Source organism: Calliphora vicina, chromosome 3, assembly GCF_958450345.1.
Source record: "Calliphora vicina chromosome 3, idCalVici1.1, whole genome shotgun sequence".
In the NCBI taxonomy this organism is placed as follows: Eukaryota; Metazoa; Arthropoda; class Insecta; order Diptera; family Calliphoridae; genus Calliphora; species Calliphora vicina.
Window position 1 is genome coordinate 20,522,979 of NC_088782.1, and position 144,179 is coordinate 20,667,157.

The following is a 144,179-nucleotide window of genomic DNA, read 5'->3' on the forward strand; positions in this document are numbered from 1 at the left end:
ATACATTCAAATAATTGAAAATATTTTTCAATGAATGTAAATAAAAAAAGGAAATTTCAAAAAATTAAAAAAACAAAATGTTTATGTACATTTTGCTTTTGCAAAAAGCTTTTTTTTGAAATAATATAACAACATTTTAAATTATATTTGAAATTTGTTTTATGGTACGAAATTTAAAATAATAGTCAACTTTATGGACTTAAAATCGACTTTAAGGCTTTTATAGTTAGGATGTATGTTTCTTTTAAAGTTAAATAACTCAACATTTTGAGAGTGTATATGAAAATATTAAAACCAATTTGTGATGTACTTTGTAAGGCTAATAAGTAGGTAATTTTTCAAGTGTATTTTCACCGTGTAATTTAGTTGTAAATACATTTGTATTTGTTTGCATATTATTTGAGAATAGGTCTTTTTCGAGTTACTTTATTGTGATTTGTACCATCATGAACTTACCGATTTAAATTTGTTATTAGGAGTCCGAACTTGTTCGGTTATTTCACTGTAAACAACACAAATGTCAACGAAAATTATAAAAAAACACAATCAATGAAGGTCAGAGGTCATTATTGGTGGCGCTTAATTCGTAACTCAATCCGAAAATGAAAATGTTCAAAATTGTGTGCTAAATACATTGTAATTCGAAACGATTTCCTTTCGAGTCGAATTAGGGAGTAACCACTAGGGTGATCGGCCCAGTTTTTAATAACCGGTTATAACCGCTTTTTTTCTTAAGGTCGGTTTTGGTTTTTTTGAAAAGCTCAAATTTCGAATATCGAAGAAACCGGGTTTTCCTCCTCGAATTGCCGGTTTTTTCTAAAAGTGTGTTTTTATGAGCTTTAGTGTATTAAAAACTTTAAAAAATATTCAAAATCAAAAATAAAATTTTTAAAACAAATATTTCAACTATTTTAGAAGACTTTTTATATTTAGAAAATGTCACAAGTGATCTGGAAAGCCTGAAAACTTACTCAATGATTTGTTTTCTATATGTCCTACAAATACACCAAGTAAAATATAATTTTCAATGTCTAAAAATAAAAACAAAAAAAAAGGAGTAGAAATACTACTTTTTTAAAAAAAGGAGTAGAAATACTATTTAAAAAAAAAGGAGTAAAAATACTACTTTTTTTTAAAAAATAAGTAGAAATACTACTTTTTTTAAAAAAGGAGTAGAAATACTACTTTTTTTAAAAAAGGAGTAGAAATACTACTTTTTTTAAAAAGGAGTAGAAATACTGCTTTTTTTAAAAAAAAGGAGTAGAGATACTACTTTTTTTAAAAAAAGGAGTAGAAATACTATTTTTTTTAAAAAAAAGGAGTAGAAATACTACTTTTTTTTAAAAAAATAAGTAGAAATACTACTTTTTTTATACTTTTTATATTTAGAAAATGTCACAAGTGATCTGGAAAGCCTGAAAACTTACTCAATGCTTTGTTTTCTATATGTCCTACAAATACACCAAGTAAAAGATAATTTTCAATGTCTAAAAATAAAAACAAAAAAAAAGGAGTAGAAATACTACTTTTTTTAAAAAAAGGAGTAGAAATACTATTTTTTAAAAAAAAAAAAAGGAGTAGAAATACTACTTTTTTTTAAAAAATAAGTAGAAATACTACTTTTTTTAAAAAAGGAGTAGAAATACTACTTTTTTTAAAAAAGGAGTAGAAATACTACTTTTTTTAAAAAGGAGTAGAAATACTGCTTTTTTTAAAAAAAAGGAGTAGAGATACTACTTTTTTTAAAAAAAGGAGTAGAAATACTATTTTTTTTAAAAAAAGGAGTAGAAATACTACTTTTTTTTAAAAAAATAAGTAGAAATACTACTTTTTTTAAAAAAAGGAGTAGAAATTCTACTTTTTTTAAAAAGGAGTAGAAATACTACTTTTTTTAAAAAAAGGAGTAGAAATTCTACTTTTTTTAAAAAAGGAGTAGAAATACTACTTTTTTAAAAAAATGAGTAGAAATACTACTTTTTTAAAAAAATGAGTAGAAATACTACTTTTTTTAAAAAAAGGATTAGAAATAGTACTTTTTTTAAAAAAAGGAGTAGAAATACTAATTTTTTTAAAAAAAGGAGTAGAAATACTACTTTTTTAAAAAAAGGAGTAGAAATACTGCTTTTTTAAAAAAAGGAGTAGAAATACTATTTTAAAAAAAAAAATGGAGTAGAAATACTACTTTTTTGTTAAAAAATAAGTAGAAATACTACTTTTTTTAAAAAAGGAGTAGAAATACTACTTTTTTTAAAAAAGGAGTAGAAATACTACTTTTTTTAAAAAGGAGTAGAAATACTGCTTTTTTTTAAAAAAAGGAGTAGAAATACTATTTTTTTTTTAAAAAAAGGAGTAGAAATACTACTTTTTTTTAAAAAAATAAGTAGAAATACTACTTTTTTTAAAAAAAGGAGTAGAAATTCTACTTTTTTTAAAAAAGGAGTAGAAATACTACTTTTTTAAAAAAATTAGTAGAAATACTACTTTTTTTAAAAAATGAGTAGAACTACTACTTTTTTAAAAAAATGAGTAGAAATACTACTTTTTTTAAAAAAAGGAGTAGAAATACTAATTTTTTAAAAAAAGGAGTAGAAATACTACTTTTTAAAAAAAAGGAGTAGAAATACTACTTTTTTTAAAAAAAGGAGTAGAAATACTACTTTTTTAAAAAACGAGTAGAAATACTACTTTTTTAAAAAAGGAGTAGAAATACTACTTTTTTTAAAAAATGGAGTAAAAGAATTACTTTTTTTAAAAAATGGAGTAGAGATACTACTTTTTTAAAAAAAGTTGTAAAAATAGTACTTTTTTAAAAAAAGGAGTAGAAATACACTTTTTTAAAAAAGGAGTAGAAATATTACTTTTTTAAAAAAAGGAGTAGATTACTTTTTTTAAAAAAAGGAGTAGAAATACTACTTTTTTTAAAAAAGGAGAAGAAATACTACTTTTTTAAAAAAGGAGTAGAAATACACTTTTTTTAAAAAAGGAGTAGAAATACAACTTTTTTAAAAAAGGAGTAGAAATACTACTTTTTTTAAAAAATGGAGTAGAAATACTACTGTTTTTAAAAAAGGAGTAGAAATACTACTTTTTTAAAAAAAAGGAGAAGAAATACAATTTTTTTATAAAAAGGAGTAGAAATACTACTTTTTTATGTGCAATTAAAATTTTAAAATTTTAATTCTTTAGATAAATATCTTTTAAATCGGACAATTACTTATCAAACAAGGTATTTGCTTTTCTAAAAACAATATCAACAATACAAACAAAAATGTATTAAAATTATTAATTTAAAGTGATAATTAATTAAAATTTTTGATAAAATTATACAAGCATTGACACAGACATAAATAAATGGAACAACAAAGACACCAACCAACTTTTTTGCTATTGTTACAAAAAATACTTATCATTAATAAAACTAAAAATATTAAAAATTGACAAGTGATAATTGATATTACATTGGTGCAACTAAAAGGATTAGTTATTGAACATAATTCACTTTAAAACAGAAAGCATGTAATTGTATGTTTAAGAGAAAAATAAAAATTGACATGAAATGAAATTAACATTTTCTACTATTTTATAAAAATTAAAATAAATTAAAAATATAAATATAAATACTAAGCTTAAGAGATAATCAATCTCTTTAAAATAATTGTTGCATAGAAAGCTGAAATTCTATATATAAAAAAAGTAATGTGTTATTAAAAACCCATCTCTTTATTTTGGATGGTACATTTTTTGAAATCTGCACCTATTTGAAACTATTTTTTTAAACAAAAATATAAAAATACGAAATAAAAAAACAAATATTATAATGATATTAATTATAATTGCACAGTACGAGTACCATACATAAATATATGAATAAAAAATGGTATTAATAAATACTTACTACATATTCAAAATAAAAATGTTGTTTTAGATGTTTTTTTTGGGGAAACGGCTGAAATGCATATATGTATCTAAAATAGGTTAAGTTTTGGTTGGACAGAATATTCGGTAAAATTTAAATGGTGTCCTATAGCAAACCTAAAATGTGAGCTGGTAGTATATTAGGAAAGCTTTGGTTTGTTTCGGAATAGTCACCCTTATTATATTTGTATATCGTTGTCAAGATCACTTAATAATTGCTGTCACTTAAGGGCACCATACACTATCAAAATGCTTGATGTCACTTTCGTGTACGTGTAATTTGATGCTTTGATGTACACTTGATTGATGACTCGTCAATCTGCATTTTATTTTCGATTTTGTGGTGTTAACACCAATAGCGGGAATTATATTTAATTTTTATTTGCACTAAAATGTATTTAAAAATGTCAATATCGTATGCAACTTTAATTGCAATAACGAGAACATGTTGAGAATAAAGAAAAAAACCAAGCGAAATATGTAATATAAAAAATTATTCTCTTCATCCGACACGCTCATCAACCTCACGCCTTGAAATATTTTTGTAAATGACTTCGTGATTGATGAGAAAACACCATACACTATCAAAAAGTGACATCAAGCGTGCTAAAAATCAAAATGTTTTTGATTTTCCATCAAGCGTTGTCGGTGTCACACATACAAACACATTTTCACTAATACTACCATAGTGCTTGATGAGTATTTTGATAGTGTATGGTGCGCTTTAGATTTTTTACTTCTTTCTCGTTGATAACAAAATATCGAACATAGAGAATGATATCGAATTTCATTTAAAAAATCCTTCAAATCAAAAGTTGAAATTATTTAAAATTCAAAAAAATTATATTCAAAATAAAATAAAAAACAATTTAAAAAAATGCTAAATTCCTGTTCTTTTAATATTATTTCCTCAGCTAAAAGTTTAGCACCATTTTGGAAATATAATGGAAATCTAAAATTGGTATAAAAATATAGACAATCTATCAATACATTTGTAAAACTGCAATCATTTAAATGACAGCCTTTAAAATCTACAACATCTAACCTTAACCGTAGAGGTGCTGCTAAAAAGGCTGCCAAAAGCCAAGACATTGGTCAAACATCAGTGGGAGATGGTAGCAGTGCCAGTTATGTGGAGATCATGTATAATACATGGCTCAAAGATCCAACTTGTGTACATCCTGTTAGTAAATCGTTTAACATACAAATTAGCAAAATTCTAATAGTTTTTTTTTAAAACATTTAGTCTTGGGATGCATTTTTTCGTACTGGCGCTTACAATGCTGTGCCTGCCTCTGCTCATGCCCAACGAAATTTACAGCCAATATCACAAGTTTGCGGCGGTTCTAGCAGCATCAATGCCAATGAACAGCTAATTGAAGACAACATACAAGTTCATAATGTTGTACGAAGTTATCAAACTCGAGGTTTTTTAGCAGCAAACTTAGATCCGTTGGGTATTACAACGCATGAAAAGATGATTACGAAATCTGGCATGCAATTGAATGCTAATGAAAAGGTTTTGCTACAAAATTCAAAATTCTTTAGAGGTAAGTTATATTTTGTATCAAAAATCGAACTCAAAAATCCTTAATAAAGGATCGAGAAAAGGAGCTCGATCTGTGATCACTCATATTTCGTAACAAAAATCGAGTATTCATATGAAACAACTGAAAAATTTAGAATCCTCGATTTTTCATATGAAAAAACTCAAAAATCTTAAATCCTTAATAACTTTGTAAACAAGCGTTTAATCGAGAGAAGGAGTTCGATATGTGATCACTCATATTTCTCACCAAAAATCGATTTATCATATGAAAAAATGCAAAAATCTAAAATCCTCAATAACGTTGGAAATACGCGTTTAATCGATAGAAGGAGCTCGATTCGTGATTACTCCAAAAATCGATTTATCATATGAAAAAAGGCAAAAATCTAAAATAATAATAATTAAATAAAATAATAAAAATCTAAAATCCTTAATAACTTTGGAAATACGCATTTAATCGATAAAATCAGCTCGATCTGTGATCACTCATATTTCTCAACAAAAATCGATTTATCATATGAAAAAGGCACAAATCTAAAATCCTAAATAACTTCGGAAATACGCGTTTAATCGATAAAAGAAGCTTGATATGTGATCACTCATATTTGTAACCAAAAATCGATTTTTATATGAAAATATGTAAAAATCTAAAATCCTAAATATCTTTGGAAATACGCGTTTAATCGAAAAAAGGAGCTCGATCTGTGATCACTCATATTTCTGACCAAAAATTGAGTTTTCATATGAAAAAACTCAAAAATCTAAAATCCTTAATAACTTTGTAAATAAGCGTTTAATCGATAAAAGGATCTCGATCTGTGATCACTTATGTTTCTGACCAAAAATGGATTTTTGCTATGAAAAATCTCAAAAATATAAAATCATTAATAACTTGGAAATACGCGTTTAATCGATAAAATCAGCTCTAACTGTGATCACTCATATTTCTCAACGAAAATCGATTTATCATATGAAAAAGGCAAAAATCTAAAAACCTAAATAACTTTGAAAATACGCGTTTAATCGATAAAAGAAGCTTGATCACTCATATTTGTAACCAAAAATCGATTTTTATTGAGAAAATGTAAAAAACTAAAATCCTAAATATCTTTGGAAATACGCGTTTAATCGAAGAAAGGAGCTCGATCTGTGATCACTCATATTTCTGACCAAAAATCGAGTTTTCATATGAAAAAACTCAAAAATCTAAAATCCTTAATAACTTTGTAAATAAGCGTTTAATTGATAAAAGGATCTCGATCTGTGATCACTCATATTTTTCACCAAAAATCTATTTTTCATATGAAAAATTCAAAAATCTAAAATCCTTAGTAACTTTGGAAAAACGCGTTAAATCGATAAAAGGAGCTCGATCTGTGATCACTCATATTTCTCACCAAAAATCGATTTTTCATATGAAAAAACTCAAAAATCTAAAATCCTCAATTACTTTGGAAATACGCGTTTAATCGATAAAATCAGCTCGATCTGTGATCACTCATATTTCTCAACAAAAATCGATTTATCATATGAAAAAACTGAAAAATCTAAAATCCTAAATATCTTTGGAAATACGCGTTTAATCGAAAAAAGGAGCTCTATCTGTGATCACTCATATTTCTGACCCAAAATCGATTTTTATATAAAAAAAGGCAAAAATCCAAAATCCTAAATATCTTTGGAAATACGCTTTTAATCGAAAAAAGGAGCTCGATCTGTGATCACTCATGTTTCTGACCAAAAATTTACTTTTCATATGAAAAATTCAAAAATCTAAAATCCTTAATAACTTTGGAAATATCTCAATCGGGAAAAGAAGCTCGATCTGTGATCACTCATATTTCTGACCAAAAATCGAGTTTTCATATGAAAAAACTCAAAAATCTAAAATCCTTAATTACTTTGTAAACAAGCGTTTAATCGAGAAAAGGAGGTCGATCTGTGATCACTCATATTTCGTACAAAAAATCGATTTTTCATATGAAAAAACTCAAAAATCTAAAATCATTAATAACTTTGGAAATTCGCGTTTAATCGATAAAATCAGCTCGATCTGTGATCACTCATATCGATTTATCATATGAAAAAAGGCAAAAATCTAAAATCCTAAATAACTTTGAAATCTAAAATCCTTAGTAACTTTGGAAAAACGCGTTAAATCGATAAAAGGAGCTCGATCTGTGATCACTCATATTTCTCACCAAAAATTGACTTTTCATATGAAAAAACTCAAAAATCTAAAATCCTTAGTAACTTTGGAAAAACGCGTTAAATCGATAAAAGAAGCTCGATCTGTGATCACTCATATTTCTGACCAAAAATCGAGTTTTCATATGAAAATACTCAAAAATCTAAAATCCTTAATAACTTTGTAAATAAGCGTTTAATCGAGAAAAGGAGGTCGATCTGTGATCACTCATATTTCGTACAAAAAATCGATTTTTCATATGAAAAACTCAAAAATCTAAAATCCTTATTAACGTTGGAAATACGCATTTAATCGATAAAAGGAGCTCGATCTGTGATCACTCATATTTCTCACCAAAAATCGATTTTTCATATGAAAAATGCAAAAATCTAAAATCCTCAATAATGTTGGAAATACGCGTTTAATCGATAAAAGGAGCTCGATCTGTGATCACTCATATTTTTCACCAAAAATCTATTTCTCATATGAAAAACTCAAAAATCTAAAATCCTCAATAACTTTGGAAAAACGCGTTAAATCGATAAAAAGAGCTCGATCTGTGATCACTAATATTTCTCATCAAAAATCGACTTTTCATATGAAAAAACTCAAAAATCTTAAATCCTTAATAACTTTGTAAACAAGCGTTTAATCGAGAAAAGGAGTTCGATATGTGATCACTCATAGTTCTCACCAAAAATCGATTTATCATATGAAAAAATGCAAAAATCTAAAATCCTCAATAACGTTGGAAATACGCGTTTAATCGGGTAAAGATGCTCGATCTGTGATCACTCATGTTTCTGACCAAAAATTGATTTTTCATATGAAAAAACTCAAAAATATAAAATCCTTAATAACATTGGAAATACTCGTTTAATCGAGAAAAGAAGCTCGATCAGTGATCACTCATATTTCTGACCAAAAATCGAGTTTTCATATGAAAAAACTCAAAATTCTAAAATCCTTAATAACGTTGGAAATACGCATTTAATCGATAAAAGGAGCTCGATCTGTGATCACTCATATTTTTCACCCAAAATCTATTTCTCATATGAAAAACTCAAAAATCTAAAATCCTTAATAACGTTGGAAATACGCGTTTAATCGATAAAAGGAGCTCGATCTGTGATCACTCATATTTCGTACCAAAAATTGATTTTTCATATGAAAAAACTCAAAAATCTTAAATCCTTAATAACTTTGTAAACAAGCGTTTAATCGAGAAAAGGAGTTCGATATGTGATCACTCATAGTTCTCACCAAAAATCGATTTATCATATGAAAAAATGCAAAAATCTAAAATCCTCAATAACGTTGGAAATACGCGTTTAATCGATAAAAGGAGCTCGATCTGTGATCACTCATATTTTTCACCAAAAATCTATTTCTCATATGAAAAACTCAAAAATCCTCAATAACTTTGGAAAAACGCGTTAAATCGATAAAAGGAGCTCGATCTGTGATCACTCATATTTCTGACCAAAAATCAATTTTTCTTAGGAAAAAACTCAAAAATCTAAAATCCTTAATTACTTTGTAAATAAGCGTTTAATCGAAAAAAGGAGCTCGATCTGTGATCACTCATATTTCTGATCAAAAATTGAGTTTTCATATGAAAAAAACTCAAAAATCTTAAATCCGATAAAAGGATCTCGATCTGTGATCATCAAATTTTTAATACATTTTCAGAAGCAACACATTTGGATGATAAATTTAAATTGCCTCAAACGACATACATTCATGGCGAAGAAAAGGAATTAAGTTTTCGGTGAGAACAAGCTATATCTAAATCAATTTATTTACATATAACACAAATTATACTTCTACCGTTCGATATAGTGAAATAATAACACGCCTAGAAAGTATATACTGCAGTACAATGGGTATTGAATACATGTATATATTCGATTTCGATAAACGTGATTGGATACGAAAAAAAATTGAATTACCCGGTGTTATGAACATGGACAAGGAAAAAAAGAAATTAATTTTACAACGTTTAATTAGAGCTACAGGGTAAATTACACATTAGGGTAAATTAAATCTATGTAATTTGAACTTTATGTTTATAATCAATCCATTTAGTTTTGAGAACTTTCTGGCTAAGAAATATGGCTCTGAAAAACGTTTTGGCTTAGAGGGTTGTGAAGTTTTAATACCCTGTATTAAAGAAATCATCGATGTATCGTCGGCTCGAGGTTGTGAATCGTTTATTTTGGGCTTGGCTCATCGGGGTCGTTTAAATACTTTGGCCAACATATGTCGTAAGCCATTGCGCAATATATTTTCACAATTTTTGGCATTAACAGCAACTGATCAGGTTAGATAAAACAAATTGTTTTAGTTTATAATTTTTAAAAATATTAATTTAATAAAAATATATTTGAAAGGGCTCGGGAGATGTTAAATATCATTTGGGCACCTTTACGGAGCGTTTAAATCGTGTGACTAACAAAAATGTACGCATAGCTTTGGTGGCCAATCCTTCGCATTTGGAAGCGGTGGATACTGTGGTGCAGGGTAAAACAAGAGCTGAACAATTCTATCGCGGCGATATAGAAGGCAGAAAAGTTATGTCTATACTTATACATGGAGATGCCGCCTATTCGGGCCAGGGTATTGTCTATGAGAGCATGCATTTAAGTGATCTGCCCGCCTATACCAGTCATGGTACTATACACATTGTTATCAACAACCAGGTGGGCTTCACCACCGATCCCCGATTTCATCGTTCTTCGCCATTTTGTACTGATGTTGCTCGCGTTGTGAATGCTCCCATTTTTCATGTTAATGCCGATGATCCGGAAGCTGTTGTGTTTCTTAGCAAGATTGTTGCGGAATGGAGAGCTGATTGGCGTCAAGATGTGGTTATTGATCTGGTGGGCTATCGTCGTAATGGCCATAATGAAACGGATGAACCCATGTTTACCCAACCTTTAATGTATACACAAATACGAAAGCATAAGCCGGTTTTGCAGTTGTATGCCGAGAAATTGATCAAGGAGAATGTCATTAGTGCTGAGGAATTTAAAACGGAAGTAGAGGGCTATGAGAAAATATTGGAAACTGGATTTGCAGATGCATCCAAAGAAACATCTATTAAAGTGAGTTAATTTTTTAAGTTTTTAAACTATAACGTTAAATGTATTTGTTTCATTTTATAAAGTATAAAGATTGGATAGATTCTCCCTGGTCGGGTTTCTTTGAGGGTCGTGACCGTACTAAAATGTTAGGCACTGGTGTTAAGGAAGAAACATTAATACACATTGGTAATAAATTTGCCTCAGCTCCACCTCCGGAAGCAAAGTTTGAAATACATAAGTAAGTGATAATTTGCATTTCAAGTTTATTTAATAGCTTCATTTACGATCAATTTTTTCCGAAGACATATTTTACTTTAGGAAAAAGAAAAGTTTGTAATATTTTTTAAAAATTCAATATATTATGAAATGTATTAATTAAAACCGTAACTCCTTCACCATGAGTGGCAAGGATATTTATAAGTTCCTCATTCTGTTTATAATTTCCTCATTTCTCATTTGCGACCCCATCAACTTTCCGAGGCCCTCAATAACGTCAGTATTGGGTATAGTGCTGGTTCGGTTGCTATTTCATATCGAGAAAATATATAAAAACAAATTATTTTCAATATTTCTCTTAAAGTTTACTTTGGTGTAGGATTTATAAGATACGGCACCGCACTCTTGAACCACCCGAAAATCTTGGATGTCACTTTTGATAGCCTTTTTACGTCCTCAGCACACGCCACTGCAATCACGCATATACTGCTAAATAGGAACAAAGTCCCCAAGGCACTAGCCGGTAGTACTAGGGGTATGGACAAAGAAACCTTGCTAGTTACCTACAATATGATTGGTCGGTAAGTGGTCAACTATGCTGCTCCAGTGTGATCGCCTTCGTTGAGTGATATCCAGGGGAGAAATATTCAAAGCTGTCAAAACGCAGCCTTAAGGACCGCCACAGACAGCTTTCAAATAACCTCCGAACATCACCTTCAAGAGGAAACCAAGGTTCTACCGGTCAAGGAACACAACATCATTTTGACACAACAGTTGCTTCTGGGATGTCACAGAAGGAGTCATTCATACTTTAACATCACACAGTTGGAGTCTCCACCGAGGCATGACAGACAGAACCTAAGGAAATACGAAGAGAGATACATAGGTATGTGCTGTATCCGTTTGATGGCCGCTCGTATATGACAGCTTTGAACGACATTCACAGAGACGCCATCAATTCCGCGATAGCAGGATGCCGTATTCATGTCGTACTTGGAGGTCGCTCACCACCGATAGCAAACGCCGAGAAGATTCTGCCACGTAAAACAACTTAGATCAGGATGGAGCAACAGGCTTAATGCCTTTTGGTCCCGCATAGACTGTGCCGTTCTCAACTTATGCCCACACAACTGTTCAGCCAACCCTATTTCACTACGTCCGCAAGAATGATAAACTAAAGATTACGCCATCACGCGCACATAATTAAAACTTTCTGCGCATGTAGAAATATGACGTCACTCAAACTGTTTTCCTAATGGTTAATAGTCAAGTAATTGTAATTCTAAGGTTGCCAACTCTGACATAATACATAAAATGTTTCGCCAGAAATTGTAATTTTCACATATGGAACAGACTTGGCAACCCTTCAAATGGAATATCTACGTCATCTAACGGGAAATTATGCGCAAGGCGTAATCTTTAGTTTATCATTCTTGACTACGGCCTATGGATTTATGAACATGCAGAATCCCCTGATTGAATATTGTAATTTAAAATTGGGTAACATACGAATTGAAGCCCTCTCGGCTTCAATTCGTATGGTGGTAAGGTATTGTTTTGAATTTAGTGGGAGCAAAAGGGTCCTATTTATTATAAGCTGCTAATATCTGGGCAGACCCTCACAGGGGACCTGTACCGAACACAACTGATTCTTTTGGCCACATGTTGCAATACCTGTTAAACACTATTTATAATGAAGTTGTCGGGAAGTTTCTCCTCACCTGCCTTATAGTCCAGACCTTGACCCGTCCGAATATTATTTGTTTCGATCCGAAATTCTCTTGATTCGTTCTTGGCCTCAAAAGATGAGCAGTTCATTTGGCTCGGAATCCAAATGTTGCCTGAAAGCTTGGGAAAAGGTCATAGATAACAATGGCCAATAATTTGAATACATTTTTATTTTACAAATGTTTCAAAATAAAAGCTAAACAATTTATAACATCCCGCATTTTTATGTCATACAGCCAATAATTCTTTCGATCCTATGAGTATTTTGAATTATTTTTCCTATGTTTTTAAAAATAGAGGCTGAGATAAAAAAAATGACTCTCTCTCATTCTTTATTTATTTATGATAAACACCTTTAAATATAAATAAACATTTAGATAAATTCTTACCTTTATTATTAAATGAAAATGTTGAAACATTTTTATAAATTAAATTCTTTTTTAACCCATTTTATTATGTACATTTAAATAAACTTTCAACAAAACTTTAAAACATATTTCAACACAAAATTTTTTTTACATTTTTATTTCTAATTTAACTTAATTTAAACATACTATTTTACAAAATTTACAGAGGCATTGAACGCATCTTGCAGGCACGGCAGGAAATGGTTAAAAATAAAATTGCCGACTGGGCTTTGGGTGAAGCGTTTGCTTTTGGCACTCTATTAAAGGAAGGCATACATGTGCGTCTCTCCGGCGAGGATGTAGAACGTGGAACATTTTCGCATCGTCATCATGTGCTGCATCATCAAACCATCGACAAAGTCACCTATAATATGCTGCAACATCTGTATCCCGATCAAGCCCATTATTCGGTGTGCAACAGTAGTTTGTGTGAGTTTGGAGTTTTGGGTTTTGAACACGGCTATTCCATGTGTAATCCCAATTCACTGGTAATGTGGGAAGGACAATTCGGTGACTTTTGCAATACAGCCCAGTGTATAATTGATCAGTTTATATCGAGTGGTGAAATGAAATGGGTAAGACAGTCCGGTTTAGTGATGCTCTTGCCTCATGGCCTGGAGGGTATGGGTCCAGAACATTCCTCCTGTCGACCAGAACGTTTTCTACAAATGTGTCATGATGATCCAGATACATTGCCGGCGAATTGTGAAAATATGGTTTTACAACAATTGCATGATATTAATTGGATTGTGGCAAATTGTACCACCCCCGCCAATCTTTTTCATATTTTAAGACGTCAGATAGCTTTGCCATTTCGCAAACCCTTAATTTTATGCACACCCAAGTCGGGCCTAAGACATCCAATGGCTAAAAGTCCATTTTCGGATTTTACGGAATGTAGTGAATTTAAACGTTTGATTGAGGATGTTGGTCCCGCTTCGAAATCGCCCGATGATGTTAAGAAATTAGTCTTCTGTACTGGAAAAGTATATTTTGAATTATTTAAGGCTAGACAAGATAAAAAAGCTGAAAAGGAAATAGCTTTGGTACGGCTGGAACAGGTATAAAATGTGAATGCTTTGTTAGTTTAGATTTAATTTTTAAATTGAAATATTTACAGATTTGTCCATTTCCCTATGATTTGGCTAAGCAAGAAATTTCCAAATATAAAAATGCTGAAATACTATGGGCACAAGAAGAACACAAAAATCAGGGCTGCTGGGAATATGTGCGACCACGTTTTACTACCGCCATGGGTGATGAAGCCGATGAGTAAGTAAATACACAATTATTCTGGTTTTATTTAAATGTTTAAACTTTAAACATACATAAATAGGAAAAGAATTTAAATGTTTATATTAGCAAATGACATGTTAATATCATTCCAAACGTGTTAATTATCATGCGGATTTCCTAAAATATTTAAAAAGAAAGTGCTAAGCGCCTTGATTTATGTTGCTAAAATATTTTCTTATATTTTGTTTTTTTTTTTTTTTAAAAGCCATTTAAATACCTATAGAACTACTCGTATATGTATATAATCTCAAATATGTAGATTTATGTTTGTACATATGTTCAAGTTTACATGTGTTAGCACATAATCGTTCATACAACTATATTATAACGTTGAAAGTAGAATTTATTAAATATTTTAAATTTTGCTATTTTGCATTAAACAACATCCATATTTCACATTTCAAAAAAATTCACATTCGGTTTTGACACAGTGTGGCGAAATGAACAAAATATTGTCACGGAGATAAGTAAAGTGATTAGAATGAACATGAAATTTAATTTTTAATTGAGCTGTAAATCTTCTTGTTTATCGAAAACAGTTTAGGTTTGAATTGTGTTCATATCATAGAGAAATATACATAGAGCGGAAACTCAAACAAAAAAATTACTCAAAATAAATACACATACGAGCGTTGTTTTTGTCATAGAGAAACATAGAGCGGAAACTAGAAAAAAACTCAAACAAAAAAATTATTCAAAATAATCACACATACGAGTGTTGTTTTTGTTTTCACATAGTTTTTTCTACTAATACATTCTCACCACTTAGGTTTCTGACAACTGAGTTAGGTCTTTGACAGGAGAGTTTCCGCTCTATGTCTATTCTCTATGGTTTTTGTTTTCTTTTTAATAATACATTCTCACCACTTAGGTTTTTGACAACTGAGTTAGGTCTTAAACAAGAAAGTTTCCGATCTATGTCTATTTATCTATGGTTCCTACAGTTCAGATATTCGAAACATTATTATTTTAAATGTTTTTTCTTTTAATATTCTATTGATTATAAAAATAAGCACTATTCCAATTTTTGGGTGTATGACTTAAAAATGAGGCATTTACAATAGATGGCCTATCTTTTGAACACGGCTTTAATAAATTATATGTCATTTTGAAGAGCTATTGCATTTATAGCAAGGCGAATTTATACAAGGTGGAGTCAGTCAAACAGCTGATTGGTTCTAACAATTGTCAAAGCTTGTTTTTATATTTAAATATCTACATATTCTAAGCTTATTAACAAAATATTTATTGTTTACATAAATAAGTAAAGCCCTCACTATTCAATTATCTACACTATATTAAGTTTTAATACTTATTTGTTTAATTTTTCATTTTTGTTTTTTGACATTTGTTAAGACCAATTGTTGTTTTTGTAGAACTGCCACCACCTTGTATGAATTCGCCTTGATTTATAGTGTAAACAACAACGTTTTTTTTCGCTTCAAAAATGGCGAATTTTGTAACAACAAATCGTCCTATGCGAAAAGTTTTGCTTTACTTCATATTCAAATTTGCTCACCAAAATTTATGGTGAATGTCTTCCATCGGTTTCAACGTGTGAGAGATGGTTTGTGCGGTTCAAAAGTGGTGATTTTGACACGGAAGACAAAGATCCCCCAGGCCAGCCAAAAAAGTTTGAAGACCAAGAATTGGAGGCACTACTCCATGAAGATTGTTGTCAAACTCAACAAGACCTGGCAAAATCATTGGGAGCTAATCAAGCAGCAATTTCAAAACGTTTACGAGCAGCAGGATTCATACAAATGCAGGGAAAATGGGTACCATACAAATTCAAGCCGAGAGACTTTGAAAGACGATTTTGCATGTCCGAAATGCTGCTTCAACGCTATAAAAGAAAATCACTTTTGCACCGAATCATTGAAAAATGGATCCATTACAATAATCCGAAGCGTAAGAGATCGTATGTGAAGCCCGACCAACCAGCCGAATCGACGCTAAAGCCATGGCGCTAAGGTATTGTTTTGTATTTGGTGGGAGCAAAAGGGTCATATATATTACGAGCAGCTAAAATTTGGCCAGACCATCTCAAGGAACCTGCATTTAACGCAAATGATTCGTTTGAAGCTAGCATTGGCCGAAAAACGCCCAGAATATGAGTCAACTATCGGCCAAATGTTGCAATACCACAAACAAAATTTTTTTCCAGTTGTTTTTTTTATTTTTTGGAAAAAAATTTTTTTCGATTGTTATTTAAAATTTTTTTTTTACAATTTTAAAATTTTTTTTTTGTTTTTTAAAAAATTAAAAATTTTCTATCATTAGATATCCATATTGTCTATATTAATGTCTTAGTAATCCAGATATAGGTCAAAAATAGGTCAAAAATCGAGGTTGTTCTAGTTTTTTCCTCATATCTCAGCCATTTGTGGACCGATTTTGCTGATTTTAAATAGCAAAATTCTCGAAAGCATGCCTGACAGAATTATTGAAGATTTGGATCCCGAAGATATCTGGGGTCTTCAGAAAATTGATTTCAACAGACAGACAGACGGACATGGCTTAATCGACTCCGCTATCTATAAGGATCCAGAATATATATACTTAATAGGGTCGGAAATGAAAAATGTAGAAATTACAAACGGAATGACAAACTTATATATTCCCCTTTCACGAAGGTGAAGGGTATAAAAAAGCTTATATTAAAGGGCATTCCATTATGAAATAGCATAGAATCAATTTTCAAAATCGAATTCAATTTCATCTCTGTACCATTCATTCCATTAAAGAATTCCTTAACGAATTACTCCATAGGCTTAATTCCTTAGTATTTCAAACACATTTAATTAATTCCTTTGAGAATTCATGAAAGAATTTTATTCAAACAAAAGCCTTTAAATCAAGCTAAATAATTTGGTTTGTTGGGAATATTTTCAGGGAATTAATTTTTTAATACTGCATTAAGCTCGTATCAGTGAAAAATATGTCGAATGAAATTAACGTAAAAATAGCTATCATTAATAAGTTGATAATCCAAATAAATTTTTACGCTTAATTCCTAAAGTTTTGAATTCAATCCATTAAGAACTTAATCAGTGTAGAATTAATTCCTTATTGAATTATTAAACTAGATTGCTGGAGAAATAAAAACAGATTTCTCAAAGTTACTGGCTTTTATATAAAGGTACGATAATCCGGATTTTTACCGTAACTCAAGATTTTAGTCTCACAGTGTTATTTAAATCAAAAATTTGTGTTTTTATAATTTTAATTATTTATAGAATATCCGTAACGAATTTTGCAATTAAATCGGTAACGGTATTTTAGCGGTAATTGCAGTTATTTCGGTAGCTTAGCGACAACGCACAGTGGTTTAGAAACGTTTTTTTTTTTTGGAAATAATTCGGTATCTTGGGAACTATTGCAGATATAGTTACGAAATTTCACAAGGTTGGAGCTGAGTTGATTTTCAGTTGCTCGACTTCGTAGCGGAAAGAATTTTTGGCGATTTTTTAAAAAATGTGAGACCCGACCATTTATGATGGGCCACACATTCCCTTATTCTTCATACAAAGCCGACCAACTGTAAATCAACTAGAAAGCACCTCTGATCCAACCTTTCGTTACGATGTCTCCAATAGATCCCGATATAACGAATTATTTACAAATAATAAACGTTTCTAAACCTCTGCATAATTGTAGATGAGCTGAAAGTGTAATTTCCCAATAAGCACTTTGAATGGGATTCAAGTTGAAAGCAAGTTTAGTTCAAGTCTTGAATTATTGTCAATTCTAACAAAATGTTCAAGTGCTTGATTTTTTGTATGGGCTTTGGTGTTTATTGGGTTAGGGGTAACAGTAGCTTAGCGGCTATGGTAGCCAACTTTACTCTTGAATCTTATAATAAACATTGTTATATTTGCATTTTATTTACATATCACTAGCTTTCATATTCGTTACACTGTTCTCACATCCAGTGTGCAAATTTTCCGCCTCAAAACAATAAAAAAATATATCACACGTAGAGAAAACAAAACAATTTTATGCCATCAAATATTAAAATATAAAATCCTTCAAAATATTTATACTTATGCATGTTTTTTGTTATTGTTGACTGAAAACAACAGCAACAAAAAAAAAATAACTACAAATCATATACATAAACAACCCAACAGTTCTAGGAGACTGTCCCTATCATTTAGGGGTAACTACTAGTTACATAACTAGCTACGTGACAAGTTATTTGAACTCGTGCATCTCCTAAGCAGGACCTTTTTCATTGGATTCATATACCGGTTACATAGTTTCAGTTAACTTACTAGCTGGTTACTTGATTAGCTATATAAATAGTTATTTTAACATGTAGGGTGCTAATTGACCTCAAATAGTCATTTAAAAAAACATCTCATAGGACTGTTTATTGCTATGTAAACAAACTTTCCTCCGAAAACTCTCGAATAGATTACTACTTTTTAAAGTGACCACACTCTAGTTTACTTAGGGACACTAAGGTAACGATAGGTTACATGGAATGTCAATATACTTAAGCAACAATAAAATAACATAATTTGTATAAAACCAGTTTCTGCTAATTACTCACAAAAAGAGCAGTGCAAAATAAACGCTTTAAGTGACTACTCTCTTGATTACTTAGAGACACTTAAGTGATAACTGTCTTCTAGCTAGATTACCTGGGATATATAAAGTAACCAATTGTCTTCGCTCCGAACTACAAAGAACACATATGTGTCAAATGAACCAAAATATATAAATTGGAATCAGCCTAGTAGTCAGACATTGACTACTTGATTAACTGCTGGGAAGTACCACATTCTAATACTGACACATCCATATACATACATACATACATATATTTGTTTATGTACTAAGTATAACACAAATTTTCAAAATCACACACATTGTGTAGGGGCGAACGAAACTGTGCCAAGTTCTCTTTAAATGGCCAGAGGAGAAACCAATTTTTATTTCTATTTATTTAATTTCTTTTTGTTAAAAGTGTGCGTAAATGGCATGTTTGTTATATTGTTTGAATGTCAAGAAAATTTAAGTGAAAAAAAAACAGAAAAACCGCAAAAATTATTCAAAGCAAAAATGATTGTATACAGACCTAAAATTATTTATGTGTTAATAAAGACAACATAGGTACATTGCTTTTTCTTTTCGGTTTTGCTGTTTTAACTTTGAAAAATATTAATTTAGCGTTAAATTTTGGTATGTTATTTAAAACAATATATGAAATTATTGTCGTTTTTATTGCTTTTGTTGTTCCTTCGTCAATAAGATAAATGACAAACTTTTGCATTTCCGGTTCAAATACTTTTATGTATGAAACAAACGGAAAATGTTCTTCATAGATATAAAAAAAATAATGACTTTTCGCTTAATTGAATTATTTAAAGCAATAATTATTTTCGGAAATTCCTTTAGTATGATATTTTATTTAATAAAATACAAGACAAGACATTAGACTCGTCTATAAGATTTTCAAATTGAGCAATTTGAAAATCTTATGTCTTTATGACACTTATGCCCATAATTTCAACAAATATATATCTATGGTGTGAAATAACCAGCTGATAGATTTACCTAAAAGGTAACTTGACATTAATATCAAATGCATATCTACGGATCAAAATTACTAAATATTTTTATTCCATAAGTAACTAAGCACTTACAGATTTGTAGAAATTACGGGCATTAATATATCAATTGAAGGGGTTTTAGGTAGTTTCAGAATGGAAAAGAGATGCACGCAGAAAATAAACATGGTTCGGCATGATAACGACAACTATACTGTGATCTTTATAACAATATATTGTTGTCGTACACAAATAATTTTTATTTTAAGGCCCTGACCACCCTCAGCTCTTAGTTTTTGAAATCCCAATTCAAATCTTAAACTCAACTACACCTCTTCTATAGTCATGGGGAATTTTATTAAAATTTAGAAGATTAGATATATTTCCACTTTTTTCAATTCTCCCACTGTGCGATATATTTGCCCAATTCACAATTGATGTCGTAGTGTTGTAGCATTGTATGTCATAAATATTTTTCAAACAAATTTTTCGAAACAAAAACAAAACATTAATAAAAAAATTTACGACATACAACGATACGACGCTACGACACCAATTGTGAATTAGGCAATTATGTAGTATACTAGGATGTTTGTAAATCAACATATCTCAACGTTTCATGAAAAGGCATTTAATTTGTAAACATTTTATTCCAGGGGCTAAGATAGTGGGTTTTTGAGTAAAACTATATCATATTCAACATTTATTTAATATACAACTTTAAAGTCACCTAAAATAAAGTCGTATAAAATATTGATTTGAAATTTTTTCTTGTGATCGGAAAGACTATTTTCTAAACATAAAAGTTAATATTTAGAGCACATTTAGACAAGAATTGTAGAATTAATATTAACATATTGCTTAACATATTTGTAACGCCATTACACTTTTTCAAGATGAAAACAAATATACGAATTAGTTAAGGCAAATCCCGCAATTCCCAAAAAAAAAACAAACCAAAAATCCAAATTTTTGAATTCTTTGAAATTTTGACCACATTTGTTTCGAGGCTGGTAAAATAATATTGGGTGTATGACTTAAAAATGCGGGGTTTTTTCAAATGTTTAGCTTTTGAACCACTTGTACAATATAAATTTATTCCAAGTATTGGCCATTATTAGCTATGACCTTTTCCCATCTTTGTGGCAACATATTGATTCCCAGCCAAAATTACTGCTCATCTTTTGAAGCCAAGAACGAATAAAGCCAAAGTGAATCGTATCCCAGAGACAGCATTCTGCATCGATCGAAACAAATAGTAGTCGAACGGGGCATGGTCTGGTCTATAAAGCGAGTGAGGCAATACTTTCCAACCACTTAATTCTAAATACTTTTTATCAGGTATTGCAACATGTGGCCAAGCGTTATCATGATGGAATATTCCACGTTTTCATGTCTAGCCGCATATTCAGGGCGGTTTTCAGCCAATGTTTGCTTCAAACGAATAAGTTCGGTACGGGTTCCTGTGATGATCTGTTCAGATTTCAACAGCTCATAATAAGCAGGACCTTTTTGCTTCCACCAAATACAGAAAATTACATTAGCGCCATGGATATGTGGCTTTGGTGTCGATTCGGTTGGTTGGCCGGGCTTCACATACGATTTCTTATGCTTCGGGTTATGCGTATAGTATCCAATTTCACTGCTATTGGATGAATCCTGCTGCTCGCAATTGCTTTGAAATTACTGCTTGACTAGCTTCCAAATGATTTTGAGTTTTACAACAATCGTCATGGAGTCATGCCTCCAATTATTGTCTTCCTTGTCAAAATCCCCACTTCTGAACCACACAAACCGATGAATCACATTCACTAAAAGCGTTGGTGAGCAATCGGTGTGTTTCCGCGGCACTTTTTTTTAATTTAAAGAAGAAAAGCAAAACTTCCCTCATATGACGATTGGTGGATAAAAAATACGACATTTTGCAAAAACAAGTAAGAAAGTATGGCCGGCCAAGCCCGACCATATAATACCCTACACTAAGTAAATGTACAATAATATTTTTCTTTTAAAATATCAATAATTTGTATTCGGTCGGGACTGATTGTCGGAAGTGGGCTTTATATGGGAGCTATGATCAATTATGGACCGATTACCATGAAATTAGGTCGTGTGATTTATGTCTAAATGGAAGTTATTTATGTTGAATTTTGTGTGTATACCAAAATTTTTAAGAGATTTATGCACGTTAAAGTGATTTTCGTAAACGGGTCTATATGGGAGCTATGCCTAATTATGGACCGATCATAGCAAAATTTGGTGACAATTTTACATATTTGGAGCGAAATTTGTGTAGATACTTATATAAATTAAACATTTATGACCGACAAAGTCCAATTTCGGGAGGACATTCGTATGGGGGCTAGATGAAATAATGGACCGATTTCAGCCAGTTTCAATAGGCTTGGTCCTTGAGCCGAAAAAATAATATGTATCAAATTTCATCGAAATATCTTCAAAATTGCGACCAGCCGACCAGCCAGCCAGCCGACCAGACGGACGGACATCGTTTAATCGACTCATAATGCGATTATAAGTCGATCGGTAGACTTTAAGGTGGGTGTTAGACTAATATTTTTGGGCGTTACAAATATCTGCACAAACGCATTATACCCTCCCCTCTATGGTGGTGTAGGGTATAAAAACTTTGATGTTTACACTATAAAAGTCAATTACTAAGTGAGAATAAATGACAGATAAGTTATTAAAAACAAAAACTGCGTACAAAAGATACACCATCTACTGTGAATCCCGCATATTTAAGTCTTGAATTCTTTGAAATTTTGACCATAAAGTCCACATTTGGTTTGGGACTGGTTAAGTAATACTATTCAAAATACATCTTACCGTTTCCACTTTTTGAAATTGCAGCCTAAATTCTAAATTTGAATAAAAACAATTGTTAACCCTCTAATGCCCAAGCATACTCAAGGCACTCATCACAAAAATGCAAATATAACTGATTTTGTATTTCAAAAACTCATGTAGCAATTGCTAAAAAACGAACTTAAATTATTTTAAAAAGCTTTCAACGTTTTTCAAGTGAAATATCAGTTATATTTGCATTTATTGGCATTTTGCGATGAGTGCCTCGAGGCTTGCTTAAGCATTAGAGGGTTAAATTTGGAAGGGCCTAGGGAAACCTCTATTAGTATATTTTAGTTGTTTTAGACTATAAAGTTATATTTTTGGACTCGATTAAGCTTTGAAACTTTTTTCATATGATTTTTCTTATTTATTGTTTAACCAACAAGAAAATTTTAAATGAAAACGGTCATAAAGTGTGTCCGATGTTGTGGCATTTCGATATGTTGATATTCTTAAATTTAATAGAGATAATCGAGGGATTTAAAAATTATATATGTCTGAAATGTAAAGGGTTATTTTGTAAATCTCTTCACCTCACTTTGAAAAATTGTTCTTATAAATTGGTTTTGTTTTTGAAAAATTTGTATGGAAATATTTTCAAAGTGAGAGGTGGATTGTTGTACAAAACAAGGGGGTTAAACTGGAAAACTTCTCTGCTATCCCTATGTGAAATTTTATGTCAATCGGATCAGCCAGCTAGAAATGGCAAGTTTATATCCAAAATTAGAAATTGTTGAAAGAATTTTATTTCTCACTGTACTACAGAGTGTATGAGTAATAAATTTTACAATTACACATTAAGTATACGCAGCATATACATATACCAGTACATATTCATAAAGAATTTTTCATACTAAATTCGTTTTGTAAATCATTGTTAATATGGGTGCTAATAACTAAAATTTGATTTTGAAGATAATATCATTGGGATATTTCATCAAAAATGCAACTAAACAAAACTGTCAGTGATTAATTTGTCGCAATGTTTTTTTTTTTCTTATTTTCTTATTCTAAATTTATTTAACAGATCAGGGCCGTTCAAATATTGTGTAAAATCAATTGAAATGTCATTTGGCACACTTTTCAAATGAAGCAACCCCCCCTTTTTGCATAGATTCAAATACACTCATTCTCGTAAAGAATCAATATACACATACATATACTACAGCAACCACTATTTAAGGACACTTAATTATTTATTAATCAATTTTGTAGTTTTGTAGTGTGAAATTCAGAAAAAGAAAATAAATAAAATACAAACAATAAAATGTCTAGCATCGATTAAGAATTTTCGATAGATTCTTTGAAGAAAACACACAAAACGTTTAACGATTAAAATAAAGAATCATTACAAGCCACTTTGACATTTAAATTTTGAAGGCACTTACACATGTCAGATTAGCAAAAGTATTTTGTCACTAATTGTGAAGTTCTACAGGAATAAATTAAATAGTTTCCCGATAAAAATTAATTCTTGTTGAGCTCTCTTAGACCTCATAAAAAATATATTTTTTGCGATTCTTAAAAAATGCTAGGACGATAATGTAAAGATACCTTTAATGGCGCACAATGGGGTCGGTCGACTAAACTACTGGTCCTATTGTAAAACGATGTATAAACGAAAAGTAGAAAATTACATAGGCTTTAAGAAACTGGCTTAAGCATCTATACCAGTGGCCCGTTTTATAATTGCAGCTTTGGGATTTTATAACACTTAGCTTAAATTAAATATTTGGATTTGATTTTAGACCTATGGTTTCTTGGGGAAACTTTCTTAGAATTTTCCGTAGATTGCGTTTCTGATATACGATTTTTTACTTTTTGATTGTCCATACAAATCGACCCGGCCTAATGTTCATATTTGCACAAGATATAAGCTGTACAAAGTTTTCCTAACCAGAGATGATTGACTTTGGCACCTTGTATTCTAACAGGGTAGTCAAAAATTTATCATTCTAAAAGCTTATGTCCTCCTCTATGATTCCTTCATACATCATTTTGTAGTAGAAAGACAGCAATATATTTGGTGTATGACTCAAAAATTACGTAACCGCGTTGAAAGGTTTTTGTTTTTAATAACTTAAGGGTACATATCTGCAATTGAACAACAAAGTTTTTTTCCTTCGAAAATGTCGAATTTTGTGCCAACAAAGCGTCATATGCGGGAAGTTTTGGTTTACTTCTTTAAATAGAAAAAAGATTGCTCACCGAAGCTTATGGTGAATGTGTTTCATCGCCGAGGCCAGCTAAAAAAGTTTGAAGACCAAGAATTGAAGGCATTACTCCATAAAGATTGTTGACAAACTCAACACGAGCTTGCAGAATCATTGGGAGCTACTCAAGCAGCAGAAGCCAAAAGACCTTGAAAGACGATTTTGCATGTCCGAAATTATGTTTTAACGCTATAAAATAAATTAATGTTTGCGCCGAATCATTACTTGCGATGAAAATTGGATCCATTACGATAATCCGAAGCTGGACCGGCAAACCAGCTTAATCGACACCGAAGCCAAATATCCATAGCGCTAAGGTAATTCTCCGTATTTGGTGGGAGCAAAAGGGTCCTATCTATTATGAGCTTCTGACATGAAAACGTAATATTGCAATACCTGTTAAAAGAGTATTTATAATGAAGTGGTTGGGAAGTTTCGCCTTATCCGGTTTATAGTACAGACTTTGCCCCGTCCGACTATTATTTGTTTCGATCGATGTAGAACTCTCTCTCTGAGATACGCTTCACTTTGGAACAGAGTATCCGAAATTGGCTTGATTCGTTCTTGGCCTCTAAAGATGGGCAGTTCTTTAGTTCGGAATTCATATTATTACATTTTAACCTTTTCAAAACGTTGGTTTATTTCCTTTAAATAAACCGGATACTTTTGATTGCAAATAAAATCCGTTTAGTAGTTTGAAAATTGTAACAACTCTTTATTTATTTAAAATGTACAACAACAGAATTAAATAGTCACTCAATGTTTTTTTTATACACGTTTATAAATTCGCAGAAATACAGACACACTTTATAATGTACACGAATTCACTTTTAAATACAGCACACTTTAAGGCACTCAATTGATGTTTCTTCAAATAGCGTCTCTGATAAACTCACTAACGACTGCAACCTCTGCCACTATTTATAACACTGCCATCTGCACTCTAGATTGATCTTTAACTGTCTAGAGCTTTCTAATACATACGCCATCTGTGGTGTACTTTCTACAATGTTCTTTAACTGAATATTCGAATTCGAATATACGGTCGCAGCAAATAGCGTTGCCATACTTACGATCAATGGTCAACTGAAAGCTTTTATTCAATGTTAATAATGCCCACAGATATGTTACAGTTTGCTATTACAGCACTGCTATTTGAAAGCATTATGCTACTTTTAAATCAGCCGTTAAAATCGTTATATTTGAATTCAAGTACAATTTCGTAACAATATTTTTTGCCAGAAAGATGGGAAAAGGTCATAGCTAACAATGGCTAATACTTTGAATAAATTTATGTTGTACAAATGTTTCAAAATAAAAGCTAAAAATTTGAAATCGGGAATTCGGAATTAATTTTGAAAATTCACGGTATTCCGGGAATTCCCGCCTAGAACAAGTTATTCAATTCAAAAATGTAGACTTCGCTAAAAAATATCTTTGGTTTTAAAATATAATTGGATACAAATAATAAAATTGATTATAAAGAGATAAACTGACTCGATTTCTAATTTTGGTTATATACAAACCTGTCACCATTTGTCATTTGTATCGGAATGTCTTCAATTTCCATTCGATTTTATTCTACTTTCGTTAAATTCCAATTAATTCTGTTAATTCGCAAAAAATAAATATTTTATTTTTTATACCCTTCACCATGAGTGGCAAGGGTGTATACAAGTTTGTCATTCCGTTTGTAATTTCTACATTTTTCATTTGCGACCCCACAAAGTATATACAGTGAGCCTCAAAAGTAAGTATACACCAAAAATTATATGATTTTTTTAAGATCATGAAAATCATTATAGTCCGACTTCAATCTTTTTTCACAACAGAATCTATTATTCAACCCATTTTCCAACAAACCGAAACTTTTAAATTTTAATCGATATATAGGATTTTAGGATTTTCATTATCTTAAAAAAAATCATATAATTTTTAGTGTATACTCACTTTTGAGGCCACTATATATTCTGAATCGTTATAGATAGAGGAGTCGATATAGCCATGTCCGTATGTCCGTCTGTGTGTTGAAACCAACTTTCTGAAGCCCCCAAATAACTTACATACACGAATGATACATCAATATCTCCGAAATTCTTCCGGCTCGGTTGCTATTTAAAATCGAGAAAATCGGTTCACAAATGGCTGAGATATAAGGAAAAAACCAGGACAACCTCGATTTTTGACCTATTTTCGACCCATATCTGGATTACTAAATCATTAATATAGACAATATGGATATCTAATGATAGATATTTCAAAAACCTGTGCAACGACGTATATAAGACCATAGTAAGTTGGACCTACAATGGGTCAAAATCGGAAAAAATATTTTTTAACCCGAATTTTTTTTTCACCAAAATTTTTTTTTACTAAATTTTAAAAAAATTAAAAACTAAAAAAAAAATTTTTTAAAATTAAAAAAAAAAATTTAAAAAAAAATTAAAAAAGATTTTTAAAAAACAATTTCGAAAAAACAACTGGAAAAAAATTTATATTTTGTTTACCTAAAAATATTTAAAATTTTTATTTTAAAGTATAATTTGGTGAAGGGTATATAAGATTCGGCACAGCCGAATATAGCTCTCTTACTTGTTTTGATTAAAAGCGTTTTGATTAAAAGCGTCTCTTACTTGTTTTAATTTTAAATTGGCAATGTTTTGTTGTTAATTAAAACTCGAAGAAACCCAAATAATATTAAACAAAATACAAGAATTCCACGGAAGGTGGTTTTATTCCAAAAATGTTCGTTTTACTCTTTGTGAAAAAGCAAAATACTAAAATAGTTCCACTTTCGATCGGAATAGAATTCTTTGACAGCCCTGAACATTCACGAGTTTATGGAATAATTTGAATAAAGAACTTGTTATTGATCTATTTGGGTTAAATCTTTGTCATTGTATGAATCCTCCGCATTTTTTTATTTATTGATTTAATTACAGAATTTCCAATTATACTACTGACAATTTGTTTTGGAACTTTAAGCATCTTGAAAAACTCTAGTTACAAACAGAATAACAAAATCATCTCCCATCTAATAATTTGATTAATATTACTTAAAATACACAACTATTTTCTAATTGAAAGAAAACACATGTTGCCAGTTCTGTCACCCCCTCAAGTATTGATCAATGAAAACATGCCACTTTTAATTAACGTAATTATTTCATTCGATTTTATTTTTGTTTTGTTTTCAAATAATCTTAAGCAATTGAAAATGCATTAATCAAAGTCAATAATTTTTGAAATATTTTTTTAAATTTTCTCACAAATTACAAATTATTTTGCCAATATTTAGAAACATTTTGCAAAGGTAGGTGCTAATTTTCTTTCCTTACAACTGACTAGCATAACTCTAGCAGAAACAAATATTTTGTAATTTTCTTTTATTTTTTTTTTAAATTTATTTAGTTTGTTTTCATTATGTTAAGAAGGTTAATGTCAACTTTTGTGCAGTTTTGTTCTCGGTTTATTTAAAATGCCTTTGGCATTGAACTTTTTCTGTGTGTGATTTTTTTTGTTTGTTTTTATAATTTTTTTGTTTCGTTTCTTAAAGAAACAATAACATTTTTTTTTAATTATTTTTATTTTTTTTTCTCTCTGTTTTATGTATTAATAAAATTAAAACATATATGTAGACAAACTCACTTGTTTCTATAGTCAAGAATTTGCAGACAGACTCTTTTTTATCAAAATAAATATAAAAAAAATCGTTTAAGAAAATAAAAACATGCCTTAAGAATATAATAAATTGGCGTTATTTATTATTATGGATTTATGACCTTCAAAAAAATAAGAAATAAACAAAAATGTAAACATTGTCATCCTCTAAAATTGTCAATCACGAACAATTCTAGTGATAGTGCTGACAGATGACTAAAGTTCAAATTGGATAAACTAAAATTAAGGGGAATTTTTTAAACAAAATTCATAAATTATTACAATAAAGTTCAAAATCTTTCCTTCATATATGAATTTTAATGAACCTTTCCTTCCATAAACTTTTTTTATGGCCTTATAGCTAAGGAATTTAAATGTATTTTTTTTTTCAGAACATAAATTTAAATATTTTCCAATTAACCTTGCACTTGAATCTTAGTAAAAACAAAATACCATTTATCAACAATGTGTAATTCGAAATTCCACCAACATTCATTTTGAACTCTAGGAAAATTTCCCACAAATTACAAATTATTACTCATATAAGTTTTTGTTTTTAAATTTTTTTTTAAAAAAATATTTGAAATTATTAATATTTGCTATAATTAACACATCCTATTTATAGAGTTGTAAAATTTAAAATAAACATTTCAACTCATATCATCAGTTTTGTTGGCCATTGAAAGAGGAAAATATGTGAAACAATAACAAAAAATGCTTATCTAATAAGTAGAAAGCTTTATTTTTAAACAAATTTTGCATTGAACATAGACGTTTTTGTTTTTTTTATTAATTTGTTTGTTTATAAACAAAATATGATTTGATTAAATAAATAAATTAGTAATGAACATTTTTGTTTATGTAGAAAATATTTTAATAGTAAAATACTTGAGAGATGAATAATTTGAATACACCTTTTTTATAGCCATAATCAAAAAAGTTAGGGGGTATATTGATAATGACATTCCGTTTGTAACATATTAAAATATTGGTCATAGAACCATAATGTATATAAATACTGGGTTCTCATAAGATTCTAAGACCGGCTCACAGTGGGTTGAATGGTACCCAAAGTGGCGATTAATTCTTAGAAGCCGTAGTTTTAAAATATTATATTTTTTTATTGATGAGTTATTATAAGCACATAAAAACACAGCATTTTAGAAAAAAAGGTTAAATAAAATTTTTTTAACCCTTTAAGCGCATTATTGTTTTTTGGAAAAAAAGACCCTTTTTCACAATTTATGCTGTAACTTTGGAATGGAAAGCGATAAATTATTGAATAAAATTGGAAATTAAAGCATACTTAATGTGCTATTAAAAAATTCAAAATATAAATTTATTGTATGTATTTATATTAGTACAAAATTAATTTAAAATCAAATTTTTGTTTTACACAAAATTTTATAAATTTACAAATTTTTTCAAAAAAGTCATAAAAGAGAATATTATAATTTTTTAGTACTGAATAATCATAAATCCATAAAAACACAGAACTTTAGAAAAAAAATGTTAAATGCATTATTGTTTTTTGGAAAAAAAGACCTTAGTTCACAATTTATGCTGTAACTTTGGAATGGAAAGCGATAAATTAATGAATAAAATTGGAAATTAAAGCATACTTAATATGCTATTAAAAACATAAATTTATTATATGTATTTACATTAGCATAAATTTAATTTAAAATCTAATTTTTGTTTTTCACAAAATTTTATAAATGTACAATTTTTTTAAAAAAAGCCACAAAAGACAATATTATAAATATTTGTAATGAACAATCATAAATACATAAAAACACAACTTTAAAAAAAATCTAAGAAAAAAAAAATTTGTATCAAATATGTTTTTTAGCAAAAGGAGTTCTTTCACTATAACTTAAATAAGTAAAAAAACTTCAATAAACCCGCACGATTTTTTTCTGTATATAGAAGCTGAAAGTTCATATTTTAAGAGTATTTAATGGAATTTACCCGATCTCGCCCTGATTTTTTTTAAACTCAATCTATGTATATATCGAAAAAACCCCAATAATGGAGAACTTTAAAAAAAATCTTAAAAAATATTTTCAAAACATTTATCTAAACAAAAATTATTTATTTATGTTCTCAAATACCTGAAGTTGGTGGTTCCATTTTAATATTTCTACTTTTAACAGATTTAACAAAAAATATAAGCTCTCGAAATATCAAAATTTTCAATTTTAACCACAGCACGCAAAATTTGTAAAAATTATTTAACTTTGACCGCTCACTGCCAATAAAGTAAGTTACTCACAACTGTAATTTTAGCAGTTTGTGATGTATTATTTAATGCACTTTAACCCAATACCAAACATGACTGAAACAGATAAAGTTCAGCTTTTGAATTAATCGCCACTTTTGGTACATTTCAACCCTCTGTGCGTCTGTCCGGCTGTTGAAAACACAATGTTGATAAGGTTTGTTTGGTATTGAAAATGTAATGTATTTATTGGATCATTATTTCAGCCAGCCCCCATACAAATGTCCCCCCAGAATACTGTTTGAGCAGTCATAAATATATTGATTATGCAGCAATCCTGAACAAATTTTGCACAAATTAGTTCTAAGTATTCTGCAATTATACTGAAAAGTATTGGGCAACATTTGTTCCTAGTCCCAAATTACTTTAATATTCATAATTATCTTATAATAACTAATATCGTGATAAAATTGGACATAAACAAGTTTTATATGAACCTATTGTATTCCGAAAACAAAATTTTTTCCGAATAAATGTGGATCAGTATTTTATAATATTTGCAATCCTATTAAAATGTTGATACAAATTTTAGTTTTAGTTTAACCTTTATGTCAACAGCAGAACTGCTTTACGCATGTCAACAGCAACGTTTTGTATGGTGAATGGTTAGCATAAAAATGCTAATATCTAACTCGTTTGTTGGAATTTCTGTATTATATTTTTTTTATTTTGTTAGAAATAGGCAAAAGGTTCAAACATTTTATGATAACCAGTTTTACCCTTACATTTAGTCATTTTTTTGGAAAATTTTCAAATTTTTCAAATTAAAATAATTTTTTTATTTATCAATAGTTTTTAATGAAATTTTACAGTTATATAGACTTTTCTATTAGATATAGGAAAATAAAAATGGGATTTTTTAGTTTTTTTTTTGCTATAATTATCGGAACCCTTTACAAAATAATTAAGAACATATTTGGTCATCTAAAATAGGTTACCCTTTTTTTGATATCGACTATGCGATTTGAGAATTTTTGCCCTAAATTTCAATTTTACATAAAAAATAGGCGTTATTTGAATGCACCTGGTCCCTTCCGTATCAAGAATTTTTAAATTTTTTTTCATTTAAAATATTTAGTGTAAAGTTAGCTTTTCAAAAAGTATAAATTCCTAATACATCATCTTTGAAATTTTTTAAATACCTTAAAAATAAAAAAAGTACTTTTTTTTCAAAAAGTAGAGAAAAATCCCATTTAAAATCGTGTCAAAAAATCAAAGGGAATTCCGCAAATCCTAAAAATTGGAGCTAAAATCCAAAAAATGGTATTTTTTTACTATTTTGCTCATAGGGTCCACATTTCCTTCGGGCCTGGCAAAAATACTTTGGGAATAAATAGGAAACACATCAAGGTTCCCAAAGCTGCTTTCCGTTTTCTCATTGCAGGTTTTGGATTTAAGAACATGTGGCCTAAAGTTGAAATTTTGAAAAAAGTGCTTAGGGGCGACATGTTCTAGAATACGATATGTTTTGTGTATCAAAATGTTTTCCGTAAAAATACCTTACAGAAAAACATAAAATTCTTATATGTTCTTAAAGAAATTTTTTTCGCTCAAAAAACATTCAAAATCTAAAATTTTTGGAATTTTTAAATTGAAAATCGTTTATTTTTGGAAAAAGAAAATTCAAGTCCATTCATTCGGTCCAAAAGTATACCCTATATTTTTAAAAAATCGGACCAAGGCATGGCAACATTTTAAAATTTCAATATCAAGACCTATCTAAGCGCTTTCCAAAAATATAAAAATCTTTGAAATTGGATGGGAAACCAAAAAATGGTACGTGTTTAAAAATGTTACATATCGTAGGTACTAGCACCGCCCTTCTAGCACTCGAAGTAGCCGATCAGAAATGCCAGATTTATTTCCAAAAAAATTTGGAGCTAAATGCAATGTTAGCTTCAAACGAATCAGTTGAGTTAGGTACAGGTTCGCTGTGATTGTCTGGTCAGATTTCAGCAGCTCATAGAGATTACCTTAGATATTTGGCTTTGGTGTCGATTCGGCTGGTTGGCCGAACTTCACATATGATCTCTTACGCTTTGGGTTATTGTAATGGATTAATTTTTCATCGCAAGTAATGATTCGGTGCAAAAATTATTATCTTTTATAGCGTTCAAGCGTCATTTCGGGCATGCGAAATCGTTTTTCAAGGTATTCGTATGGTACCCTGCTTTTGGATGAATCTTGCAGCTCGCAAAGCTTTGAGTAGCTCCCAATGATTTTGCAAGCTCTTATTGAGTTTTACAACAATCTTTATTGAGTAATGCCTTCAATTCTTGGTCTTCAAGCTTTTTTGGCTGGCCTGGTCAATCTTTGCCTTCCGTGTCAAAATCCCCACATCTGAACTGCACAAACCATCTCTCTCACATTGAAACCTATGGAATACATTCATCATAATCTTTGGTGAGCAATCGGTGTGCTTCAGTGGCACTTTTTTTTAAATTAAAGTAGTAAAGTAAAACTTCCCGCACTTTATGAAATTCTGAACAGCTCGGATTCAAGTCTCATGAAACACGGCGTTTTCATTTTACTTTATGTTTATTAAATTTGGGGATTTTGAAAGGCTTTTGAGGACAGAGGATTGTTGTATGTATTTCAAAGAGTTCTTATATTAAGGTGATACAATCTTTAGATTCAAATTAGGATTTGTAAGTAGTAGCCTTTCGGATTTTTCGAAAATTAATATTGATGTTACAATTCAATGCCGGATGTGGAATAAACATTTTCGAATCCTATTGTTTGGAAAAATGATATAGAAAAAAGAGGGAAATAAATCCGTAACTTCTAAATGCTTAGTCAAATTTCCATGAAATTTCACATGTGTTGTCGAGTTTAAGTTTTGAATTTGCACCATGAGCCACCATTCTAATGAAATGTCTAAGAAGATTTATAAGGAATTTATACTTTTTGAAAAGCTAATTTTACATCAAATATTTTAAATAAATAAAATTTAAAGTTTTTGATACCGAGGTGACCAGACCACCCAAAAAATTCTTATTTTTTATGTGCAAAAATTCTCAAATCGCATAGACGATATCAAAATTCAGTAAAAATCTATATAACTGTAAAATTTCATTAAAAAATATTCATAAATAAAATCTTAATTTCAATTTGAATAATTAATCTTCACAAAAAATCAATAAAAAGCATTTTTTGTCATATTTTTAAAAAAAGTATTCCATGAATTTATTAATTCAAAACTTATATATATTTTTGATAAATAGACAAAATCCCCTATCCATTGGTACCTTAAGTTTTTTACGTTTCAAATTAATTAGGGAAAACTTAACATCTCGCAGAGAATTCAAAACTAATGCTCGACAACACTTCTTCTTTGTGCATTTATTCAAATCGGACTAACCGTTCAGAAGTTACAGATTTATTTCCCTCTTTTTATACCCTTCACCATGAGTGGCAAAGGTATATATAAGTTTGTCATTCCGTTTGTAATTTCTACATTGTAATTTCTACAATATTTTTTAACACGATTTTTTTTTTCATCAAAAAAGTTTTTTGTCATAAATTCTTTTTCGGAACAAAATTTTTAAAAATTAAAAAAAAATTTCGAAAAAAAAAATTTGAAAAAAAATAAAATGTTGTTTACCTAAAAATATTTAAAAAAATTTATTTCAAAGTATAATTTGGTGAAGGGTATATAAGATTCGGCACAGCCGAATTGTTTTTTTATACCACTGTGCGACAATTGGATCTACGGTCCGAAAATACCAGAGTCTCACTCAGAATATTATTGTTAATAATTCAGTATTCGAATTTCAAGTTTTTGGTAAAGAAATTTGAGAAAATTAAGAAAACTGAAAGTTGTTTCATTCCGAAAAAATCGATTTAATTTTCTTGAAGAAACAACATGCTGAATTAATTCCACTTTCGATTAGATTGGAATGCAGTATTATGACAGGGGGAAATTCTCACTGCCTGCCATATTCTACTATTTATAAATTGACTTTTTTGGGTTAAATATACAATGAATTGAATGAAAATGTTTTCTAACATTATTAATGATGTCATTTGTGATCTTAAATAAAACCAATGATGTTTGTTTTTTTTTCTTTAAAATAAAAATTTGTTTAATTTTATTGTGGATATTTTTCAAGGATTGTATTTTATCTTATGTACAATATGACAGGATGCTTGTTTTAATAATAAAAATAAATCAAAAAAATAAAAATAATATAAAAGCTAAAAAATTAAAAACAGAAAACAAAATAAATAGTACTCTCTATTAACAGCTAAAAGGGATTATTTATTTATACAATAATTTAATATATACATATGTAGTTCTAATTATTTATTACATATTTACACACAATATACACGAATGTTAAAGAGATCATTAAAAAATTTTACAGCGATTAAAATTTTTTAATTAAACTCAAATTAAAAACTAAATCTAAAGTGGTAAAAAAAGTTAAAAATAATAATAACAATAATATAAAGATTTATTTACACTCTCTATAATTCGAAAGGATTTTTGGGGGATATAAAATTGTAAAAATAAAAAAAAATTGGTTTTAATCTTAATAAACATAAACTTTAAGATAGGATTGTTCTCAAGAATTTTTAATTTTCACATTTAAAATTTCGGAATAATAAAAATAATTATCGATTTACAATGTTTCGACTTTTTGGCAACAGATTTTTGAGAATATCCAATCAAATCCTTGCAAAAAGTTAATGCTTATTTAAGAGATTTCAAGGTTTTGATAAAATTACAGCTACAACTAACTTAAGTTAAGGGATTTTTTGTTGTTTTGTTATACTTTTAAAAATTTTATAGAAAATTCCAACTTACACCATATTCCATATGCTGTATGTACGTCTTTGTAGCCTTTCAGCTTTCTCCTCTTCTTCCGCCAATTGTTCGTAATCAATTTCCAAATATTCCTTACCGCCAAAACACACTTTACGGCCCGTGTACCTTTTCAAATAGTTTATGTGCGACGATACATCTTTGCCATCGATATCCAATAAATAGGAGATGCTGGTTATACGCTCCTTAATGCGTCCACGACGCCACTTAATCTGAGTCTTCTTGAAGCGTTCGGCATACAGGACTTCGTCGCCAATGTTATATTCTTTGTGCATGATGCATGATTTCAGAGGTTTCTTTGGCTCTTCCTGTTCTTGTGATTTTTTCTCATCCTCATCTGGTTCATCAGTTGCGTTGTCTTCTTCGTCGTCGTCAGTGACATACGATATGGGTTTTTCTAAAGTTTCAATATCAGTATTTTGTGGCTCTTGTTCGGCGCCCGGATGGAAGAAGGTGTCTCCTATAGAGAGTCTACGTTTTTGTCGCTTAATAATGACTCTCTGTTTGACTTTACGTTCTTTTTTGGGTTTTTCTGTGGCCGCCACTTCCTCGGAATCGATGGAAGCTGATTCCGATAGTTCTGTAGATTCTGAACATTCTTCGGTCAATTCATCTTTAGCGGGTTCTGAGGCTGTTTCTACGGTCACATTTTCAGCTTTCTGCTCCACATTTTCTTGTGGTTTTGTGGTTTCTAATCCGGTTTTTTTGGTTTTATCTACTGACGTTTGTCGCACAATTTTTTTCAAAATAACTTTTTTCTTGTGATGTTCTGGATGTGCAATTATTTCGGCCGTTTGCACGGGAGCGGGTGCCAATTGCAATTCAGGCATTGTGTTTTGTTGTTGTTGTTGTGCTGGTGCTTCAGCTTTTTCCTCCTGGGGGGCTGTGTCGGCTGATGATGCAGTTGTTTTTTGTGTGATGTCTGTTGTGCTACTAATGGAAATGTGTGGAGAGCTTATGGTTTTTGTATCAGCAGCGTTCGTTATTGATTGTTCGCCTTCTACAAGCAATTGATGATGATGACGATGTTGTTGTTGCTCTGAGGTTGGCGTTTTATCTATACAAGGCTCTTTTAATGATGCTTCGGCTTTGGCGACGTCGTGTTTGTTATCGTCTACGCTTTTGGCGACTACAACATCCGTTGTTGCAACCACCTGTTGTTGTTCTGGTGCTGTTGTTGGCTTTTGTTGCTGATCTGCAGTTTGTTGATTTTCCAAGTTTTCTTTAAACTTTTCCGTGGATGCTTGATTCAGTAGGAGATCTTTAACCTTTGATTGTTGATTTCCAACTGGTTGGACCAGACTCAATTCATGTTGTTTGTTTGTTGTGATGGAAGGTTTAATGATGGTTGTTTCTTGTTGCAAGAGATCCCCGAAATCGTCTTGTGGCACCACGACGTTTTCGCGCTTAATTTGACCGTTTGCTTCGCTGGTTGTTGATGAACTTAACACAGTTGTTACACTTTCTAACATACCGCCACCAGCTTGTAAATCGTTTGATTTGAAATTTGTAGTTGTAGATTTGATTGTCGCCTGCTTTTCTTGTTTTTGTTCTAGCTGCTGCTGTTGTTGTTGTTGTTTTGGCGGTGGCACTGAATTTTCAATTGTTTTTACATTTAATGACGCCGCCTCATCGATCACTAATTGCGTTGGCAGCAATAAATTTCTTTGGCTAGTGATTTCGGTGTTATTTTGTTGTTGCTGCTCGTTTTGTTTTGGCATTAAAACATCCTTGTTTTTATCAGTGTGTATCGATTTATTGTCTTCGTCTAACGGTTTGACATGATCATCACTTTTATCGTTTGCTTCTTCTTTTTCTTCTTTTTTTAGTTTCGATTGCTCTGTTGCCAATTGTGAGTTATTTTTGTTTTTTATAGAGGATCTTTTAACTTTCACAATCTTTGGTTTTGGCGTCACTTCCTCAACTACACCGGAAGTATTTATTTTGGCGGTAAGTAGTTTCTTCTTAACCACAGCCTCCGAATCCGAAGGTCGTCTGTGTATATTTGCTGGTATGGCCAATTTAACTGGAGGTTCTATTTTGGATCCCTCTACAGCCGCCAACGAAGCTCTACGAGCTGGATCTTTAGATTTTATTATCACCTTTTTCTTGGTCTTCGCTGTTGTGGTCTCCTGTGTAGCATCATTGGCTGATTTGGGTATGGCTCCTTTTGTTTCCTGCTTAAGAGTTTGAAGTTCATCTCTGGGCGTTTTGTTATTTTCATTAGGTTGTGGTTTAGTTTCGGGTTGTTTTTGATCTTCCAAAGACTCTTGAACATCTTCTTTTAAAGTGTAAAGATTTTTATTAAGTTTTACTTCATTTGTTTCAGAAGATGCTGCTTGGGTTTGTTGATTGCTTTCAATATTATCTTTAACTTGTTGAATTTGTTGCTTGTTAATTTCAGAATTTTGAGTTGGCAGTGTTAATCCAATTTCCGATTTAATATTATCCGTTTCGTCTTTTGAGCCTAATTGTTTCTCAACCTGGTTTTCATTTTTGTCTTTTAGCATTGCCTCATTTTTCTCCTTTTCCTTTTGTTCTTTTTCCTCTTCCTCTGTGAACAGACTACGTCTGCGTACTTTTTTCACAAATCTAAACGATACCGGACCTTCATCTTTCTTTTCCTCCTCTTTAGCCTCTTTAATACTATTTAAAGTAGCTGTTTGATTTTCAGTATCATTTTCGGTTTCGGTACTGTATTGCTTTAAAACTCCCTTGACTTCGCTGAGAGAGGCCGATATGCGAGCTTTCAAACGATTTAAACGCTCAATCGGATCTTCGGGCTCATCTTGGGAATCCTGAGTTCTTAAACGCCTTTGTCGCCGTAAACGTGTCCTCTCTGGCAAAACATCAGAAGAGTCTATGGAAACTGCACGACTAACTAAAGGGGTTTGATCAGTTTGGCTGACTGTTGGCAAGGGGGTGTAACGTGGCAAATCTACCGATAGCAGAGAAGTTGATTGTGTATTTCTTAAAGCACCCAGAGAAGGCCGACGGCTGGAAAGTCCATCAGCAGTAGTATCATTTGAGTTTCTAATTGAATTTAAGGCAGAGCGATTTGAAATTGTTTCACTTATTGGGGGTGTGTTTAAAACTGAACGATTTGTAATGGTATCTTGTGGCAAATGAGTAGAACGCTTAGATAGCAAGGCACTGCTCTCATGTTGTAAGGCCGATCTTGGTGTATATGAACTATCATTATAATTTCTAGATGAACTTAATGAGTTTGATAATCTGTTGTTACTTAAAGGTGTTTCCGAAGATAATCTTGTTGCGTTGGTTCCAGCATGACGGCCACTTCCTGTTATTAAATTGTCATGTTTACCGAGTGCACGTTCTGAGACCGAACTCGGTAAAGCTCCTTTTACTCTATTCATTTCGAACTTCATTTCATCGATTTGCAAATCGTTAGATAAAATATTGTTTGTATGCTCGAGAGCTTCATTCGATTGTAAGTCTTTGTTTGGGTTTTCTTGTTCATTGTCCGCTAAACGCGTCACTGTCATTTCATTCACTTTTACACTTGATAAGTCGTTTTTTACACGCGTATTTGTAACCGTATTTTGCGTTTCGCGTATTAATTCATCAACTGTGTCAATTGTATCGAATTCCAAGTTATTTTTAATGTCAACGTTGATTTCTTTATTCACTGCGAGCACATTATATTTTGGCAATAATTCACTGGCATTTGTATAATCTTCAAGTGACGTATACAATATAGAATCATTTGACGGATTGGGAAAGGGGGAATATGGGGAGGTTGGTTGTTCACTTTTAGCTAGAAAACTACCCGTACTATTGATTTGCTCGTTCGTGACACCGTAATCAACCGCTTCAGCTAACGTATCGCGTACATCTGAGCGTTCCACAATTTGGCCAACCTGGCGATCACAGAGATCACCAAGATCATGTTCATTGTGTAGAACCTCTTCAATGTCGATTCTCTCGGTATTTCGAACACTTGTTACACTCGATGGGGGTGGTGTTGGTGCGAATCGAGCATCGCACGATTCTTGTTTAACTGCGTTCGTGCTCTCGCAATCGCTGCTATTATGATTTGTGGTTAAAGAATTTTGAATTTTTTCAAAGAGAACAACGATGGCGTCTTGTATGCGCTCAATTTTTTCCGCATAATATCCCACTTCGTTTGGTTGAGTATTATTTATAGAATTTATGGCTGCCAATATATAAACATCGGCGTCGTCGTCGTCATATATTGTTTTGGCCATTGTTGTTTGTGGAGGCGGCTGTTTGTTTTTTGGTGGATTTTCCTCCACACGAACTTGTGCGTCTTGAACTTGAGACACATATTCATGATCAATATTTTTAAATTTTTGGCCATTCTGCGTCATTGATAATGATGCCAATGATGTTTGCGGATTATTGGAATCATTTAGCTTACTGCAATTGTCATTATTTAAATAATTGCTAGTGGAAAACTTAAGTTTATTGTTTATCTCTGGATTTTTTAAAGGAAATGTTGAAAGACTGCTGTGGTTTTTCAAATATAATTGGCATGGAAATTTTGTTAGAAATTGTTGATCGAATTGTCTTAATGATGCATTTTTTTGATTTGAAAATGTCTTGGAAATTTGTGCAATTTCCAACTTTTGTTCAAAATTGTTAAATTTGAAATTAATTGGACTGGGAGATTTATTTTCACAAGGAAACCATTCTAGATTTTGAGATATTAACAGGGGAAATTTTAAAAGCTTTTCATTACTAATGTAAAAATTATTTGTTAGATTTTTTAAAGGAAATTCATCATAAATTTGATTATTTAGATCTTGTAAACAAGGAAATCTTTTTAAATTCGTAGTAGTTTTGGTTAATTTTTTTAAGTTTTGCTTAAATTTGGAATCTAATTGAAGTATTTTCGGACTTTTAATATTGCGGAGAGTTTCAGTTTTTCCACGCAACTCTTTTCCATTGTAGAGAAATGTAGCTTTTCCGCTGGTTACTTTTAAGGGAAATTTGAATTTTTTAACAGTTTTTAATTCCTTTCTTTTAACTGCAATTGGAGGAGTATGAAACTGTTTAGAATTTCGGGAAATAAATGGAAAATTTTCTTTTTGTTTTGGCTCAAATTCAAACGGAAATTGTTGAGTGTTTTGAATGTTTGAACGATGCTGTTTTCTTTTTAATTTATTAAAAATTTCCATATTTTTTACAATTCGTTGAGATTTTAAATGTTTGAGTAATGAGTGCCATGACATCTTTTGAGAATGTTGTGTTGTCTTTTCATAATTTTCCCCCAGCGGAAATAATAAACATCCATTTGAGTTGTTATTGGTTTGACAGGTAAATTGTAGACGATTTGACGTAGTTAGCATGGGTGAATCACCTGGATCACTAATCGATAATTGCGTTGAGGAATTTACGTCACTAGATTGCTGAGCACTAGATTCAAGGGGTTGTATTGAGGGCTCGAAATGAGATGTCATGGTTTTATCTAAATTTTGACCTATTTTTGTTAACTCTCTCTGCAATAATTAATACTCTTTTGTATGTTTTGTCTTTTACTCTATTTTAGATTTCTCACACGCTCTCGTTTCTTCTCAATTTCTTTATTTTTTCGCTCTAATTAACTTGAGTTCTATTTTTATTATTTTACTCTTTTACTTGTTTTTTTCTAAATATTGTTAGTTTTTTTTTTCTTTGCTGTTTATTTAAAATATATTAATTTTATTAAAATTCTTTTCGCTTATTTATGTATTTTTAAAAATAATGTTGAACTTGTCTTCACAATTTGATGCGAGAAATATTTTCGTATTCACTTTTCCGTCAACAACAAAAGCTGTAAGAGCTCGCGCGAATTTGTAAGATCATGGTGTCTAACGTACGAGTATTAAAAAAAGTGCCACTAAAAATTTAAACATTTATTTATAAACATTTTCTTTAATTTTCTAGTTTTAATTCAATTAAATTTTTTTTATTTTTAATTTAAATGCATTACCAATAAATTTTAATTACAAACATACAGACGTATTTATACAGTACATATGTACAGACATGTGTATATACCGCTTAGATCGTTATATATAATATATTAAGATTTCGTGTGTTTTAATTTTTCCTCCCCGCCTTTCAAATTGTTTTGCTAAAGATGATTTTCTGCCAAGATTTTTTTCTCGTTATTTTGGTTTTTGTACATTCAGGCATGTCACTGCGATAAATTTGTTAAGAAAAGAGAATTCTTTCCAAGGCAGAAGCCTCCTAGAAACACTGGATCCTAACTCCAGATATTAGTTTGAACAAATCTTTTGATATATGCATATACATAAATATGTTTTAATATGTTATATTCAAATTTATTGAAAATATCTACAGTTATTGGTTTAATAATGCAACTATGTGATATGCCTTATTATAGTATTGTATTGTATATTCTATATATCGTATATAATATTTTTGAACAACCGGCACGAAATATTCTATAATAGATACATATTGCTTATATTGTTTAGATTTTATTTTATTTGGTGGCAGTTTTATATTTTTGGCATTCATTATTATTTTATATAAACAATGAAATACAAACTTACAAATATATGTACATATGGATGTACGGAAATCTCATATACATAAAAAGTACTTTTAAAATAGGGAATATGTACATATTTGTACATATTTATATTTTTGGTTGTTGATATGTTTTAGTCATTCCTGGGACCTCGAGAGTTGCCGCTATGATTTTATTTTCTATCCTATATATATTCTGGATCGTTATATATGGCGCAGTCGTTAGCGCGATGACCGTCTGTATGTTGAAATCAACTTTCCGTAGACCCCAAATAGCCCAACTTAGATCGATATTTAAAATCTAGAAAATCGGCCCTCAAATGGCTGAGATAAACGAATATATCGCACTCGTTCAACAATACTGTATTAACTCAAAATTTTTAAAAATTAACTTTTTGCAAGAAATCAACTAACAACATCAATATCAATCTACTGTAAAAATTTCAACGTATTCCGATTACTCTTTCATTTCGAAAACCACATTTGAGACCATTTTCGTGATAATTAGTGACTACCTTGTATCAACAAAAAGGTATTATTTTGAGTTAATACAAAAATTTAAATAGAAATACATTTGGGAGATTCAAACTGTCTCCTATTAGGTCGTATTGTCATACTGTCATAAAATATTTTTTTAGTTTAAATAAATTTTTGTTGGGTTTCAAACAAAAAAGTTATAAACTAATAAGACTTTTAGAACTATGTTTATTGGTTTGTCATAAAATAACACTTTTTTTGTTTGCAGCACAACAGGAATTTGTTTAAACTAAAAAACTATTTTACGACATTATGACAATACGACCTAATAGCAGACCGTTTGAATCCCCCAATTGTATACTTTCATAAATGTATTATTTTGAATTGAGCCTTTATTCAAGTTAAAAATAATTAAATTGTTTTATTTAAATTTGGTTGTATTTTGAGTTGATACTGTTTTGTTGATAAAATAATACAAAAAAATATCGAGAAGTTTCAGAAAAATGGTATTAACTCAAAAAATAGATTTATTTTGCAATAATTGCAAAAGTTTTAAAGAAAAACAATGTAAATATGTTTTCAAATGGAATTTGCTTAATATGATGTATTCGGATTTTCAAATTCTCTTAAAATGTAATCACAAACAGTTTTTGACCTCTACTGAACATTTTAAAATTTTGAGTTAATACAGTATTGTTGAACGAGTGCGATATGTATGTATCTGTGGTCGTGTGGAAAAACTAGTTAACTCCACTTTTTAAGAAAATTAAGATAACACCAGATCAAAATTTTGATATAGCATCTCATTTAAAAGTTAGTTTCATTAAAAAAGCGGGTAAATTAGCGTGCTGAGTCAAATAGTAAATGTTTTTTCACAAATGATTTCTAAAGTTGACTTAAATCCAAAAATATCAAAATAAATTGAAAAGCAAACGTTTTTTTGGATCCTTCTGAGGCCTTCGGAAAGTTCGAAAATGTTAAGTTCAACTTTGTCACACATAGAGATGCAAATCCTACGATTTTTCGGTATTACTAAATCCCGAACCCCGAATTTTTTGTATAAATTCTTGGTAATTTCGGTATTTTGGGAGATAAAATGCGACATAATTATATTACTAATCGAGTTTCAAATCCTAACGGAGCAAGATTTTTATATTTTTATAAGATTTCCTTGCATTGACAGGCTTACACACAAATTTATTATTAATTTCGCATTGATTAAGAATAATATTGAATAAATTTAATTTTATTCTTTTATTTGAACATTCGGTGAATAAAAATAATTTTTATTCGATTGAATAACATTTTTTAGATTAGAATAAAAAATTATTCGAACAATAATAGCCGAATAATCGAATACTCGATTAAATTATTCGATCACTCGAATAATAAAAATATGTTAAGCTTCTATTCGAACAAAATTAAACTCGAATAATTGATAAACCAAGTTTAATATCCACATCCATATAAAAATTGTAAAATTTTCAGTTTTGTTACTGTCATAAAATTCAGAATAAGGGAATAAATATTTATGTTGTACTTTGTTATCATAAATATTTAATTTAAATTAAATAAATGAATTGGTTTTCTGTAAAATAAGGTTGCGTTGCGGACTGTTCTGTAGAAAATATAATTTACGTTACGTTTTTATGTGACAAAAATTTTAAAAATAAAAAAAATAATAAAAAAAATTAATTGCAATGTTTATATTTCAACCAAAATACATACAATGAACTGTCAGTATAATTATTAGTTAATACATAACCAGGCTTCTTGTAAATAGGAATATGAATTATATCAACACAATTTATATTAAACAAGTTTGTATGAATTATTTACAAAACGTTTAAAGTGACTTAACGTTAGAGAGACACTTAAGTGACAATTGACTTCACGCTAGATTACCTGGGATATATAAAGTAACCAATTGACTTATCTCTCTCTATAAGGTAAACTTCAAATGTTCTATACAATATTCTATACTTAAAATGTTCTATGCTGATTAATTTGAAAATATCTATTTTAAATCTATCCACAATAATTGTTTTTTTTTTAACTACGTATAATAATATTCATATAACTTATAAATTTTTTTTTAAATTTAATTCAAAAAATAATTTAGAAAATGTTCAATGAACTTCATTCAATATTGTAGCAAAATTTTGAACAAAAAAAAAAAAGAAACAAATCATATTTAGCATCTAAAATTTTGTTGGCAACTAATCAAAGAACTTATTAACAAAACCCCTTCTCCGCCATCAACAAAATATTTAATATTTTGCCAAATGGTGTTTTTTTTTTTGCTGTTATATTTGAAATACAAATTGTATATGTACAAATATAAGCGCATAATTCACAATATATGTATGATATTTAGTTTGTTAAAGTTTTCTTTATTTAAGTGAAAAATATGTAGACATTACGGATTTTATTATGAGTCAAAATATGAAATACTTGGAATTTTAATTGAAACGTATAATTATTAATAACAAAATGTTTGTGATGCGTTTTTATAATCAATGGTATTTGGCACATTTGACAAATTATAAATACTTTTTTCAAAATAAGTTTTTTTTTTATTTTATTTTGGCATTTTAATTTTATTTAACAAATAATTACAAATTCTAATAATGATGCACAGCATTTCTCATGTTTGATGAAATTGTGTTGAAAAACAAATGTAATTAAAATTTGTTTTGGCTCTTTTTGGCGAAGTATATGATCAATTTAAGGTGGCGCCCTTTGTTTTTAGCGATGTACTAAAATGTGTGTGTTATGTACATACATTAGAAGTGCCCTTAAAAGAAAGTTGACTTGGTAGGGTCTAATTATGTTTTTTAGTATTTTTAAATAATTGATGCAAATTTTGGAGGTAATCAGTTATTGGAAATCTTAGCTAGTAATCGATTTAGAATCGATTTAGAAATTTCTGAAACACATTTGAAAAGTTTTGAAATACAATTGAAAATCTCCTGATTTTAAATTAGGAATTTTTGAAATATAATTAAAAAAGTTTGAAATACAATTAGAAACTTTTAAAATACATACAATTAAAAATTTCTGAAATAAAAATGGAATATTCTGAAATACAAATTGAAAATGGTGTATATGATCTTAAAAAATTTCTTTAAACAAAAAATTATTGCATTCCTTTGTAATACAAATTATTTTGAAATTTTTCTTCATAAATTTAGGTCAGTTTTAATATATATATTGCGAAATATTTAATTTAATTAGAAATCTATTTATAAAATAATTTAATTCAAATTTAATTGATATATATAACTATTAAATTTTAGATGCCCCATTCAATATCACGGTCGACCATGTGCTGCCGCTCCAGCAACTGGTAATAAACTACAACATATTCGTGAATTGCACGATTTTATTGTAAGTATTTTTGGCGAATTAACGGAAGCTGAAAAAGAAGCTATTAAAAAGGAAAACGAACACAGCATAGCTCAAGCTAAAGCCTTGGCATCGCAAAGAGCGAAAGAGTTAAGTGAAAATTCAGGTGACAAAACAGAGAAATCAAAAGATTCCTCTAAACCAGAAAATCCTCCTCCTAAATCTACTGATAAGAAAAAATAATTTTATTTTCATACATTTTTCAAGTAAATTTGTCGAATAGACATTATTCCAATGACTTGTATTAAACATATTACATATTACAAATATTTTCAAACATTTAATTAGTTTTGAATTTAAGTTATACTATTTGAAAATAAAATTATATTATTTAGAATAAAAAGCACTGGCTCGAATAGAAGCCGAAATTAAATAAATTATACTTAAACGTTTTGAATAAACATTTTGAATATTAAACTAATAGCCTGTTTCACAATATCGAATGAAAGATTTCGTTCTCATTATAAGCGAAAGAACACTGATTTGGGTTTCCTTAATTTCAAATTTATGTGTACGAATAAGTTGAATAATTTTATTCATAACAATTAAGAATCCTTCTTTTGTTGTGGAAAAACAAAACTAATACTCAAAATTAATTCAACAATAGTTTGCCATTAAAAAGTAATCACCATAATTTTCTCAGCATGGAACCTGTTAAAAATGCCCAATAAATTATCATACGAATATATAATTTACTTGGAATAAAGAGTGCCTAAATTTAAATGTAAATATAATTAATAAATTAGGCAATCATTTAATTTAACTAATAAATAATTAGCAAAACTAATATTTGCAATTGGAAGCAAAAACAATTACTTCTTGGTTTTATTTATTGAACTATTTTATCATAATTAAATTCATTAATTGGTAAAAATTAAAAAGAATTGTGTAAATTCTTAATAAAAAAATCTATTTAAATTTAATCGTTTACCACGTACAATGAGTTCTAGGTTTAAATAAGTTAAAATTATTCTGTAATATTGAGGTAAATACAACTCTGTTTATAACACCATAGTTTGAGAAGGGTTGCTTATTTGACAGTCATATGCAAAGTAAATTAATAAAGTAGACTCAGTAGAACAGCTGACTATTTTTTTTATTCAGTCTGAACTGTCAATTCACTTGTGGTTGTTGTGGCGAAAAATACAACAAGCCCAAAAGCAAAAACAACAACAGGCAACTTTGACAGCTCAGACCTTAAACCAACAACAAAATTGCTTGTGGTTTTTGTAAATGTTGTATTTGTTGTAGTACTGTCGCTACTTTATTAATTTACTTTGGTCATATGTTAACAAGTCGTTGTTGTCATTGTTATTGCAATGTGCAAATGTCAAACAACAAATAGTGCATTTACAAATTTGTTCTAGATCTTTTCAAAACGTAAATAAAAAAGTTTTCCAATTGTATTGCTGCTGCAAAATCATTGTTTATTAAGCATTTATTAACAACACTTTACATAAAATTGAATATAACAATGTTTGGTTTAATAATTTCGGGAAGACTGGTATGTTGAATAATAAGTTAATAATAATAAAAAAATAATTTTCAAAAATTGTTTTATTCTTGTGGGTATTCCTCACACAGCCACAAACCGACTTCACGCCACTGGATGAAACCAAAGCTTTAATTAATGTGCCTGATATAGATCATGTTAACTATATAGTGGTATTTTTAACCGGCATACAACCCTTGCCGGAGGGCACATCCGCTGCAGTTTATTTCAGTTGGCCAGATGCCAAAACAGCTCCAACTTGGCAGTATTTAGGTCATATATCGAATGCCAAACCCTCTGCCATATTTAAGATATCGCAACTCAAAAAAGCCCATGAACTGGAGTCACAAGAAAATGGTATGGTATTTGGTGCTCAAGAAATCTCTCATACAGCACAAATTGGTGTATCCATTGAGCCCAGTAACACTATCACACAACTAACACCAGCTGTGGTAAGTGATACAACAAAATGTTTTACTAAATATTTATATATTAATTAATATTTCTATATCTTTTAGTCAAATGCTAATGCAAATTTGCAATTTAGTCAAAAAATGCTGGAAAATTTCTTTAATTATGCATCAAGCTTTACGGTCAATGCTCAACAACTGCCTCCCATGTCTAATGAGACCCTAGTGCCTCTGTCGACATTACAGAATTGGTATACAAACTTCCAGAGGCGCATGGAACAAAATCCAAATTTCTGGAAGTATTAAGAAGCAGTATAAACTTAGCGCGATGAATTCCCTATTCTCAGGGGATTTTAAAGACACATGCATAACATGTTTTTTATTCTTTTATTTAAAATTCATTTTTTTATTAAGAAACGATGTACTTTTTTAAATACTCGAAACGGGTATAAACATTTTAAAAAATATATTTTTTTTTTTTCATTTTTATAAATTGTTTTGTATTATAAACTTTGCAAAAAATACACACACACATCAAAAATGTCATAATCTAACAGCTGATTTTGTTTTGTTTTCTTGTTTTGATTAAGCTTTATTTTTCTGTTATTATCAAGAATTATCAGATTTTCCTTTTGTTGCTAAATTCGCTATTAAATAAATTCTTGTTTTGAAAATTACGACTACATTTAATTTCACGTGTGAGTGCAGTTTTGTTACTTCATAAATAATTTATTTAAATTTTTATCGGGGAATTTTTGTTTAAAACTCGTGAAGTTGTTATGGTTGAAAATGCATTAGATATTAGTACATAATATTTAAACAAAAAAACTACATAGCTATTTATTTACATTGTTATCAGTATTTAATTTTTTTGTTTAGATAATGCAGATTTAATAAGGTTTATAAATTAAACAACCAACAATTTGTTTGTGTGCATATTCTTATGAATAAGTGTTTTTTTTATAAAGCTTAAATTTGTTGTTTCGTTTTTGGTTCAAGGTAAGCTGGTCTAGTGGGGAGAATAAACGGTGCTGTTTTTTATATCGGTCCACAATAAATAAAATTTGCAATAAAATACGTACTTCTAATACCAATTATTTTGCAAATCACTCATCACAATTTTTTTAAAAAAACAAAAACAATTTATACCTAATAAATGTTTCTCAAATATTTAGTAGAGGTTTACATTGAGCAGAACTGCAAATAATCCTTTATTTTTGAATTACTTAGCGAATCATTCATGCAATGAATTAGCAAATTATGAATTAATTCTTTTCACAAAAAAAATTAATTGAATGAAATTTGAGTCAAATGAATTTGGTTAAAATGAATTGCAATTAAATTCCAATTCAAATTAATTTGTCAAATTGAATTGCACTTCATTTCCAATTCAAATGAATTGATTGTGAATTAATTCAAATGAATTATCAATTCATTTCCAACTCATTTTAATTAATTGAAATTTAAATTGATTTTGTAAGTAAATCAGCATTACTGTAGTTTTGTTATTCAACTAATTTTTTATGTTATGCATTACTCCTGTTTTGTTTATCACGTAGTATAGTGCAAAGACAAAAAATTCTTAGATTTGAAATTCCAATGATATACCGGAATTGTCAAAATTGCCTAACCTATCAAAATGGCAACATTTTGTTTAGAAACTTAAATTTTTATTTTTTATCAAATATGTAGTGTGAATATATTATTAAAGGCATGTTTAACAATATTTTTTGTTTAAATAATCTCATTTGTTTTTTTTTCAATTTTTCTACTGAATATTTTCATTTTGGTAGGAGAAATTTCAATTTCTCATTCCCCCTAGATCTGCTCTTGAATTTTATTGTTTGCAACTCATTTTTGAATTCAAATTCAACAAATTCATTTGAATTGGAACCGAATTGCAAGTCATTTTACAGATTTATTTGAATTGAAAACGAATTGCAAATTATTTTTACAAATTCATTTGAATTGGAAATGAATTGAAATTCATTTCTACCTAATTCGTTTGAATTGATTGAAATTTCATTGAATTCAATTTTGTTGTGGAAAGAATTAATTCAAAACTTAGCTAACGAATTAAAATCAAAAAAGAATGATTCATTTACAGCTCCGACATTGAGATACAATTATTATAATCAGTGCTGGGGCCAAAAATTACCGCATTCGTGATCGAATGAGCTATAGTACCGAAAAATTATTTCGATATCGAAATTATGATAAAATGTATTAAATTTCTTACTCGATATCGAATACCATAATCTCAAATAAGAAAATTACGATAAATTTTACTCGATATCGAATGCGGTAATTTGGGCCCAGTTCAAAAAATCAGTTTTACTAAGCAGATTTGAAATCAAATTTTCGAAAGAGTTTTTAATTAAAATAACCGCCAGTAACACGAAGTCTGGTTATGTTTTAACAAATAGTTATACTGACAGTTTTCATACAAAAATAATTTTAACCGACAGTATAACTATTAATTAAGGCATACACAGACATTGTGTTAATGGGGGTATGCTTAATTATTGAGTACTTGAAACGCATTGAATTAATTCCTTATTGAATCATTCAAGTTTTTTTTTCATTCAATCCACAAAACTAATTTATTGAATGATTATATTTACTTCAATTCAAAAGTATTACGAAATGGCTTAAAACTATTTTTTCAATTCATTTTGTAAATAATTAAAACCAAAACAAAACTGAATGAATATAAAATGTGTATTCCCAATAAAACAAACGATATCGCTACGATATCATCTAGATGATATAAACTATCATATATGATATTGTTATAGTATTTTCGGACTAAATTGCAAGTGTGTTATCGTTTTCGCTATAATAATTTCCAATAAAAACGATAGTAAAATCGCCATGCTACAGATTTCATTCTGAATGTTAGTTAATACTAAAATTTAAATTTCTGTTATCAGTTATACTTACTAGGTACAAATTTCGTTGAAATAAAACAAAAACCCGGAAAGGAATTGAAGAAAATGTTCACGTGTTTATTACATACCCATTGTTTAAATCAATTAATAACGTTTTAAATGATTTAATATTTTCTTTTGTTTTCATCTTTCCCTTATAAGGTAATATCGGTTTTGCTATCATATCCGTTTTCTGGTTTATTGGATTATATTTGAATTAACAAAAATTTAAACATTCAAAAGGTTGAATGAATTTTATTATGAATTAATTCAATAATTAATGAATTCTATTTAAATAAAAATCTTTGAATAAAGCTAAAGAATTTGTTATGTCGGAAATGGTTTTGGGGAATGAATTGCTGATATTTTAAAATTCTGAATTAATATTAAAAAAAACTAATAAAATTTAATAATTTTTAAAGATACTGTTAATTCTTTTATTCTGCTTGTTTATTTTTATAATTTTCCGTTTGTGATTTCTCTGGGCCGAATTAGCGCATTCGATATCGCGTAAAATTCATTGTAATTTTCTTATTTGAGGTTATGGCAATCGATATCTTGTAGTAAATTTTGTATAATTTCGATATTGAAATATTTTTCGATAAGATAGCGGTAATTCGGCCCTGTTCTGTAAATATGGTTTTATTGATCCTGCTTGGTAAAGTCTGATCTCTAGAATGACTTAAATATTCATATATCTCTTAAAACTTTTATTTTCTATGTAAAATTTTACTCAAATGTGTTTTATATTCAAATTATTTGCAAGTTTTTAATTAATAGAAACATATTTTTTAGTACCCACTTCAAAGATTTTAAAATTTGATTTGTAAAACAAATTTGATATATAAATTATTGTCTTTACTTTCATTAAAAACGAAAAATCTAAACAGCCTTTTTTTAAAAAAAATATTTGTTATCTTCTTTTATATCCCATGTCAGTTCTATCTTTCAATCTGTGTGCAAATATAGTTAAAATAAGCCGATATGATAAGACAATGTAAAATTTATTATTGTATTTTTTGTTATTAATAAATCATAAATGAATTTAAAGTTTTTAAAGATCATTCAACTGCAACAATAACGTCACAATACAAAAATTACAATTTCAAGTTAATTACTTTGAGAGTCTTAAGTTATTCATAATAAATTTATGAATTGTTTATAAAATAAATTTGGTATGGATATTTTGTTTTATAAAACTTTGATCAATTTCAAAATTTATTATGAATAAGGGGTTAATTTGTTAAATAAATTGTATCATAAACAAAGTTTCGAAAGAATTCTTAATTCAATTTTCAAAATCAATTTTAATTTTTTCTCTTAACTATTTCCTTTAAAGCTGGGTTTCCGCATACACCGTAATCGGCGCCGATAACGAAAACTGAAACTGAAAAACGTTGGTGTTCCTCACCGTCTCGTTTCTGAATTGTAAAACAGAAACGAAATTATTTTTTAATTTTGGATGTCGCACATTAAATAGAATTTCATTAATAAAACTAATATTTTTTATTCATTTTGATTTTCTTTAAATTCAAATGACAGGTTACTGTCATTTGCCGTTTCGTTCCCAATTTTCGTTGCCGATTTCTGAAACGAACTTTTTTTCGGTGCAAATGTATGGAATTTCGTTTTCGGTACCGAATTTTTACGAATTAGTTCATATGCTTAATTATTTAGTACCAAAGGTTCGAAAGAATTAATTCTTAATTCAATTTTTACGAATTAATTTATAGGGTTAATTCTTTAGTACTTCAAAGGTATTGAATTCATTCAGTTTGAGAATTAATTCTTTATGAAATAAATTCCTTATTCAATCATTCAAGATTTCTTTAATTCAAATCCATGAAAAAAAATATTTTTATTCAATTTGGATTAGAATTCAATTAACAAAAAATCAAATAAAAGTCTTTTAATGAAACTAAAGAATTTATTTTGTTGGAAATGGAAATCAAGTAAAATTTAAAGGAATTAAGCTTAATTTGAATTAATTAATTCTAAGTTCGAATACTGTGGATGTGATAGGAGAAAAGACAACCTAGATTTATCCATATTAGTTACTGTAAAGTTTTTTATTTACTAAAAAAGATTAATACAATTATAATAAAAAAAATCACAAATATTGACATATGCCAGTCTTGCCGTCAATGCACAATGATACACTAAACTACTGAGAATTTTGTACCAACCGGCTCTTGTACGAGTACAATAAAACAAAAATTAAGTGATTTTTTTTTAGCTAACATTTAAACAAAAATGCTGTTTTATTATTTTAGCAATCAGTGCTTGTTTGGATTTTCACCAGGTTACACTGACACATTCCCGCCACCATGGTTAACAAACAGTTTGTGTTGATCGTCACGTTATGTCTAGTTTTCGTATATACAAATGTAGTGTCCGGTGGCAAGATTAAATATATGGATTCGAATGAAAATCCCCTGGTTAATACGGACAACGAAAATCCTACACCCATTGTAGGCGTTCTAACACAGGAAGTGTCTCAGCTGATTTTAAGAAAATATCCCAATAACAGTTATACCAGTTATATAGCTGCTTCATATGTGAAGTATGTGGAAGGTGCTGGTGGTAGAGTTGTGCCGATTTGGTAAGTAAAAATGTTTAATTAAAAATTCACGCTTATTTTATTTTGTATTTTTTATAGAAAATATTTGTTTTTTTGTTTTACTAAAGTGTAATGTAATGACTTGCTGTTTAGTTTAAAGTGATCAGTACATTAGGTGATGATCATTCATTGTGTAGAATAGTTTGTGTAAGTTTGTAATATTTTCAATATAATAATAATATTTTTAAAATTCTACTTTTCGTTGATATTTAAAGCTTGATAATAAAAAGCTAGTTCAATTTGTTTACCCTACCCAAATATAGGGGTTTATTATTTCATTTCAAATTTAATAACATATTGATTAAATTAAAAAAATAATTTGTCTGCTTTTTAGATTTTATTTTTGAAATAATAGAGTAGAAATATACTAAGGTCAACAACACCAGAATATATTGATTATGAATATATACATATATTTATTTTCATAAAAATCCTATTTCTCCATTAATTTCCCTATAATATGATAGATTATCCAATGAATTTCAAGTGAAGTGGAGCCAACAATTTTTATAAAAATAGATTCAAAATCATTTTAAATACTTCCAAAACTGTTTCGGTTTTTTGGTTAACTTTGACGATTTAATTTCGGCAGACCTTTTAAGAAATTAGAAAAGTGTTTACAACTTATTGCAGCAAAAATGTATATTTTTTCCAAAATTTTGCCAAGACTTTATTATATTCGTGATATAAGACGGAAGGGTACATAAAGTTTGACGTTACTGGTTACATGACATTAACTTGTTCTTTGTGTAATTCACATAAAGGAAATAAAATAAAATTTGTAAAAAAAAAATCTAATTAAAGGGTGAAGCATTAGCTGATGTTTTCATCAACAATTTTTTTTCAACAAAAATTGATTTCAATCTTTATCTTTAGTTAAGAGTTTCGGAAATAATCACACATACGGGTGTTGTTTTTGTTTTCACATTGTTTTTTTACTAATAAATTCGGACTAATTAGGTTTTTGACAATTGAGTTAGGTCTTTGATGGTTTACAAAACTACAAAATCACTCAGTTCTCAAATAAATTTTGAATATTTTTCTCACAAAATTTTTAAAAATTTTTTTCGTTTGTATTTAAAAAAAACGGTATTTCGTTATGAACAGAGCTTCAAATTAATTAATTCAATTTATGCTTAATTCACTTAAATGTCGATAATTCATTCCATAAAACCATTACCAACAAAAATACTTTATACGGGAAAAACTTCTACTTGTATTATGTTAACCCTCCAACTCGCAAGAGTGCCTCAAGGCATTATCTCAAAAAGTAATTATATATTTTTTTTAAATTTAAATGCGACTTTAGTTATAGATTTTTTAACATTTCCCTCGAATATCGAAATGCATTCTGACTTTTAGTTTTGTTCTGTCAGCTGTTTTGTGAGTGAAATTTTGTGTGTAATTTTTTTTAAATCGCCCGATCTATTCGAAATATTTTTTTTATAATTCTTTCATTAGTTTTTCAATAAAATCGTATTACAATTATTGTTTTTTACACCTAAACCGGATACAATGCTCTGAGGCACTCTTCACCTTTTTGCAGCTGGTTCCCAAACTTAATTGGCAAATTATTTTCTGATGGCTGTTCTGAGTTTATTGGGTCATAATTACCCTAAAAAAATAATTCGACAACTTTTTTTAGTTTGCGATTTAGAGGGTTAAATAAATAAATAAATAAATTTATTCAAATATTGTACAAATTCATTACATATTACGTTTAAAATCCACTTACGCTTAAAATCGTACATGTCCTGGGATAACTTTCCTATGTTCTTTAAATCTTATTCTAGAGCCCAAGAGCCCAATACCTTTCCACAGTCCGAAGTTGTGAACAGTTGGGTGGATTTGCCTCCCGTGGTACAAAATTGACATTATTGTTTGAATGCCACTCAAGGGCCTTTTTTCCATAGTGGCGTGATGCCAAATCGTGCCGGAAATATGAAAGCACGATTTGAAAGGTAAAAGCCGTTTTTGTAGACACTCCGTAATATATCGTTATCTTAAAATAGAGAGGCCCTAACGTGCTTTTTTGTAAGCCCAGAGTTTCGTTTTTTTCGATAAATATTTAGCCAAAAAATCTAGACTTAAAAAATTTCGAGTTAGGTCCTTCTATATTAAGGTAACGATATATTTCAGTGTTTATCGTGTCTGATGTCACAAATGATTGGCTTCTTTTCCAACAACCGCAAATGGCTTGCCACACTAGGAACTTCTGGTAGAATTAAGTTTGTTCTTTTGTCCGGTATTATTATTGAACATTACCTCGTCCATCAGCCACATACAAATCTTGAGCCGGAAGTTGTGAAAAGTCTGACAGTATATAAGTTTCATCATCCATCACATAACAGGTGTATTTTTTTTAAATAAAATTTGACCTCAACTTATTTTGCTTCTCTGGAACTTTTTGAACTTTATACGACTTCAACCAGCATTAGCTCTGGCTCTGCGCACAACAGAATCAGAGAATTTAAATTTACGAGCTGCTTTTCTGATAGGAGTGTTCGTTGCTCTTCGAAAGAGTTGTTCGACTTCTTTTGTCTTACCTGTTAGATCTGTTAGACCTTTTTTGTAATTCGAATAAAAACTATTCGAAAAATCTAGTTAAAATTTTTAAAAAAGTTTTATATAAACCTTAACAAAATTATCTCAATAATCGAGGATATTTTAAAAATTAATCGATCACTCGATCAATTAAAATTTAAAATAACACAATTTGAATAAATACCTTGTATAACAAATATAATATATTCTTAAATTAATAAAAGTACAAAAACAAATATAATTAAATCATTAATGTTATCAAGACATTAAAACCTTTGGGACAATCAAAATTTATAATAGATACAATATTTATTGAAACTGTAAACACTAAAGATAATTTATAGTGGCTATGATTTAACAACAAAATTTTAAACGTAACCCAATTTACAATTTTTACTACAATAAATAATAATTTTAATATTTTTTTAACAGGATTGGCCAAAGTCGTGACTATTACAAAGATATTCTATCCAAAATAAATGGGTAAGCTAAGTTTTTGCTTAAAAAATAAGCTAAATACTTAAATTTTGAATAAAACTTTTTGTTATAGAGTTCTTCTGCCCGGCGGAGCTACATATTTCAATCAATCCCATGGTTATGCTGATGCTGGCCATCATATTTATGAAATTGCCCAGGAAATAAATGATAATGGCACCTATTTCCCTGTCTGGGGTACTTGTTTAGGTTTTGAATTATTGGTTTATCTATCGGCCAATTCCACCGAACCTCGCACCTATTGCTCCTCATCGGCTCAAGCTTTACCTTTAGAGTTTAAAGAAAGTAAGTTTTTATCATATATTTGTATATAAACAATTATATTTATTTCTTTATAAATATTTTAGATTTCCAAAAATCCCGTCTATTTCGCAATGCCAGCGAAAATGTTATTGACATTTTGAAAAATTATGCAGTCACTGCTAATTTCCATTTGTATTGCTTTACAGAAGAGGTAAGTTCGAAACAATGGAAACAGTGTAAAACCTGAATAGCTTTAAGAATGTATCTACAATTCTGAGATTTCATATGACAGATAAGCAATATTTTTCTGGCATGGTTTTATAAAACATTGACACATTTGATAAGATTTTATCAGATTATTTAAATCTAGTCTAAATTATAATTGTTTTCATTAAAAACTCTTTAAATTCTTTATCAATTTATATATTTATAGACCTTTGCCAACATGAAATTGAACGAAATGTGGGATGTCATGAGCTTAAATCATGATTGGGATGGCATTGAGTTTATATCAACAATTGAGCATAAAAAGTAAGTACCGAAATCATAAACTATTATAAATTTAATTTATTTATTAAATTTCATTTTTAATTTCAGATACCCCTTTTATGGTACACAATTTCATCCAGAGAAAAATATTTATGAATTTATACCCAATCGCAATATAACACATACCTCTCGCGCCATTAAAGCCTCCCAATATTTTGCCGATTTCCTGGTAAACGAAGCCAGACGTAATCGTCAACAGTTTAACAATGAAAGTGAAGAAGTCCAAAACCTGATTTATAACTATGCACCCGTCTATACGGCTTTGAAGGGTTCATCGTTTGAACAACAATATCTGTTCGAATTAGAACGCAGTTCAGCCAACCATCTTATGAATATGAATATTTTTACTATTTTGTTGAGCATATTTAGTGGTTTGGGTATATACAAATTCTGGTTATGATTTAAGAATTATAAAGATGTCTGTACACTTCCATGATACAAATGATCTATAAATTGCATTTAACCTAGGTTCCTTTTTAACTAACCCCCATATGCATAAACAGTTTATAAATTTATCAAAGGTTTATAAAACAAATTTTGTATGCATATGGTGGTAAGTCTATAGTTTTTGCTTTCTGTTTCAGTTTGAGATTAATAGTATAAATCTTTGTAAATGATTTGTTAAAATCATTTAACCTAGGTTCCTTTTTAACTAAGTCTATAGTTTTTTTCTTTATAATAGTATAAATCTTTGTAAATTATTTCTTAAAAGCCGTTAGAAAAAAAAAATTACTTACTTATCTTTGACTGCTAGTAATAGTATTTCTGGTAGTTTTTATTAGATTATTGTTCTATTCATTGTGAACTACTTGTAAAAAAAAATGTAAATAAATAAACAAGTTTTTCTTTTGTTATTAGAAAACAGTTGTTTGTTTTTATCAATGAACTAATAAGCTGTAAATAAATTTAAAATGTTATAAATTGAAATGCATAAGACAACTGAGTCAGCTATACAATTTATAGAGAGAACCGATATACGCGTGGCGGTGGGATTACAATTGCAATTAAAGGTGATATTAATCATATGCTGCCGAAACAAAAAGAGTCTTGATGAGAGCATTTTAATACAAGTTATGATTAATAGACGCCCAGTTCTATATACTTCTCCGTATAATTCTGTTCCTGGGTAAACAATTAATTCAGGAGTCTGAGCATTGACAAACCTGTTACTAATACTGGTAATCTAGCTTTTTGTTTTAAACAATGAGTATCTATAGTTGAAGAAGCTTTTTAGATACCTGTCGGTCGCCATACATGCTTGGCAACGAGAAATCTCTGATATAATGTTAATTAGTCAGAGAAATAAATACAAACGATTAAAAATCAATTAAAAACAAGTAAAAAAAACTATATTCGGCTGTGCTGAATCTTATATGCCCTTCACCAAATTATAATATAAATACAAATTTTAAATATTTTTAGGTAAAAAAATTTAAAAAAAAATTTTGTTCAAAAAATTTAATAAAATTTTTTATTTTTTTTTTTTAATTTATTGGTGAAAAAAATGTTATGGCAAATTAGGAGTCTTTTTTTATTTATTAGTAAAAAAATTGGTGAAAAAAAAATTCGGATAAAAAAATATTTTTCCCGACTTAATATGGACTAATTACACCGTTGCAAAGGCCTTTGAAATATCTAGCATTAGATATCCATGTTGTCTATATTAATATAGATAAAAAATCGAGGATGTCCTGGTTTTTTTTTTCATATATCTCTGCCATTTGTGGGTCGATTTTAAATTGCAACCGAACCGGGTCTACAGCGGATATATTGATGTATGAATCATGTATGTATGTAAAAGTTATTTGAAGGCTACGGAAAGTTGATTTCAACATATAGACGGACTTGGCTATATAGACTCTGCTATCTATAACGATCCAGAATATACATATATACTTAGTGGAGTCGCAATTGAAAAATGTAGAAATTACAAACGGAATGACAACTCATGGTGAAGGGTATAATTATTTCGATTTTCACTTTAATAAATAACGAAAAGAATCATGGTCAAAATTTATTGCAAATTTTGCCTCAGGGCTCTAAAACATTTTGGAAATTAATAAAAGCCGTTGAAGGCAACATAAAATGTCATTTATAGATCCTCATGTACTAGGGTATTCAATCGATTAACCGTCTAAAATTAATCGGTTAACTGTTCGAATAATTTGAAATTGCCGATTTTCAAATAACAAATAAACCGATTAATTTGTGTCGATTAACCGTCTAAAATTAATCGGTTAACTGTTCGAATAATTTGAAATTGCCGATTTTCAAATAACAAATAAACCGATTAATTTGTGTCGATTAACCGAAAATCCTTTTTTTTTGCACTTAAAAAAATGCTTTTGTATTTATTTATCCGTTTCAATTCAAATACAAATTTCAAATTAAAATTAGATATTTTTTGAACATCCTATAAACATGATCAGTGAGTATGTATGTATAACAACTGACATATTTAATTTACATGTATTTGAAACTTTGTTTATATTTACATGTATAGACGAAACTTTTTTTGAAATGTGTGAGTTTTTTGAAAAAACTCACACATCGCTAATTTGCTGCAACAACGTCATAATTCAAAAAAAAGTCGTTTCGAGAAAAACGTCTTTGAATATTTTATGACATTTTACTATTTCTTAAATAAATTTTCAACAAATCATGCGATTTCAGAAATATAAATAGTAGATGTTAATATCTTTCTAATCTGTATTTAACCCAAATTTTTACTTATCAAATATACGAGAAAACATGAATTTTAATTTTGATGTTTACAACAAAAAAACACTCTCACACTTCTTTGAAAACTGATAAAACTATATGAAAGATTATAGAACAGCGCATATTTTGTATTACTCAGTTCAAAAAACACGGATTTTGAGTTATGACGTTGTTGCAGCAAGTAGGCGATATGTATACAAAAATGATCTAAATATCTTATTTGCTGTTTTTTATGTTTTTGTACACAAAATTTGTTGTTGTATTTTCAATTTAAAATTAAAATAGAAATTATTCGGTTAATCGAATAATTTTAAATTAATCGATTATTAACAGAATAAATCTAAACCTCGATTAATTATTTGCTCGATTAACCGATTAAACCAGAAACCCGATTAATTGAATACCCTATCATGTACAGTGAAGTTTTAAAAACTGAAGCTGAAAAGTCAAATTCAGTGGCGTATGTTTTGGGAAATTCACACACCATTACTTTAAATAATTTTTAACTATGGACACAGACGTCTCAAGATTCATTCATGATCTTAACGAAAAAATTCTTGACAGAACAAACTTGGTACCTACTAATTTATCTGAAATTAAATCCTGTATATTTTTATTGAAATAATAAAGCACCAGGGTTAGATGGTATTAATATTACTTTTTTGAAATTTTAAGTAAGCTTTTCAATTCTTGTTTAATAGAAGGATATTTTCCAATGACTTTTAAGAATCCCAATTTATAAGTCAGTAAATTATCCTAAATTATCGTCCAGCTATAGACCAATCAGCATTCTAGATTTTTCGAATCAAATTTTGATCAACAGTTTGAATTTTGTAAAAAGCATTCTACTATACACCAACTTTATAAGCAGACGATGATGCTTTTCCTACACGTATTCCTACAAAACATTTATATTCCAGGGCAGTTTTTATCCTACTGAAGGATAATATCAAATATTCCGACCTTACTCAGCAGAAGATCTAAACTTAATTTAAAAAACATGAATCTCATTTGAATTTCATGTGAATTCGCATAATTATAACCTATGGATCCCAAGTCTGGTTTTATAAAGCTGCTAAAACGTATACTAAACAATTGCAGATAATACAAAATAAAAATTTGAAAATCATACACAAGATCATAGAGCGGAAACTAGAAAAAAGAGCAAACAAAAAATACTCAAAATAATCATACTAATACATTCTCATTCTCTCACTTAGATTTTTGACAACTGAGTTAGGTCTTTGACAGAAGAGTTTTCGATCTATGCGATCTATTAATTCATTAAGTATGCAAGTGATCATTTAATGAAAAATGCTATAATAAGAAATTTGCTAAATAACCCTTAAGACTCTTTTGTAATTATTATTATAATCATTTCTGATTGTTTTTAAATTTCCTATACCGTTTATGTTTGTACACGATTTTTTATACTACTTTACCTTAATACTGTGATATTAGTAATTTGTTTATTTAATTATTTAGTTGTTAATTGTTGTAATACTCTTAAGTAAATCCTCATAACATTGTAATTAATTATTTTATAAAGGTTTAAATAAAGAGAGAATAATTTAAATATAATAATCAAAATGGTCACCGAAAAAAAGTACGTTGAAAAATAATTAAAACTTTTCAAAAAAGTCCAATACGGACTTTCAATAAAAATGGCACAAGATCTGAAGGTTCATCATTACACTGTTTCCAAAGCCACTAAACAGTATAATGAAGACTTGAACATTGAAAGGAAACCTGGATCAGAAAGTAAAAAGGTCTAACAGATATTGATAAGCCAAAAGAAGTCGAACAATTCTTTTGAAGAGCACCGGACATTTCTATCAGAAAAGCAGGTCGTAAAGTTAAATGCTCTGATTCTTCCACAGAGTCCAAGAGCCAAAAATGATACCAGTTTAAGTCGTATAAAGTTCAAAAAGTTCCAGATCGCAATGTGTTAAAGAACTTAGAATCAAAAGAACGAGCGAAAAAATTGAGGTAAAATTTTATAATATTGAATACATGAATACTTGATTCAATTACGAAATAAATGAAAACAGTTCACCACAGATTATTACAGATATGAAACAAATGACAGTTGTCAAAAAAGTTTGGAATGGTTTTGATTTGCAGAGCGAGATAAAAAATGCAATTTTCAATAGGCAACTAGTGTGAAATATATTTGTCCCTCTTTTCAAAACATAACCATTTTGACATTTTCTTTTGTTATTTTTCTATTGAGACCAGCTGATTCATATCTGTATAATTTCTGCAGTTCACTATGTGAAAAATATTTGAATTGACACTGTTTAGGAAATAGTTTTTTCTGTGCAAGTATGAGTTTTTTTTGTCTCACTCTTTATTTAAGTTTTGTAAACAAAAATATAAGACAAATTTGGGAAATTTGTAAAGTATCAAAATCTACTCACATTTAAAAATAACGCTAATATGCATTCTTTACACATATTCATAAAAAAATTTAAATTTTAAGAATGTTTTAAAGCTAAATTTCCATACAAAATTTGATTTTAAAATGTTGTTTAAATTTAAAAATTGTTTATGAATACGGCCTTTAGTATTGAACAAAGTGACTTTTTAATATTCGTATTATACCAAAGTTTTTTATAATCATTTTCAAATACCTTTTTTGCATTGTTAAAATGTTTTTCTTTCCTTACTACTGCTACACAATTATTGTTGTTGCTCTCTTTTCATCCCTAAAAGTATGCTTGGAAAATTTGTTTTTCCATTTTCGTTTTCTTTATTTATCTTTTTTTCTCAGTCTTTCGCAAGCAATCGCACAACAAACATCACAGACAGAGAGAAAAAAAAGAAGAAATATTGTGCAATACATATTCATTGTAAACATTTTCCTTTTTCTGTAATAAATATGTAAATAATTTTAATTAAAAATAAAAAAAAATAAAAATAGAAACAAGTGCAAAAAACTATAAAATCAATGTCAATGTCAAGTACCCAACAAAATAACGATAATTTTACACCCGTAATTGGTATTTTATGCATCGATATTGCAGTAGATTTACGAAAAACGTACGGAAATGATTATCACAGTTACATTGATGCTTTGTATGTTAAATATTTGGAGTCAGCTGGTGCCCGGGTCATACCAATTTGGTAAATATTTAAATAAAAGTAAATAAATATTTATAAATTGGCAAATATTGATGATGCATTTGATTTGAATTTATTGTTGTTTTGTTTTTACTGTTTGTAAACAAACTGAAACAAATAAAGAAAAATGCAACAACAACAATCATAATATTGTTTAGCCGTGAAAAGAATTGTATTGACTTAACCCATTGTAAGCAAGTGCTAGTTAGTTAAACAAAAAGAATATTTTTTTGTTATTGATTTCCTAAAAAAACGGTAAAAGATAACAATATGGATATTTTCAAATATATATATTTTAAAATAGCTCTGAGTCATTAAAATTTTTATTTATTTTAATAAATTCTGGACTTTATTTTTACGTTAATTTTAAATATTTATTTTTTTCTCGTATATATCTTGCTATTTATTTGTTAAATCACACAATAAATGCATTGTTACACGTTCAATTATCAAATGAGTCAATTAAATATAAAATAGTAGTAGGTACATTGCATCATACATACTACATTGCATTGTATTGTATGTAGTATTATTTAAAATACAAAATCTAAGTAAATTTTTACACTCGATCACTTACATGCAAACTCTAACACTATACAATACAAATTTATTAATTTTTTTACTTTCTTTTTATAGTTTTATTAGTTATTTAATTTATCATTTGCATTCATGCTGCATTGTTTTTAATACAAAATTATGGAAATAATAATTAATATGACAGTTATTGCTAGTATTTCTATGTTTCGAAAACTGAATTGAATTTAAGTTTGCTGATTCTAGTTAAATTTGTATTCAGATAAGCCAGTATTACTTGCGCCAAGTTATACATAGTTCTTTAGAAATTGAAATAGAAGTGACTCATACGTGACTGAGCAAGCAATTCAGTTCATTTTGTTCATATGAACCTACTTTTCAATCTCAAACACATTGAAGACAGCTGGCTACATGACTACAAATGCAGCTGGCTGCAGTTGACACTTTAATTCTTTGATTTTACTTTAATAAAAAACAAGTAAGAGAGCTATATTCGGCTGTGCCGAATCTTATATACCCTTCACCAAATTATACTTTAAAATAAAAATTTTAAATATTTTTAGGTAAACAAAATTTAAATTTTTTTCCAGTTGTTTTTTCGAAATTGTTTTTTAAATTTTATATTTTTTTTTTTAGTTTTTAAAAATTTTTTTTTTTAGATTTTAAATATTTTTTTTTAATATTTAGTGAAAAAAAATTTTGGTGAAAAAAAAAATTCGAGTTAAAAAATATTTTTCCGATTTTTACCCATTGTAGGTCCAACTTACTATGGTCTTATATACGTCGTTGCACAGGTCTTTGAAATATCTATCATTAGATATCCATATTGTCTATAATAATGATTTAGTAATCCAGATATGGGTTAAAAATAGGTCAAAAATCGAGGTTGTCCTGGTTTTTTCCTTATATCTCAGCCATTTGTGGACCGATTTTAAATAGCAACCGAGCCGGAAGAATTTCGGAGATATTGATGTATCATTCGTGTATGTAAGTTATTTGGGGGCTTCAGAAAGTTGAAAGAAATTACAAACGGAATGACAAACTTATATATACCGTTGCCACTCATGGTGAAGGGTATAACAAGTAAGAGAGCTACATACATATATAAAATATTTTTAGGAACACAAAATTTTATTTCTTTTTCGAAATGTTTTTAAAATTTTTTCTTTTCGAAATTGTTTTTTATTTTTTTTAAAAAAGTTTTTTTAAATTTTTTTTTTAATTTTTAAAATTTTTTTATTTTGGAAAAATTATTTATGACAAAAAAAAATTTGATAAAAAAAATTCGGATTAAAAAATATTTTTCCCAATTTTGATCCATTGTAGGTCCAACTTATTATAGCTTTATATACATCGTTGCAATGGACTTTAAAATATCTATCATTAGATATCACTATTGTCTATATTAATGACTTAGAGCTAGTTTCTGGGATAGAGATAATCTACATTCTTCGCTTAAACCTAAATTAAACTAAAAATTGTGTTTCTCACTTATTGTTTATATGCTATATAATCTAGGTTTAACTGAGCATCATTGGTGAGTTAAACCTAAGTATAAAATGCCAAAGCACAAACAGATGGAAAATAAAATAAACAATTCAGCACAGCAGCTCTTTGTTTTTATTTGCTTTATTAACATCAATATAATTTTTAATATACATTTTATATACTTTTATGTCGCTTTTTCTTTTAGAAAGTTAAAATTTACAAAAAAAGTTATGTAACGCGGTTGCTTTTTCTTATAAAATGTATAGTATTGCCATATTTATATGAAAAAATTTGAAGAATAAACATGTGATTTGACTGAAAAGTATGGCAATGCTAACAAAATTAATCCACTAGTGAGAAACACAATCATTGGTTAAATTCCGGCAAAATATGTTTCAGGATTAATATAACAGCGTGTTAAGCTGAGTTAACTGACAAGTAAGAAACTAGCTCTAAGTAATCCAGATATAGATCAAAAATAGGCCAAAAATCTTATATCTCAGACATTTGTGGGCCGATTTTGTCGATTTTAAATAGCAACCGATCCGGAAGAATTCCCGACATATTGATGTATGAGTCATGTAGGTAAGTTATTTAGGGGCTAGGGAAAGTTGATTTCAACATATAGACGGACATGGCTATATCGACTTCGCTATCTATAACGATCTAGAATATATATACTTTGTGGGTTCGCAAATGAAAAATGTAGAAATTACAAACGGAAATACAAACTTATATATACCCTTGCCACTCATGACGAAGAACCGTATAAAATTCCAATACTATATATTCTCACCACTTAAGTTTTTGACAACTGAGTTAGGTATTTGACAGGAGAGTTTCCGCTCTATGCGTATTTCTTTATGCCCTTTTTAAACAATTATTTGGAGTAAAAATATGTGGTAATAATTTATATAAATAAAATACATATATTTTTTAAGCAGTAATTTGATTTACATTTTTTATTTCTGTTTTGTAGCTGCCAAAAATATAAATTAGCCTATGTCGGCTATAGCGTCAAATGTAGTCGTGTGCTGTCGTCAAAATAATCGTCTTCATATAAACTTTTTTTTTTTGACCGATTGTAGTCGGTAGCCTGCTGTTTTCAATACGTTTCATGCATTTTGACATTTCATCAGTGTAGCCAGATGAGAGGTTTTGCCCACAACTTGGAGAGTTCAGGATTGGTTTGTGGATAGAATTTAGTGAGGATGGGTTAGGAGATTTTTACAAAATTTGGGGATATTACATTATGTTTCGGGAATGTTAGACAATCTTTATTTTAATTTAATACTGTATGGGTGTATGACTTAAAAATGCGGGATTCATAATAGATGGCGTTTTTTGTTTTTAAAAATGTATATGTAATTTTGAAGGGTACATATCTGTCATTTATTGAATTGAAGATGATTTTTTTTGCTTTGAAAATGTCGAATTTTGTGCGTCATATGCAGGATGTTTTTCTTTACTTCAAAAATGCAAACACTTGAACATTTTGTTGGAATTTGACTTGAATGCAAATGTAATTATGTTCTAAACTTGAAAAATATTTGAAAAATTAAATATTATTCAAAAAAAAAACATATGGCGTGAATTTATGTTTCCTTTTCACTGGAGAACACTATTGAAATAAAGTGTAATACAACTGTAATTCAATTGTTTGACTATAACTCAAGGCTTGATTTACACTTGCTTACAACTTGAATGCCAGTAAAAATGCTTATTGGGATTGTATGACGACTTTTTGAATTTCCCACCTATTAACTAAAAGGGGAACACCGCTTCTGTCAACAGGAATCTGTCAGTTGTCTGCTGTCAAAATTTGAACAAGTAGCGTTATTGACTTGAGGAGAAGAGAAAATGGAATGAAGTGAATTTCGTGTGCTCTTTAAGCATTAGTTTTTGCGAAATAACACTCAAACCAACGCTAAGCATGATAAATACTATGGGAATTCTGCACCATCAATTTCAATGGTAAAAATGTGGTTTACTGAATTTCGGAAGACGCTGAACGTTCTGGACGCCCAGTTGAGGTCTATACACCCGAAACAATTGAAAAAATTCACGATATGGCGTTGGCATATCGGAGATTGAAAGTGATTTTGGAAGGATCAGTGGTTTCAATTTTGAGAAAGCTTTCCGCTAGATGAGTGCCGCATTTGATCTCAATCAGGTGCACACATGTGCAGTTTCCATGGCAGTTTGGAGGTTTGGAGGCTAGGTGAAATAATGGACCGATTATATCCGATTAATAAAATAATGAGAATAACTTTTTTACCAAAATATCTGGTTTATAATTTTTCGTTTCGCTGAATGTTATTCAGCAATTATTCCATTTATTGTTGTACCTTTATAGTCGCGCCATAGGAATCTTTAAAAATATTTCTTATTTATTGTTTCTTTTAAGGATAAATCGTGGCCGCTCTTATTACGAGGCCATAATGAGCAAAATAAATGGGTATGTAGTATGTTATTGTTGCAAACTTGGAAGCTATTGATAAAAACAAAAATATGTTTCTCACAGTATTTTGCTGCCCGGTGGTGCCGTATACTTTGATGCTAAATACTGTACGGGAGATTTGCGCAACGATTGTGTTCAAAGTTCTAAATATATTTATGAAATTGCCAAAGACTTAAGTGTAAAGGGCCACAATTTTCCTTTGTGGGGTACATGTATGGGTTTCCAGTTAATGCTAACACATTCGGCTGATCTCGTAGATATACGACAGGATTGTCAGCAAATGCACTGTTCGTTGCCGGTCAAGTTTGAAAGTGATAAAGGTGGGTTAATCAAAAAAGTAATTATTATAAAATGAAAGCATACTTTAAGGATGTCTTTAAAATACATTACTGCTGGCCAGTATTGCCAATCGAGGAAGATATTCACTCGTCATCATGATTATGATTCATATCATTTCTCATTTAATTACATAATAGAATTAATATTTGTATATATAGTTTTAGCATCATCCAAACTATTTGCACATATAGACAACGAGGTAAAATTAAAAATGTCCTCACTACCATTTGGTGTGCACTATCATCAGTATTGCATCACAAAGGAAGACTTGTGTATCAATAAAATTGATAAACAATGGACAGTTTTGGCCTGCAATGAAGATGAAAAGGGCTTGGAATTTATCACTATAATTGAACACAATAGGTATTTGTAAATTATTGTAGTTTTTTTTCATAATTCAAATATTTATAGTTTTCTTATTTTACAGTTTACCCTTCTATGGCTCACAAATACATCCCGAACGTGTAATATTCGACAATTTTGTGTCGAACAATATATCCCATCATTGTTTAGAATGTTTTGAGTTGGCTCAGTATTTTGGCAAATTTTTTGTTCATCAATGTAATCTAAATGAAAATCGTTTCAATAGCAAGGAAGAAGAGTCACGACACTCTATTTATCATTTTCCTATAGTACTTAATGTAACAGCTGATAGGAAACAATTTCGTCAATATTATTTATTTAAAGATGATGCCGATTATCCCAAAGAACTGGAAAATTAAATATAAGTATGAAATACAACTTTAATTTGCGGCAAAATACAAACATTGTGAAAGGAACGTGATATTTTAAATAAGACTTATAATGCCATTATTACTTACATAGTTGCTATAGTTACAATAACTAAATATGTAAAAACTAGTTTATGAGAAAGATTTCAGAATATTTTATTTCAAGGTCCTCATTTTATAACACGAAACGACAAAGGTTTGAGCAAATTTGTGCGTTAAATATTGCAGTTTGAAAACTTCATCCTGTATGCCTTATACAAATTTCTTTCGTTATTAAAACGAGGCCTTTGCAACAACCATGTGATCATTTATTTATAATTAATTATAATATACCTCCGTATTCTGAAAGTTATACCATTGACAAGTTATTTAGAAAACAAAAAAATTTACAACTTTTGTATGGAAATTGTTATTAAAACATTTTTATAATAATTTTGTCATTATCATGAGAATACTCTCGAAAATCGATTTAGCAATTGCCTATTAAATAAACAAATATATTAAAAAATTTGGATTTTTTTTAACGGACTTAATAAATTCCGAACGGAATACTATGCATTTTAAAATATTGCTTGCTTTCATACAATCATAACCCTATTTGTATAGAAATACTTACTATATTTTTAATCTAATGAAAAGTGAATATATTGGTAAAGACTAATTCGTTATCTTAGTACGCAAACGTGCCAAGTTCCATTTTTTTAATTTTACAGTAGAGACAAAAAACGTTCTATCTTTTTTGCTTTCAATATTCTTTAGATCTATAAACGCAGTTCTCTCCTATGATCTGTTGGCTTTAAGTATCAGTTGAAAAAATAAAATAATTGAAATGACTTTAGAAACTGAAGCCATTTTTAAGGCCCAACTATAATATGCATAAGCTAGCTTAAGGTAATGTCAAAACCAAACGAAAAGTCTGTCAAATGCTTAAGGAAATCCGAAGAAACTTTTAGGTGGCTATAATGTACTTACTAGGGTATTCATTCGACTAATGATCGTTCGATTAATCGAATAATTTCTTACGAATAATTATTCGAACAATTTAAAAATGGACATTTTCGAATAACGAATAATTCGAACAATTTTATGTAGAATAATCGAATAAATGTTCATATATATTTAAATTTATTAAATTGCTTAAAATTGTTCATAATTTCAAATTTAAATAAGTAATAATGACTCACAAAAATTGTATTGTTTCTGAAATTCGACAAATAACTAAAGACAAAGGGACTTTCGATCACTGGAGATGAGTGTTCCGATAGATCCTTCTATAAATATATAAATATTACTGCAAGAAGTTACAATTCTAAAAAACAAAACTTTCAAAATTTTTAACTTAGGACTTGAACCAATGAAAATAAAAAGTTCGGAATAAAATATTTGTTATTTAGCTGGCGAAATATTAGAAGAATCGCAATTAATAATCAAAATAGTAACTCAGATTAAAGTGGAGTTGAATGTGATTTTGAAACGGTGATCGAAAGTGATATTGAGGATGACATTTATAATGATTACATTGAAATAGATGAAGGCCATGATCTTAAAATATATGTATATAAGTGATGTTATTAATCGCGTACGTAAGTGTTGCAAAATATTTAATAAATCGAATGATTAATACAAATATTGCAAACTAACGTTTTGTTGCAAGAAAAGCATTCACAGAAAAAATTATATTTCAATTCAAACATTTATCCCATATTGAACTGGTTTCAATTATTTCATAATTAACTTGATTTACAAAAAATAACAAAAATGTGTTTTCAATTACGAAAATTATCTATTCAATCATTTTTGTATTTAAAATTCAACCAATAACGAAAATTGTATATTCAATTGTCAAAATAATCAAATTCAAAACTCAAAATTCAATGGAAAATATCAAGAAATTTTGTTTTTGAGCAAATGAATACTTGATTTAATTATGAAATAATTGAAACCAGTTCAATATTTGAATTGAAACGGTTTAAGAAATAGTTTTTTCTGTGTTCGGAGCTGGAGTTCGTCTTATACATGATTTTGAACATCGTTGAACATCTTTGTCTAACATGGTAATAAACTTTTTGCGTATTTGTAAATGCGTCAATCATGCACTGGCTGACTTCAAATTAGCCACGTTCACTGACAATGGTAACAAACTTTGAACAGATTCCCTTTATTGTGTAATTGCCGAAGACCACTTTATTAAGCAAAGATTCGGCAACGTTAATAGAGCTTGATGTATAATACAATTTGTTATAAATAATTTAGAAATAGTGAATAAAATTAATTTACTAAAGAATTAGTTACTCAATTTAAAACTCGAATTAATGAACGACATAAAAAAGTTCTTAATACGTTTATATTGTATTTGAATTCAGGATCAAATTTTTTAAAGCATAGCTCCAAAACGAAAACTAAAGGGTTCAATTGTCAATTGTTTTATAGATTGTTCGGGAGTTAATCTGATCAGAATATTTCTGATGAAAATTTAATGATGGACTTTGTTTTCGAATGTTTTTTAACAATAAAATATTAAAAAACCGACATCAAAACTCCATTCTTTACTTTTTAAAAAGGAAATTAAATTATTCGAATAATTCGATTAATTTTAAACGTGTGATCGAATTATTCGAACAAGTTAAAATCTCTTATTCGAATTATTCGTTTTATTCGAACAAGAGAAAAATCGAATAATTCGAATACCCTAGTATTTATACATTTTAAAAGGAATAAAATATGAAAATTGTGTGTATAAAACAATTGTTACTGGAAAAGCGTTCATTTACTTTTTACTATTTTTGAGATTTTAAGAGAGTAATTTTGTAAATTTTGATTTTATTCTCTCGTTGCAAGTATTTACTGGGAAAGTAAATGAACAGACCTAATAACTCAAAATTTTAAATAAATTAGTTTTTTATTATTATTTCTTCAAAATTTAATATTTTTTTTATTTTATAGTGAATTGTGTAACCATACTATAGTGATTACATCGAAAAATGTTAATCTTCAAAGTATTATAGCAAATAGTATTGAAAAAGTAGATTTAAATAGCATATTCAATGTTTTTTGCTGGACTTAGCATGTTTTCATATTATTATTATTTTTTTGTGGACTTAGCACTTTTGCGTATCAGTGAAAGAAAAATCATCAGTTAGAAACAAAATAACAAAATTTTTTATTGCAAAATATGTATCTTATGTTTTACTATCTTTCTGCATCAAAATCTTAATTTCAATCAAAAGTGGACTTGTTACTTTTGCGTACTAAGCTAACGAATTATTATCTAAGACTTTTTGAATTTTACAAATCATCTCTATAGGTCTTTTGATATCATGTTCGGGAAGTTTCTGGAAGTTGTATTACCTGATTAAAGAGATATATGGATTCAATTCTTTAGCTTTTCTACGGTCTCAAAATATATTTTCAATGCCACCAAGGATTTCTACAGATGCTAACTAACTGTTTATACATTTTCCGACTCAAAACGCAATATATCCCGATACATGATTTTATCCATTACACAATGTGGCGTATGACTATTATTTAATTTTTATTTTAGGTAAAAATTTATCATACGCCCTGTTAGAAAATTACTATGTATTTATACCAGTGTTGCCACTTCATGTGTAATTACACATATTGTGTGTAATTTTAGCTTGGATGTGTAGCCCATGTGTAATTGAATGAATGTGTAATTCATGTGTAATTTTAAATTCCAATTATTTCCACAATAAGTATACTGTCAATGTATGTCTTCAATCATTTTTAGTATTATTCAGATTTCAAAACCGACTGAAAATAAATATGTACGTTTATATACAGTAAATTCTATCCTCTATTTTAGTTGATAAATAACAAATCCAGTATCTCTAAATGTATTCATATTTATTATATAGTACTCGTTTGTTACTCAGTATAATGGAATTATATTTATGAAGATATGAATCAAGTTAACTAAACAAGAACTAAATTAACATTAAAGTTTGCAGAAAAATACGATAAGTAATTTGGAGATTATTGCTATGTTGTTCGCAATATTTTAAAAATATAAACGTTACAAAAATTATACATTTATTTACTTACAAGATTTTACTGGTAAAGTGTTCATTTACTTTTTCCTATTTTTCTCTCTCGCTATAATTTTTAAACAAATAGTAAAAATATTTAACTTTGTCTAAATTAAGCCCATTTGAAACTGAAAACAAAACTGATTTCAAAGCACTTAGTCCCTAATTTAGTAAATCACGTCACCAAAATTTTAAAAATTTGATTTTGTTTGGTAAATAACAAATTCTGAACAGAACAATCGCATAATTTGAAAATTTTGTATATAAAACAAAAACAAATCTTTGAAATTTTGTTTTTGTGTATAAAACAAAAACATATTTTTGAAATTTTGTTTTTGCTATCCATATAAATATCACTTAGGTGCTATTTTTTTAAATATTGTAAAATTTTTAATAGAAATGTAAAAATTTCCAATGGAACAATCTCCGAATGAACATTGATTAATATTTGTTAAAATCTTTTTTGGAATTGACATATTTAACTGATCTCAAGAATTCATTAAATTACACAGAGAAAACAGATTCGTGTTCACAACCGAATTTGTCCCCAATCGAATTTAGTCGGTTGCATGTACTATCACACAATTCGGTTACAATTACTAACAATTTCTTTTCTTAGCACAATATTTTCGATAGCAACATTTGACTTTTAGTAACCTAACAGGTATAACAACAGATATTGTTAGCTGTTAGTATGGTTAATAGAAAAACATAATATGTTTAGTACCGAATATATGATAGATGCAACTGAATTAACACATAATTGGCGTTCATAACAGAAAAGTTGATTGACTTAATCAATATATTTTTGAGATCGGTTGCATAAAAAATCTTCCTAATTCATTAGATAAAAAAGAAAATAATTCAAAATAAGCTCAATTTTTAAACAGTTTTATTAAGATATTTTAAAATATTTTTATACATTATTTGAGTTATATAAAAACATATATATTAATTAATTTTACAATTTTAAATATGTATGTAGTTACAAATTTATATACATACAAATATAAAATATTTATTAAAATTACTACATTATAAAATTATATTAACTAGAATTAACAATCCCATATTACAAATTCTTCTCCATTAGCTGAAGTAACTATATGAGAAATATATTTTAGTTTTATGTGTTTTATGTTTAACAAAACTAATTGGTTATCTTTAAAATGACAAGTTTGAATATGTTTTAAATGATACTTAATGTTAGAAAATATTCTGTTGCATTTGTCGCTGCACTTAAATCTCGTAGCACTGCGATGAATACTTCTTAAATGTACAGAATACAACATAAATCTTTTAAATTGCTTTTTACAACATGAGCATTTCATTATGAAATATTTAAAATATACAAAAAAAAAAGAATTGTTAACAATGGTTCACAAATGTTACAAATTTTCACTTTTAGTGTATTAATGAATAAGTTTGTAGTACACAGATCTAATACTAGTGTTATTTAAATCATGTTGAGTACAAATTTTGAATACATATTTTTGAATAAAATTCCATATAATTTTTGTTTCCTTAGAATATATTATATTTAATCCCATGTATATGAAGAAACAGCTTTCTATAGCATCCAACGGATTTTCAAAATTATATAGCTTATCACACAGTGTCACGTATGCTTTTAAATTATTAAATTCACCAATAAAAACAATCCTTGGCTGCAACTCAGTGGAAGTTCTTTCATTAATATCAGCCTGTTCTAATGTCTGAGGTAAATCATAACAAAAATTTTATTTTTTAATGACCACGTAAATAAATACATATGTATGCAAAAAAAATATATTGTATTTCGTTTAAAATGTTTAAAAAACTTACATCAAAATGTGAAATAAATTTTTCTTGTACTTCGATTTTTGATAATTTTGTTGAGTTATGGCTTTTGGCTCTTAAAACCGTCGATGGAAACAAATAAGGGAGTAAAAGAAATGCAACAGCTTTTTTTGATTCTGCAATTAAATAGCAAAATAAATACTAATGTTACTTATAGCCATTTCGGAGCGGTAAGAGATAAACATGTTACGAGATATGGATGATTCTCTTTAGTGTTGCTACTTTCTTTATATGTATGTCGTAGAACTCGGCCAAGTTAAATTTAAGAAATGTAAATGTTTAAAATTACCTTCATTTAAATGTTCAGAACATTTCAAAAATTTTTGAGCTGTTTTATCATTTATAAAAAGAAGTTTTTGGAACACTTTCTGATAAAAAATGTCCCAAGTTTGAATTCCAGAATAGCTTGGAAATATTGATATAACATCCGTTTTTAACAACTTAAAAATGAAGTGATCATTATTATTAAATACAGGAAATAGATTAATGAAATCGTATGTTGTTGTTGAATGATTTTTTAATAAGTTTTGCCTTTCTTGCAAACATTTCGCCCATTTAATTGAAAATTCATCGTTTGGAGTTGAATTGGATTTTATGAATGCAAAGTCGTTTGAATCATCGGGAAATCCTAGAAAATTTGTAATATAATTTAAAGCGGCGCCTTTTCACAGGACAACAACTTACCTTCATATGCAGCAGAATTTACGTGTTTTAAACTATACGATCTTCTTTGCAACAATCCACTTTCGGATAATTTTTTGCGATAATTGTTGTAAGCATCGTAAAGTTTTCCTGATGCTTTTTGACCATGCTTGGCAGGAGAATAATAAAGTTCAACAGGTTCACTTGGTAAAATTTTATTTACTAATTCCGCTAGATACAAAAAATCGTAACGATTCAATCTAAAAAATAATTAATCACATCCATATGTATATAAGAACTATATTCAGCAAAAAACTATTTTCGAAGTATGCAACAAAATTTTATAATACTCACTCTATATTTAAGTCTTTTTGGAGCACATATTTAATAACTATTTTTGAAATTTTAATGCGATCACAATTCTCTAAGTATTTTGTGGAACTATTTTGGATTATAATTTTCAAATCTAAATCTTCAATACCATTTAATATCTGAAAATATGAATACATATTTATGTTAATTCAAACAAAATGTAACAAGTAGTCCGACTCTCATTTTTGTAACTTAATGTCTCACATATACGCACGCCTCTAGGTGAATTTCAATATTACAATACCTAATAAACATTATTATATTAATTAAAAAGGTACCAATACATTTACACTTTTATTACTAACACTTATTTAGAGTTCGGTACTATTGTCAATGATTCGGACTACTTGTACGACTTAATGTTAATGTAAAAATAAGTACTTTTGAATCGATAATAGATGAAACTTTGGCATCATTATTTTCGTCTGCCAATACGTTTTCTATATTTATATGTGGTTTATTTAACTCAACACTTTCAATAAATATGTCATTTGACTCCAATAAAAGCTCTTCTATTTCAAATTCTACGTTTTGATTAATAATTATATCTGTAAATATAGTAATCAATGTAGTAAAATTTAAATGTTAGAAATTATTATAAACCTTCTGATATTTCTTCAACCATTAGTCCCCATCCGGGTGTGCAATAATACTGTGCGACATAATCTTGTAGAATTTCATTTGAGATTTCTTGATTTTGATAACTGAACTTAATTTTTCCTGGGATTTTGAAATGATTTTTCACTAAAACATAATGTAATTATGAAAACATTAAACATTTATTTTATTTTTCTTTGCAAAAACGTTTAATACATATGGTTTCATAAGAGAATTAGATTTCCAATATTGCACTAAATCAAATAAAAGTAATTTATTCTCCAAATTGTACTAAAATAAGACCAAAACCTTATTTTATGTTATTATTTATTTTTGAAACTAGAGTCGAAACGAAAATCATTTGAAATATGCATACATTTTAGTCACTTACACCAAGCATTTAAAATAATGTAATACTGAAGTCACAAAATGCTAGAAATATTGAACATTTATTCATGAAACACATATTTAAAAAGTTGAATTTTTGTATCTTACACATACCATCTCTATGAATTTCATCAGTACTTGCTTTGGCATCACAATTTATTTTAACAATGGAGCTTGTGTTTTTGTACGTTATGTTGAGCAATAATACCATGTTGTACCCTAAAAAGATGGTTCGTATATTCCTATAGAGAATTCAACAATTAATTTTTACAATATCGGTATTCACAATCTAGAGAAAGAACTTGGTCTGGTAAAGAGATCTTTTGAAATTTCCCGACATTTATTTTTTGTTTTGCAAATTTAATAAAAAAATTTAATACAATTTTGAAGTATAAAAAAGTTACAACTGCAGAAAATTCAAATTCATCTACTTAAATATCGTCAATGTATTAATATATAGAAATATAAACATAAAGGATTTGAAAAAGTGTAGTAACAAATAATAGGGACAACTTATAAATTATAAAAATAAAAGAGAATATATCGTGGTAAAAATCAAGATCTCTGCAACATATTATAATTTACATTTTCTCTACAAGCTGTTTCGAAGATCTTGATTTATCTTCTTTCGTATTAATTTATAAAAATTATTCTGGAAAATTTATCGTTTTTCACGAACATTAGTTCTTGTTTAGTGTTGCAGGGATAAACTTCAAATAAATCTATTTTTCCTTCCGTTTGTCAATGTAAAACTATGCAATTTTTTTAAATTGCATAGTTTTTTCATTACTTTTAATTTTAAAGAATATCGTATTTTTATTTACTCCTGGCATCTCCGATTTCTTACATTTGATTTGATATTGAGTGCCACGTTTCGTTAAGTTTATTCCATTAGTTTTATCGTACAAGTAGACACTATTTTAACTTTGGGACATTTTTCATTCGGAATAAAATATGGGAATTCAGCTTGTAGAATATGTGAACATAATTAATAAATAAATTTGCAAATATAACGTTATATTAATATAGAAAGGCCCTAACTCGTGTTTTCTTTTGTATGTCCAGATTTTCGTTTATTTCGATAAATAAATCGCCAAAAAATCTAGACTTAAAAAAACACGAGTTAGTTCCTTTCTATATTAGGTAACGATAAACTGTTGAGATCTTGATATTTAGTAAGAGAATCCGGAAGTAAAAACTCCACCAGAATTATTATGAGAAGACGTTTTTAATATAACCGTTTTGGTTGAATGGTTTCAAATGAGACCGTATGTAAGAGTGGGTGAAACACAACAATAATATTTTTGCAAACTCCTTAAAAAAAACCAAGATACATATGTATGTACGTATATTTTGATAGGGCTAACAAAAAACGTTTTTTGTTAGTCGGTCAATTTACATACATATAAAATATGTAAACTAAAATCTTAAAAATTATTACGACCAATTTGCAAAAAATATATGTACATATGTACATATTTTTCCAAATTTGGGTGGATATATGTATATGTACATGTATGTATATATATAAGTTATTAAATATAAATGACTTACCTCTTTTAAATAAGTCCACCGCTTTTTTGTATTTTTTTTTATTAATTTTTAATATTAAATTATATATTTTCACAAATTTATTTTTTGTATTTTTTATTTGTTTTAAATAAAAAATTGTATGTATATTTTCACAAATTTTTTTCATTACTGACAAGAAATTCATATGAATCATTTATTGTTTCGGTTGTGATTTCCAATTGTTTAAATTTTCATTAATTGTAATCGAATTGAAACGATAATAACTATCAATAATTAGCTACAGTAATGGAATATATATTTATATTATAAAATACATTATCAAAACCATATTATTGATTGTAAATACTAATATTTAGTACTTAAAACTAATACACTATATTAAATTTGGTTGTGGTTGATACCATACAAACTAATTTTTAGTAATTAATCAAATTGGTTATCATAACTAATAAAAATATTGTAATAATCATATTTCGATTAGAATTACGTTTTAATATTCATTACTGTTAAAAATCAGTTAGAGTTATACATTTTTAATAGTTGCAGTAATATATTGGACTAATTAATCATTTTTTAATGACTGTAACCAATTTCCAACCGATCTGTTTTCTGTGTGTAGAAAAGTTCACTAAAAAAAAGAGATTGCTGATTTTGCTTTAATAATTTCATATATCCAATTCCTGGATAAATTAAAATCTGCGCAAGTGAAAATTGTCCATCATTTTGTCCATTGACACTAAAGTGATCGTATTTGGCCCAAACATCCCATAGTCCACAGTGATAAAACTTTTGTCTTCATGTAAGTTTTAAAAATCTTGTATTCGCAATAGGACCACCTTTAGACAATTTCTCCTATTGCGATCACGAAAATTACATGTGTGATTTTTTCTCGTATGTGTAATTCAGGAATGAGGCATGTGTAGTTTATAATTTTCTTGGTGGCAACACTGATTTATACACAAGTAGAGATAAAGACATTTATGATTATACCAACTAGTCAGAATAGTAAAAATAGCAATACAGCGATTTTTTATTCCAATTAAAATGTTTCTACGTTTCAATTAAAAAATTAATCGAAAAAAAATATAAATTTTAAACAATCTTTTAATTGAATGAATCAACGAAGTAATTAAAAAAAATCAATGATTTAATTGAACTAATCACTTATGTAATGGAATTCGAAAGAAAACATCAATTATATTAATAATTATATTGATTAAAACTGTAATTGGACCATTGCTATAATTGAATTAAATTATTGATTAAGTAGGTTAAACAGAGTAATTGAAATACTATTAAAATTTAATTTAGATGATTGAATCAAGCAATTTGTTAATTGAATTTATATTTTAAATCAATTATGTAGTGATTGAATGAAGCAAAATAATAATTAAATTTTTATTCAAATTCAATCAATTATCTGATTGAATCAATCAAAAAGTTTTTAATAAAAATTCAATTAAGAAAATGATTGAAAATAATCCAATATTTCTTTTTTCAGTTCAGTACAGTCAGACAGCGAAAAATTAATGTCATTTCCTTCAACATATTTAGTAATTGTGGCGATCAAAAGACTTTTTTTTATGTTCCCCCATAGATTTGGGGCCACGGTGTCGAATCAATATTTTTAAAGTTTTTTGCGATATTTTGATCTTGATGATCAAGTTTTTTTTTGATTTTATATTTTCACGTTTTTTGTTCATTATGGCAAGGGCTACAACTTTGCCTCAGAGAGTAAATCAAAATTCCGAACTGTTTGCCAGATATCAGCCTGAGAAAATTATGACTTTTTTGCAAAAATGACACCGAGGCCCCAAATCTTTGGCGCCCTTAAAAAAGTGCAGGACTTTGGGCAAAACTGGGAGACACGGGTCTTTTTTGTTGGACTTTTATCACCTCGTGCTGTCCGTGTATGGTTAATTTTTTCTCGTGTTGCACTGTGTATGTGGATTATACCGCGTGCATACCAACAAACAGTAGCCATGTCTTTATTGGCTGACAAATCCATGATGGCCTTCTTTGGCACAGATTCATCCTGGTGGATCCACAGTTACGAAACGGCGCAAAACGGCGTATAAATACACCTGCGAAGTTGTCACACGATTACGTTTGCACCCATCTTGCGGAAAGCTTTCTCATAACCTAGTGATCATTCAAAAATTGAAATCACTGAGCCATGTGAGGTGCCTAAGGCTTACACAAGCTCTTGCATTTTCAATTTCCGATCGGAGCACACGAAATTCACTTTTTTCCATTTTCTTCTCAAGTCATACTGTCTGTAGTCTGCTATCAAACACAATGACACAGCTTTTTCAAATTTTGACAGGAGTCAACTGACAGCTGTCTATTGACAGGAGCAGTGTTGCCCTTTCAGTTTAATGGAGGAAAATTCAAAAAGTCACGGACTTATTGAGCCGTTGTAACGTGGTTTTGTCGTCGGCTGAGGCAACTTAGTCGTGTCCAGGGCTTACTTACGGGTCCACAAACCTTAAGTAACAAGACGATTATTATGTACCCTTTTTGGGTTTAATTAACGCAGGTTCGGCGCTCTGCATTCGGGTTCGGGTGCTTTTTGATGGAGATGGTTGGTTTTAAAATATTACAATGTTTAATTCTTAGTGTCTAAATTCTAAATAATACAATGATTGCTTAAACTACGAGAACAGGCAGCCGAAGCCACTGTGAGAACAGACAGCCAAAGCCACTGTGAGAACAGACAACCGAAGTCACTGTGAGAACAGATAGTCAAAACCACTGTGAGAACAGACAGCCAAAGCCACTGTGAGAACAGAAAACCGAAGTCACTGTGTAGGTAATTTATCCAATACTCAACCAAAGGTCTCGTATTGTTCCAAAAATTTACAACAGGTTTTACTTTCGTAAAGTCTGTCGGCTCTTCAATTATAATATTACAATTTCCGAGACTTGTATAGCGCATTCGTGTCTTGTGTGAACCGCATCGACTGTAACTCAACCTTACTTATAGTTATTTTCATCTAAACCGTTTGAGAATTATATTGTTCGATGTTCTGTTGTGAGAACAACAACAATTTTTGGTGTGTGTGTGTATGTTTGTGTTTCTTCTATATAAAATATGTTAAAAATAATGAAAAGAAAATATGTAATTGAAATTGGTAACTTAGTTACTATTTCTGTGTTACACCGTCCTCGTTTTTTATTTTTTTTATTATTTAAAACTACACTATACTTAAATAAACCCGTGTTCATAACTGAGCACTCTTACCCTTTTAACGTTAGCTTTGCTTATAATTCAAATCACACTTAAAATCCAAATGTAGAAAGTTTTTTTTTTGGAATTTTGAAGGAACATGAGTATAATAAATCAAGGGAGTTAAAATCGTTTGCATATTTGGAAAATAACATATTTAACTTAAGACAAATCACAGTATATATTTAGTTTTCTTTTATTTATGTATTATTTTCGTCAGCCATTGCTGTCATCTTTGTCTTTAGATTGGATATTTCCCCTAATTTAGAAACAATTATAAATACATATGTATGTGTGCATTTCTGATAGGTCCCATTGCAATAAAATATTCAATTGACTTTATGAATTTTGTAATTGTATTTGAATTTTTGTTTTTTCTGTGCTTATTTGATTTTAAATTTGTATATTTTCAAATAGAGGCAAGAAAGTATAGTCGGTCAAGCCCAACCATATAATACCCTGCACTGAGTATGAGCAAATCATTATTCTATTAAAATTTTGATACATTAGTATAGTGATGACCAATTATGTACCGATCGCCATAAAATTTGATTACGAATCGATCCGCTGAAAATTTTTAGGTGTACATTATTTGTCGATCGGTATACTTAAGATGGGAGTTAGGCTAATATTTTTGGGCTTTACAAACATTAGCACAAGCGCATAATACCCACTATGACGGTGTGGGGTATAATGACTGAGTTGAACACATTATTTATATGTGTGGTAACGTGTATAACTCAACTTACAAACTAAAGAAAAACTAAATAGACTTACTACTACATACACTGTGAAACTTATGTGCAAACACATACTGTTTTAATTGCAATTTCTTTTTGCATTGTTTAAAAAAATTCTTTTTTTCTATGACTAGGCAATTTTTATTTAAAATGATTGTTTTATTTATCTTCAATATTTAGTCTTGCTCAAGATATCGTGCATCACACATCGCCAAAATAAAAATAAAATTGATTTTGTGCAATACATTTGTATTTTAGATTTTTGTTTGTAATAAACCAAAAAAAGAAAAGTTGTACATATAAAATCAAGTAAACTAATAAATCAATGATAACAATATCCAGTTCTCATCAAAATAACAATAATTTCACACCGGTAATTGGTATTTTATGCATGGATATTGCAGCGGACTTACGAAAATCATTCGGAAACGATTATTACAGTTATATTGCGGCAAATTATGTTAAATATTTGGAATCAGCCGGTGGCCGGGTCATACCGATTTGGTAAATATACTTACATTTATTTATGAAACAATTAATAACACTAGTAAAATATTGGAAACAATCCAGGAAGTTAAACTATTGTGATATTTATTAAGGAAGAAAATACTAAAAATTACGTTAAAATTTAAACAAAAAACAAGTAAGGAAGTATTGTCGGTCAAGCCCGACCATATAATAGCCTACACTAAGTAAAAAAGCAAAAACATTTTTCTTTTAAAATTTCAATAATTTATATTTTTGAGTGATTTTCGGAAGTGGGCCTTATATGGGGCTATGACCAATTATGGACCGATCACCATGAAATTAGGTGGTGTGTTTTATGTCTATATTAAAGTTTACTATGTTGAATTTTGTGTGTATACCAACATTTTTAAGCGATTTATGCACGTTAAAGCGATTTTCGGAAGTGGGTCTATATGGGAGCTATGACTAATTATGGACCGATCGTAACAAAATTTGGTGACATGAATTTTGTGTATATAAAACTTATTTGGAGCGGAATTTGTGTAGATACATACATAAATTAAACATTTATGACCGATAAAGTCCAATTTCGAGAGGACATTTGTATGGGGGCTAGGTGAAATAATGGACCGATTTCAACCAGTTTCAATAGGCTTGGTCCTTGAGCCGAAAAAATAATATGTACCAAATTTCATCGAAATATCTTCAAAATTGCGACCTGTACTCTGCGCACAAGGTTTATATGGCCAGCCAGCCGACCAGACGGACGGACGGACGGACATCGTTTAATCGACTCAGAAAGTGATTCTAAGTCGATAGGTATACTTTAAGGTGGGTGTTAGACTAATATTTTTGAGCGTTACAAACATCTGCACAAACGCATACTACCCTCCCCACTATGGTGGTGTAGGGTATCCCAGAGAGAGCGTTCCGCATCGATCGAAACATTCGGTGGGGGCAAGGTCTTGACTATAAGGTCTGAGAGATCTTTGTCTTCCGTGTCAAAATCACAACTTGTAACATTGATGAAACATATTCACCATAAGCTTTGGGGAGCAAAAATATAAACCTAAAAATATAAGCTTTTCTCAAAAATATTTGTTTCATTCAATAAACAAAAATATATATGTACATTAGAGTGCTCCAAAACAATAAAATTGCGAATTTTGACCGTCCCCCCATCTAGAATTGTTCTATGTATTGTAGAAACATGTCATGTAAAATATTAGGATGATAGGATAACGTTAACTGGTGGCGCAACGACGCTGAAGTTTTCCGGTGCATTTACAAGGGAAAAAACAGCAATTTTTTCAGTTTTTGTAAAAAATTTGCCATTAAATAATGACTTTTACAATTTAATTTAAAAGAATCGAAATGTGTACGTAATTGTCGTTATAATAAGATATAAAAGACGAAAATTGGTTAAAAAATGTTAAAGTTATTAAAAAATCGCCAGGCCATTAACGTGTCTCAGGCCACTCGAACAAGAAATGTACGAACAAAATTAACATATTTTGCGAAATATTAAAATAAAAGCTCATTTTTACTTAAAATATATCCATATTCACTTGTATATGACATTTCGTCTTAGTAGGAAATCGTTAACCTATTCGCAGGTATGACCAAAAAAATTAAATTTTTTTTAAGGGCAGTTTAAAATTTTTAAAAATTTTGTTAAACAAATTTCAGAATTAGCTGATCATCACATGGAGATTTATTGAAAACATAATAGGGAATAAAAATGTGAAAAAAATATGTCAATACCTCCTATAGTTTTTCCGTACCTGCGATTTAAATTTTGCGATTTTCGAGAAAAACTAATTTTTTGGCCATATTTTGGCGAATGAGCCCAATTTCCTTACTGTTATTAATTTTAAGTAAAATCTGTTCAGAATATAATAGTCCAGGTAATTTTAAATATAGTCTGAAAGTTTTCCTAAAATCCGAAAACGTTAACCTTTAAATCGTAAAGGTCAAATTTTTCAATATTGCAAGCAATACCAATATCATTTTCTGGTCACACTACGCACATTTGTTTGCCCATTTTTGTTTGATAAAGCGGACATTAAATATTGCCAAAGACACATATGAGAAAACACGTTTCACTTGCGGTCACATTCACAAATATTTGCCTCATAAAAATTTTTATAAAAATACAAACGAATATCGCATAATTTTTGCAAAAAATGTATCATTTTCTCAGGCTCATATCTTGCAAACAGTTATGAATTTTGATTTACTCTCCGTGGCAAGGTTGTAGCCCTTGTCATAAAGAACAAAAATTGTGAACATATAAAATCAAAAAAACTTCATCTTCATGATCAAAATCGTAAAAAATTTTAAAAAATTCGAAATAAATTTAGAAATTAATTTTTTAAAGCTGCCTAAAATTATGCATTACTAGTTGAACAACTAGCCATAAAAATTATTACAAAAAAATATTTAAATTTTGAGAACATTCATTTGACCATTAGTTGATCATATGAAATTTTGTAAACATCAAATAATAATTTGCCTAAAAATTAAGAAAATTTCTGCCACTCAGTGGTCACACTATGCAAAAAAATATTTGACAATTTTAGTCAAATGTTTGCCTAATCTGACCGTGCCTTAAGTAGTCATTCGTTGCATGTTAACAACAAAAACAACAAGAAATTAACAAAGAGAAATGCAAAAACAATACAATGATGACGCGTTAGAAAATGAAATGAATTTGATTAACCCATTGCAGACAATTGGTAGTTAGTGAGAAATTTTTAGAAAATTTTATAAACATTGATTTCCAACACAAGAAAACGGAACTGATATTTTGATATATCGTTAGCTAGTCCACTTTTGATTGAAATAAAGATTTGGATTGAAATAAAGATTTTTGAAATAATAATAAAAAACTAATTGATTTAAGATTTTGAGTTATTTTGTTTTACAGCAATGAAATAAGACTGTTTTTTGTTATGTATTTAAATAATATAAAATAATAAAACCAATTTGTAAAATAATAAAACGAGAAATAAAAATTTATTATAAGAAAATGTGCTAAGTCCAGCCAAAAACACACAAAATCATAAAAATCAAAAGAGCTAAGTCCCTAAAAATGGCTTCAGTTTCTAAAGCCATTTCAATTATTTTATTTTTTCAACTGATACTTAAAGCCAACAGAACGTGTTTTGTCTCTCCTATAAAATTCAAAAAATGGGACTTGGCACGTTTGCGTACTAAGCTAACGATATATACTTGTGTATTTTTATTAATTTATTTTTAATTAATCGGCATTCTTGACTATTTCAATTACGCAGCAACAATAGTTTAGTATTCATTCAGAAATTTATAATTTTACATGATCGTCATTGCTTTAACAAACATATGTACATTAGAGGTGCCCTTAACAAATAGATTTGATTATTTTATTATTTTGTTCATTAGTAGCTAAAACTAACTACAGCAAAATTTAAGTGCAATCGGATAACTAGAACACATGCCGGAAATTGATTGAATGTTGTAAAATTGGGTAAATAATGGTACTTTTTTTGATATCTTAAACAAAATTCCCTATTTAAATACTATTTCTTAAATATTTGCAATAAACCTAAGCTTCTAGACAAAATTATCTTTCTAACAAGATATAAAACATCGTGTTAAAAATAACAACTATTTCGTTTTTTTCTCGTTGTTATAATACTTTGGTATGTAAAAGTCGATATTGTGGTATGCAAAAAATGATTATTTCCATTATGCATTAAAAGTTTTTAAAAATATTTGCAACAAAATATTTTAGAATGTTTTTTATTTTATGCCTCCTGCAAAATTTTTTAAAAAGCGACTTAACACGTTTACACACTAAGCATATGCATAGTAAATACAAAATTAAAGTAAGTTCCTCAAATAAGTTTTTTTTTTTTATTTTAATATGTAGATCACGCAAACTAATAACACTACTATAGTAAATTAAATTTTTTTCGTACAAAACACATCTTTTATATAATTTTTGCACTCTGATTACAAAAGACCCGTGTCTCCCAGTTTTGCCCAAAGTCATGCACTTTTTATGGGCCCCCAAAGATTTGGGGCCTCGGTGTCATTTTTCCAGAAAAGTGATAATCAGGACCATATCTTGCAAACAGTTCGGAATTTTGATTTACTCACTAAGGCGAAGTTGTAGCTCTTGTCATAAAGAACAAAAATTGCAAAGATGTAAAATCGAAAAAACTTCATCTTCAAGATCAAAATCGCAAAAAACTTTAAAAAAATTCGAAGTAAATTTTTTTGAAGCTGCCTAAAAGTATGCTTTAGTTAATACTAATTTAATAGTAAAAACTAACCAAAAAACTTAATTCCTTTAGTTTTTTCTTAGTAATTTATATTGACCTACCTAAACGGTGTTAAAAATCATTCCTAGGAAGTTCATATGTTCTAGAAAGTTGTTTATTGAGATCTTAGATACATTTTTGTAGTTGATTGTTTCCTTACATTTGGAACGGTTTGCTACCTATGGACCTGAACAGGGGAAAAATCTATTTTTTTTTAAGTTTTTAGCGATTCTGATCTTGAAGATGAAGTTTTTTTGATTTTATATGTTCACAATTTTTGTTCTTTATGACAAGAGCTACAACTTTGCCTCATAGAGTAAATCAAAATTCCGAACGGTTTGCATGCTATGAGCCTGAGAAAATTATCACTTTTTTGCAAAACTAACTAACTAAAATATATCATTAATGTTTTTCATTTCCTTTTAAGGATTAAGCGTCCCCGCTCCTATTACGAGGATATAATGAGCAAAATAAATGGGTATGTTTGTAATCTTTATATAGTTGAGATTTAATTAAAAAACCATATTAACAAAATGTATAACTATTTACAGTATTTTGCTGCCCGGTGGAGCTGTATACTTTGACACTACAAAGTGTACCGAAGATTTGCGCAGTGATTGCGTTCAAAGTTCTAAGTATATTTTTGAAATTGCCAAAGATTTATGTGAAAAAGGCAAAAGCTTTCCTTTGTGGGGTACATGTTTGGGTTTCCAGTTAATGCTAACGCATTCGGCTAATCTCGTAGATATACGACAGCATTGTCTGCTAAAGCAATGCTCATTGCCTGTAAATTTTGAGAGTGATGAAAGTGAGTTGAAAAATAAATTCATTGTAAGCTTAGTGTGCAAAACTGCTAACGGCATTTTCATAAATTTAATAACTAACTATTATTATTTAAACCTTTAGTTTTAGCCTCATCCAAATTATTTGCAAATATAGACAAAGAATTAAAATCAAGAATGGCCTCTCTATCATTTGGTGTCCACAATCATAGGTGCTGCATTACAAAGAAGGACTTGTGTATCAATGAAATTGACAAACAATGGAAAGTTTTGGCCTGCAATAAAGATGATAATGGTTTGGAATTCATAACTATAGTGGAACACAACAGGTTCAGTAGATTGATGAATTGCTGAATGAATCTAATTTAAATACAATTTCTTCTTTACAGTTTACCCTTTTATGGCTTTCAAATACATCCCGAACGTCTAATATTCGACAATTATGTAACAAACAATAAATCCCATCATTGTTTAGAATGCTTTGAGCTGGCTCAGTATTTTAGCAAATTTTTTGTTCATCAGTGTAATCTAAATGGAAATCGTTTCAATAGCAAGGAAGAAGAGTCAAGACACTCTATTTATCATTTTCCTATAGTATTAAGCGATACTGCTGATAAGAAAAAATTTCAACAACATTATTTATTTCAAGATGATGTAGATTATCCCAAAGATGAAAATTAAATCAAATGTCAAACCATAGAGGAATTATTACATAGAAACGAGACATTCCGTTTGGTCAAACAAAAATAAAACAAACAAGTAACAGAGCTATATATGTACGACTGTGCCTTAAGATAAAGATTACAAATATTTTTGCAGAAAAAAAACAACATTTTCTATAGAAAAATAAAAAAAGCTATTGTGTATAACAACAACATTGAATATTATTTTAATTCAGAACAAAAATCCAATTTTGTAAAATCTTAAAATAGGAGAACACATATCGAGTCGTAACAGCGAAACCATCAATATATGTAGTCCGTTTTCACTTTTTAATCTGTTAAAATTTCATAGTTCCGTTACAATTTTATAAACAAAAACTCAAATCGTCAATTTGTTTACAATAAATTTAATCATGCAAACAATCACATAAAAGCTTTCTATGGTCCCAAAGATTTGGGGCCTCTGTGTCATTTTTGCAAAAAAGTGATAATTTTCTCATTCTCATATCTTGCAAACAGTTCGGAATTTTGATTTACTCTCTGAGGCAAAGTTGTAGCCCTTGTCATATAGAAAAATTGTGAACATATAAAATCAAGAAAACTTCATATTCAAGATCAAAATCGCAAAAAACTTTAAAAAATTGGAAATAAATTAAATTTAGAAATATTTTTTTTAAACCTGCCTAAAAGCATGCTTTAGTTTATAATAATTTAATAGTTTATGGCCCAAAACACTTTTTCTTACTAACTTACATTGACCTACCTAAACGATGTTAAAAATCATTTCTAGGAAGTTCATATGTTCTAGAAAGTTGTTTATTGAGATCTTAGGTACATTTTTGTAGTTGATTGTTTCCTTGAATTTTGAACGGTTTGCTACCTATGGACCTGAACAGGCGTAAAAAGGTAAAAAATCTAATTTTTTAAAGTCTTTTGTGACAAGGAAAATCGTATTCGAGGAATCAAAATAAGAAACTTTGCACAAGGAACTATATCTCTAAAATGAATTCTCATGTTCTTTATTTTGACCCAAAGTTCAAATTTTGAAAAATCCCACTTTGACCCATGCAAAGTGCCCCAATCGAGTCTAAATGTATGACCGATCCCCACTAACTTTGGAGGGCCGATCCACCCATGCTAGTGGCACATACCCTGGAATACTCAGGGGGGGTACCCAAACAATTGGGCCTGGAGAAACGCGACGTATACTAAAACGATGCAAAACAAAGCTCGATTTTCCATACATTTGCATTGATTTTCATTTAATTGGTTCCTAGATTTAGATTTTTTGGAAATAAATCTGGCATTTCTAAACGGCTTATCCGATCAGGATAACTTAAACTCGAATACTCCTTGTCTACGCCCATGTCAAATATCATCCTGATCGGATAAGCCGTTTAGAAATGCCAGATTTATTTCCCCACTGATTCTGCCCCACTGTGTGACGTCGGCTTCATGTCCATCTTTAAAGTTCAAGGCCAAATGTACCACATAATTGGATCATTGCTCCCGCTTGCCAATGATGGTGCGCTGTTTCTTCAAATTTATTTCACTGGAAATAAAGCTACATAAGCCGAACGCTATCAACGAACATGCGTGTGCATTTGCTGTAATACCCTTCTGCCGAAACATTCTCAAAACAATTGTTGGACATCGGAAATGGAAAAATTCCAATTGATCCCGCCACAAATGAGATTTCGTTCCCGAACTTTTGCCAAATGCAAATAAATATTCAAGCCGTTAATGACAAGGTATTCCCAAGTCTTACCAACTACCAAAATTATGGTGCAATTTTGGCACCAACAAATTATGATGTTAACAAGCTCAATAAGCAAATACAATTGAAACTGTCCGGCGAAACAATAAAATACAAATCGATAGACACAGTAATGAACGAAGAACAAGCCGTCAATTATCCTATTGAGTTTTTGAATTCATTCTAGCCAGCCGGAATGACACCACATGTATTAACATTGAAGGTTGAATCACAGACTTTGTTCTACACTGTGTATTAAAATCTAGATCGAGATGCAATATAAAACAGATGTTTTCTAAGGGCCAGCATCGCGGACCGGGTTCAACTAGTAATTTTTAAAAGGAAACTTGTAATTGAAGATCTTCATTATTAATTAGGTACTATGGCATATGATTATTATTTAATTTTCTAAATATTAATCATACGTCCTGTTAGGAATAATTTTAACTCTGTGCTTAAAACAAATTTTGAATTAAAAATTAATAAAAAACAATAAATGTAAACAGTTTATTTTAGCTGCCATTCTTCTGTACATATTTCTGACACATTCATCAAGTACTTGGGATTTAAAAGCAGAAAAAGAAAAACAAATTTATTAAAGAAAACATAAATAAGACAATAATGCAGTAGTAACTCAAGAAAAACCCAGTAATTTTCCTTTAATTTACATTTCATAATCACTAATAATCTGCTTTCACATTTAAAAATATGTCATCAGACATTTTGTTGTTACTTGTTACTTCGTTTTTTTCTCTGTTAGATGATCCAACCAATTTTAATGTTTATTTCAATTCATTTCACATCTCTTTAAATCTTTGTTGTCTACTTTTAGGAGTAGTTGTTGTTGGTTTTCGCTTGTTGCTTGTGTTTTCTTTATAAACTTTTTTTGTATTTCCTGTTACATACTTCCCCACCACTCCCCAAAACAAACAATAACTATAAAAAAACATGTTATGAAGAGTAAAGACAACAGCAATATTTCATTTGTCAGTGGTGGGAGAGAGTATAAACATAAAATTATGTGCCATTTAAAATCATCATGTCAGACAAAGAGTCTGTGTTGCTGTGACTGGGTAAATACAATATTTCCTTGCTATTCCAAGCGAATTTAATGTTGTATACTGACTGAAGCTGGTACGCAGTAAATGAAGTTGATATCAGTGTAAATGTTTATTAATATGTTTGGCTGTTGAAATATGTATGTTTGTGTTTGCATACAGTATTTTTCCTTGATGTGCAACAGCTGGTTAATATTTCTTTGTTGATTTGTATTTTGATAAAATTTTCCACGAACAATTTTAGTAAAAATAAGTATCTAGTAAGTATGTAAATAACACATTAATATTTATTTGTGAGAAGAAAAAAACAAAACTAATATTTTGTATGTTTTTCTTAAGTTTTATTAATGTTTATACATTTATATGTATATAAATGATTATAGTGATAGTGAAAACATTATAATTGACAAAAATTCTTTTGATTTTTTATTATATTGAGCTGCGGAAATATAATTTATATTGCGTTTCCATGTTTTAACTATTGTACTATTTATGTAGTTTGTTCTCCAAAAAATAACTTTAGAGAAACGAAATGAAAAATTTAAATAAAAAACAAAAATTATGATATTTTCGACCTTTTTTTATTATTAATTTTATTTATTTTAATGTTTGAAACTTTACTCTTCTGAATTCGATAATATTTTGTATACATGTTTTGCATGGCCATAAAAAATTTAAAGTTCTCCAGAATTTCTAAATTCGTTTTAGTTTGGTTTATATATAGGTTCAGGTTCAGGTGGGAAAGGTAGTATGCGTTTGTGCTGATATTAGTAACGACCAAAAATATTATTGCCGGTCCGTCCGATCCAAGGATGAAACTGGCTAAAATCGTTCCACTCTTTATCTGTCATAAATGCATAATTCAAATAGGTTGTAACCAAATTTCGGTCCATAATTGACATTAACTCCCATACAAGTTCAAAAAAAAAAATAAGAGAGCTATATTCGGCTGTGCCGAATCTTATATACCCTTCACCAAGTTATACTAAACAAAATAATTTTTTTTTTAAAAAATGTTTTGAAATTTTTTTGAAAATTTTATTTTTCCAAATTGCTTTTTAAATTATTTTAAAAAAGCTTTTTCCAAATTTTTTTTTAAATTTCGTTTTTTAATTTTTTAAAAAAAAAATTATTTTTTTGGAAAAATTATTTATGACAAACAAATTTTTGGTGAAAAAAAATTCGGATTAAAAAAAATTTTGTAGATCCAACTAACTATATATAGCCTTAGATAGATATCCATATTGTCTATATTAATGACTTAGTAATCCAGATATAGATCAAAAATAGGTAAAAAATTGGGGTTGTCCCGATTTTTCCTTATATCTCAGCCGTTTGTGGGCCGATTTTAAATAGCAACCGAGCAGGAAGAATTCCCGATATATTGATGTATGAATCATGTATGTAAGTTATTTGGCGGCTACGGAAAGTTGATTTCAACATACGGACATGGCTATATATACTTTGTGGGGTCGCAAATGAAAAATGTGGAAATTACAAACGGAATGACATACTTATATATACCCTTGCCATTCATGGTGAAGGTTATAAAAATAAGTTTTTGCTAATTTAATGACAATCAGTAATTGGTCATAGCTCCCATATAAGGGTCACTTCCTAAAATCACTTTAACGGGCACACATATCTTAAAAATATTGGAATCCAAATAAAATTTAACAACCACAAGTTTCCTAGAGAAATATTGGCTGTATGACAGATGACGTATCTTTTGAAAATGTCGAATTTTGTGCCAACAAAGCGTCATATGGGGGAAGTTTTGCTTTACTTCTTTAATTTGACTTAAGAATTCGTTTTTTTTTACATTTTAAGCTTTTATTTTGAAACATTTGTACAATATCAATTTATTCAAAGTATTGGCCATTGTTAGCTATGATATTTTCCCATCATTCTGGCAACATATGGATTCCGAGCCAAATGAACTGCCAGGAACGAATCAAGCCAATATTGGATACTCTGTTCCAAAGTGACGCATATCCCAGAAAGATTGTTCTGCATCGATCAAAACAAATAGTAGTCGGTCGGGGCACGGTGAGGCAAAACTTTCCAACCACTTCATTCTAAATACTTTTTAACATGTATTGCAAGATGTGGCCGTGCGTTGTCAAATACAGAGAAATTCTTAACGCCATGGAGTTTTTACATACGATCTCTTATGCTTCGGGTTATCGTAATGGATCCATTTTTCATCGCAAGAAGTTATTCGGTGCAAAACTGATTTTCTTTTATAATATTCAAGCAGCAAATCGTCTTTCTAGGTTTCTCAGCTTTAAGTCGTATGAACGCAAAGAAAAAATATAGTTGTGCATGTTTACTGTAACCATTTCAACATTTTTACAAGTTTTTTAATAATATTATAGTCACAGTAACTATTTATATGATTAAGGTAACCATAATATGGTTAATAGACGATTCAAATGATTACATCAATAACAAGTATACAGTATATGTTTGTGACAACCATATTTATTGTACTTTGTATACATTTTTAATTGAGATTTTTCAAAATTATATACTATAGTTAGTTAGAGCTTACTTAAAGTTAAGTTTTTATTGTTAAAAGAGGGTAAGTGAAATAAAGCACACTTTTATCAATATTTCAGGAAACAGCACACAGCCATACATGACCTTTTCAACAATTTTCCATTGAAAACTTAATACTTTAGCTTCTCAAATGAAAATATGTTTCATTCTTCAACATTTTTTTCCATTTAAAATTGATTTTTATTTTTAAACAGACACAAAACATAAAAGGTTTCTTCATTTCTTATTAAATATTTTTGCTTGGAAACAGTTAAAAATCGTTTACACTGCTTTTGATATTTTTTATGCCACAACTCTTGACATTTGTCACAAAAAGTATGATTTGATATGTATGAAGCCTATTTGTTGTTATTGGTCAAATATTTATGTACAACATACAAACATATTTTTATATTTATAAAACATTTGTGCGCCCAGTAACAAAATAAAATTTGTATATACAATAGAAATTTTCATAATAGAAAATTCCACAAATATTAACGGTATTTCCAGGAAAGTAATGCAAACAAAATATATTATGTTTGTTGTATCTCTTGTTTTTTTTCTGCGTAAAGATTTAAGTAATGGAAGGAGTTTGAAGGGTATTATAATTTGTCTATAAAAAGTAGGCATTCTGCTACCTAGCTAAGTTCTGCAATCTAAATATTAAATTGTAGAACTTTCCAATAAATAAATTTTTAAACCTTCAAAGACGTACAATATTTAAAAATTTTTTAAAACTGGTGTGACAAACTTTGTAATTGTGTATGATGATAATACTTTACTTTTAGTACTTCAACAACAGCTAAAAATATTACAAAATATATTAATGTCTTCACAATATTCACCAAAATTCCGCCATATAAATCCACTAAGAAGAAATTTTAGGATTTTGTTTGTTTAAACACTATGAGTAAAACGAATAAAAATAGTATACCACACACAAAGTAACAAATTTTAAACCAAAAACTAAATGTTGCAAAAAAGAGCAGACTTACCCCCATTTTCTCAATCTCTGGTTATTTTTTATCGTGACGATAAACTGACTGTTCTCATACAAAAAAAAAAAATTTAAGGTTTGTCGTTACGAAAAAGGATAACCAGATATTGAGAAAATGGGGGTTAACGACATTCAGTGTCTTATAAGGAATGAAAATGGAAAATAATCATAAAGTGATTGTAATAAACAAAATCATAAATCTTTTCTAATTAGAGTGGTATTATACATTAGAATGGAATTTTTATTGCACTTTTCGGATTTTTAATGCTCCCAAGTAGGGGTGTCAATTATTTCAATCGAGTTTTTTATTATTCGATTTTTATTTTACGATTCTTCGAACTTAAAAATGCGGAATTCTTTAAAATTTGTAGCTTTTATTTTGAAACATTTTTATAATATAAATTGTTAGCTATGACTTTTTCCCATTCTTCTGGCAACATATGAATTTCGATAAAAAAAAAACTGCTCATCTATTAAGGCCAAGAACGAATCAAGTGAGAGGAAGCGTTCTAGATCGATCGAAACAAATAGTATTCAGAGGGGGCATGGTTTGGACTATAAAGCGGGTGATGCGAAACTTCCCAACCTCTTCATTATAAATAGTTTTTAACAGATATTGCAACATGTGTCCGAGTGTTGTCATGATGGAATATTACGGTTTCATGTCTGTCCGCATATTCTGGGCATTTTTCGGCCAATGCTCGCTTCAAACGAATCAGCGTTCGGAACAGGTTCCCTGTGATGGTCGGGCTAGATTTCAGCTATCTCAGATATCTTAACCTTTCCTAGGTTGTTATTAGTCACAAGGTTTTCGTTTATAAGTCGGACTTCTTAATGTTCTGATATTGCTAATCCAAAGTTGATTGAATGAAAGTTGTTTTTTATAATATTTTCAATACAACCAGCATGGAATAATGATATAAATATTAGTCTTATTTAATTGATATAGTTTTGTCCAAAAGTTTATTCACCTGAAAATTTAATCTATTCCACTATTCGATTAATCGACAATTACACGGTGCTACGATGGAAAAAAACTTGGAAAAGGACCTAGCGTAGGTTATAGGGCTTGCTGAGTACATTAGAAATTGTGTCAAAAAATTTCCAAAACACCCTCAAATTCAGAAGTTATTCTGAAAAAGCCGTTTTCAGTTATGTCCGTGAACTTATCGATCTGTAACAGTCTGTCTCTGTCCGACTTTAAATTTTTTAACGGGCTTAAAAAGGAAACTAATTACGCTTTAAAATTTTTGTATACATTTGTTAGTTATAAGTATTGTTTTTGTTAAGAATATCTAAAAGAAAAACTAAATTTATCAACTTTTTTGATTTTAATCGCTTTTTATTGCATATTTTGATATGGAAGTTTAGTTCTAAACAAAACATCGTTTTAATAATTCAAATCGGTTGAAAATTTTAAAAGTTATTCAACTTTTCATTAGCACCTTTTTTTAGTATTTTCGCCCCCAGCCCATATGAACAAAAACAAAAAACTATAAAAACAAATTTTTTTTACAATTTTTAATTTACAAGGTAAATTTTGTGGAACTTTTTTCGAAAAAGTTTTATAACTTTTGCAAGTAGCAACCGATTTTAACAACTAATATCTCGTTTTTGTCTACATAAAATTGTCTATAAATTACTGCGTCAAAAAAATAGGGTTTCATATACAAAATTTAAAATAACTATTGTTGAACTTGAAAAATTTAAAAAAAAAATAAAAAAGGAAGCCAAACTATTTATAAAAACTTAAACAATTTCTAGGAATATAGATCTTATACATACATTTTATGAAAGCTTAATTCTTTACCTAACTATAATTGTTTAAAATTTTGAAATCGGTCTAAAAATGTGTGAGTTAGAGGTACTAAAGTACTACGACCTACCCTAGAACAGTTTTTTCAAAATAACTAAAAATTTTTAGGATGTTTCAAAATCTTTGAAAACGGTTTTAGTATGTCCTCACCTAGGCCTACAACCCCCACTAAGGTGGCTTTTCAAGTTCTGACAAAAAGTGTCATTTTGTGTCAGAGTGTTATTTATCAAACATTTTTTTATTCTAATTGAACTTATTCATTCGAATAAATAATATATTTTTGATTCGAATATTCCAATAATTTGTTGTTAATGGATTTGAATTTCATTAAATTCAATTTTAAGTACTTTTTAACACCAGGTTTAACATTGAAAGTTTTTTTAACCCTCCGTTACTCGTAACTGATCTAGTTGATACAGGCAAAATTTTTTTATTGAACATTTTTTTAAACATCCTAAGTTCTAAACTATTTTTTGATAAAAATATATTTATACTGCAATTTTATTTGTATTATTCTTTTAAATACTTTAAATTTAATATTGTTTTTATGTTTTCGAAATAAAAAGTGAAGAGATTATTTTCAAACGCGCCTTTCATTTATTGATATCAATTTAATACTTTACGACTAGTCTCGATTGAAAATGATTGCAACTAACGGATGGTTAAAACTGATTTATAAATTTCCCAAAATATTTCTACTTATATTACCTTAAGTTAAATGCACAAAAAAACATTTCAGTTTGACCTCAAAATTTCACACCACAACGTATGATTAATATATATTAAATTAATATCAAGTATACGCTTAGCACTCATTTAGTTCTCTTTGAAACATATTTTTCTCTCTCTCTTCCTAAATGTGTGATAAGAAAGTAGCGGTATAAATACTGTAAAGCATATTGTTTAAAATTCATCTCATGCCTGCACGATGGTCTTTAAATACACACAATTTCCTCTTAAATTGAACTAAATATACATAATATTTTATAAATAATAAAAACTCTATTTGTAAAAATGTATTTTTAGTGGCATGGAAAAATACACGTGTTTTACCTACAACTAAGTGTTTTATAATATTGAAAAGTATCTACTAAGTTTTGAGAATAATAAGCAGCCTTTTTATGTATATTTATTATTTAGGGTAGCCACAGAAAATATTGTAGTTGAAGATGTAGCTAACTAAAATGAAGTGTTTACTTTATTTTTATAAAACATACTACTTCTATTTTCTATGACACAAACATTTTAGATAAATTTGTTTTAAGTTTTGAAACCCGGTTTACCACGAAAATAAAACATTTAGAAATTTTTCATAACTTAGGGAATATGAAAAAGTCCTTTGGTTCCATAAAAGAGGGATTATCTTAATGTTACTAATAATTTAGTACTTGAATATAGGGTGAACATAAAATGCAATTATATAAACAACGTATGATCATAAAGAACAAAAATTGCAAACATATAAAATCAAAAAAAACTTCATCTTCAAGATCTAAATCGCAAAAAACATTGGTAGCAAACCGTTCAAAATTAAAGGAAACAATCAACTACAGAAATGTACCTAAGATCTCAATAAACAACTTTCTACAACATATGAACTTCCTAGAAATGATTTTTAACATCGTTTAGGTAGGTCAATGTAAGTTAGTAAGAAAAAAGCTAAAGGAATTAAGTATTTTGGGCCATAAACTATTAAATTATTATAAACTATAGCATACTTTTAGTCAGCTTTATATGTTCACATGACAAGGGCTACATCTTTGCCTCAGAGAGTAAATCAAAATTCCGAACTGTTTGCAAGATATGAGCCTGAGAAAATTATCACTTTTTTGCAAGAATTACACGAGGACCTAAATCTTTGGGGGCACATAAAAATTGCATGACTTTGGGCAAAACTGGTAGACACAGGTCTTTTTTTGGGTCTTTTATCACCTAGTATTTATTTATTAGCATATTCCATCAGGAACATAAGCTGTTTACATAGAATCTCCATTCGTTTCTGTCTGTTGCGATGTATCTAAGTTCGTTAAAAGATTTCCCCGTCTCAGGGAGGATAGTGCGTCTCCAAGTAGTCTTCGGTCTTTCTCGCAAGCGTGCACCCTGTGGGTTCCATTGTAGTGTTGCGTGGCATATTTCGTCATATGGCTTACGGAGAGTGTGGCCTAGCCAGTTGTATTTTCTTCTTCTGATTTGCGTATTGATGTCTTCCTGCTCAGAGATTTGTAGTAGTTGTTCATTTGATATTGTTCTTGGCCACCATATTTTTAAGATATTGCGTAGGCATCTATTCGTGAAACTTTGTAGTTTACGTTTAATGGTTTGGTTTACCAACCATGTTTCGGAGCCATAAAGAAGTAAGTATATTTCTCAATTTGTAAAACGCTGCCCTTGCCTTATGTGTTCGCATATCTACGTCGTCAATTGCGCCGCCGTCGGGTGTGATGTTGCTTCCAAGATAGCAGAAGTTATTAACATGTTGAATTGGTTTGTTGTTTAGAGTAAATGTTGTTCGTTGATTACTTTTTACTGCGATGCACTTAGTTTTTGCTGCGTTTATACGTAAACCAAATTGTTCTGCTCTTAGGGATAGGTCATCAATCTTCCTCTGCATGTTGTACTTCGTGGCAAGTAGGACAATATCGTCGGCGTATTCTAGGTCTTCCAGTTGCTGGTTTATTCTCCATTGGATACCCATGTTTTGATGACATCCTTGCTTTACACCGCTTAATGTTTTGAAAGGTTCGCTGCTTTTTCCGAGGTGCAGTACGCTCATTTTCGCATCAGTGTATTGGGCCTTGATTAGATTAGTTAGTTTCAGCGGGACGCCCTTACTTTCCAAAGCTCCCCATATTTTGCCTCTGTTTATCGCATCGAAGGCCTTTTCAAAATCAATAAACGTTAAGTATAGCATTGTATTATACTCGTTACATTGTTCTATTATGAGGCGTAGACTGTTTATTTGGTCTACACAAGAGCGGTTAGGGCGAAATCCAGCTTGTTCTTTTCGGAGGTGTTCATCCAAAGGTACGAACATACGGTTAAGTATCACCTTGTTAAATATCTTACATACAGAGGGTGTCAGTGCGATACCTCTCCAGTTACTGCATGCTTTTAGATCTCCTTTTTTAGGTATTTTAATTATAATACTTTCTTTCCATTCCTAGGGGATAGTATCAGTCATCGATATTTTCTTGAATAGAGGAAGTAGTATTTCAGCGATGGTAGTATGCGCAGATTTGTAGAATTCGGCGGGTAGGTTATCGATGCCGGCGGCTCTTCCGTTCTTTAGCTGTGTAATGGCTTTTGAAATTTCTTGAAGAGTGGGGGGATCTATGCAGATTGTTGTTAATGGGACTGGCCTTCTGGTATCGGTTGTGTCATCACTTTGAGAGGAGCTGTCTGCATTACAGGTGTGGTTTAGGGTTTTCTCAAAATACTCTTTCCATCTCATCAGTTGCTCATCAGTACAAGTTAGCATATTTCCATTTCTATCCTTTATAGGTATATTCGTGTTGGGTTTCTTACTGGAAAGTTTTCTGATCACATTGAAAACGGTTTTTAGGTTACCTTGATGTGCAGCATTTTCAGCTTCCGTGGCGAGGGTATTGAAATAGGATTTTTTTATCGTTTCTGGCTTGTCTATTAACTTTTTTAATAAGGTTTTATAGTTTGGCTTGTAGCTCGTTTTTACGAGAGGGGTGTCCGTATATGGTTATATTTCCATGAATCAAAAAAATTACACACAGTGTTATTCTAAAAGTGTATCATCTAGAACGTGCTGGAAATAGTCAGAAGATGCAGCTGGTTTATATCGCAAGCAATGCTAACATCAAAACGTATTATCATTGTGGTTTTAAAATGTGTGAAAAAATAAAGAGTTTTTTGTTTTGCAATCTAAAAGAATCCACTTTATTTAAAGGGAATAAACCTTCGCTTTTAAAATTATCTCTAATATTACCTGAAAAACATATAATATTAAACTTTTTTATTTTCAACGTATTTTTAAGCTGACAGTTTCAAGTTTAAACCAACATAATGTGAAGAGTTTAGCATGCTTAAGTATCTGGGTATACAATCACAAAACAGAGTTAGTGTCATAAGAATAAATTTATTTTTTTATATTTTTATAGTAAATTTCTCCAAAATTATTGATATTCCGTATATTTTAATTTGTATTGTATTTAAAAACATTCACCCTTGTAATAAGAATATAAAATTCGTGTTTCATTCAATAAAGTTAACTATTATTTGAAATTGTATGCCATAAATACTATAATAATTCTTGTCAGTTTACCCTACAATTACCCCTCTCAAAACATAAAGCGTTATAGTTTGCTTTATCTAAATGAAATAAATTGCAAAAAAATTATATAAAATATTATAAGAATATTATGCTACTGTTAAATAAAAAAAGGGATACAACACGTGTTTATTTAAATACTTCTTTTATTAGAAAGCCCATAAAAATAATAGGGGTAAAATTGATATGGGTAGTCTTTTGATGTAACGTTCAAACATATAATATATATTGGTATTTGATATTTAAAGGACACTTTCACGTTAAGCAGGTTTAAAATGGAGATATTCTTTTGAAACATTTCTATACCATCTATAAAGATGTAACATATTAATATTGCACATGTTCAAAAGGAAGCTGAACAGAGTGTGATGAAAGTGTGCAAAGGAAGCAATAATCTTATACATAGCGTATACCTGATTTTAATTCAATATATATTAATCATACGTGGTGGTGTGTAATTTTGAGGTGATGAGGGTCAATGTTACGAAAAATTTATAAATCTTTTACTAGTTTTAAAATCACATTACATATTTTAGTTTTTTTGCTACGATTATCAATATTAAGCCTGGTTTAATATGTAATTAAAATAAAATTAAGTGTAAATCGATTAACAGCAAATTTGTTATGCATAACAATATAGTTTTATCTAAGAGAAGATGCGAAATATAAGCAATTAAGTAAACTATTAGGTTATGTTGGTTAATCTAAAAGGAATACATCTGGGTATACAAGTGTTATGATAAAGTTGTGAAACTATTATTACTTGTTGAAAGAATAAACATGATTTTTTTTATAATGAAAGTGTATTTTTAACTGAAGCTGTGATATAAAACAATTAACTAATATAAGGGAGGGACAATATGTCCGTGACTTTTTGAAAGAAACACAGGTTTTTGGATAAAAAATAATTTTATGTTTCAACGTAGTTATTTTAGTTCTTTAATTTTTTTTTATCACTTCCAAAACATAAGATTTGTCAAGGTCAGCCAAATACATATTTTTTTGTGATATGATTTCATCGTTGGAGTCAAATTTCTTTCCGCCAAAACATTTCTTCAGATTTGGAAACAAGAAATAGTCACTCTGGGCTAAATCTGAGAATAAGGCGGATGAGGGGGCAATTCGTAGCCTAATTCAAGGATTTTTGCAAATTGTAATGAAAAATATGAAGTTTTGATATCATTTGCAAGGCACAATCAATGTTGTTTCAGACATTTTGTACCAACGAATCGTTATATGCGGGAAGTTTTGCCTTACTTTTTTAATTTGAGAAACTGTTGCTGAAGGATACTGTTTGAATACCAAAGCTTCTCCTGAATGTGAATGTTTGCTTCAGAAGTGGTGATTTTGAAACGGAAGACAAAGTTCGCTCAGGCTAGCCAAAAAAGTTTAAATACGAAGAATTGGTGGTCTTCAAACTTTGATTGTTGTCACACTAAATAAGCACATGTTGGTAACTTCTCAGTCGGCAATTTCAAAATGTATTTAAGCAGCAGAATTCATCCAAAGGCAGGCAAATTACACAGAAAAAATTATATTTCAATTCAAACATTTATCCCATATTGAACTGGTTTCAATTATTTCATAATTAAATCAAGTATTCATTTGCTCAAAAACAAAATTTCTTGATATTTTCTATTGAATTTTGAGTTTTGAATTTGATTATTTTGACAATTGAATATACAATTTTCGTTATTGGTTGAATTTCAAATACAAAAATTATTGAATAAATCATTTTCGTAATTGAAACAAAAAAAATAACAAAAATTTGTTTTCAATTACGAAAATTATCTATTCAATCATTTTTGTATTTGAAATTCAACCAATAACGAAAATTGTATATTCAATTGACAAAATAATCAAATTCAAAACTCAAAATTCAATAGAAAATATCAAGAAATTTTGTTTTTGAGCAAATGAATACTTGATTTAATTATGAAATAATTGAAACCAGTTCAATATGTGACAAATATTTGAATTGAAACGGTTTAAGAAATAGTTTTTTCTGTGTAGGTGCCGTACGAATTGAAGCCGAGAGACATTGAAATACACTAGAACGCTATAAAAGAAAATAATTTTTGCACCGAATAATTACTTGCGATGAAAAGTATATCCATTTCGATAACCGGCCAACCAACCTTATGTACACCAAAGCAAAATATCCATGGCGCTAGGGTAATTCTCTGTATTTCGTGGAGCATAAGGGTACTATCTGTTATGAGCTGCCGAAATTTTGCCATACCCTCACATGGACCCTGTACCGAACACAACTGATTCATTTGAAGCGAGAATTTTCCAAAAAAAATCCTAGAATATGCGGCCAGACATGAAACCGTAATATTTCATCTTGACAAAGTTCGGTAACATTATGCAATACCTGTTAGAATGAAGAGGTTGGGGAGTTTTTCCTCGACCGCCTTATAGTCCAGACCTTGCCTATAACTGTGTTCTATTGTATTAATATAACACTACCAATATAATCGTTCATCATTGATGCACAGAAACTAGAGAAAAGAATGAAGCATATTTTGCGGGTACCACCAAAAGTATGAAAAAACAATAGCAAAGAATTTCCCATCGCTGACATATTGAAAATAGAGGGAAAGTGATACAGTGAGAGTGAGAGAGATCAGAATGCCGTTAAAAGTTATTTTAAAGCAAAACAAGTTCAATAACCATAAACTAGGTTAAACACTGCCAGTATTTATACGTGTTTAATTGTGTGTGTGTGACTACATCTACAGCCAGCGTGAGAAAAAGTCTAGGACATCAATTTGCAGGCCTTCTAAAATACACATTCTAAAAGATGCGATACTCATTCCACTCTGCCACTGAAGCTGTTCCAGAAGGGCTTGGCTTCTCCTTTTAAAAAAATAAGGTCTAGTAATAACAATGGCATAGTTGTATATTTTTAAAAATAGATTTTTAATTTCAACTAACCGATTATTCGTTAAAAATATTCGATTATTCGTTGGAAATATTAGGTTAAATTATAATTATTGAAAATTTAATAAAAAAAACATTAATATTTTTAAACTTAATTAAAAGAAATGCTAATAATCTAAATTTGCTATAAATACTAAACGATTAAACGTAAATTTAATCGATTATTCGCCTAAAGCTTGATTAAAATTTTTAGCATGTCAACTGCTAATGTTGCATTTAAAAATAAAAAAAAAATAATTTTTTATTCAAATTATTCGATTATTCGCGAAAAAAATATTCGATTATTCGTTAAAAATATTCGATTTAAATTAAAAATCTATAATTTTGTTAAGTTTAATTAAAACACATGCAAATTAATTGAATTATATTATGAAAATTTTACGATTATTCGTAAATTTCAATGATTATTCGTTAAAAATTAAATTATTAAATTAAATTATTCGATTATTCGTTCAAAATATTCGATTTAAATTAAAAATCTATAATTTTGTTAAGTTTAATTAAAACACATGCAAATTAATTGAATTATATTATGAAAATTTTACGATTATTCGTAAATTTCAATGATTATTCGTTAAAAATTTTCAATTAATTCACCTAGATTTTTATCTTAGTCGAAGGAATATCATACATTTACATTTTAAAATAACTTTTTTTTTGGAAATAATTCGATTAATCGTTAGAAATATTCGATTATTCTTTAAAAAATATTCGATTAAATTTAAAAAAAAACTTAAAATTGTTTAAACTAAATTAAAAAATTCTTAATCAGCAAGTAATGGACTTAAGATCAAACGATTAATCGTAAATTTTAACGATTATTCACTTAAAGCTTCAACTAAATACAAAATATTAACGATTATTCGTAAACTTCAAAGATTATTCGTTAACAAAATTTAATAAATTCACTTAGATTTTTATCTAATATGCTTTCTTAAGTAGGCCTTCTATCAGCGCTCTAATAGAAGCGAGTATGCAAGGCTTTGGCCGGGTAAAAATTAAATTATTCTGCAATGCAGCTGGGTGTCCTTGTATCTGCAAAATAAGGCTTTTATAAAGGCCTCTTTATTGCATTATTTTACCGCTGGGTACAGAAACTCGGAAAACTGTAAGTGTATGTGTATGGCAAAGTTTGTGTACATTTTTCATTTCATTTTGTTTTTGCCTTTTGTTTTGCTCTCTATCTCTTTTGCCTTTTTAAAAATGCATTTAGGCAATGTATGACGTCATTACTTATACAGATATAAATACTCGTACATATATATACACATATATCGTACACAAAATGCGGTACAAATGAACGGATATTAGATTGGTTGATGTTGTTGAGGTTTTTTTTTAATTTTTTTTAAAATTGTGTAAAAATCAGCACAAGGTTGTTAAATACAAATGTGTGAGTTTGTATAATATACAAAAAAAAAATCTTTTGTTTTTAAATAGAAATCTATTGTTAAATATTTATAACAAACTAATTCAAAGATTTTCGTTGGGATTCAATGAAAAAATTGCACAATTTAGGGGTAATTTTATTTAAAATTAAGAGAAATCTGTAAACCGGATTTTCGTAACTTTTGTTTTATAACTTTTATAGCTCATTTAATTCGTCACAATAACGAACAAAATATTGTTTTTGATTTTACTAAACAAATTTTATAATTTCCAAAGGAAATTTTTTGCATATACATAAATATTTTCAAAAAATACTTATGTATATGCAAAAATAAAAACAGTTTTGTGATTTAAAAATACCAAATTTGCAACGATTCGTTTGTTTAGAAATTTTTTAGGCTGTAAATTTCATTATTATGCGAAAGGAAAAAAAATACTTTTGTTGTATGTAGAGTATTTGTATTATTTATGGCTACTATTTAAATTTTGCAGCATCTTAAATAAATGTTTAAATTGATTCGCATTTTCAACTGACCTTAAAGCTTCGAAACAATTTAAAAAACAGGTTATTTTGATATAATCACAACCCACTTTGGGCCTATATCAGTCCAGAACTTAATTATTATTTTAGACTTTTTAAGTTTTACAAATCTTCTCTCTATATCCTTTGAATACTTGTTAGGAAAGTTTCTGGAGGTTGTATTATATTTTTGTAAAACAATATTCTTCAAGGATATATTGGTGTTTCCTTAGAAAGGTCATCCGTTATTGAAAAGTAAAATGTTAATAAACAAATGAGTTTTTCTAACATTATATTAAACAAATGTCAACATTTCCATATCATAAAGTATTTTTAGTTAATTTTAGTTGTTATGATGAGAAAATTAGCTTAAAAATTTTCTCATTAATATTGATATCATGATTGGACACATAAAAAAAACAATACAAACAATTTAGAGGCCAAACAAAGCTACATTAATTGTAATATATTTATTGATTTTGCTCCAATGTCGCATTCTTGTACCTAAATCATCGCTTGTACTGCGACTTAGTTCTTAATTCTGAATTCAAATCAAAATTTTGTGGATTTAAATAAAAAAGTTAATAATAATCACACTAACCCCCATTAACACGAAGTCTGGTTAAGCCTTAACTAATAGTTATATTGTCGGTTAAAATTATTTTTGTATGAAAACTGTCAGTTTAACTATTAGTTAACACATAACCAGACTTCGTGTTAATGGGGGTAAACCTTTTAATTGGATTTTCAAAATGTGTCACGTTCGCTATCGTAAGTGTAAATTTTTTCAAAAATAAATGCTTTTTTATTTTAAAATGCATCTAAATGGGTAAAAAGTATGCCAAAAGAAAAAGGGAAGCAACAGTGCGGTACTTGGGAAAAAATTAAAAAAGATTCCCTAAAGTATAAATAGAACAGAAAGATGATGGAAAAAAGGTAAAAATTTCACGTATGCGAAAAGTTTGCTCGATGAACAGAAAAAGTATTCTACAGAAAAGCATTAAAGAAGACTAAGTCAAAGAGTTAAATAATTAATACGAAGCTTTTGACGTGACGGGAAAATATATTATAAATGTAGCAAACTAAATCATACTAAATGTAAAACAAAGGAATGCGGGTATTTCAACATGTCAGCTATCAAAAGAAAGCCGCATTAATGTACTTTATTTAAAAAAAATACACCTTGTTTTAATTGCCAAAGGATTTTTGTATAAAGCAGTTATTAATTTCGCATGCTAAATCATATAATGAACGCTTTGTTTATGATATTCATACAAATCAGCAGTTGTTTGAAAGCAAAATATGTTTGGAGATAAATTCTGCAGCGCCGGATATAAATACAAACTTTATATATTTTTATAGGAATTTTACACATATTTTACAAAATTTTCATCCCGACTTTCATTAAAAAAATTTTAAAATTTCACAAAATTTTTAAAAAGTTCGTAAAATTTTAGATTTTTTAAATTTTTTAAGTGCTACAAATCTAAATGATTATTTTCTCCTTCTTTCCATTTTTCGATAGTATTTTAGTAGCACTATGTTAAGTGTAAAAGGTAGGTTTTATCGTTTTGTTAGTTCCAATAAACCTGAGATCCAGGACGCTACAAAATTTTAACTTATTTTTGACTGCACCTTGAAAAATGAAAAAAACTGCGAATTAATCTAATATAGAATAATGTGACTTTCTGTTAATAGTTGTCATATTAAAATATTTCCATTAAATTTTATACAACCTTAAATATGATTTAGCAAGCGAAATTAATAACGTGACATATTTTCCCTTGACGTTTGTAATATAGATTATTTCAAGTAATTTTAAAGAAAGCTTTGTATTTATTATTTATTGGTATGACATACTCTTTGTATAATACTTAAAAAAACATTAACTGTTTGTCGCGTGCTAAATCATTATTTTACTAAGCCCACTGGTTTTGCATTTTCTGTCTTCTTTACTACTTTTCCTAATGTTTGCTTGCAGGTGTAAGGCGCAAACTTCTTTTTTTCTTTTTATTGCGCTACTTATTTGATAAATTTTTGTTTCTTCATTCGTTCTTTGCCTCAAAAGATGAGCAATTCTTTTGGCTCTGAATTCATATTTTACCAGAATGATGTTGAAAGATCATATCTAACTGTGAAATACAAGCTATATGAATTCAGTTTGAACGACTCTCCAAAATGTTTAATTTTCCTCATTCAAACGTTATTGACATTTTACACCAAAATATAATAAAATATAAATTTTGTTTCATTAAAAAGTTAGTTTTCACTCCACCAGGGTATAAAAATAGCATTTCAATTATTTTAATTTTATATACTCGTTTATACATATACATATTTCCTTAAGTTGTGAAGGACTCTGTGTAGCACAAAATGCTGTTATCTGGTAGTACATTATTGTACATCCTTTTTTGTTTTTTTTTGCTTAGCTTTACATCCTCTTGTAAGGCAATGAACTTTTTATGGTTTCGCTAAAGGATTGCAAGGTTTTTTTCCTTCTATTATTGTCGTTTCCTATTTATGCTCGTTGACATTTATAAAATTGCTTTCCCTTGTCTTGCTATTCCTCTTTCTCCACAGCACTCTGTCTCTGTGTCACACTTCAATGCATTTGTGATGCAAGTAATAGAGAAAAGCTACACTAAAAAAAAAGTATTGAATTTTTTTTTGTTGCAAGCCTGCACTATACAGTACATAGATGCTTATTTTAAGGATTTTAGCTTGGTTTAAGCACAAACATAGATACATTTATATGAAGGTATGTGAAATACATGTATACATATATAACAAGTAAGAAAGTATGGTCGGTCAAGCCCGACCATATAATACCCTACACCAAGTAAATGAGTAAAAATATTTTTCTTTAATCAATAATTTATATTCATGAGTGATTTTCGGAAGTGGGCCTTATATGGGAGCTATGACCAATTATGGACCGATCGCCTTGAATTTATGTCTATATTAAATTTAACTATGTTGAATTTTGTGTGTATACCAACATTTTTAAGCGATTTAAGCACGTTAAAGTGATTTTCGGAAGCAGGTCTATATGGGAGCTATGACTAATTATGGACCGATCGTAACAAAATTTGGTGACATGAATTTTGTGTATATAAAACTTATTTGGAGCGAAATTTGTGCAGATACATAGATAAATTAGACATTTATGACCGATAAAGTACAATTTCAAGGGGACTTTGTATGGGGGCTAGGTGAGATAATGGACCGATTTCAGCCAGTTTCAATAGGCTTGGTCCTTGGGCCGAAAAAGTAATATGTACCAAATTTGATCGAAATATCTTCAAAATTGCGACCTGTACTCTGCGCACAAGGTTTACATGGACAGCCAGCCAGCCAGCCAGCCAACCAGACGGACGGACGGACGGACGGACGGACATCGTTTAATCGACTCAGAAAGTGATTCTAAGTCGATCGGTATACTTTAAGGTGGGTGTTAGACTAATATTTTTGGGCGTTACAAACATCTGCACAAACGCATAATACCCTCCCCACTATGGTGGTGTAGGGTATAAAAACAAAGAGTATGCAAATTTTGTCAAAGTTTCAATATTGTAAGTAAACAATGCAAAAACTGCAAGATTATTAAATTTGTTTTTCAAGAATATTTTAGACAAAAACCAACAATTGGATAAAAATAATTGAACAAAAAGCTTAAGAAAAATGTAAATACAAAAGAACTGAATGAATGGTTGAGATTTTTACAAAATAACACTGTTTAACTGAAAACTAATTGAATCAACGAAAAATCATAATTAAAATAATAGAGCTTGTTACAGTAATTATTTGATTTTTAAATTATTCGAATAACTATTCGTAAAAAAATTTTCAATTATTCGCATGATCATTATGCGAATGAATACTCAATAAGTAGTTATACCCTACACCACCATAGTGGGGAGGGTATTATGCGTTTGTGCAGATGTGTGTAACGCCCAAAAATATTGGCCTAACACCCACCTTAAAGTATACCGATCGATATAGAATCACTTTCTGAGTCGATTAAACGATGTCCGTCCGTCCGTCTGGCTGGCGGGCTGGTTGGCTGGCTGTCCATGTAAACCTTGTGCGCAGAGTACAGGTCGCAATTTTGAAGATATTTCGATAAAATTTGGTACATATAATTTTTTCGGCCCAAGGACGAAGCCTATTGAAACTGGCTGAAATCGGTCCATTATTTCACCTAGCCCCCATACAAATGTCCTCTCGAAATTGGACTTTATCGGTCATAAATGTTTAATTTATGTATGTATCTACACAAAATTCCCTCCAAATAAGTTGTATATATACAAAATTCATGTCACCAAATTTTGTTACGATCGGTCCATAATTAGTCATAGCTCCCATATAGACCCGCTTCCGAAAATCACTTTAACGTGCTTAAATCACTTAAAAATGTTGGTATACTCACAAAATTCAACATAGTAAACTTTCATATAGACATAAATCACACTACCTAATTTCATGGTGATCGGTCCATAATTGGTCATAGCCCCCATATAAGGCCCACTTCCGAAAATCACTCACGAATATAAATTATTGATATTTTAACTCATTTACTTGGTGTAGGGTATTATATGGTCGGTCTTGACCGACCATACTTTCTTACTTGTTTTATAATGATATATGAGATGTTTTACGGTCAAGAACGCGACATAATTTTCCCTTTAAAGTGAAAAAAATCAAAAAAAATCGTAAAAATATTTCTTCTTGTTACAATTTTTCCATAGTAATTTACATTTTTCATTTATATACAATATATTTTGGATCGTTATAGATAAAGGAGTCGAAATTGTCATGTCTAACTGTCTGTTGAAATCAACTTTCCGAAGCCTCTAAATAACCTACATACATGATTGATAGATACATCAACAAATCCGCTATATTCCTGGTACGGTTACTTTTTAAAATCGTGAAAATCGGCCCGCAAATGGCTGAAATATAAGCAAAAACCCATGACTAACTTGATTTTTGACATATATTCGACCTAAATGTGTATTACTAAGTTAACATAGATAATATTTGGGTCCAGTATTATTTCTAATATTCATTAATGATCTACCATCCTGTATTAAGAATTCCAAAATGTTAATGTATGCCGATGATGTTAAGCTCTTCCTTAGCTTAAATCAATCTAACCAATGTTCCTTACTTCAAGCTGATCTGGATAATTTCAACCAATGGTGTAATAAGAATTTAATGGATCTGAATTTGAAAAAATGTAAACAAATGACATTCTACAGACGAAGTCCAGTAATCTGTAGATACTCGATCAATGATCATCAACTTGATAAAGTTGAGATATTCCTTGATCTTGGCGTATTACTTGATAATAAATTATGTTTTAACTCTCACATTTCACAAACTATTAACAAAGCCAAAGGGGTATTAGGTTTCATCAAACGCTGGGGAAGAGAGTTTGATGATCCTTATGTCACAAGGCAATTGTTTACGTCACTTGTGAGACCAATTTTAGAATATGCTAGTGTTGTCTGGGATCCGCAGTACGGTACCTATATAAGGAAAATTGAATCCGTCCAAAAACAATTTCTTTTATTTTGCCTTCGCAAACTCCCATGGAATTCAAACATTAATTTACCATCATATGAAAGTCGATTAGCACTCATAAAACTCCCTACTCTAAAAAGTAGAAGAATATATATGAATATCTCATTCATGGTTAATTTACTGAATGGAACAACTAATTCGGAATTCCTACTTCGTAAAATCGAATTCATAGTTCCAAATCGACCAACAAGGAATTATATCCCACTTAAGATCCAATATTTCCGTTCAAATTATGCAAACTTTGATCCAATGCGTAGAGTTAGTGCTCAATTCAATAAATTCTATCATCTTATTGACTATTCGACTGATCCTAACGTCATCAAACGGAGTATTCATTTATTAAACTGATGACATTTAAACTTTGTATTTTTAAATTATACTATAGTAAATACATTTTAATTAAGATTTAAGAATTATGCTAGCCTGTAAGAGATTGTAATTTCATTGGCGATTTAAAAATAAAAAAAATAAAAAATAAAATATGGATATCAAATGATAGTCATTTTAAGGACATTTTTAACTATGTAAATATCGCCATAGAAATTTGGAACGGCAATGGGTGAATTCGGAAAAAATGTTTTTATCATAATTTGTTTTGTTTAAAAAAAATTTTTGTTCAATATTTATCACATCGTACACTTTGTCGAAGCGTATATATGCCGAATATAGCTATCTTGTTTGTTTTTATTTAATTACAAAAAATAAAAAGTGAAACCCAATTAATATTATTATTTTAAAAGGCTTCTTCTGATTAAATTAATAAAATCTATTAGCAATTAGAAGCCATATTTATTACAGATTTTTTTTTATACTTGCCATTAATAATATTGTAGAAACCGTTTGAATATAGTTGAATGAACGTTCATCACTTGTGATAAAAGTAACCTTTTGAACTGTAAACAATAAGTATGTATGTACTTTGTAAAAATAACAAAAACAATACAAGTTAGTCTCAATTTAAGAGCGAATGATACCTTCTAATGTATATTACATAACGTCTGCATTACTTCCAGAAGTAGTTTTGTAATGGCGGCCTCGGATACACATTTTAGTACTATATATTACGCATCTATATGATTATTATATACGAGAAAATCTTAGGTCCAGAACGTGACAATTTTCTTCTTGTTTCCATTTTTCGATAGTATTTTAGTAGCACTATGTTTAGTGTAAAAGGTAGGTTTTATCGTTTTTTATTGTTTTGTTAGCAATAAACTTGAGATCCAGAACGCTACATAATTTTAACTAATTTTTTACTGCACCTAGAAAAATTTTAAATTCTGTGAATTAAACTAATGTATAATAATGTGACTTTCTTTTAATAGTTGTCATGTTAAAATATTTACTTTCGTATTGCTATGATTCCTTAGCTATGATTTAACATGTGAAATTTATAACGCGACATTTTTCCCCGAAATTATTTCAAGTAATTTTAAGAAAAGCTTTGTATTTATTAAACAGGACAACAGCAAAAAAGGCTTGACTATACATATATTGACTATACCACTATCCATATAGATTTGATGCATCATGGCTACCTAAGTACAAAAATGGTAAAATTTTACAATTCACTTAATAGTGGATAAATTCGAGAATAACCCATCGATTTTTATGATCGATATCTCATTTTATTGCTATTACATGTAGATTGGCGATAAAGCAATAAATCTGAACAATTTCTACCGTTTTCGATTTTTTATGATTTTTTTAATATAAAAAAATTAGTTATTTTCAAGTAAAAAATTAATTTTTTTGCTTCAATTTGTTATTATAACTCCGAAACTACAAAGCCGATTGAAATGCAATATATATGTGAAAAATTGTTCACAACATGGGAAAATGTTTTCAAGATTCAATCAATCGATAGAAGAAGATTAACTACTCAATTTTATGTATATCAAACAAAAAAGTAAAATTTTGTGAAAATGAGTGAATTTATTTAATTGTAAATAAATTCGAAAAGAATCCATCGATTTTTATGATCGATATCTCATTTTGTTCCTATTATATGTGGCTTTGCGATAAAATAATAAATCTGAACAATTTCTATCGTTTCGATTTTTCATGATTTTTTATGAACTAAAAAAATTACTATTTTCACGTAAAATATATTTTTTGCTTAAATTTGTTATTATAACTCCGAAACTGCTGAGCCGATTAAATCGCAATATATAAACGGATTAAATGTTAAGTTAATTTCAATTCTTATAAGTTTATTTTAATAATATCGGACTATCCGTTTTTGAGTTATCATTAATTATGTGGAGAAACGTCAAAAAAATTAAAAATTTTACTTAAATTTTTTTTTAAAAAACCTTTCCAAAGAATTTCAAATTTGGACCATATTTGTAATACTGGAACCACAATACATGAAAACTGTGTGGTGGTTAAAAAAGTCTCAACAATTTTTTCAATTTTGTTGCCCTGAGTTATTTATTGGTATGACTCTTTGTATAATACTTAAAAATCCTTAACAGTTTGTCGCGTGCTAAATCATTATTTTACTAAGCCCACTGGTTAAGTATTTTCTGTCTTCTTTACTACTTTTCGTAATGTTTGCTTGCAGGTGTAAGGCTCAAACTTCTTTTTTACTTTCTATTGCGTAACTAATCTGCTTTGATTATAGTTTTTGTTTTTTTGTTTTATAAGCTTGGTATTTGCTTACAATTTGGATTTTTACCATTGTTACTTCCCTCCTTCATTCGGTCCACGTTTTATAAATCTAAATATGCCTTTAAAATAATAAAAATATTAATTTTGAAAAAAGATAGCGAACGAGACACACTTGGAAAATCAAAATAAAATGTTTAGTGTGATTATTATATACAGTAACATTGTTTTTTTGTTAAAGCCACTAAATCTTGATTTGAATTTAAATTATCACCCACTTGTTTACAAACGATGGTGTAGGTATCAGAACGCGACATCGAAACATGAACAAAATCAAATAAAAAATTTACCATTAGAAAAGGTTACAAAAATCATTTGTTTATTAAAATTTAAATTTTCAGTCAGGGTGGACCTTTATGCGAAAATGCTAATATCAAAGGGTGTTTCAAAGTTCGAGCAAATTTGAAGATGCCGCCATTAGAGCAAAAAACCATTTTGTCAGCTGAGCATTAGAGCGGCAGAGTAACGCTTTTTAGATGACTTAACATAAGTGTAAAATAAGTGCCACCCTAGTGCGTATACATCTTTTTTAATTGGTCTAGTAGTTTAAAATATTAGAATACATTTATTAACAATTTTATGGAATTGATGAAGCACCAAAAATATCATTTACTATTGCAGAATTTCGTAAATAAATAATTGTTTATTGAATTGAAAGAAAAACATAAATTGTTTACCTTTAACATTAACCTTTGAACCTTCACTGCAGGTGATTAAAACATCATTGGTGTCATTTTACTTTGGAAATTTTAGGTTATTTACTTTTACTTTTCAATAAATAAAAGGACAATATTTATGAATTCAATAACACCCATTAATTTATTATTGTTATTATTACAAATATTATTGTACTACTTATGTATTGTTGTTTTCTAAACAGATTTACAATCGAATGACGTTTAAAGGCTATATTTATTCACTCAATTATTTATTTTATATTCAATTCCATTGTGTTCATAATTGTGATGGGTTCAGGTAAGTGGTTAAAAGTTATTGCACTTTAAATTTGGAAAATAGAGACAAATTTTGATTTGAAAGTATAATAAACAACAAGTAAATAAAGATAAGGATTTTTGATTGAAAACTTTTTTTTAAAAAATCCCTACAATTAAGAAACATCTATATATATAACAAGTAAGAGAGCTATATTTGGCTGTGCCGAATTTTATATACCCTTCACCAAAATAAACTTTAAAATAAAAATTTTAAATATTTTTTCCAGTTGTTTTTTCGAAATTGTTTCTAAAAATTTTTTTTTTTAAATTTTAAAATTTTTTTTTAAATTTAATCATTTTTTTTTAATTTAAAAAACATTTTTTTTTAGTGAAAAAAAATTTTGGTGAAAAAAAAAATTCGGGTTAAAAAATATTTTTTCCGATTTTGACCCATTGTAGGTCCAACTTACTATGGTCATATATACGTCGTTGCACAGGTCTTTGAAATATCTATCATTATATATCCATATTGTCTATATTAATGATTTAGTAATCCAGATATGGGTCAAAAATAGGTCAAAAATCGATGTTGTCCTGGTTTTTTCCTTATATCTCAGCCATTTGTGGACCGATTTTCTCCATTTTAAATAGCAACCGGGCCGGAAGAATTTCGGAACTATTGATGTATCATTCGTGTATGTAAGTTATTTGGGGGCTTCAGAAAGTTGATTTCAACATACAGACGGAGATGGCTATATCGACTCCGATATCTATAACGATTCAGAATATATATACTTTGTGGGGTAGCAAATGAAAAATCTAGAAATTACAAACGGAATGACAAACTTATACAGTAATTTTGACTTACCTGTACAATCAACTTTGCACGATATTTTGTGCAGGTAAGTTAAAAATGCACAAAACACAAGTTTATATACTCTTGCCACTCATGGAAATTAAAAAATTACGGCTAAAACCGGCTTTTTTGAGTCCAGTCAACTGTAATAAAAAAGCCCCTAAAGTATGCAGTACAAATTTAGATATTTTATTTGCAAATAAATAAGAACAGGCAGGGTTGGAGAAACTTGACGAACTAACATTAGTAAATGCTACCGGGCGAAGAACCGATCGATCAACTAGTTTTAAATATTTTTAACACTATTTATTAATAAATAAAAAAATTAGTTCATTTAATCTTTGCTATCTTTGTAGCACCGTGTAATATCTGCAGAAACTTGAAAATTTTGCTATTGTTTGGTTTAAATTATTTTTAAATCATTTCAATAGCTCTTCACACCTATATTGACACATTTTGTTCATTATAATGTCGATAAATACTTTAAATGGATATGTATTATATTTTTATTTATTTTAATATTTGAATCAGTTTTTGAAAATGACCTTTAACACTTAAATCGATTATATTTTTCTATTGTTTCACATTTTTATTGTTTCTGTTCTTAATTCTTTTGTGCTTAGAATTCAAAATGCCAACAAAATTTAACTTCTTATTTTTAGTCATGGGAGTTCAACTTATTCTCATGTTCTGTGGTGTATTTTTAATTTAATATACATTCAGTTATGACGTCATGGATTTTTTTATTGTGCATGGAACAAAATGTGTGTTAGGATGGTTCATAGAATAAGAGTACGTTTTCAATGTTCTATACTTTAAAAGCTTATTATATTGTAGGAAAGCATTTGAAAGAAGTTTTGATTGGTTTAAAGTTTCAAAACTTTAAATTTGGTTAAGAACATCTTGAAATAGTTTGGGTTTCCTACAACTGGGCCATCCTAATATACATATGTGTGCAAGTATAGGAGTTTAAGTGTGATAGTGAGATTAAAATAATGTTTTTTATACATTGGGGTTAAAAAAACAGGATATTAATCGAACTTAAGCGTTGACTGTCCTGAACTAAGAACAGTTTAAATATGCAAGATTGGGGTCATTTTAACGCCAAGTGCCATTAAAGGTTAATTTCCATTTTTGTGCTGTTACTGTAAATACTATACTTTATGTTATATTTTTCTTAAGTTTCATCAAAATCGGCCCAAAAATAAATAACATTTCTCTATTTTTAAATTAGAAATACCAAATATTGAAAAATTTGACCTTTGACCTGACCGATTTAAGGTTTAACGTTTTCCAATTTTAGTAAAACTTTCAGAGTCTATTTAGAATTATCTGGACTATAATATTCTGAATAGGTTTTACTTAAAATTCATAACAGTATGGAGCTCATTCGCCAAAAAATGCCCAAATAATTGGTTTTTCTCGAAAATTTCAAAATTTAAATCCCAGGTACGAAAAAACTATATGAAATATTTTCATAATTTTTTCATATTTTTATTCCCTATTATATTCTCAATAAATCCCAATGAGATGATAAAAAAATTATGAAATTTGTTTTACAAAATTTTTAAAAATTTGAAAAGAAGAGTTAAAAATGTTTTTGTTTGTCATATCTGTGAATAGCTTAACGGTATCCTAAGATGACAAATACAAGTAAATATGAATATATTTTAAGTAAAAATAAGCTTTTATTTTAATATTTCTTAAGATATGTTAATTTTGTTCCTACATTTCTTATTCTAGTGGCCTGAGACACGTTAATGGCCTGGGGAATTTTTAATAACTTTAACATTTTTTAACTAATTTCTGTTTTTTATATCTCATTAGAACGACAATTATGTTGACTTTTCTATTCTTTTAAATTTAATTGCAAAAGTAATTTTTTAATGGCAACATTTTTACAAAAAACTGAAAAATTGCATTTTTTTCCCTTGTAAATGCATCTCAAAACTTCAGAGGGCTGCGGCAAATCTTAACCCCAACCGATTTACATAAAATTTTTTCAGGATGATTATATGTGCAGATGTTTGTAACGCCAAAAATATTAGTGTAACACCCACCTTAACCTTCGCTTTACCAATACCCACCCGGGTGACCACATCGTTTTTATTGGATTAATATTTTTTTTAATTTTGTTTCGATTTAAATGAAATTTGTACTCACTGAACAAATTTTAGAGTTCTATAGAATTTAATAGAAACATTTTAAACTTTTTATAAGGTTTTTTAAATTTTCTAAAATTTCGTTCGTCGCATATATTTATAGAAGAGTAGTGTCTCCCGGGTGGGTATTGGTAAACCATGAACATAAAAAACCTTTGGTAAAGCGAAGGTTAAAGTATACCGATCGACTTAGAATCACTTTCTGAGTCGATTTTTTCCATTATTTCATCAAGCTCCCATACAAATGTCCTACCGAAATTGGACTTTATCGGCCATAAATGTTTATTTATATATGTATCTCCACAAATTGCGCTCCAAATAAGTTTTATATACACAAAATTTATGTCACCAAATTTTGTTACGATCGGCCCATAATTAGTCATAGCTCCCATATAGACCCGCTTCCGAAAATCACTTTAACGTGCAATATGTCGCTTAAAAATGTTGGTATACACACAAAATTCAACATAGTTAACTTTAATATAGACACGACCTAATTTCATGGTGATCGGTCCATAATTGGTCATAGCCCCCATATAAGGCCCACTTCCGAAAATCACTCAAAAATATGAATTATTGAAATTCTAAAAGAAAAATGTTTTTGCTCTTTTACTTAGTGTAGGGTATTATATGGTCGGGCTTGACCGACCATACTTTCTTACTTGTTTTTTTACCAATGTTCGCCAAACTGTGGAGTGAGAGTGTCCAAAATTCAACTTTCGTTTGTTAAGGGCCACCCTAATGCACATGCTCTATATATGTATATATTTTTTTTGTTTCCATACAACTGATACTAATCTACTGTCTATTCTATTAAAGTTATTATAATTGTATTTATATGGATAATCTAATGTAAGTTAATTAATTAGTTCGTGGTTTTTCCACTTATGTTTTTGTATTTACTTTTTGCACGAAATCTTTGCTTTATTCTAAAAGAGATTTAATTAATTATTAACTTTATTATGGATTATATAAAGGGCAATTGTATGTAAATAATTTTCATAAGAATTAATCTAATTATTGTAAAAAAGGTAGCTGGATGTGATTTAATCTCATTTTGTAAATTGAAAGGTTTTCAAAAGAAACAAGTAAGAGGGTTATATTCGGCTGGGCCGAATCTTGTTTACCCTCCACCAGCAATATGTAGTTTTGGCTTCAGTTGTGGTTCGAACTGTACAGAATTTAATAGAGTAATTAATTTCTTAAAACTTTAAAGAAACTAATCATGTCAAAATCGTTATATAAAAATTATTTATTAACAATAAAATATTTTTCTGATAATGGGGTCAATTTTGGACCGCTCCTCACAAAAGTTGGTAGAAAAATTTAGGTTTATATAAAACTTGTTTCATCACTATATCAATTAAGTATTATAAGACAATTATGATTGTTCAAGTCGTTTTCTGAGGGAGACTAGGAACAAATTTCGTCATACTTTACAGTATAATTTCAGAGTACTTAGAACTAATTTGTGCACAATTTTAACGGGATTACCTCATAATCAACATATGAGGGCTCATAGAGTATTCGGGGGGACATTTTTATGTGGGCTAGATAAAATCATATACCGATATTGCCCATTTTCAATACCAATCTCATGATATTCTAAGTTGATCTGGCAATGTCCGTCCGTTCGTCTCTCGGTTGAAAACACGATATATATGTCAACTTAAAGGATAGTTATCTGTCATTAATTCGCACTCGAAAATTATAGTGTATAGTGCTTCGAAAATCTTTAATTTTGTGCCAACAAAGCGTCATATGCTTGAAGTGTAGCTATACTTATTTAATTTAAAAACAAGTAAGAGTGCTATATTCGGCTGTGCCGAATCTTATATACCCTTCACCAAATTATACTTCAAAATTTTAAATATTTTAGGTATTTGTTTTTTAATTTTTTGGAAAAAAAAATTTTTCGACTATTTAAATTTTTTTTTTTAAATTTAAAATTTTTTTTTTTTAAAAAAAATGTGGGTTAACATTTTTTTCCCGATTTTGACCCATTGTAGGTCCAACTTACTATGGTCTTATATACGTCGTTGCAAATGTCTTTGAAATATCTATCATTAGATATCCATATTGTCTATATTAATGTCTTAGTAATCCAGATATATGTAGGTAAAAAAATAGGTCAAAAATCGAGGTTGTCTTGGTTTTTTCCTCATATCTCAGCCATTTGTGGACCGATTTTGCTGATTTTAAATAGCAAAATTCTCGAAAGCATGTCTGACAGAATTATTGAAGATTTGGATCTCGAAGATATCTGGGGTCTTCAGAAAACTGATTTCAACAGACGGACAGACAGACGGACATGGCTTAATCGACTCCGCTATCTATAAGGATCCAGAATATATATACTTTATAGGGTCGGAAATGAAAAATGTAGAAATTACAAACGGAATGACAAAATTATATATACCCTTCTCACGAAGGTGAAGGGTATAATAAGTGGAGCTGCTGCACACCGATTGCTCACCGAAGCTTTTGGTGAATGTGTTTCATAGGTTTCAACGAGTGATGGTGTGGTGATTTTGCAACGGAAGATAAAGAGAAAACAACGTTTGAAGACCAAGAATTGGAGGCATTACTCCATGAAGGTTTTTCTCAAACTAAACAAGAGTTTGAAAAGTCGTTGGAAGCTACTTAATCAGCAATTTCAAAACGTTTGCAGGATTCATCCACAATCAGGGAGACATTGAAAGACGATTTTGTATCTATGTCTGAAATGCTAGCATGAACGCCAAAAAAATAATTTTGAAACCGAATCATTAGTTGTTTTGAATAATGGATTCATTGCGATAACCCAAAGCGTAAGAGATCGTATGTGAAGGCCGGCCAACCAGCCGAATCGACACCAAAGCCAAATATCCATGGCGCTTAGGTAATGCTCTGTATTTGGTTGGACCAAAAGGTCCTATATACAAGGTGGCGCAAAAGTAAAATTCCGATGTTTTTTGGCTGTAATTAAAACAAAACAAGTAAGAAAGTATGGTCGGTCAAGCCCGACCATATAATACCCTACACTAAGTAAAAGAGCAAAAACATTTTTCTGTTAAAATTTCAATAATTTATATTTTTGAGTGATTTTCGGAAGTGGGCCTTATATGGGTGCTATGACCAATTATGGACCGATCACCATGAAATTAGGTTGTGTGATTTGTGTCTATATGAATGTTTACTATGTTGAATTTTGTGAGTATACCAACATTTTTAAGCGATTTATGCACGCTAAAGTGATTTTCGGAAGCGGGTCTATATGGGAGCTATGACTAATTATGGACCGATCGTAACAAAATTTGGTGACATGAATTTTGTATATATAAAACTTATTTGGAGCGCAATTTGTGGAGATACATTTATAAATTAAACATTTATGGCCGATAAAGTCCAATTTCGAGAGGACATTTGTATGGGGGATAGGTGAAATAATGGACCGATTTCAGCCAGTTTCAATAGGCTTGGTCCTTGGGCCGAAAAAATAACATGTACCAAATTTTATCGAAATATCTTCAAAATTGCGACCTGTACTCTGCGCACAAGGTTTACATGGACAGCCAGCCAGCCGACCAGACGGACGAACGGACGGACATCGCTCTTTCAAGCAGATTTTCAGTGCCCTAGAAGCGTAAATTTTGCTTATTTAGGTACCCGATAAGATGAAAATGGGCCTCATCACTCATCTGCAACGAAATTCACGATGTGCCAAAATAACCGACCGATTACTGGTTACATAAATAGTCAGCAATATTCCGCGTTCTGGAGCAGTGTTTTGTAACATTGTTTATTAACGTGTATTTCGCATGTGTTTACTACACAAATGTCAAAACAGAACTGACATTAGGAGCCAATTTTTATAGCATTTTCCGATAGGATAGGATTACTTTTGCACCACCTTGTATTATGAGCTGCTGAAGTCTGGCCAGACCTTCACAGAGAATCTGTACCGAACACAACTGATTCGCTTGAAGCAAGCATTGGCCCCAAAAACGCCCAGAATTGCAATGTATTCCATCATGACAACTTTAGGACACATTTGGAAATACCTATTAAAAACTATTAAGAAAGAAGTGGTTGGAAAGTTTCGACTTATCCGCCTTATAGTTCAGACCTTGCCCCACCCGACTACAAATTGTTTCGATCGATGCAGAACACTCTCTCTGGGATACGCTTTACTTTGGAAAAGAGTATCCGATATTGGCTTGATTCGTTCTTGGCCTTTAAAGATGAGCAGTTCTTTTGGCTTGGAATTCATATGTTGCCAGAAAGTATAAATAAATTTATATTGTACAAATGTTTCAAAATAAAAGCTAAACATTTTAAGAAATCCCGCATTTTTAAGTCATTTTTATTTTTTAATAATAATTAAAATAAAGTCTTTAATTTATACACATATGAAAACTGATTCTTTCTAGATTCTCATCAAAAATAAGGTAAAGACTTTTTTTCTTTGGAATCCTTTTATTTCAATTAAAAATTAACAATAAATCCAAAATACACATGCATAAAAACGACAACCTGTGCTAGGACTTTTAATAAATAATGTAAAACAAAAAACCCAAATCACAAACACACTCATATTCATATACCGAGACACACTTAACAACTTCTATGGGATTTAAGAATAAAACAAGTAAAACAATTCTCGAACTTGAGACCAGACTCCAGGTCTGGGGGGGTGTGAGTGTGAGAAAATTTAAATTCATTTTTTGAAATGGCAAAAACAGCTTGTGTTTGGTTGTATTAACTACACGTGCTCTTAAGAGGATTTCGAAATACTCGTGAGTGATTAAACAAACACTCTCAATTAAGGTGTATACAATGACAGCAAAGAAATTGAGGGTGTAAACAATATGTAGGTAACCTCAATTATTAAAATCAAAACAAGGCATGAGTACAGTTATACATACATACGTTTGCCTAATGTTGTGTAAATTAGCCTAAAAATAGGCAATGGTTGGGGTGTTTTCTTTCGTAATGTGTTTTAATAAAAATAGGATATACTACATAGTTAATTTTATATTTCTCCATAAAATATAAACCTTAATATTTATAACATTTATTTTTTCTTTACAACTTCTTCTGCTAAGATTTATAATGCTCGTTTCCCAATTGAATTTACTTTCGCGAGAAATTTGTCACCAACAATGGACACACTTTGGTGATTTGATTTTTATTGATGGCAAAGTCTTAGGTAAACAATGTAATTCTAGTTAAAAGGAATGAGGTATAAAGTTTGTTTTAAACTTGAAACGTGCAGAAATATTTGGATGTAGGATATAACAAAAGTGTATAGCAATGATTGTAATTCTCTACAGAGGTTATTTATGTGTTTTTCTACCACAATTTTGGCTGGGTGTTTTAATAACTAGAAGCAAATGAAATTACTTAATAAATATGTAGCCTGTAACACAATGGAACAACTGAGAAATAGTTAAATTACAGAAAATATCATAGGCTTTAAGAAAAACAAGTAAGAAAGTATGGTCGGTCAAGCCCAACCATATAATACCTTACACCAAGTAAATAAGCAAAAACATTTTTCTTTTAAAATTTCAATAATTTATATTCGTGAGTGATTTTCGGAAGTGGACCTTATAAGGGGGCTATGACCAATTATGGACCGATCACCATGAAATTAGGACGTGTGATTTATGTCTCTATGAAAGTTTACTATGTTGAATTTTGTGAGTATACCAAAATTTTTAAGCGATTTATGAACGTTAAAGTGATTTTCGGAAGCGGGTCTATATGGGAGCTATGACTAATTATGGACCGATCGTAACCAAATTTGGTGATATGAATTTCATATATATAAAACTTATTTGGAGCGCAATTTGTGGAGATACATTTATAAATTAAACATTAATGACCGGTATAGTGCAATTTCGGAAGGACATTTGTATGGGGGCTAGGTGAAATAATGGACCGATTTCAGCCATTTTCAATAGGCATCCTTTGACCGAAAGAATAATATGTGCCGAATTTGATCCAAATATCTTTAAAATTGCGTCCTGTACTCTGCGCACAAGGTTTACATGGACAGCCAGCCACCCGACCAGACGGACGGACGGACATCGTTTAATCGACTTTAAGGTGGGTTAGACTAATATTTTTGGGCGTTACAAACATCTGCACAAACGCATTATACCCTCTCCACTATGGTGATGTAGGGTATAAAAATGTAAATAAATAAACCTAAATATATCTTCAAATAAAAGAGAAAAGCTACATATTGAAACTTATTTTTTGTAGATCTTCTCAAGGACTATTTATATTTTATATTTCCGGTCATTCATAGTGGATTTTTGGTGATTTTTTAAAAATTGGAGACCTGAGGTTCCCATTACCCCTAGGAAGCTCTGCAGATAAACTCAAAAACACCTCAGCTCCAACCATGTGCAATTTCGTAACAATATCTCTGATAGATCCCGCGATACCGAATTATTTTCACAAAAAACGTTTCTAAACCACTGTGAATAGTAAGAGAATTTTATTTATTTTAGGTTTCCTTATTTATTCTTATTTCAAAACTACTAACCATCGCCTTTAACGTGCGAATTTCTTTAGAAATGAGCTATTCGATATGGAAGAAAATGCATAAAAATTGGTTTGGAGCCCTAAATATAACAAAAAAGAGTGAAAAATAAAAAAAAGTTTTTTCGACAAAAACTCGTCTGAAAACCCAAAAAAAAATATTTTTTTTCCGAAAAAATTATATTGCCATCGTTTTTAGCATATAATTTCACATTGGAAAGGTAATATTTAAACTTAAAACAGCATATTTTTTGTTACTTACTAAAAAAAATCTTAAAAATAAAAGTTGAGAAAAATTCAAAAAAATTTTAATTTGTGAGCCTCGAAAATTACTTTTTTGATATGACGTAGTGGAATTTTTTTCCTCATGCCAAATGTTATCGAAAAATCGATGGCAGAATATCAATTGATAAATCGACTTACCCTAGTGTTTATAAACCGGTTAATCGGTTAACAAATAAATCGGGATTTCTTAGCAATTTCGTGTTTTTGTGAAAATCGAAAATGTTGATTATCGGTTAACAGGTTTTAAGGTTAATGTGTTAAAATGTTTCTTCTGAACCGAACAAACCATATCTCGCACGTTGAAACCAATGTAACACATTCACCATAAGATTCGGTGAGCAATCTATGTTCTTCAGCTGCACTTTTTTACAAATTAAAGAAGTAAAGCAAAACTTCCCGCATGTAACGATTCGTTGGTACCAAAATTCTATAATGTTTAAAAACTAAGTGAGAATTAATGACCCTTCAGAATGACATATAAGTTATTAAAAAGAAAAATCTCTCTCAAAAATACGACATATATTGTCAATTTGTTTTTAAAGTTCTAGTTTTTTCTGCTAAAAACAGTTTAAAAAGAATATCGAAGAAAATTTGTTGGTTTCACTTAGAACCGAACCAAGGTGTATTAATAAGGTGAAGTTACGAACACAGCTGATTTTTATTTATTTGTTTATGTTGAGTTTGAGATTGTCAAACTTTCTTTACTTTTTTTGTTGTCATTAAAAAAATAATTGAAACAGAAAATATTGAAAAGTTTTCAATTTTGTAAATTTTAGTCTAAACAAAGAATTGTGTAAGAAAAATTAAAGAAAACACATTAAACAATAAAATGAGGTTAGTAGCAGTGAAATTTAATCCTCAAAAGTCCAATAGATGACCAAAATAACATCATTTTGTTTGTTTGCTTGGTTTTACAGTTTTCATGTGCAACAACATATTTTGACATTCTCAGTCGTTTGACAATAAAAAAATATTGTCTTTGTTGTATTTGTTGCCGAGACGCTCTCACCTGATTAATACGCCTTGAACCGAACGAAATGAATGTTAATTTCAAATTTTTGTATGGCCATGAAAAACCTGTACAGCAAATATTATCGAATTCAGAATAGAAAAGGTTATAAAAATTTTTGTTTTATAGAAATTTTTCGTTTCGTTCCATACTAAAGAAACTATATATTCAAATTGTGATAAAAACAGTGATAGAAACAGTGTATCTCATTCAATTTCCAAGATATCGTATGTACACTTTTAAAGCTTCTCCTAAAATAAACATCTTGAAATAGCCTCATCAAAAAATATGGGGAGTATAATGATTTTGTCATTCTGTTTGTACTACATCGAAGTATTCATCGCAGACCCACAAAAGTATATATATTCAGCGTCCTCATACGATTCCAACACGATTAGCTATGTCCGTCCGTATGTCCGCCTGTCTGTTGAAAGCACGGTAGGGCCGAAACGAAAAGACTCACTGTTGATAAGGTATGTTTGGCATTGAAAATGGACGATATGTAGTGAGCCTCAAATGTGAATAAACACCACAAATTATTTAATTTTTTTATGATAATGAAAATTCTAAAATCTATACATCGATTAAAAGTTAAAAGTTTCGATTTGTTGGAGATTGGGTTGAATAATAGATTCGGTTCTGAAAAAAATTATTTAAGTGGGACAATAACGATTTTAATGATCTTAAACAAATCAAAAAATTCACTGGTGTTTACTCACTTTTGAGGCTGTGTGTAGGTCCATGCTTTTACATAGCTCCCATATAAATTTCCCTCCGTAATTCTGTTTGAGCAGTCAGAAATGTGTTTATTATGCGGCAATCCTGATAACATTTTGCACAAATTAGTTATTAGTATTATTAAATTATACTGTAAAGTATGGCGAAAATCGGTCAACATTTGTCCTAACTTGAACATTCATAATTGTCTTATAATAATAATTAATTAATATCATGAAGAAATTGGACAAAAACAAGTTTTATATGAACCTCTATTTTTCTACCAATTTTTGAGAGGATCGGTCCATAATTGACACAAGTCACTTTTCAGTTACGGTTTAGATATGAAAATTTCTCATTACTTTGGCATTCTCTCTAGGTCTATTAAGTGACTTAGATTTAGTTCTTAAATGTTTATCTTATGTTTAGCCTCCAAAAATTACACGGTGCTACGATGGAAAAAAACTTGGAAAACGACCTAGCGTATGTATTCAAAAAATTGTGTCAAAAAATTTCCAAAACACCCTCAAATTAAGAAGTTATTCTGAAAAAACCGTTTACAGTTATGTCCGTGAACTTATCGATCTGTAACACAGTCAGTCTCTGTCCGACTTAAAATTTTTTAACGGGCTTAAAAAGAAAACTGATTACGCTTTAAAATGACGTGCATTTTTTTATACATTTGTTTGTTATAAGTATTGTTTTTGTTAAGAATATCTAAAAGAAAAACAAAATTTATCAACTTTTTTGATTTTAATCGCTTTTCATTGCTTATTTTGATATGGAAGCTTATACAAATTTATACCAATGTATTAAGGAAATTTAGTTCTAAACAAACCATGGTTTTAATAATTCAAAAGTTAATCAACCTTTCATTAACACCTTTTTTAGTATTTTCGCCCCCAGCCAATATTAATAAAAAAAAAACAAAAAACTATAAAAAAAAATTTTTCTATAATTTTTAATTTACAAGGTAAATTTTGTGGAACTTTTTTCGAAAAAGTTTAATAACTTTTGCAAGTATAAACCGATTTTAACAACTAATATCTCGTTTTTGTCTACATAAAATTGTCTATAAATAGGGTTTTATAGACAAAATTTAAAATAACTGTTGTTGAATTTAAAAAATTAGGAAAAAATAAAAAAAAGCCAAACTATTTATAAAAACTTAAACAATTTCTAGGAATATAGATCTTATACATACATTTTATGAAAGCTTAATTCTTTACCTAACTACAATTGTTTAAAATTTAGATTTTTGAATCGGTCTAAAAATGTGAGAGTTAGAGGTACCAAAATACTACGACCTACCCTAAAACAGTTTTTTCAAAATAACTAAAAATTTTGAGGGTGTTTCAAAATCTTTGAAAATGGTTTTAGTATGTCCTCACCTATGCCTACAAACCCCATTAGGTGGCTTTTCAAGTTCTGACACAAAGTGTCATTTTGTAGCAGAGTGTTATTAACGATGACAAATTTTTTATTTTGTCCATTACAAAAACATTGATAATTTATTAAAACAACTCCCTGCATTTTAAGCCGAAAAGTAAACAACCACCTAATTATCACATTTATTTAACTCTGTTGCAAAAATCCTTGATTTTCTAATTAAAACCTAAAAACCCTTTCAAATATTAACATCATCTAATTTATTTATACCAACATGTATGATGAGTAATTTTCATGTTTAAACCTTGACTGAAAACCTTAAATATGTATTCTGATGTCACATTAATATTAATACATGCCCTCATATAAGCTTTAAATAAAAAAAAAATAACATTTCTAACGTAATGAGGCAGCCATCATAGCCGAGTATGTGCTGCATTACATATGCAGTAGGTACTTATGTGGAAAGGAAAAATAAACAACATGACAATAAACATTTTTGCAACATTAGTTATGAATATTAGGAGAATAAAAACCTCACACAACAACAATGAAAGATTGTGTGAACTTTTCAATTTAATTCATACGGTTCCTTTTACCTCCAAATTGACCGACCCCAGTAAGAAGGATAAAGTTGACGTAAACTTCTCATGTACATACATATTTTAAATAAGCGGCATTTGGAAGTAAAAAAAAAACAAAATAAATATGCTCAACCTTAAAACTATAAATAACTAAGTGAATATGAATGAAAATTGTACAAGTATCCTGTGAAGTGCACTGCTGCAGTTAGCTGTTGGCAGTACAGCACGTGTTCCGGCAGATACCGCAAACAGTTTTTAAACACAAAAACACACACACACTCAGTAAATAATTTAATCTAAGGGCGGAGCTTTTTTACCGCTTTGCTTTTGCTACCGGTACAACTGTCGAACGCTATGCTACCGCTTTTTATAAAGCCGAACAAAAAGCTTTTTATACAATTCTAAAAACGTCAGCAATGTGTAAAAATACATTGTTGTGCTGGCAAAATAAAATCTAAGGTCAACATCTTTGAACAACCCTGACCCAAATTAAATGTCATTCAAATTGCCCTACTGCTCTATTGATAAAACAAGTGCAGTTATAGTATAAAATAGACTGTGAAAGTTCATAGAGAAAGTGCAGAGTAGAATGCAGTAATAAATCGAAAAAGCTAAAAACGTCATCAACATTTTAAAGTAGCCAAATGAGCGAATGATGCATACGACAGAGCTCAGGAAGTTGAAGATGCAGCAGAACGGATTTTGTGAGAACAAACGCTATGTATTTGTCAATGAATTGTTTGAACGCTGGCTGTTTAGCTGACGTTATACCGACAATATCAGCTATATTATTTATTATACATACTATTTTCAGAGACAATAATACGAGGGTTGTGTAATCAAACCAATAGATTTGCAAAAAATTTAGTTAGAAGTAGTAATACCCAGAGAAAAAATTAAGTTTTGCATGACCATTTTAATATGACTAGCATAACTCGGTGCACTTTGCTACCCCTACCCTAGTAAAATTAAAAAAATATGAATGGAAATACGAAAATAACACAAACAAAATTTGAGAATCTCTCAATTACAGTCCACTTGATATTCGAAAATAACTAACTAATTTTGTATGGGAGATACCACTCCACTGCTCTGATCCCACCCATTTTTAAACCTTTTATGTAATTATCAAGCTTTACTTTAAGTTTCCTTTATAAGGGAGGGGTCATTCCTACTAAGTCGATCATGCTTAGCTAAACTTCGAACAGGGATCAGGAATAAATTCGTTTTTAGCTAACCTCATTAGAATGGTAATAAATTGATTGATACAGAGTTTAAATTCTCTTAGAATTATAGCTCTCCAGATATTCAAAATTAATTATTTACTTTTCGCCATAACCACTAATGCAATCCCGACCATTTTCAGCCAATCTGTGTAAAATGGTAAGAGAGTTATGCGGACAAAGTTTGAAGAACCATGCAATTATTACTTTGTATGGGAGGTGACTTACATCCTTTTCCGACCTCTCCCATTTTGGGTGCTATGCCCTCTAATCTAATTCCGTCTATATTCAACTAAACTCCGCACAGTAATAAGAAATTAATTCGCTAAAAGTTTAAACACTTTTACAATTATAGTTCTACAGATATTCGAAATTAATTATATACTTTGTATATGGTGTGCAACGCCCACTATTCCAATCCCGAACAATTTCAGCGAAACTATGAAAATTTATAAAAGAGCCATTTAGACTAAGTTTGAGGAATCTTGCAATTATAGCTCACAAAATATTTAGAAATAACTATTTACATTGTATGGGAGGCGACTCACCATTTTTTCCGATCAGTTCCATTTTTCATTAAACCTCATGCAGTGATAAACCGTTGAAAATCGTCACAATTATAAAATAACTATTTACTTATCTACAATTACATATTTACCCCCATATGCATAAGCAGTTTTTTAAATTTGTCAAAGGTTTATAAAACAAATTTTGAATGGAAATTTTGTTTTATAAACCTTTGATAAATTTAAAAATTGTTTATGCATATGGGAGTTAGAAAATAAAAAACACCTGCAAAATATGTATATTTATTAAAGCGAATTTAAATTACTAAAGTCTTCTTCTTTGTTTTCTATACAACTCTCACTTAAAACAGAGCGAAATCAATACTGTTTAATTGTTTCTCTTATTTACGCATTGCTTTGTTTACTTTTTAGCTTAAGGTTCACATGTACACGTTTTTGCATATGTGTTAGTAACATCTTTAAACGCTTATAACTCCTAAAAAACTGAACCGATTTCAATAAAATATATATTCTGCACTTCTGTGAATAAATCCCTTTAAAATGGTATATTTCTTGCCCAAATTAAATGTATAATGTGATAGGAAAAGGGGTCTAAAGAAATCGACTTGCCTATTAATATTATGATGATTTCAAGTAATTTAACAATATTAAGGTCACTGTAATTATTTACATGATTCTGCTAATCACAATATGTTACAGTTACGATTCACATGTAAGCCGCTGGGTGCCCCGCTTGACAGTTTTTTCAACTAGCACAGTGTAATTGTTGTGATCACAAACAACTATATTTTATTCCGGGGAATTCCTGACAAAATTGCATCGAGTAGAAGCCCTAATCGTTGATTACAAAGGGCAACAAAATCGAAAAATTTGACAGGCTTTTAAAACCACTACACAATTTTGATGTATTGTGGTTCCAATAGTACAAAATTTAAATTCTTTTATGAGGTTTTTTTTTAAATATTTTAAGTAAAAACGGTTAGTCCTCTATTATTAAAATAAACCTAATAAAGATTAATTTCGGAGTTATAATTTAAGCAAAAAATATATTTTTTATTTAAAAATAGCAAATTTTTTTGTTTTAAAAAATTCATGAAAAATCTAAAACGGCAGAAATTGTTCAGATTTATTATTTTGTCGCAAAGCCACATGTAATAGGAAAAAAATGAGATAACGACCATAAAAATCGATGGATTCTTTTCGAATATATTCATAATTAAGTGAATTCGCTCATTTTTACAAAATTTTAGTTTTTTTGTTTGATATATATAAAATTGATTAGTTAATGTTCTTCTTTCGATTAATGGAATTTTGAAAACATTTTGCCATGCTGTTAACAATTCTTCACATATATATTGCATTTCAATCGGCTTAGTAGATTCGGAGTTATAATAAGAAATTTAGGCAAAAAATATATTTTTTATGTAAAAATATCCAATTTTTTTGTTTTAAAAAAATCATGAAAAATCGAAAACGGTAGAAATTGTTTAGATTTATTGCTTTATCATAAAGCCACATGTAATAGGAACAAAATGAGATATCGACCATAAAAATCAGTGGATTATTTTCAATTAAGTGAATTCGCTCATTTTCACAAAATTTTAGTTTTTTGTTTGATATACATAAAATTGAGTAGTAAATGTTCTTCTTTCGATTGATTGAATTTTGAAAGCATTTTCCCCATGCTATGTACAAATTTTCCTTTATATATTGCATTTCAATCGGCTCAGTAGTTTCGGAGTTATAATAACAAATTGAAGCAAAAAATATATTTTTTGCATGAAAATAGTAATTTTTTTTTATGTTTTATAAAAATCATGAAAATTCGAAAACCGCAGAAATTGTTTATATTTATCGCTTTCTCGCAAAGCCTTATGTAATAGGAACAAAATGAGATATCGATCATAATAATCGATTGATTGTTTTCGATTTTATTCACAATTAAGTGAATTCGCTCATTTTCACAAAATTTTAGAATTTTGTTTGATATACAAAAACTTGAGGAGTTAATATTCTTCTTTTGATTGATTAATGGTTATGCAAAATTAAATTTTTCTACGTTTATTTTAATAATATCGAACTAATCGTTTTTGAGTTTTCATTAATTATGTGGAGAAACGTCTAAAAAAATTCACAATTTTATTTAATTTTTTTTTTTTTAAAAAAACCTCCCCACAGAATTTAAAATTTGCACCATATTTGTACTTAGGTAGCCATGATGCATCGATTATATATAGTGGTTATTCAAGCCTTTTTTTTCTATTGACCCATGTTATGAATTCTTTTTTTTAACAAGTCTGAGGCCTGAGATTCATATAATTCCAGGAAATTTCTAAAAAACTGGAAAAATACTGATCATAGTTTTATAAAAGGAAATGTTTGCTCCATCAAACATTTATCAGTCACTTATCTAACAACTCTCTTTCATAAATAAACTATCGTAGTTTATGTCCTTGTTATACATACATACTTACATAGCATACATTTTTACCGCTTAACGGCATTTTAAATTTTATTTATGTGTAAGTGTGCGTATAACAACATGAACTATATATGTTTTTTTTTCAAAATGACATTGATAAGTCAAAAATATTTTGATAAACATTTAATCTAAAATAAATCAGTTTTAATGAATTTCAAATGAAATTGATTTTATAACAAGGCTAATAATACACTTTTGTACATCATGACGTATGATTTATTTATCTATATGAATATGAAAATTGTTAGAAAATATTCATCATACGCCTCATTATACTCTGCACAAGGTACATACATACATAATTTGTGCCATGGATATGATGTAGTTTTCAGCTATTTATGATTTATTGGCCGGTTTGCCTTGAAATAATGCAAATTTAGATTTTTGATTATAAGAGCAAGTTTATTTTTAAACAGAAAGTTAATGAAATGTTTTGAAGTGACATTAAGTGTTATTAAAAATTAAAAATCTGAAAAACATTCTTTGTTAATTACACATGGGATACAAGAAGGTGCTGTACTAATATAAATATATATTAAGTCGACTCCCTGAAAAAAGTGATTTTGTTACCCTTCCTCAAAATATACCTTGGTTTGTTTTAGGATGTCAAAGTGATAACAAAAATAAAAGAAAACATTTTTTTTTTAATTTTTTCAAAATATTTGTATGGATTCCAAAACAAAGGAACTAGTTCTCTTTTGAGGGCAAGAACGAATCAAAGCATATCCCAGAATGAGCGTTCTGCATCTATCGAAACAAATAGTAATCGGGCGGAACAATATCTGGACAATAAGGCGTGTGAGTCAAAACTTTCCAACCTCTTCTTTCTAAATAGTTTTTAATTACGGTTTCAACGTTTTTCCAATTTGGTTATCCCTTTGAAAAAATAAGATTTGTAGAGGTTATTAAAATAAGTATTTGTTTGTGAGATGATTTCATCGTCGAAGTCAAATATCTTCCCGTCGAGCCAGTTCATTAGGTTTGGAAACAAGAAATAGACAATCGGAGTCAAATCCGGAGAATGGAAGCAATTCCTAGTCTAATTCATGGATTTTTGCCATGGAAACAGCAAACTCGGCACCCATCTTGCGGAAAGCTTTCTCATAGCCAAGTGGTCATAAAAAATTTAAACCACTGAGCCATGTGAGATGCCTATGGCTTCCACAATCTCTCGGACTTTCAGTTTTCGATCGGCCAACACCATATCTTGAATTTGTTCAATTACTTCGCCTGTAGAGACCTCAACTAGGCGTCCAGAACGTTTGGCATCTTCCGTGCTTGTACGCACTCAAGGAAATTGATGTAAACCACTTTTTACCATTGAAATTGATGGTGCAGAGTTCACATAGCTTAGCCTTGGTATGAGTGATGGTTTTTTTCCGCAAAAAATAACTTTTTTCCATTTTTTCCTCCAGTTACGAGGTAGTCTGCTAAATTCTGCTCCATAGTTTTGTCAATATTCTCGTTCAAAGTCTGTCCATAGTCTTGTCTATATTCTCGTCCATTTACTCGTCCATAGTCTCGTCTTTAGTATTGTCCATAGTCTCTTCTAGAGACTCGTCTATAGTATCGTCTAAAGTCTCGACTCGCATCTTCTTGGAGTTTTTCGGCCAATGCGCAATTTCAGCAGCTCATAATAGATAGGACCCCTTTACTCCCCCCAAAAATACAGAGATTGATCTTAGCGCTATGGATATTTTACTTTGCTATTGATTTGGCTGATTGGCCTGCTTTCACATACAATCTCTTACGCTTCGGTAATAGATCCATTTTTCATAGCAAGTAATGACTCGGTTCAAAGACGATTTTCTTCTGTAACGTTCAAGCAGCATTTCAGACATGCAAAATCGTCATTCAAGGTCTCACGGCTTCAATTCGTATGGTACCCAATTTACCTGTTTTTTAGTGAATCCTGCTGCTCGCAAACGTTTTGTTGCTTGAGTAGCTCCCAATGATTTTGCAAGCTCTTTGTTGAGTTTTACAACAATCTTCGTGGGGTAGTGCCTACAATTCTTGGTATTCAAACTATTTTTTGGCTGGCCTTGTCTTCCGTGTCATAATCAACACTTCTGAATTGCACTTAAAATCCAATGGAACAAATATATCATAAGCTTTGATGAGCAATAGGTTCAAAATGACATATAAGTTATTAAAAACAAAACCGCGCATTTTTAAGTCATACTCCCAATATAATTTATACGTTTTTCCAAGGATTTTTATTGGAAAATGTTTATTATTTTGAAAATAAATTTAAATATTTAAAAATTTAATGTATTTAAGCAATTGTTTTTTAATTTTATTTTCAATATTCGTACTAGTTCGAGTATTATGACGCTGTCAGTATGAAGCCGTAATATTCATTTGAATATAATATTTATCATTTGTTTTGCTGTATATATTCCAGACCATCCTAATGTATATTTATATTTATATATACACATACATTATACATACATTATGTTAATATCCTCAAATCTTTTCCAGTTTTTTTTTGTATAAATTCACTTTGAAATTATCATACATAAGTTTAATTTTGTTTAAATGTTAATATTTCAAAAATCTAGGTTAAGTAAAGATTAAAAAGTCATGCATATAATACGTGTAATAACCCATTATTATAGACTTGATTTTAGTTTTTTTTTTAAGAAAATAAAAAACGAGGCCATTTATAAGAAAGCATTGTATTAATACGTTTTTTTTTTTCTTTTTCATCTTTGCTTTTTACAATAACGCATGTAAGTGTAGCAAACAATGTTTGAAAATAAACTATTATGCATATAAATATTTACATATGCAGCCTTCATCCACTTGACCCTCCGCTGTAGAAAGTGAATTAAGTATTCACCAAAACGTTGAGAAAAAAATGTAGAAAACGATTACACAGTAAATAATTTAAAAAGTGATACAGTGTCAAAAACACTTAACTAGTTTAGTTGTAGGACTGTATTAGATACATCATTTTGGTTACAAAGTATTGGAAAAAAACTAATTTTCAAGCAGACATTTTAGATAAGAAACCTACACTCCAAAATACCATCCATGTAAATTTATATTCCAATAATACTGAATTTTTAGGATAAATGTTGCTGAAAACGAAAAGAATCTATTATTCGGTAAAAAAATCAAAATTCGTTCTTATCATAATCCAATTGCAAAAAATATTCTACCAATTTAACAATTTTTTCAATTAAGTTGTTGATATTTTTACACCCTTCACCATAAGAAGTGAGGGTAAAATTATGAAAAATTAATAAAAGAAATTGTATTTCTAAGGAAATCAATTTAATGAACTTGAGCCTAAATAATGAAAATAATATATTAATAATCCAAAAATTTAATAGATAATTGGGTTGCAGTGTTTGAATTTGTGGAAAAATCAATTTTATGGGATGTAAAATAAAATAGTTTTTAAAATTTTTGATTTTTTATGTTTCTTTTTAAAGGGTTTTACGTTTTAAAATTATTCCAGAAAAGATTAAACATTTTTTTTTGAAAAAAAATTTTTTGGTAGGTTTTTCACTAGTGTTTATAAACCGGTTAACCGAAAAACCGGTTTTTCTTCCAAATCTCGGTTTTTTGCGAACCGGTTAATTTAAAATGTTGATTTTCGGTTAACCGGTTTATCCGGTTTTTATCACTCGGTTAACCGGTTTTTAAAATTTGGGACTAAAATTGATAAATCTCACGTTTTTGTGCGTTTTTAATATTCATTGTATACACATTATTGGTCTGATTTGAAACCTAAACTGCTGATTTACAATACAAAACTCTTTAGATTAATATTTTTAAGAATTACAATGATTCTAAATAATAGAGGACGATGAGTTTACTTAAAAACTTTTTTGCACATAATGAAACTATTAAAAATTAAAATTAAATTCCGCATAATTCTATAAGTTTAGGCTAAATCTTACTAATGATTCATTAAAAACTTAGTGATGATCTTACCAAACGTTAAATTGAATTCGATTTGGTTGAAATTTAATGAATAAACCAATAATTAAAACAAGTATTTTATATTTAGTAACATATTTATACTCAATTCCATTTGACTGCGATAATAATTTTGAAATTTTTATAAAATAAATGGACTTAGAACTTTTGTATATTTATAGTTATTTAATAACCATTCCTGACTACTAAAAATTAAAAAATTTAAAGCTTTATATACTTTATTGTACATTTTATGTTTTCTACACATATATGACGGTTAACCGGTTTAACCGGTTTTTTCGATGTCGATTAACCGAAAAACCGGTTTTTTAAAAAAGGCCATTTTTCGGTTAACCGACAAACCGGTTTTTTAAAAATTCGGTTTTTTATAAACACTATTTTTCACTGTTATTTGTATATGTAATTTTTGAATTCTGTCTTTTTTTCAAAATTTTACCTCTATCAAAAAATGGGGCCAGAACTGGTGCTGGAAATTTTTGCATTATTTAAAGGAATAATCAAAGAACTAATTTTGAAAATATGGCAAATATAGAAATTATAGTTTTTTTTTTATTTTCCTTCAAAGTTAAGAAATATTGAATAGATAGAAAGCAAACATCACAATTTTTCTTTATTCTTTTCTTAATAAATAGATCTATCAATAGAATGAAAAATAATGACGATCCGTTTTCGATATATTGTATCTGAAAGCGGACCAAATTACCTAAAAATGGCCTGTTTTTTTGAAAACTGAAAGTCAGTCAACTTTGAAGAGCTATATCTTCTGAACCAAATCTGATTGTAATAAGAGTAGCATATTTAAAATCGTTGGATAATTTACTGTAAAATAGGTTTATTCAATATATTTTAGGGATTTTTGCAACCTCATTGTTCTATTTAAAATTGAAAAATAAAAACAAATTTTGAAAGTATTCCGCAATTCCCAAAAAAGTCTTGAAAAATCCCAAAAATTGGATTTTTCGTTTTTTGCCTATAATATTTATACCAGAGGCGGGGTTATCGGAACCCTTTACCAAATAATTAAGAACATATTGGGCCATCTAAAATATGTTACTATATTTTGATATCGATTATGCGATTTGAGAATTTTTGCCCTAAACTTGAATTTTACATAAAAATATGCATTTTTTTGAATGGACCTGGTCCCCTCGGTATCAAAAATTATAAATTTTTTTTCATTTAAAATATTGGACGTTAAGTTAGCTTAATCCTCTTAGAATTTTTTTAGATAACTTAAAAAGAATAAAAGTACTTTTTTGCCAAAAAAAATAGCGAAAATTGCCTTTTTTAATTTTTTTAAATTCAAATGCATGTAACTTTCGATTCAGTCATGATTTTTAAACAATTCTTTCTTTATTTGATATATACATCTGTTGTTAATCCTACAAAAGAAAAATGGAGAAAAACGGAAAATTTTGGAACCGCGGTCATCAAAAAACTAGATTAGGGTTGGAAAAAAAGTGAAAAAAATGCGAATATCTCCTAAGCTACAAGAGATAATTGATAGCTACGACGAGGTTTTATGTACTGCTCGGCAAGAAGATTCTATTCTAGATTCTACACAGAAAAAAATTACGACAAATCAATTGTCATATTAAATACCAAATTCGTCAATACAATTATTTTTTTAATTGAAAGGCACCAACAACCGATATTGTAAATACAAAAAATAATTTTGTTGATAAAAATTTTTAAAACTTAACAAATATTTTTAAATAACGAGTCTGTTTTATTGAACAATTAATATGTTAACAATCAACTATTAAATTTTAGCAACGTGTTTGTCATATTAAAAAATTATATTGTTAGTCGTTAGTTACATTTTCTACGATGTATTTATAATAACTACATACTTAATTGACCTTTATATACTAAGAAATAAACAATAAAGGTTTCTTTTAATTAGATTATTTTATTAAGGTTTAATCTGTAACAAATGCGATGGTCTTCTAAAACAAACATTCCACTTCACTGGTTCCACATACACTAGTCCGTCCGATTTTTATTATTGGAGTTTTTGTACATTTGGTGGCTTGAGATTGAGACTTATGCAACGGAGCCACAGTTAGTCTTCGCTTTGAGTACCTGAGTATATTCCTACATGAATTAAAAGTTTATACATCAGATATTGATACAGGATTTCTACAGAGCTCTTAATACTTACTATGGTGATTATAATCTTGGAACGACAGAAACTGCACCAGCACGCTACGGATATTGTTCAAGGAATCTCAATCTCTGCCAAAAAATGAAGCCGGAGAATGAATATTTCTTTTAAAGATTCTATGTCCAATTTTTTCGCTTGATAAGTACAAGAACAATTAATATACATACCTTGTTCATTGGCCCTTAAAAATTCGCCAATATTCTCTTATTTTCTGTTATTCATTGATGTACATAAAATTTATTTTTTTATATTTGACACAATTTTTTCCTTTTCTTTTCAATATTCAAATAAATGTTTAACAAATGAATTGCTGATACACAACTATAAGAAATTGTTAATATAACAATTTCAAAATTAATTAATTAAACAAATTGTTACATACTTGAACTAAAAGTTAACAATTTTTTTAATCACTTAAGAACTTTTGTAATTTTTTTCTGTGTAGGATCATTTTAAAAATTTAACATAGCCGCGGTGTCCTACTTTGGGGACCCCTGGCCCAGCTCCTGGTGGGGTTATGAGGTCCAAGTTCAAAACTTAAACTCAACAACACTTCCTCTTTGCTCATGTGAAATTTCATTTTCAAATCGGACTCAGGACTTAAAAGTTACAAATTTATTTCCATCTTTTTTTTTTCTCATACCTCTATGCGCCGCACATTGTTTTTCTTCGGCCAAACTCTGTAACTTTTGAACCGATAGAGATATTTTAGATTTTGTTTTTTTTTAATTTCATTAAAATCGGTTCAGCATTTGTTGAGCAATTTAAGGTTAAAGTTGAACTTTTAATTTATGTATAGCATTTTTGTTTGTTTTTTGCATCAGCTTTACTTATAAACAAGTAAGAAAGTATGGTCGGTCAAGCCCGACCATATAATACATTACACTAAGTAAAAGAGTAAGAACATGTTTCTTTTAAAATTTCAATAATTTGTATTTTTGAGTGATTTTCGGAAGTGGGCCTTATATGGGGGCTATGACCAATTATGGACCGATCACCATGAAATTAGGTCGTGTGATTTGTGTCTATATGAAAGTTTACTATGTTGAATTTTGTGTGTTTACCAAAATTTTTAAGCGATTTATGCACGTTAAAGTGATTTTCGGAAGCGGGCTATATGGGAGCTATGACTAATTATGGACCGATCGTAACAAAATTTGGTAACATGAATTATATATAAAACTTATTTGGAGCGCAATTTGTGGAGATACATTTATAAATTAAACATTTATGACCGATAAAGTCCAATTTCGGAAGGACATTTGTATGGGGGCTAGGTGCACAAGGTTTACATGGACAGCCAGCCAGCCGACCAGACGGATGGACGGACGGACATCGTTAAATCGACTCAGAAAGTGATTCTAAGTCCATCGGTATACTTTAAGGTGGGTGTTAGACTAATATTTTTGGGCGTTACAAACATCTGCACAAACGCATTATACCCTCCCCACTATGTGGTGCAGGGTATAAAAAGTTATAAGCTGATAAAAACAAGTAAGAAAGGTTTTGTTTCAATATGTTTACTGTTGAATGGCATTCAAATTTTTGAAATCGGAATTAACAAAAAGTTGGACTTTTGGCCGATGAAATTAAGTTCTGAGCTACCGTGCGTCGATAAAATCCAAACCATAGCAAACTTTGATGCACTTTAATATTCGTATTATCACATAGAACTTGTGGTTCCATAAATGTGGAAATGGTTAAGTTATCGTACCTTGTCGAACAATTTGGTTTCTTAATAACGTTTTGCATAATTACACTATTGGCCAAATTTAACAAACATTTTAAAACGATTTAAGCGAAATTTTCTATATAAACTTTAAAATTCTCACGAAGACAATAAAAATCGTTAATGTTTTTACTGTACTCCTAGGAAACATTTTATTTTTAAAAACAATCTCTCATTTTAATGTTCACAAAAAAAGGTTTAACACTTTAATGTTATTTTAACATAAACAAATAACTGATGACGAAATCATGCATCATGAGAGTGGCAATGACTTAAAATAGAAAAAATATTATAATATTGTTACTGCTACATATACTACAAATGATGACGATACTAGTAACCTTTTTCAAAGCCAGCCAGACAGACATGGTAACAAATGTATTGTAGAATATATAGAGCAACACGAATATCGGCTGTGTATGCGAGCATACATAATTGAATTTGTTGGAAATTTTGTTTTCTTAATACTTCAACAATTCATATAAAGCTGGTAGGAAATTTCTATTTACATATCGTATTTGTTGATTTTACGATATGTCATATAAAATACATAAGGTCTAGGGTAAATACAAACATTTCATTGTCACTTAATATTTATCAAGCTAATTTTCTTATACATATATTGTACAATATATAAAAGTGTAACGTTACTGAGTGAATGACTGATTATTTTGTAATGAGTGGTCGTTACCCAGCAACATATTTATAAAACATCGGTAACGATATTGCAGCTGTAACGGTATTTGCAGTTATTGCGGTAACGATAGCTTAGCGGTAACGGTAGTTCGGCTGAATGCTTATTTTAGGTTAACGTCAATAAAAGCTTTTACTTTATTTCCTGCTGGGTACTTTGAGAACCTTTTCTCACACCTATTTCAATACAGCAGCATTAAGTGTAAAAATTATTGCTCGTTCTTATTTTCTTTCTTTAGCAAATTATTGCTAAATTTATCCAAATTAATAATTAAATAAGCTCAAGTGGAGAAATGAATTTTCATTGCGTTGCCAAGAAAACAATTGTATTTCTATTTTTAGCTGGGAAAATTGTGTCTTGTTAGATGTAAGTAAAAAGAACAAGAAACAAAAATATATTAAAGATTTATTATCATGCCACAGTGAATTGGCAAATTAATGTATAGACAAACAAACCCACAACATTCAAACATTTATATTTTTTATTTTGGGGAGTTTTATCGATGTAGGCAGGTGCATTTGAAACAATTTGTTAAAATTCTTAAGACTTTAATTTTTCATGGAACAAAGATTATAATTTATTTTGTTTTGTTGTTGAGTTTTCACACTCTTTGCAATTTGAATTTGTTAGCCTAAAATTTTGAATCAATCAACAATTTATAGAAATTGATTAACAGTTTTTTTTTTTGTTTGAATTATTCAATGTAAGTATTTGGAAATTTATTGAGTTCAATGTATTTTGTTGGTTAAAAATTTATATTAATTTCAGTTATATTTCTATACTGTCTACTGGAATATTTATTCGTAGTACAATTAATCTAATGAAGTTGTTTTTGACTGAACTGTCGGCGGTCCTAATTTTAACACTTAATATGAATGCAAAGGCATGGAAAATTTAGATCTTGAATGGTTTTAACTAAATTGTAAGATAATAACGAAAATATTAAATTATTTATATGATTACTAAGCATTAACGAGACAAAGCTATTTGAATAAATAGTCATGGGTGAACTAACTTTTGAAATCGATGTCTTCCGATCGGGATAAGGTTAGTCCTTGTGTATAGTAATTCAGACACAGTTTTTCAAGTTTTTTCGGTCGAGTACTCTCTGAGTTAAATGGGGTCAAATTTTGATATTTTGCCAAACGGGTGCTTTTTTGTTCTTAGCGAAATATGTCCAATAGTTTAGGTAGATATTTCTTCAATATTTCTAAAAAAATTAAAAAAAAAATTTGGAATTTTTTTTTTCAGAAATCAAAAACTGCCACTCAACGACCAAAAAGGTATTTAAGGAAAAGACCTAAGATTTCTTTTGAGAAAAAATAAAAAAAAATAAAAAGGGTTCATTTTGAAAAAAAAACTTAAACCAAATAACTTACGTACTTAAATACGCTAAAATCGAGAAAATCGGCCCACAAATGGCTGAGATATAAACAACAAACCATGACTACCTCGATTTTTAAACAATTGTCTATATCTGGTTTACTAAGTCATAAATATAGACAATATGGATATTTAATTCAGACCTACAATGCACACTGGTCGATCCCATAGGCCAAAAATAAAAAAACAAAGTGAAAAGTTTGTCACTATTTCTTATAAAAACAAGGTTTTAATATTCATAGTTGTTTTTGTTTTATTCCAACTATACTCTTCAAGAATAGCTTCAAATTGAGAGCATGTTGACAGTTGGTTTTTGCACAGTGAAAAAGTGGAAAATTAAGCGAAACTTTAAATTAATTAAAACCATATAAAAAAATGTTTTTTTGAAAAAAATCGAGATGAATATTGAATTGGAAGGTATTAACTTAATTTTAATATAATTACAATGTGTTTAGCTTCTTGTGTATTTTTTATAAAATTAATATTTGCCCAGTGTCATTTTTAGTGTTCGTTCGTTCAAAACTAGAATTTTAGTTGTGTTTCCCCCTGAAGTCTCCAATGGGATTTTTTCTGGTTTATTAGTTAATATTCCAAGATTCTAAAATTGGAAATTTCAGCTGCATCCTTTTGCATCTCTTTAATTTATCTGCCATACACCAAAGCGGCCTCGTTGTTTTTGATGTCCAACTTTGAATTTTTGTGAGGTGTTTTGTTAGTTTATGTTCGCTTTGCTTTGTTATTGTTATGCATGTAAAGAATTGTGTTTGTTTTTTTTTTTTCTTTTCCACGGACTTTTAATATTTTTACTTTATGAATTTGGTCCTTATTATAAATTGTTTTTGCAGTAGTCACATCTTATAATTGCAAACTCTCGCGCTCACATTTTCTTAATATTTGGTGCATAAAATGCTGAAAAAGCTCGAAAAGTGAAGGATGTCGTGAAAAACTACATTAAAAATGAGGGCTACACATTTAAAGAAAGTCATTTAGAAACACGCTTAAATTATAATTGCAAAAAAATTTCAAAATTTTGGCAAAAATGCAATCATATAAAAACAAAAGTTTAAAATACATATTCTGATTGGCTTGCCTAAAAGCAGTCGATTTTATTAAACTCACATGAGCGAGCAGATCACGTCCAGATTTAGTTTGCAATTTTTTTAGTAAGAATTCTTATTGATTTTTAATTTTTTATCAATTTTAAAAAGTTTATAGTTTCACTTGTATGGGGAGTGGGTGTGGCAGTTGTCCAATTACGCCCATTTTTGAAAAAAATGTGTCTATTCTACAAAAATTATCTACTCAACATGCCCTTTCGGAATTATAGGGTCGCTAGTCTGTTCCAAAAATGCTGTTGGACAGTGTAATTAATATCGTAATGAAATTAGACATAAACAAGTTCTGTATGAACCTAAATCTTTATACCAAATTTTGCAAGGATCGATCCATAATTGGACCTACACCCCACATATCAAAA

General features: G+C 29.3%; 6 protein-coding genes across 6 annotated transcripts; 5 read left to right on the forward strand and 1 right to left on the reverse strand.

Moving 5' to 3' along the window:
• The first annotated feature begins 4,734 nt into the window (after nucleotides 1-4,734).
• On the forward strand, nucleotides 4,735-46,441 carry LOC135953547 (2-oxoglutarate dehydrogenase-like, mitochondrial). Its single transcript, XM_065503490.1, has 11 exons — nucleotides 4,735-4,876; nucleotides 4,937-5,098; nucleotides 5,162-5,465; nucleotides 9,345-9,423; nucleotides 9,495-9,671; nucleotides 9,741-9,975; nucleotides 10,046-10,759; nucleotides 10,822-10,976; nucleotides 13,256-14,150; nucleotides 14,210-14,361; nucleotides 46,092-46,441. Exons 1-11 carry the CDS (start codon nucleotides 4,793-4,795, stop codon nucleotides 46,381-46,383), a joined length of 3,249 nt encoding a protein of 1,082 aa, XP_065359562.1. The 5' UTR covers nucleotides 4,735-4,792; the 3' UTR covers nucleotides 46,384-46,441.
• On the reverse strand, nucleotides 35,252-40,191 carry LOC135953546 (inner centromere protein A). Its single transcript, XM_065503489.1, has one exon. It carries the CDS (start codon nucleotides 40,143-40,145, stop codon nucleotides 35,772-35,774), a length of 4,374 nt encoding a protein of 1,457 aa, XP_065359561.1. The 5' UTR covers nucleotides 40,146-40,191; the 3' UTR covers nucleotides 35,252-35,771.
• Nucleotides 46,442-47,546: 1,105 nt separating the features above from the next.
• Nucleotides 47,547-48,656, forward strand: LOC135954696 (protein OPI10 homolog). The gene is made up of 3 exons (XM_065504910.1): nucleotides 47,547-47,704; nucleotides 47,785-48,144; nucleotides 48,211-48,656. Exons 1-3 carry the CDS (start codon nucleotides 47,675-47,677, stop codon nucleotides 48,406-48,408), a joined length of 588 nt encoding a protein of 195 aa, XP_065360982.1. The 5' UTR covers nucleotides 47,547-47,674; the 3' UTR covers nucleotides 48,409-48,656.
• Nucleotides 48,657-49,085: 429 nt separating this feature from the next.
• Nucleotides 49,086-58,345, forward strand: l(3)72Dp (lethal (3) 72Dp). The gene is made up of 7 exons (XM_065504909.1): nucleotides 49,086-49,101; nucleotides 53,306-53,634; nucleotides 56,629-56,679; nucleotides 56,747-56,976; nucleotides 57,039-57,145; nucleotides 57,368-57,465; nucleotides 57,532-58,345. Exons 2-7 carry the CDS (start codon nucleotides 53,360-53,362, stop codon nucleotides 57,881-57,883), a joined length of 1,113 nt encoding a protein of 370 aa, XP_065360981.1. The 5' UTR covers nucleotides 49,086-49,101; nucleotides 53,306-53,359; the 3' UTR covers nucleotides 57,884-58,345.
• Nucleotides 58,346-62,991: 4,646 nt separating this feature from the next.
• On the forward strand, nucleotides 62,992-69,371 carry l(3)72Dr (lethal (3) 72Dr). Its single transcript, XM_065504813.1, has 5 exons — nucleotides 62,992-63,330; nucleotides 67,757-67,807; nucleotides 67,874-68,130; nucleotides 68,308-68,512; nucleotides 68,577-69,371. Exons 1-5 carry the CDS (start codon nucleotides 63,155-63,157, stop codon nucleotides 68,869-68,871), a joined length of 984 nt encoding a protein of 327 aa, XP_065360885.1. The 5' UTR covers nucleotides 62,992-63,154; the 3' UTR covers nucleotides 68,872-69,371.
• Nucleotides 69,372-82,477: 13,106 nt separating this feature from the next.
• On the forward strand, nucleotides 82,478-88,610 carry LOC135954824 (gamma-glutamyl hydrolase-like). The gene is made up of 5 exons (XM_065505061.1): nucleotides 82,478-82,775; nucleotides 87,474-87,524; nucleotides 87,598-87,854; nucleotides 87,953-88,157; nucleotides 88,218-88,610. Exons 1-5 carry the CDS (start codon nucleotides 82,597-82,599, stop codon nucleotides 88,507-88,509), a joined length of 984 nt encoding a protein of 327 aa, XP_065361133.1. The 5' UTR covers nucleotides 82,478-82,596; the 3' UTR covers nucleotides 88,510-88,610.
• Nucleotides 88,611-144,179: the final 55,569 nt, after the last annotated feature.

What these genes read in the sequence shown, in the direction of transcription:
- LOC135954696 (XM_065504910.1), top strand. Translation starts at nt 47,675, where the DNA reads ATGTTTGGTTTAATAATTTCGGGAAGACTG. An exon ending in TAATAATTTCGGGAAGACTG is followed by an intron (nt 47,705 to 47,784) that starts GTATGTTGAATA and finishes TTCCTCACACAG; the next exon opens with CCACAAACCGACTTCACGCC. An exon ending in CACAACTAACACCAGCTGTG is followed by an intron (nt 48,145 to 48,210) that starts GTAAGTGATACA and finishes TATATCTTTTAG; the next exon opens with TCAAATGCTAATGCAAATTT.
- LOC135954824 (XM_065505061.1), top strand. Translation starts at nt 82,597, where the DNA reads ATGATAACAATATCCAGTTCTCATCAAAATAACAATAATTTCACACCG. An exon ending in AAATTTTGAGAGTGATGAAA is followed by an intron (nt 87,855 to 87,952) that starts GTGAGTTGAAAA and finishes TTAAACCTTTAG; the next exon opens with TTTTAGCCTCATCCAAATTA. An exon ending in ACTATAGTGGAACACAACAG is followed by an intron (nt 88,158 to 88,217) that starts GTTCAGTAGATT and finishes TCTTCTTTACAG; the next exon opens with TTTACCCTTTTATGGCTTTC.
- LOC135953547 (XM_065503490.1), top strand. Translation starts at nt 4,793, where the DNA reads ATGCTAAATTCCTGTTCTTTTAATATTATTTCCTCAGCTAAAAGTTTA. An exon ending in CATTAACAGCAACTGATCAG is followed by an intron (nt 9,976 to 10,045) that starts GTTAGATAAAAC and finishes TATATTTGAAAG; the next exon opens with GGCTCGGGAGATGTTAAATA. An exon ending in CTTTGGTACGGCTGGAACAG is followed by an intron (nt 14,151 to 14,209) that starts GTATAAAATGTG and finishes AAATATTTACAG; the next exon opens with ATTTGTCCATTTCCCTATGA.
- LOC135953546 (XM_065503489.1), bottom strand. Translation starts at nt 40,145, where the DNA reads ATGACGCAGAATGGCCAAAAATTTAAAAATATTGATCATGAATATGTG.